This window comes from Rhinichthys klamathensis, unplaced genomic scaffold (assembly GCF_029890125.1).
Source record: "Rhinichthys klamathensis goyatoka isolate OS25496 unplaced genomic scaffold, OSU_Roscu_1.1 h1tg000111l_1, whole genome shotgun sequence".
Lineage (NCBI taxonomy): Eukaryota > Metazoa > Chordata > Actinopteri > Cypriniformes > Leuciscidae > Rhinichthys > Rhinichthys klamathensis.
Genome location: NW_026606649.1, coordinates 147,186 through 291,364, shown reverse-complemented (window position 1 = coordinate 291,364; position 144,179 = coordinate 147,186). Strand labels below are relative to the sequence as shown.

General features: G+C 39.2%; 1 protein-coding gene across 3 annotated transcripts; it reads left to right on the top strand.

Annotated features, from left to right (window-relative positions):
* Nucleotides 1-32,619: 32,619 nt before the first annotated feature.
* On the top strand, nucleotides 32,620-130,019 carry psip1a (PC4 and SFRS1 interacting protein 1a). 3 transcript variants are annotated; one of them, XM_056254267.1, is made up of 14 exons: nucleotides 32,620-32,709; nucleotides 32,875-32,951; nucleotides 45,861-45,999; nucleotides 73,867-73,950; nucleotides 74,093-74,170; nucleotides 80,748-80,810; nucleotides 80,913-80,991; nucleotides 81,090-81,183; nucleotides 112,547-112,596; nucleotides 112,717-112,775; nucleotides 113,671-113,772; nucleotides 113,913-114,111; nucleotides 129,585-129,681; nucleotides 129,760-130,019. In XM_056254267.1, exons 1-14 carry the CDS (start codon nucleotides 32,638-32,640, stop codon nucleotides 129,788-129,790), a joined length of 1,224 nt encoding a protein of 407 aa, XP_056110242.1. In that variant the 5' UTR covers nucleotides 32,620-32,637; the 3' UTR covers nucleotides 129,791-130,019. The 3 variants fall into 3 exon arrangements, with proteins under 3 accessions (XP_056110242.1, XP_056110240.1, XP_056110243.1); XM_056254265.1 differs by having other exon boundaries at nucleotides 112,705-112,775; XM_056254268.1 differs by lacking the exons at nucleotides 73,867-73,950; nucleotides 74,093-74,170 and having other exon boundaries at nucleotides 112,705-112,775.
* The last annotated feature ends 14,160 nt before the right edge of the window (nucleotides 130,020-144,179 follow it).

Below are 144,179 nucleotides of genomic sequence, written 5' to 3'. Positions count from 1 at the left end.
AACAAGGTCATATAAGTTCCTGAGTCTCCTCCAGGTAGAGAAACATCAGGACTGGGAGAAGCAGGCAAAGGGGCAGGCCGGGCAACAGACAGGCTGGTGGGTGAGCCATTAAGAAAACAATCTAACCTATCTTTGATAACATCAAGGTGGGGTACAAAATGGCTCACCCAAGGTCTCTCTTTGACCCAATGCTGCTGTGTTGAAATCCTCTCCAGGATTGGAGCATGCTGATCAGGTGTAGAGGTAATCAAATGTGCCACAGTCTGATCGAACTGTGCAACCCTCTTGGAAAAAAGGCGCCTCTCTGCTGGGTCCATGACTGTTCAGGTCATTCTGTCACGATTTCAGAAAATGCGGACCCAAATGCAGAGATGGCAGGCGATGTGATAAGCTTGAATATTTATTAAACACAAATCCATACAACAAAAGGTTTCCAAAAACTGCAGGCAAGGTTATCCAAAAAACAAAGGAACCACGGGAGTAAGCAACACGGAGACAAAAACAGGCAGAAATTATCTGACCACAGACAAGGGAAACACAGAGACTAAATACACAGGGTAATGAGAAAACAAGGAACAGGTGACACTAGGGCTGGGGAACAGGTGAAACACATTAGACAATCACAAGGGCGGGAAAACTCAAAGACAGGAAGTAAAACAAGACAGAAAACCCATAGATATCCATAATAGAGGGTATGCGCATGACGTCACCGTCGGCCGGAGTGAATGCGGTCACGCCCACAAGTGGCAAAAAGACTGAGCGGCAGCATTTGTTTTCAGCGTGAACGCCGTGAAAATCACACAAAACACATCTAAAACGGGAAAGAGCTTTGCGATTGACTGTACAACTAGATTTGACCAGAAATCTGAGGTACTGTATATTTTTACAGACTGCAAAAAGCTACAGAACAGACTATATTCTGCATAATTGGATGTTTTTAAATAAACACTGACAAAAAACTATACAAGTTTTAGGGCTGGACGATATGATGATATACAGTATAACATTAATGTAAGTGATCACTCGGATTTAGACCTATCTATATTGTATTTATATAAAACGTTTACAGGCAAATTGTCTTCATTTATTTCCCCGGCGTCGAAATCAGGCACATATAAATGTCAGGAAACACGATTCCTGGCTGCATGTCAATATCCATGGATCACTGGATCTTTGATAAGTTGTAAGGAACACTATATCGAGTCCAACTTTTAGTTTAAACTGATAATAGTTTGTTTTACTCGCGTTAACGCAGTTTCCCCTATTAACTCCAGTCACGCTGCAGCTCTTCTGCCACTCAGTCCCGCTGAGGGGGGCGTGTTCCGGCGGGGAAGTGACGTTAATGCATTCCCTCAATAAAGGCTAGATGTCTTATGGCAGAGTCTCTATCGTCATCACCGGCGGCCATCTTGTCACAGGCAAGCTTTCTGGCGGACTCTGTGGTACTTGATGAGTGATCAGCACGAACACAAATACTCTTATCTCGTTGAAATCTTGACGGATTTACAAATGGTTTGGTTTCTTACAAACATTATTAACGTGGCTATAATTCTGGATGATTATTTATTGATACACTTATTATTTGTTAGTTTGCAGTGTCATAACTACATCTCTGACGTTTATAACAAACCAAACCGTTTGAAAATCGGTAGAAAATTAAGCAAGTTATGGTTATTTAAAAAGTACATGCACCATTAAAACACAATGTTACGACTGAGCGAGCTGCCTGTTACAAGATGGCCGCCAGGTGCGGACGTCGACCTCCATTGGCCAGCAGCGCGGACGAGACATCTAGCCTTTATTATGGATATCTATGAGAAAACCAGACTACCAAAATAAAACAGGAAACCGAAACCAACAATCCTGACAAAAGTATCACTTCGTTTTTACCATCATTGCATATTTCTCTATTAAACATTTTTTCTTTTATAAAGGTATTTCTAAAGATAAAAACTGCACTGGAAAAATCGATTTAAGGGGGCAAATATTGTCCTTTACTGAAAAGGTGTGACTGCAGTGAGGGGTTACGCAGAAGGATGTTAAAAGCCTCAGGGGGTACGCCACTCTAAAAAGTTTGAGAACCACTATATCTTAAGGCCTGTTCACACCATGAACGATAACTATTACGATTACGATAATGATATACACTACCGTTCAAAAGTTTGGGGTCAGTGAGAATTTTATTTTTATTTTTTGGAGGAAAGAAATCAATACTTTTATTTATCAAGGAATAATTAATTTGATCGAAAGTGACAGTAAAGACATTTATAATGTTACAAAAGTCTTTTGAACTTCCTATTCATCAAAGAATCCTAAAAAAAAAAAAAAAACTGTACAACTGACAGACCAACAACTGTTTCAACATTGATAATAATAATAAATGTTTCTTGAGCATCAAATCCTCATATTATACTGATTTGTGAAGGATTATTTGACACTGAAGAGACTGACACTGGTGATGCTGAAAATTCAGCTTTGATCACAGGAATAAATTACACTTTACTATATATTCACACAGAAAACAGCTGATTTACACTGGAATAATATTTAATACTATAACTGATTTTTGTTGTATTTTTAATCAAATAAGCGCAGCCATGGTTAGCAGAAGAGAATTCTTTTAAAAGTATTTCTGTCAGGTCCATTAAGTCAAGAACACACAGACAAAATAATTTAGAATTTAATTGAATAGATTGCAAACAGGTTGATGTTCCTGAATTGAAATTTGGCGGTATGGCTCTGTTCAGGGAGTCCTCTGACCTTTCATGAGCACCATGAAATAGCAGAGAGTCAGAGGACAGCAGCAGCAGCATTAGGGAACGCTCACACAGTTTTAGACTGTGAGAGCTAAAATATCCCCCTGTGAACAGAGCAGGGAACATGACATACGCAAATGCCACGTTATGCATAAGGAGGAGCTGGGGAGGTGGCAGGCAGCAGAAGCGAGCAGCGAGCCAGCAGAACGAGCAGCAAGCATGTATGAGCAAGGTGAATGAGCTTTAAATAGGGCGCCTTGTTTGAGCTTTGGCCATTGAGCAGCGAGGGGAGTTAACCAGCTAATGCGGCTCAGCTGGAGCAGATCAGCTGACGGGACAGTGTTGATAGCAAATAGCATAAGCAGCGGCTTGACTACCTGGCCTGCCAGAACTGACGCTGACGCTCAATTTCTGTCAGGTCCATTAAGTCAAGAACACACAGACAAAATAATTTAGAATTTAATTGAATAGATTGCAAACAGGTTGATGTTCCTGAATTGAAATTTGGCGGTATGGCTCTGTTCAGGGAGTCCTCTGACCTTTCATGAGCACCATGAAATAGCAGAGAGTCAGAGGACAGCAGCAGCAGCATTAGGGAACGCTCACACAGTTTTAGACTGTGAGAGCTAAAATATCCCCCCAAACAAAACCACACCTGGCAATCCTCTGTGATACAGAGGATGATTTATTTGACTACATGAGCTATTCCCCCCAAAACAAAATTGAGTGTCTCGAACGGTGTCGACTGAGCCGCCCTAATTTAGCGATTTATATTAGTAAAAATATTAATTAATTACTGAAATGACTAATCAAGACCGCAATAGCTAAAACATGCTGTTACCAAGATTATCTGTCTTTAAACTGTTTGACAGTCTACAGTATAAGCTCTATGGATAGATGACTAATCCACCTCTGAGAACGAGCTAGATGAATAAATTAACGGCTGATAGCGCATTCAGGGGCGTTAACTGAGCAGAGCGCGAGCAAAATAATGATCAAATGTGTTTTATTATAATAACGAAACAAATCAGAGACTTGAGCTCATGGCTTTCTGGGCGTCAAGAATATCCCGAACATCGGGACGGAGGTATCGTTCGTAAGCAGCAGAAACCACCGCCCCATAGCTTAAAGGGTTAAACCGGAGCGAGTGTCGCCGCCGTAGTTGCTGCACAATGCGTAAGAATGAGCTGTATACGGTCCGGAGGCAGTCCGCAGAAGGTAATTCCTATCACAGCAAGCTGCTTGAATCTGCGCTGCATAGTGGTAAAAGCCAGCGTGAGCAACGCGATCAGTTGCCAATGACAACAGATAACGCACGTAGCCAATATGATCGCATAAGCATTTTTATGAAAACGACTAGTTAGGTAAGCCCAAATGCCACACGGATAGCATTAACATGAAGCATGTTGCCAACACACTGATAGCTTTTAGCAATGAATATTAAAAAGGAACTTAGCTTCGTGAAGATTTTCAGAGATGAATGGAGAATGAATCACGTCGAGTCCTGTGTCAATATTGCAGCAGAAGCGAGCAGCGAGCCAGCAGAAGTGAGCCAGCAGCGCGAGCAGCAAGCATGTATGAGCAAGGTGAATGAGCTTTAAATAGGGCGCCTTGTTTGAGCTTTGGCCATTGAGCAGCGAGGGGAGTTAACCAGCTAATGCAGCTCAGCTGACGGGACAGTGTTGATAGCAAATAGCATAAGCAGCGGCTTGACTACCTGGCCTGCCAGAACTGACGCTGACGCTCAATTTAAAATCGTACCGACCCCAAACTTTTGAACGGTAGTGTAGTTCTAAAAAAAAGTCTAAATATAAAAGAATAGCAGAGTCCACACCACAACTATGATATAGAGCAGGGGTTCTCAAACGTTTTGGGGCCAGGGACCCCTTAGAGCGGAGAAAAATTTCCAAGGACCCTCTCATAACAATAACTGTAATTAATATGCTTAAAACTATTTGTACTCTTAAATGCCATTGGAATTAATTGCATTGTAATCTTTTTCATCCTAAAAACTTAAGACCTGTTTTATAGAACAAACACATTTCAGTTTAAATCATGTTAATACCACTTATATACTTGTAAACAGTGGGTCTTTTATTCAAATTGCATTTGGACTCAATAGCAATAGCAAAAGTAATTTACCTTAAAAGCTTTCATAAAATCAACAGCAAGACAGCAAGCGCATGCTTGTTCTAATAAACCCAAACATTAAAATTCCCTAGATTAAAATTAAAACATTAACATTTTACATTAAAATAATAGTTCACCCAAAATGAAAATTCTGTCATCATTTACTCACCCTCAAGTTGTTCCAAACCTGAATGAGTTTCTTTCTTCTGCTGAACACAAAAGAAGATATTTTGAAGAATGTCGGTAACCAAACAGTTGATGGACCCCATTGACTTCCATAAGTTTTTTTAAAAAAGTACCAGAAACTGTTTGGTTACCCACATTCTTCAAAAATCTTTTGTGTTCAGCAGAAGAAAGAAATTCATTCAGGTTTGGAACAACTTGAGGGTGAGCAAATGATGACACACTTTTCATTTTTTTGGGTGAACCATCCCTTTAAAATAACATTTAAATTATGTAATGTTACTTTACGTGCATCAAATTTAAAATAATGAACTCATTGCACCTTATATCAATGGCAGAACAATCAACAAATCATAACAGAATTAACACTGTTGCAGAACACATGACTTCCAGGATAGATGCATAGCTTCTTTGTATAGAAAGGTTTAGACTGTTGAGCAAGTTGAATACATCGGCAAGATATGCCAGTTTGGCAACACACTCCGGGTCCGAAAAAAACTCTGCGATGTCGGGTTTGTCCGCTCTCATAAATACTGACATCTCACTGCGTAGCTCAAACATGAGTAGCTCATGTTTGATAGCTCAAACCAAATTGAATATAACTCTCACAGTATGTTCTCAATTTAGACACCGGTAATTTGAAATTAGCTTCAGTCGCGGACTTCTCCATTTTTGTCAGTTAGCAGCAGGAACGTTCCGTTGCGGGAAGAGATTGTGATTGACAGATTGTAGGCTATATGTCACAATCATATCAGAGTTTGTTTTTAATATTTCTGGATTTATGATTTAATCAAATTTATTATCAGAAACGGGGGTAATCAAATGAAGGCATGAAACATTACCAATATAATATTTTAAAATGTAATCAAATGAAAATATAATTGGCTAATTTATTTGATTTTAGGAAACAATGCTGCACAAAAAAGATTGAGCCTACTGTTAAAATTAAAACATTAAAAATTAAGTAAATAAAAATATTTTATTAGGTCTAGCTATATAATTAAAATGATATAATTATTTAAAATGATTAAAACGATTTTCACAATCACACAATATGTTGCGTGATTGTGTAATTAGTTTTTAAATGTTTTTTTTTTATTATTACTTAAGAAATTATTATATAAATAAAGTAATATTGCACCATAGAATGTAGCCTACTTCTCAAAGTTAAACCAAACTTTTATTTTGGCGGGTTGTAGTGAATAAAAGTTTAGTATAGTTATTATTTATTTAGGCCTATTTTTGTATCAAATTAAATGCTGAAATGTTCTCAAAGTGACTCATAGCAGCTCTGGAGATGACGCTCTTGTGTAAAGGCTCATACATTTTTACTCATGTAGGCCTATCAAAGAGAATGAAAGCCCGTGTCTGACTCCGCCATATAAAACTATAAAAAAGGTAGGCTAATTGTGACTTTTTAATCTCACAATTCTGACTTTAAAGTCACAATTACCTTTTCTTTTCTTTTCTTTTCTTTTCTTTTCTTTTTTGTATTCAGTGGCGGAAACAGGCTTCCATTACAAATGACATAGCTACTAAACGTCTTAAACAATATTAATTTAAAACATTTTAAATAAACTGACGGATAAAAATAAAGAACGGAAAAATTTAAACATAGCCTCTTAACTTTGATTTTACAACTAGGCTAGGCTACTGTATATCCGTGGATTCACTCTTCTCTCTGGATATGCGCGCATGTTTGTGGGGGGAGAGAAAGAGAGAGCAGGTGCGCTCTGCCAAGAATTTCCCCGATGGTCTGACTGGATTCCGCGATTCCGTTCATAGGGCTCTAAAATTATTTTGCGGACCCCCTGGCAGGACTCCTCTTTGAGAACCACTGATATAGAGGAACAATATTGTTGGATTCACTTTTAGGCGTTTTTTTTTCTCAGCTGTTGAACAATAAAACACTGACACGCTATCAGAATCCATTCGAATTTAAAAGGCTCTCGCATTTAAAAAGTTAATTGCCGAGGTCCAGAAAAATCCACCACTGTTTTACAAATCAAACCCTCTTTTTAAGGATTCTCTAAAAAAAAATGGATATGTGGAAAACAATCGGTCATACCCTCAGTAGCACCTCATTGCAGTACACGAGATCCAGGGGGCGGAGTTGGATCCAGATCTAAGGGGTGGAGATGGGTAGGATTAGGGGTGGGGTTAGGGATCAGGGGGTGGAGATGGGTAGGATTAGGGGTGGGGTTAGGGATCGGGGGGCGGAGTTGGGTAGGTTTAGGTATATGTAAGGATATTTAGGTATATGTAGGATTTCGTGTTCTGCAGTGAGGACAATCTCCATACCCTTGGAAAAAATGGTGAGAAGTAGTAATGATGAGATCATTATGCCAGGCTAGCAAACTGTAACATAAAATTACCTCAGGTATCCAAAGCTAGTTTCGACAACAATGTCTTGCTTCCTTTGTAGTTGCAGTGAAAAAGATTAAGCGTTGTTTTTATTCCCCCTATATTGACTTCGTCTGCTAAATTCACTGTTAGAGTAGACCGATTACACTAGCTTTACTGTTTAGATGCACTCGAAACGTAGCATGCTGAGGACATCTGTTGGTAAAAGCCTTGTAAATGCAGCAAGAACGGCAAACGTACCGTACGGTTCGGGACGAATATCGTACTGTTACACCCCTAATATATATATATATATATATATATATATATATATATGTATGTTTGCTACCAGTAAAAAGCGCAGAAGAAGAGCCGATCGATATGTTTACATCTCTCTCTCAACCAGTGTTTCAACTGCAAAAAGATATCAATAGAACAGCTTGACAATAATATCTCATGCTTCTCTCTAGAGTTCATTTTTCTAGCTAACTAACCTGCTGTCGACACTAATTGCCTGAGGTAAATTACCTCAGGCATTTAGTGTCGACAGCAGATTAGTTTTCCAGAGAAATGAACTCTAGAGAGAATCATTTTGTATACCGGTATGCACTATATTAGCTTATTCATTATATTTACTTAACTTGTTTGTATGACAAATTAAGTTAAACATACATTAAATAAGATATTACTAACAGGTTATGACAGCTACTGTGTAAATTATTATATTTCAAAAATGAATTGGAGTAGAAAATTAACAGTAAATGTTGATTGTTTAATGAATAAATGAAGAGTCATGAAATACATTTTTAAATGGCTTTTAATCATGGTAAATTAATGTGATAAGCAGCCTTTTTTAGTTATTCTAGTCAAATAATACTATAGTGTGTAGTTTAAAACATAAATATTTAATCAAAATCATGAACAAAATAGAATTAAATATAGAGGTTGTGCAACAGTTCAATTCCCTATTGAGCCACTCCAAAGCAGGCCATGGGACTGCTCCAGTAGTGGACATAAAATAGTCCTTGTAAGGCCTCCTTTATCAGAAATGTTTTCTTTGATGGATGATTTCCACACTGCTGTAGATTCTGTACAGCTCCACTGGTACTGGTTTCTGCCAAACACTCAGGTGGTTGGTGTTGGTTTGTAGTGTCAGTGCGTGGGTTTGATGTAGTTATGTAGGACAAAAGTGGCCTTTAAAACTTCGTCCACATTTTGGAGCTGCAGCTAGATCCTCCTTCAACATGACATCATGACTTTGCGTAAACATACACGCCACTTTCAAGTCAAGTGGCGTGGTATTTATACGCATTTTGAGCTATCCGCGTGTATGTCCACGCCGAAATCTTTTGCGTGTGTGTCTACGCCATTAAACGTCCGAGTGATTCCGCGTGTATGTGTACGCCGTTAAATGTCCGAGCGAAACGAAGCAAAATCTATATCTACATCTGTGGAGCGATATTTCTTTTCCTAGGATGGTAGGAGAAGACTCATAAATGCTATTAACCCCAGTGACGGGTAGGTTTAGGGACGGGGTTGGGGTAGGTCATATATTTATATATACATAATACAGTAATATAACGTTAAGTCAAAGGCGTTGATAAACACGCTGAAAAGCGATTATGCGTGTTGATAGCACGGCAAAAATGGAAATACGAATTGGCGTGTCATACATACGCCATTTCATGAGATCAGTCTGCCTCCTTTGGTACACCTCCCACTGGGATGCAAGGATCCCGAATAAGTTCTCCACCACCCTTCTGGCCCGTGGTAGCCTATAGTTAAATATTCGTCTAGCCTCCTCTGGGTCCTTTTCAGGGGAAAGTGTGCATTATATTCTGTGACAGTGGGAAGGCCTCATCACCCACAAATACATGGGGGATTGGTTGTCCAGGCAGTGGTCTTGGTTGAGGGGTTGCCAGGTTGTCACTTTTTATTGCTTTCCCTAAAGCACTTTGAGCAAAGATGACCCCATCACTGCCACCAACATCAATTATGGTAAAGCAATACCTGTGGTCAACCAGGGCCATCAAAACAATGGAGAAACCACCTTTGTAATTATTAAAGGTGGATCCAGAGTTTGATGGCGTCTGGATGACCACATGCTTACCATCCAGAGCTCCAGTGCAGTTTGGGAACTGCCACCTCTCCTGAAATCCATTTGCAATTTTCATCCAGTCATCTGTATTTGCAATGGGCATGTACTAAGGCTGCAGTTTCAAAATTGTCACACACCTCCAGTATTATTGTGGCTACAGTGGATTTTCCAAGGTGATAGTTCAGGTATATTGTCTTATCTCCTGTAGCTAAGTATCTAAAAACCTAACAAATAAAAGAATGGCAATTTATATGAAAAAACAACAATTGTTGCTAGACATGTTTACATACACCTTGGAGAATCTGCAAAATATTAATAATTTTAGCAAAATAAGAGGATCATAAAATTTTCACATTTTTTTTTTCTTCTTTTTTTAGTACTACCGTGATGGAACTTTTACACATAGCCCACAACTATTTTTGTTTTTTTAAAGCATCAGTGAATGTTTTCACCCTGTATGGGTCGCTTTAATTGTTCTCAATGTGAAAAGATTTCAAAATCATGTCATTGCTTGAAGGGTTCATGCAGAAGATGCTGGAAAACCAAAGAATTTTCAGGACATGGAGGAATTTTCCTGAAGAACAGTGGGCAGTTTAACTGATCCGGACAAACAAGAAACTCATGAACAACCATTACAAAAACTATCATCCACATAACGACAATTATTAAAAGTATGTATTTTTCAATGGGGTCATTTAAAAAAAAGAAGCTATAATTAATCGTTATGTAAAATTTGTTTGGCTTTTGCTGATGTCCTCTTTCGTGATGTCCAGGATGTTTTGAAACTGATATTGATTCATACGGAAGTATGATTAAAATTTGTCTTCAAAAGACAACAACTCTCTAATCAGAGTGACGGATTCTCCCAACTCCTCTCATCTTTAAGGATCTCGTGTACCCAAAAGTGTCTGTTTTTCTTTTGATGTTTTTGTGTAACGTAAAGCAGCAGCAGGTCATCCATTTTCGCTACTTTGAAACCGCAACACACAAGCTTAAGGGCCGTACATACCGGGACGAATATCAGCGCGCGTTATTCGCCAGCGTTTTTCAACGCGTTTTTTTGTTCACACCCAAGCGATTTTCGCTGACGATGAGCCGAGTGAACATGCAAATTAATTCCCTGACATTAGATGGCGCTTAATGTAAAACAGAAATAGTCCTATTTTGGACTCTAGTCGCTGTCGCGTTTGTCATATAGTTCTTTGCTATATTTCTTCCCGGAAGTGTAGACGCTACTTGGCGTATATCTTCTTCGCCGTTACGTATGTGTGCTCGGCAAGACCGTTTTGTTTGAGCGCCCCCAAGTTGTGTTTTACTGTAACTTCAGAAGCTCCAGACACGTGAGCAAAAGCGCCAATCTCATTGGTCAGATAGTTTTTAGCCATGTCAAACCAAAAAAACAAACCCGAGGCGGTTTTTAAAAAAAATTACGCTTTTACGCGTGGCGTTTTTCGCGTCGGTGTGCACACTCACATTGGCGCCCTTTGTTTAGTCACGAGGCGTTAAACGTCGGCGAATATCGCGCGCGAAATTCGTCCCGGTGTGAACAGGCCTTTAGAATAAAAAGACCTTTATCATTCGTTGGTGTGGACGCTAATATAGTTATCGTTATATTTCTTGGTGTGAACGGGCCTTTAGTCATGTCAGTCTCATCTCCATTCACTCTCACTGAATAAAAAAAGAAAGAAAGAAAAAGAAATCACCATTAATTCGAGAAAGACTCCCAGAAATGATTTGGCACATTCAAGCATGTCCATCGTTAAAGGTCCATAAAAAAAGATGGGTTTTGTTAGTTTTACATTTTAAGCCCAACTGCAACCTTAAATCCTAAATGCACTCTTTAGTATCCCTGAAATTGCAGTGGCCCATTTGGAAAATTCACTGGTCCATAAAATGTTCAAAACAGTAAAAAATTGTTACAACTTTGGATTTCGTTATACAATTAGACTGTGTATTAAGTCCTGTTATTAGGTAGGCCTATATTTAACAAGTAACACATGTAATTACACATTTACTTCACTTTATCAGAGAGTAGATAGTGTTTAGATGTCCCTTCAAGTCTTGAGCAATTTTCACATTGAATCTCCAAATTAATGTAAAACAACAATGTTTGCCAACAAAAAGACATTGACATCTTTTGTTGAATATCCTACTATAAATGAAGGCCAGTATCAACAATGCCAGTACTTATTAGGGCCAATCCCAACCATTTAAACTTTATAAAAGTGATGTGTAAGCTCTCTGTTGTAGATGTCGACCGATTCATCGGTTTTGCCGATTCATTGGCACCGATAGTTGATTGGTGGAACTATCGTTATCGGCAAAAATCCACACCGATCGTTTTTCCGGGTTGCGTCCGTTGCTGGAGCGGCTGAGAAGTGCGCGCGGTCATTACACAGCACGAGAACGCTGAGAAGAGACTGCTGGCATTATATAGGGCCCTATAATTTCCGCGATCACGCAATCGCGGACGGAGTCGCGGAATTGGCCAATTAACCCAGAATCTAGTGTTAACGCGGAATTTCGCAGAATTTTACATATTTGGAATGAAATTCTGTTTTTGTGTGGGAGAAGGACGTATGTCTGGGGAAAATGCAGACAGGGGGAAGCAAATCTGGGCGACACAACCCCCTTCCGTCATTTCAGCTCCAATGACGGCATCAAAACATTGAAAGCATGGCGAAGCGGCTCTCCACGGCTCTGCGTTCGTCGGCGAAAAAGTTAAGAAACTCGACGCTAAGCCCTCAGTACCAAGCCGAGCAGTTCGCACGTGACTTTAATAAAGTGTTTCCCATACATAGACGATAGCCGCCACATTGCGTTTCGTTCATTTTGTTTAACGCTATTTAAAACACGCAGCGCATCAGTTGCATTTCCTTTCCCTCCTCTCCCTCCGTCTCTCTGTCACTCACGCGTCTCTCTCACACACACACACACACACACACACACACACACACACACACACACACACACACACACACACACACACACACACACACACACACACACCCATGCACGTCTGTCTATGAGGTGCCGGACTGGACAAAAGCAAAGTGACACTGCGCGAGAGAGACCGAGTGTGTCCGAGAGCGCGCTCGACAGTGCGCGAGAGAGAGACAGAGTGTGACTTTTATTTAAACTTATATAAACTAATATAATTTATTTTACTGGACAGTTTAAAGCTCATAACCATATTTTGTTGTTACTTGAAGTACTTAGAGTGCAGTGTTATGTTGCATCATGCAGTATTTGTGCTGAAAAGTAAGAGTAAATGTCTGTTACCTCAATAAATTTAAAGTCATTACTGTTTTATTTGTGTAGATTTTAATCATTAACATTAAAGGCACACTCTTTTTACAACTAAAATAACAGTAAAGGGTAAAAAAAACTGAATTCCCAAAAATTTAAATGGAAAAAACGGAATTTGCAATAATTAAAACGGAAATAAACGGAATTTTGGAAAAAATAAAACGGAATTTGGGAAAAAATAAAAAGGATTTTATAGGGCCCTAAGAGCGAGAGCGGCCTCCAGAGGCCAATAACAAACTATCACTGGCTGAGCTGTTTACATTAACGCGTGAGGCTGCGCGGAGAGAATACGCAGCACAGAGAACGTTGACACTTCGGCATTTAAAACACCCACAGCGAAACGGTATGAATACAGGACACTAAAGTATATTGCCATATCATTATAAAATAATTAATTTGTTGACTAGATGCTGCATCAGCAGAGAAAGAACAGCAGTTTGCCGTCGAGGCTGTGAGGACTCTAACCCCTAAAATCCACTGGATCCGTCTACGGCGCGGAACGTCAGCGCCACGTTTTTGATGCGTCCCTAGCTCGGCGTCAAAGTCCACTGAAAGCGTCGCAGACGCGTTTCAGCAGCGGAGCGTTGGTGACTTCTTCAATCGGAGCATTGTTTATTTGTTTTTCATTTGTCCTCTTTTGACGCGGCAAGCGGCGAAAATAGACCTGCTACCTATTCTCTGCGGAGCGGAGCAGAGAGACGCTTCTGAGACGCGCTGCGTCCGCAGCTGGTGGACTCAAGCCTTGTTTATACTCGACGCGTCCGCAAGAGCGCGAAGTGCGCGCGGCAAAAATGACGTCATTGCGGTGTGTGCGGTCGTGCGCGTTGGGTGCGCAAGACCCCATTTCGCCTGGCGGTGTGCACGGCACTTTTTGTAACATCGCGCGCGGCGCCGCATCCGAAGATGAACGACTTCGAGCCAAATCAGGCCGAACTGGTACGTCTGTACCACCATGTTTATGATCCTTCTATACACAGAGACATTTGCATTGATGGGCGACCATAAAAGCCTCTCATTTTGTGAATAGGAACACATTTGCATTAAGCACCCAGTTTGCACTTAGTAAAGTAAATGCTTACATTTACAAAATAAGCCTACAATAGCTGTAAGCCCAGCTGATGAAATTAAGGTTTAAACACTCTTCATTAAGGCTTCAGTTGTTTACTAGTTTACATGCAGTGAAAGTACAATAAACCTACTGCATTTATTACTCTTTTTATATGAATCAGAAATTAATAAACTAAACGGCAAACTACTTCTTTACTGCTGATTCCTGGTGGTTTAGAGGAGAATTACTCCGAGTCGCCCCCTGTCGTTTCACAGAATAGCACAACGGCGAGCGCGTCAAGTATAAACGCCTCGTCCATTTGGAGAGGTGCACGCGCAGTCAGCGGAGACTCGCGCTCGTGCGGACGCGTCGTGTATAAACAAGGCTTCAAGAGCATTGACTATAATGGCCGCGATTAGCTCCGGCATCCGCGACGCTGACGTTCCGCGCCGTTGACGGATCCAGTGGATTTTAGGGGTAAAGGCCTGGGACACACTGGCTGCGTGGCGTAAGGCTGGGGACACACTGGCTACGTGGCGTGAGCGTGGCGTTTCTGGTGCGTGTCAGCTGCGTGGCGGCAGCGTCGCGTTTTCTGTGTCTTTGCACACCAGAAACGTGTCTGACGCGGTGCTGCTGCTGCTAGGTGACATACAGGGAGGACGTATGTGGAAGCCCTTCATTATATATATAAAGCATAAATATAAAGCCTACTGATAAAGACACTGTCAGCAGTATTGACAGCAAAATAGACTACATAATATTTCGTTCTGTATTGACAGGTGCAATATTTGAAAATTGATCATTACTTATTTTTAAATTATATGCATATCTGAATTTGTTTCGAAACATGCGAAAAATAGAACCGACACCTATTTTTCACGCGACACGCAAGCGTGTTGGAAGCGTTTCCAGGCAAAATAGAATAGGAAAATGTGTTTATATATGTTATTTTGTACACGAATAAATATTAATAAATTACATTTTGATGGTTGAAAGTCTAGGTTTTGACATAAATTCAGATATACATATAATTTAAAAATAAATAATGATCAATTTTCAAATATTCCACCTGTCAATACAGAACGAAATATTATGTAGTCTATTTTGCTGTCAATACTGCTGACAGTGTCTTTATCAGTAGGCTTTATATTTATGCTTAACATGAAGTATAGGGCTTCCACAATACGTCCTCCCTGTACATCACCTAGCAGCAGCAGGCCGCGTCAGACACGCTTCTGGTGTGCAAAGACACACAAAACGCGACGCAGCTGACACGCAACAGAAACGCCACGCTCACGCCACGCAGCCAGTGTGTCCCAGGCCTAACATTAGTAACGTTACCTCAGTCAAGCGGTTTAAACAATGTGATAAAAACACACGCAGACCTGACCCAAATGTTTTATGTTGCAATTGTTACCATCTATTTGCATTATTTTTAGTGCTGTCAAACGATTAAAATATTTAATCGCGATTAATCGCATTAATGCCATAGATAACTTGCGATTAATCGCACATTTTTATCTATTCTAAATGTCTCTTGATTTCTGTTTGTCCCATTATTTTTTTCTCATTTTAATGCTCTTATCAACATGGAAAAGTGGATCGGCTTGCTTTGTATATGCCAATGTTGTTTTCAATAAAAAACATTTGCACAGTGTTCAATTTCACACTAACATTCTCACTTGGAGCAAATAATCTCTCAATGTAACACTGTCCATCAATAAAAGGGTGAAAGAAATACTGACGAGGTCCTGATATTGACGAGGGGGCGGAGAATTCGCATCAGCTGTGTGTGTGCTTGGCCATCATCAAGTGGTATTTCAGACTGGACGTGCTGCGATGATGATGAAATTCATGTGGCAATGCCAATTGTCTGTTTAATACAATAAATATGTGAATATAGCTTTTATTTGAGAGGATTTTGATTTCATATGGAAAGATATGCGTGGATTGATGCTCTCGGTTTCATTAATTAGTGGTTAATTAGAAATAATAAAAATGTTATATATACCTTTTAAAAAGAGGTCATCTTAATCTTGTTGGGCTTTTAATTACCTACACTGTGGTGTTTGAATTATGCAAATAGACCAAGAAATTAGGAAGTTATGATATTTTGAAGTGTTTGGTCAAGCGGAAGAGGTCACAGTTTTTCATTGTTTTATTGTTTTAATTAGGTACAAAAATGACCCCTAATTTCCAAATTTTAAAATTCCATAACTTTTCTTAAATATTATCCGATTTTAATAATTTAAAAACCATTTTAAAGGTATTTTTATTATCTATCATATGGTTACGATTATAAATGAATTTTCTACTATTGATTTTTTTTTGTCACATACCTACAATGAGCAACATATTTCATGCATACTGTATGCGGTCATATGTTTTTCAACAAAAACTCATTTATACTGCTCAGCTGACTGTGCTGCCTCCTTTTTGAAAAAGTGGTTGTTTATCTCTTTTGGCTGCTTACCAGTGGTTGCCGTAGCGTTATCTGTCGACGAATATGGATCACTCAAAAGTGTTCGTCGATGCTGCCTAGTCAGGTCAGGTGCTTCAGTATATTACTTGTGCTATTGACAGCGGCCGATAGTTTTTTCTCCCCAGGACATAGCTTATATTGTACCGTAATGTTCTTGTCTACCTGTGTCAAAAAAGTGAAGTAATTGGAATATTTCCATTTGGTAAAACAGCCACTCGCTTCTGCCGACATCTTCCACTTCAGACAACGTAACCAACTGGCGCGAACTCGTCAGTTGTCACGCGCAACTGCACTAGAGCTAACGATTTTAAAGAGGCAGTGTTCACTTTTACCTTTAGGCGATAAATTTAGATTTTAAATTCAATATTGATTTATGCAGAACTGTTGAACTAATTTACAGTATGTAACGCAAGTACATAATAAGTAACTAATTAAATTACCTAAAAATGAACAGTAATCCCTTACTTTACCTTTTCAGTGGATAAGTATTTTAATTACTTTGTAACGCGTTACACCCAACACTGATCATGACGTAAGAGAAATATCAAATACAAAATATCTTACCGACCCCAAACTATTGAATGGTAGTGTACATGGACATATCCTTTCTACAGCAAATGCACACCAGACACGTGACCAGGAATTTGAGAGAAAAGTCAGAGGCAGTCATTAAACCAGTGTTTTCAAATTCCAGTCTTGGCACCCTCTGCTCTGCATATTTTGTATGTCTCTCTTATCTAATCACCTAGGTCAGATGATCAGCTTATTAGAAGAGAGCTCCATGAACTGAGCTGTGATTTGGTCAGGTCCCTAACTAGGGCTGGGCGATGAGTAAAAAAAAATTATATTATCGATAATCGCCTTCAACTCTAGCCCCGCCCCACCACGGCCTACCCCGGCCTCGCTGGAGACAACACTGCAGACATACACCGTAAATACATACACTCACCGGCCACTTTATTAGGTACACCTGTCCAACTGCTCGTTAACACTTAATTTCTAAGCAGCCAATCACATGGCGGCAACTCAGTGCATTTAGGCATGTAGACATGGTCAAGACAATCTCCTGCAGTTCAAACCGAGCATCAGTATGGGGAAGAAAGTTGATTTGAGTGACTTTGAACGTGGCATGATTGTTGGTGCCAGAAGGGCTGGTCTGAGTATTTCAGAAACTGCTAATCTACTGGGATTTTCACGCACAACCATCTCTAGGGTTTACAGAGAATGGTCCGAAAAAGAAAAAACATCCAGTGAGCGGCAGTTCTGTGGGCGGAAATGCCTTGTTGATGCCAGAGGTCAGAGGAGAATGGCCAGACTGGTTCGAGCTGATAGAAGGGCAACAGTGACTGAAATAACCACTCGTTACAACCGAGGTATGCAGCAAAGCATTTGTGAAGCCACAACACGCACAACCTTGAGGCGGATGGGCTACAACAGCAGAAGACTCCACCGGGTACCACTCATCTCCACTACAAATAGGAAAAAGAGGCTACAATTTGCAAGAGCTCACCAAAATTGAACAGTTGAAGACTGGAAAAATGTTGCCTGGTCTGATGAGTCTCGATTTCTGTTGAGGCATTCAGATGTTAGAGTCAGAATTTGGCGTAAACAGAATGAGAACATGGAACCATCATGCCTTGTTACCACTGTGCAGGCTGGTGGTGGTGGTGTAATGGTGTGGGGGATGTTTTCCTGGCACACTTTAGGCCCCTTAGTGCCAATTGGGCATCGTTTAAATGCCACGGCCTACCTGAGCATTGTTTCTGACCATGTCCATCCCTTTATGGCCACCATGTACCCATCCTCTGATGGCTACTTCCACCATGTCACAAAGCTCTAATCATTTCAAATTGGTTTCTTGAACATGACAATGAGTTCACTGTACTAAAATGGCCTCCACAGTCACCAGATCTCAACCCAATAGAGCATCTTTGGGATGTGGTGGAACGGGAGATTCGCATCATGGATGTGCAGCCGACAAATCTGCGGCAACTGTGTGATGCCATCATGTCAATATGGACCAAACTCCCTGAGGAATGCTTCCAGCACCTTGTTGAATCTATGCCACGAAGAATTGAGGCAGTTCTGAAGGCAAAAGGGGGTCCAACCCGTTACTAGCATGGGGTACCTAATAAAGTGGCCGGTGAGTGTATATATATATTAGATTTTGACAGGGCCAGCAGAGAAGGCCCTGATGGCCCTGACAGCCCACCTCTGAATTTACATCACTAGTATATGGGCTTTAGAGGTATTCACAAAGCAAAGATATGACAGATTTCCTAAGTCACCAACGCGTCTGGCGCTGATTACCTGCTGGGAACACAGCCGCGGGAACAAAGCGCTCGTGCGTATATAGGTCAGTTTGTCACATACCCACTCATTGCTTTGAAATTTTTAAAATGTACAGCTTGATTTTCGCAGAGTAATTATATTTTTTGTTATTCAGATATTTGTCAGAGGAATTCTGACCATTAACTAAAGATTACAGTGAATTAGAAATTAGTTAATTTTGTTGAAACGCATGACTACATATATAGGTTACATTATGAAATATAATATGAGAGAGAGGTATAAGGGCACAATATGTCACTTTGAGTGATTTATGGCCCAATAAAATGGTTCCCACGCTTAGCCCCGCCCCCTTCTACCCCACCCACCCACTTCCGGTCTGAACACCTGGACCGTGGGAATTTTCCCACGGTCTCCCCTCCTCTTTCCACCTCCACCCTCCCACTTCCGGAGAGGTCATGTGACCGCGGAAATTCTCCCACGGTACGAAACCCCTCCCATCCGACCCGGTTCCGGAAAGGGCACCTGCTGTACACCTGTTATGGGCATCTGTCTTGTTCAATGTAAAAATGTTCAGAATGATGGAAAAAACATTCAAAACAATACATTTTCAATCTTTTTAAGAAGGATGCCAGAAAACGTATAATGAGAACATAGTCAGAGATAGGTTTAGTGTTTTTATTAATGAATGGTCCTTTTACACACATCTGAAAGTGTTCAAAATCATGTTAAAACAATGTATAAAAGTGTGTTTTTAGCGATCTCCATACGCTTGTAAAATGTTAAAAACGTTTAGACATAAAAAATAATAATTAAATAATTAAATAAAAAGTTTTAAATTGTGTTTTCTTAAAGTTAACAAAATGTTCTAGTATTAAAACATCTAATTACTATATTGAAGATGTACTTTTTCGCAATAACACCGGGGTTTAAAGGGTTATAAAGTTAACATACATATGTCTTAGTGTTCATACACTTGTAAAACGTTAACACATTAATGAAAAAGTTTAAATAGTGTTTTCTTAAAGTTATCAGAAATGATGCATGTTATATATATATATATATATATATATATATATATATATATATATATATATATATATTTGTCATCTGGTGTAAATACTTGTTAAACTCTGCTTACCTATCATTATGTTAAAATTTATATTTATCAAATACATATATTTTCTAACATACATATTAAGAAAAAGTCTTACTTTTCACATAACACGTATAGTGCTTAAAACTATTAAGCCTATTTATATCATTAAGACACAGTACAAGCATTTAACCTTCACACATTATTTTGTAAAATGTTCCATTTTTTACATAAAACATCTGTTTTAAAAAAGGGATTTTCAATCACAAAAATAAGTAAAACCGCATGTATTAAATTTTTATATCAAGCAAAAGATCTATTTTCTAACATATATTTGAACAAAAGTAGTAGTTTCAAGTGTTTAAAGGTATTAAAACGTTGTATAAAGTTTAAAATACACATGTCTTAGTGTTTTTACACATTTGTAAAAATGTTAAACATTAATGAAAAAGTTTTCTTAAAGTTATCAAAATGTTTTAGTATTAAAACATCTAAAATAACATTTTAAAAATGTTAAAACGTTACAGAGTCAAAGATCAGTAATTTACAGAAAAGTAAAACAAGTTAAGAGAGTTTTTTCATTACAGAAAAAGATCTATTTCTAAAACCATCAATTTAAAAAAAGACTTAGGCCTACGTTTACAAAACTGCGTTTTGAAGAGAGAAGAACAAAAACTTTGGCGTGTAGAGCATACTGAAACACGCCTGTTCAGCTCGGTGTCAAAGACAGCAATGACCGACTGAAAGTGAGCGTAGAGTCCCACTCAGACCCCTCCCACGACACTCCCACACCACGCGACTTGCGTGGGAAAAGAGTGCATACAGTGCCCACGCGTCCACAGCGTGCGCACACGCACATAATGAAAGAAGACCCAGCCCCCGTATCATGCGGCGGTCTGTTTAAAAAAGCCACAAACTTAACGTGCATTCACTTGAGATTTTACGCTACTGCAGACCCCAAGACTCCCGAGAGATGCCGTGATGAAGCTATGATGGATTTAACATTAGCTCCACGAAAATTACATGGATCGTGCTTAACACAATTAACCAGCGGAACACGTGGAATATATTTTTTCATTTGCGAAGTCAGATTGGCCAACGTGGATAACGATTGAAGATTTACATGGAATAAAACAGTCACAGAGCGCGATATTGGATTTTATTTTTTACCACGTTATGGATTGGCTTGAAAAGACAGAGGAGACGGATTAACAAATGGGGAATATACAGACTGCTCGCGGACTACTACGTTAATAAATACCCACGTATTAAATAAATATATGTATTTAATGTAATAAATAATAAATATAACGTTACTTTCTTTGCAGTGAATCTGAGAGGGTGAAAAGTAGATGACTATGCCTAAACACTATATTGTTTTAACCGGACATCATGCACCCATGTAATTACACCGAAGCAGAAAAAGTTAAAAGTGAACAACATATATGGTCCTTCGAAACGGCAAACATGCCCGTACATGTCCCCTGAGACACAGTCGAAGTCTACACAACATGCATATACCATGACATACTCTACAGATAACACGGGAGGGTGGTAATAATATAAAGTGCAAACATTTCTAAAGGCGGAATGCCTCACGATCTAAATTCTCTCTCTTATGAACGTATTATACAATAAAATATGCTCATGTGTTTACAATTAGTTGCACGCACACACATATTCCTTAGTTAACAACACTTGATTTTAACTATTATTTACATTGAACACAAGTGCATCTGTAACGTTACATTCTCTCTCCATTAGATGTTTTCAAACACCCGGAAAGTTTTAGAACAGTCCAAATAGCGAGCAGAGGCGGTTTTTTTTGGGAGAGTCCATTTCCAAAGGGCTTTTTACTGTTTTATAACAAATAACATCATGTCGCAGGAGAAATTCGCACACACACAAACACACCCCTACAATGTATTGTCTGTGGAAAGATCAGGGAGTTGTTTTTAATTTAAGAAAGTTTTGTTTTTCACATATATTTGAAAAGTTCACCGTCACATTTTAAAACATTTAAAAAAAAAAAGCTGTATAAAAGTTAAAATACAATGGATGGTACATTTTAATACGTCATCAGAAAATGTTAGAGAAAGTTTTTACATCTTTTTTAATTCTGTATTTTTACAGACCTAAAACCATGAGGCTTCAAAGTATGGAATAGAAGTTTTTGAACATTAATACGTTTTTGAACATTTATAATTTTGTGTGTTGCAAAAGCAGAAGTCTATTTTCTTTAAATAAAGATTTACCCTTACTTATGCTTTAATTTCTTTAAATCAGTCTGATGACAAGCATTATTTCTGTGATTAATTGATTAGTAATGTAGCGAGGTGCTTTTCTCACACGAGGATGTGTTTGTGACAAACACATTGTATTTACTTAGACTTTTTTAAAAATGTATTTAACATTTTAAATGTTTTTTTTTTTCTTCTGACCAACTTCATTTCATATGAATTACCTGAGGCGTTTAACAACCACATATAGGGAATGCATGTTGATTAGTGCACTGTACCACTACCACCACTGTAGTATTCTGAGGAAATATCAGTTACTTACTTGGGATAATATCATTAAATTGAAAAACATTTGTTTAATTTATAAAATTAGCACCTTCGCCACCATGTGACTTTATAGATTTTAGATCTAGTGAGGTTAGGGTAACCAGAGGGGAAGTGAGGGAAGATTTCATCATCCAGGCTTGTAGAGAGCCAAACATGTGAGGGCTAATGCTTTCTGTGTGCATTTAAACATTATATATTTATTTTATATGAATTTTATTTCTTAAAAAATTTCATAATGTGTTGTATGTAATTTTATTTTTGTGATTTTATACCTGTGGTTATCTTTAAGGTTGCCTTTTATTACACCCGGCTGGGTACATTTACATTGTTTTAATGTTGATTAATGTACAATGTCCCTTTTCAATTAAAGAGAAAATGAAAATGAAAAAAAAAAGTACGTTTCAGGCATAGTGCAAACATGCAATGTTCGAGAAAAGCTCATTTTGGTGTAATCTTTGAGAGGTCTCATGCACCCCCACAAACGTGAAAATTTGTGTTGGGAATATCCAGGCATAGCTTTACTAAAAGAAACTTTATGGAAGTCATTTTCAAACTGTAAGTATGCTTCGACATGTAGCTATACCATATTTTATATATTAATATTACGGTTCCATGTTGCTTTAAAGCCTTTGTTTGTTTGTTTGTTTGTTATTAACTAATACCTTTTTAACTAACACCTCAACAAATTAAAGAAACATATGAGCTAAGTAGCTAAGGATGTTCTCTAACCCCAAATAAACAGATAATGGAATGTTCGCAATCTACAATATGTTAGATATCACCCAGTATGTGTGTAAATAGTTGTGCTTAAACCTTTGGGTGTATTTTACACACCAACATATCTTGTCATCGCAGTGATGCAAAGTCACACACTCTTGTAAAGCCTATGGACTAACTTTTAAAACATAATCTTTATACAGAAATCACATGTGTCCAAAACAACCATACAAGATTCAAAAAGACCAAATCACTAAGAAAAGAGGGATGAAAAGCATTGTTTATAAGAAATACACAAAAGTTTGCAAATGACGGTGTATCACTAGTTTTAGTCATCTTGCTCAGATAGCAGATGACAGCGTTCACATCTCGTTTCTCGGATTGTATGTGTTTTAGGCGAAGACTTTTCTTTGAGAGCTGTCAACATTCAGTGGTTATAGGAATAAATGATAATTAAGAATTTAAGTGATAGTCTTTCTGTTTGAGAATGCTTGACTAAATTGATACTTTGTTTAGTGCAACTTTCCCTCTATCTATGATGCTGAATCACACAAAGTATTAACACGAAAAGCAAGTGCATGCTGTTTTACATTTAAACTATTACCGCAGAATCACTTCTGACTATTGCACCGAGAGATGTACTCATTAAAGCTTGAGTTAATTTAAAACCAGACGTATCTTCATACCTGTTGTGCCAGACACAAATTGTTCTAACAAATCTTTTTTGTTTTATAAATACACTTCTTATTTCTACAAATATCAGGGCTATATGAAGTTAATACACAATGAAACGAGAATAATGCTACCAAATACGTCTGACACAATGTTTTAAGAAAAAGCAGTGTTTTAAAATACAGATGTTTTTTTTCTTTTGACAAAACCAATAAAACCTACAATTCCAATGATCTCATCCCCAGTTCTTTATGCAAAAAAGCAAATTAACTAAAAAACAACAACAATACAAATAGTTTAAGTTGACATAAACAAAACACCCCCCCCCCCCAGATCATCCCATAAGTTATAGTAAACATTTACAATGTGTAATTATGTCAGTTTGACATGACGTACCTGTACCACATTATTGTAATGCAAACACATTTGGGGGTTAACGTTACCTGTCCTTGTAAAGGCTACGGATAAAATTCAAAGATTATGTTTGCACGAAGGTGAACTCTAGAGGTCAACTTGCTAAAAAGTAACTACATGAGACAATTAAAATGAATATAGAAAAGCCACTTGTGATCAGTTTTGAATGTTTGTAATCAATATTGTATATACTAATCGATTACGATGATTACATCTTGTTTCTTTTTATTTTTGTACAGCGTGCAAAAACTATAGCAAGAAGCAGTGAGATAATGTCGAGTAACACAAAACAGATCTAAGAACTCGATACATCACATTGTCATTCTACAAATAATGGTCTTTTTCGATACATGTAAACACTTGGGATTGCTTAAACTCAATTTAAACAGCGTGTTTAAAAGATTTATTGAAAAGATACAGTGTAACACAGATATGGGTATAATACGAACCATTTGTCCATTTTTTAATATGCAGCTAAACAAAAGAATGAAGATCATTTAATTATTATTATTATTATTTAATACCTCCTAATGGTCTGGATTAGGGTTGCATGTTGTACAATACGGTTTTTATGATCTCAGACATGACCACAAAAGAAAGATTTTTTAAAAACAATTTATTTAAACAATATATTGAGAGATCAACAGTAGGCTATATTCATACATTGAAACGTTATACAATATATTCATACATTGAGGTGTTAAAAAACAATAAGTAAAAGTAAAACAATAGTAGGCTAATGACATTAAAGTTTGTCTAACCAGAAAATACATTTTTTGCAGTCTGTTTTTAGATTTTTAGAACAAAACTTCATGGATGGTGTAAACTTTGTCCCCTATCCGATGTTGAAAGATTCGGATGGTTCCTGGAATGTCATGTGATTGAGTCCTTGCGGCACAATCATCCAAGTCTTGTGCTTTAACACTCTGAAGTTTGGGGTTATGGGTCAGATCCTCCATAGTGATGTCAGTCGAAGAAGCACAAATCGTGTCATGCTCAGATATACAAGAATGTTGAAGCAGTCTTTGGTTGTCCATGTAAAAATCAGACAATGTTCCTTCTACCTTTGATCGCTGAGATGTTGTAGTAGTGCAGATGTCCACGCTGGAGGTTGTACTGTCCTGTTAGGTCAGCTCTGTCAGGAGGTCACCAGCTCTGTGTCTCTCTGTGAGATCATGAGGTCGGGTATACAACACCGCTGGAGGAGGGGGTGTAGCCGTCATGACGTCGTAAACAGTGGGCGTAACTGTTGTTTAGTGACATACACAATGTGCATGATCCCTGAGAGAACTTTATTATTTTCACTCCAATTACAAAAATTTGATTAAACATTACAAGGTCGAAAACATATGCATGGTGGTTTGTTCGTAATAAGAGGTGTAACAAGCATTTAGAAAGTAGATAGGACGTATTTCATTTTGCGTAGGCCTTATAAGTTAACTTTTACCAAATATTAAGATGTTAAAGTTCAGTTATAGACCTTTAGCGCATTCAAATGTATCGACTTAAAATTAAAACATGATATATCACATAAAACACGTCATTACCGAATTCAGTGTTGTTTAATAACTTCAATAGTTATTAAACATTAGTTGATTTAAGTTTTTTTTCTTCAAACAAAGTGACAAAAGTAACTTTATGATAAATCATGTTTTGTGTTTTGGTGTTTTGTTTATGTCAACTTAAACTATTTGTATTGTTGTTGTTTTTTAGTTAATTTGCTTTTTTTGCTTAAAGAACTGGGGATGAGATCATTGGAATTGTAGGTTTTATTGGTTTTGTCAAAAGAAAAAAAACATCTGTATTTTAAAACACTGCTTTTTCTTAAAACATTGTGTCAGACATATTTGGTAGCATTATTCTCGTTTCATTGTGTATTAACTTCATATAGCCCTGATATTTGTAGAAATAAGAAGTGTATTTATAAAACAAAAAAGATTTGTTAGAACAATTTGTGTCTGGCACAACAGGTATGAAGATACGTCTGGTTTTAAATTAACTCAAGCTTTAATGAGTACATCTCTCGGTGCAATAGTCAGAAGTGATTCTGTGGTAATAGTTTAAATGTAAAACAGCATGCACTTGCTTTTCGTGTTAATACTTTGTGTGATTCAGCATCATAGATAGAGGGAAAGTTGCACTAAACAAAGTATCAATTTAGTCAAGCATTCTCAAACAGAAAGACTATCACTTAAATTCTTAATTATCATTTATTCCTATAACCACTGAATGTTGACAGCTCTCAAAGAAAAGTCTTCGCCTAAAACACATACAATCCGAGAAACGAGATGTGAACGCTGTCATCTGCTATCTGAGCAAGATGACTAAAACTAGTGATACACCGTCATTTGCAAACTTTTGTGTATTTCTTATAAACAATGCTTTTCATCCCTCTTTTCTTAGTGATTTGGTCTTTTTGAATCTTGTATGGTTGTTTTGGACACATGTGATTTCTGTATAAAGATTATGTTTTAAAAGTTAGTCCATAGGCTTTACAAGAGTGTGTGACTTTGCATCACTGCGATGACAAGATATGTTGGTGTGTAAAATACACCCAAAGGTTTAAGCACAACTATTTACACACATACTGGGTGATTTCTAACATATTGTAGATTGCGAACATTCCATTATCTGTTTATTTGGGGTTAGAGAACATCCTTAGCTACTTAGCTCATATGTTTCTTTAATTTGTTGAGGTGTTAGTTAAAAAGGTATTAGTTAATAACAAACAAACAAACAAACAAACAAAGGCTTTAAAGCAACATGGAACCGTAATATTAATATATAAAATATGGTATAGCTACATGTCGAAGCATACTTACAGTTTGAAAATGACTTCCATAAAGTTTCTTTTAGTAAAGCTATGCCTGGATATTCCCAACACAAATTTTCACGTTTGTGGGGGTGCATGAGACCTCTCAAAGATTACACCAAAATGAGCTTTTCTCGAACATTGCATGTTTGCACTATGCCTGAAACGTACTTTTTTTTTTCATTTTCATTTTCTCTTTAATTGAAAAGGGACATTGTACATTAATCAACATTAAAACAATGTAAATGTACCCAGCCGGGTGTAATAAAAGGCAACCTTAAAGATAACCACAGGTATAAAATCACAAAAATAAAATTACATACAACACATTATGAAATTTTTTAAGAAATAAAATTCATGTAAAATAAATATATAATGTTTAAATGCACACAGAAAGCATTAGCCCCCACATGTTTGGCTCTCTACAAGCCTGGATGATGAAATCTTCCCTCACTGCCCCTCTGGTTACCCTAACCTCACTAGATCTAAAATCTATAAAATCACATGGTGGCGAAGGTGCTAATTTTATAAATTAAACGAATGTTTTTCAATTTAATGATATTATCCCAAGTAAGTAACTGATATTTCCTCAGAATACTACAGTGGTGGTAGTGGTACAGTGCACTAATCAACATGCATTCCCTATATGTGGTTGTTAAACGCCTCAGGTAATTCATATGAAATGAAGTTGGTCAGAAGAAAAAAAAAAACATTTAAAATGTTAAATACATTTTAAAAAAAGTCTAAGTAAATACAATGTGTTTGTCACAAACACATCCTCGTGTGAGAAAAGCACCTCGCTACATTACTAATCAATTAATCACAGAAATAATGCTTGTCATCAGACTGATTTAAAGAAATTAAAGCATAAGTAAGGGTAAATCTTTATTTAAAGAAAATAGACTTCTGCTTTTGCAACACACAAAATTATAAATGTTCAAAAACGTATTAATGTTCAAAAACTTCTATTCCATACTTTGAAGCCTCATGGTTTTAGGTCTGTAAAAATACAGAATTAAAAAAGATGTAAAAACTTTCTCTAACATTTTCTGATGACGTATTAAAATGTACCATCCATTGTATTTTAACTTTTATACAGCTTTTTTTTAAATGTTTTAAAATGTGACGGTGAACTTTTCAAATATATGTGAAAAACAAAACTTTCTTTAATTAAAAACAACTCCCTGATCTTTCCACAGACAATACATTGTAGGGGTGTGTTTGTGTGTGTGCGAATTTCTCCTGCGACATGATGTTATTTGTTATAAAACAGTAAAAAGCCCTTTGGAAATGGACTCTCCCAAAAAAACCCGCCTCTGCTCGCTATTTGGACTGTTCTAAAACTTTCCGGGTGTTTGAAAACATCTAATGGAGAGAGAATGTAACGTTACAGATGCACTTGTGTTCAATGTAAATAATAGTTAAAATCAAGTGTTGTTAACTAAGGAATATGTGTGTGCGTGCAACTAATTGTAAACACATGAGCATATTTTATTGTATAATACGTTCATAAGAGAGAGAATTTAGATCGTGAGGCATTCCGTCTTTAGAAATGTTTGCACTTTATATTATTACCACCCTCCCGTGTTATCTGTAGAGTATGTCATGGTATATGCATGTTGTGTAGACTTCGACTGTGTCTCAGGGGACATGTACGGGCATGTTTGCCGTTTCGAAGGACCATATATGTTGTTCACTTTTAACTTTTTCTGCTTCGGTGTAATTACATGGGTGCATGATGTCCGGTTAAAACAATATAGTGTTTAGGCATAGTCATCTACTTTTCACCCTCTCAGATTCACTGCAAAGAAAGTAACGTTATATTTATTATTTATTACATTAAATACATATATTTATTTAATACGTGGGTATTTATTAACGTAGTAGTCCGCGAGCAGTCTGTATATTCCCCATTTGTTAATCCGTCTCCTCTGTCTTTTCAAGCCAATCCATAACGTGGTAAAAAATAAAATCCAATATCGCGCTCTGTGACTGTTTTATTCCATGTAAATCTTCAATCGTTATCCACGTTGGCCAATCTGACTTCGCAAATGAAAAAATATATTCCACGTGTTCCGCTGGTTAATTGTGTTAAGCACGATCCATGTAATTTTCGTGGAGCTAATGTTAAATCCATCATAGCTTCATCACGGGATCTCTCGGGAGTCTTGGGGTCTGCAGTAGCGTAAAATCTCAAGTGAATGCACGTTAAGTTTGTGGCTTTTTTAAACAGACCGCCGCATGATACGGGGGCTGGGTCTTCTTTCATTATGTGCGTGTGCGCACGCTGTGGACGCGTGGGCACTGTATGCACTCTTTTCCCACGCAAGTCGCGTGGTGTGGGAGTGTCGTGGGAGGGGTCTGAGTGGGACTCTACGCTCACTTTCAGTCGGTCATTGCTGTCTTTGACACCGAGCTGAACAGGCGTGTTTCAGTATGCTCTACACGCCAAAGTTTTTGTTCTTCTCTCTTCAAAACGCAGTTTTGTAAACGTAGGCCTAAGTCTTTTTTTAAATTGATGGTTTTAGAAATAGATTTTTTTCTGTAATGAAAAAACTCTCTTAACTTGTTTTACTTTTCTGTAAATTACTGATCTTTGACTCTTTAACGTTTTAACATTTTTAAAATGTTATTTTAGATGTTTTAATACTAAAACATTTTGATAACTTTAAGAAAACTTTTTCATTAATGTTTAACATTTTTACAAATGTGTAAAAACACTAAGACATGTGTATTTTAAACTTTATACAACGTTTTAATACCTTTAAACACTTGAAACTACTACTTTTGTTCAAATATATGTTAGAAAATAGATCTATTGCTTGATATAAAAATTTAATAAATGCGGTTTTACTTATTTTTGTGATTGAAAATCCCTTTTTTAAAACAGATGTTTTATGTAAAAAATGGAACATTTTACAAAATAATGTGTGAAGGTTAAATGCTTGTACTGTGTCTTAATGATATAAATAGGCTTAATAGTTTTAAGCACTATACGTGTTATGTGAAAAGTAAGACTTTTTCTTAATATGTATGTTAGAAAATATATGTATTTGATAAATATAAATTTTAACATAATGATAGGTAAGCAGAGTTTAACAAGTATTTACACCAGATGACAATATATATATATATATATATATATATATATATATATATATATATATATATAACATGCATCATTTCTGATAACTTTAAGAAAACACTATTTAAACTTTTTCATTAATGTGTTAACGTTTTACAAGTGTATGAACACTAAGACATATGTATTTTAACTTTATAACCCTTTAAACCCCGGTGTTATTGCGAAAAAGTACATCTTCAATATAGTAATTAGATGTTTTAATACTAGAACATTTTGTTAACTTTAAGAAAACACAATTTAAAACTTTTTATTTAATTATTGAATTATATATTTAAATTTATTAATTATTTATTTTTTATGTCTAAACGTTTTTAACATTTTACAAGCGTATGGAGATCGCTAAAAACACACTTTTATACATTGTTTTAACATGATTTTGAACACTTTCAGATGTGTGTAAAAGGACCATTCATTAATAAAAACACTAAACCTATCTCTGACTATGTTCTCATTATACGTTTTCTGGCATCCTTCTTAAAAAGATTGAAAATGTATTGTTTTGAATGTTTTTTCCATCATTTTGAAATTTTTTACATTGAACAAGACAGATGCCCATAACAGGTGTACTGCAGGTGCCCTTTCCGGAACCGGGTCGGATGGGAGGGGTTTCGTACCGTGGGAGAATTTCCGCGGTCACATGACCTCTCCGGAAGTGGGAGGGTGGAGGTGGAAAGAGGAGGGGAGACCGTGGGAAAATTCCCACGGTCCAGGTGTTCAGACCGGAAGTGGGTGGGTGGGGTAGAAGGGGGCGGGGCTAAGCGTGGGAACCATTTTATTGGGCCATAAATCACTCAAAGTGACATATTGTGCCCTTATACCTCTCTCTAATATGGTACTCCTTGCTTTGAAAGCTTGTTTCATGTTTACAGCTTGATACATGTTATTTAACTTCTCTTAAGTTTGTTTGTTTGTTATTCAGATATGTAGCAGAGGAATTCTGTTTAAGTAAAGGTTACATTTGTTATTAAAATGTTTAAGTATTATAGTATGTTTTAATAAAGCTAAAATGCTTTAAAAGGATAAACTATTCCATGTTTGACTCATATTTAATTATTATAAGAGTTTCATTTCTATTGTATATCCGGTCAAGGTTTATAGGGATTTTAAGAAGTAATTTGTTTAATTACTTGTTGAGTAATTAAATTACTTTTCAGACAGAGTAATTAGAAAAGTATTTTAAATACAATATTGATGATGTAATTACTAATTAATTACTTTTTTGAAGTAACTTACCCAACACTGGTCATGATGGTGAAAGTACTATGCCTTACCTGAAATGGCAACCAGATAAATTGAATGCCAATTTCCTATCCACCTAATTTTTAAAGTAAGAGCTGGTGTGGCTCTTACAAAAGCATAGAAATATAAGTTGAAGCCTCTGCTGCAGATTAATTTTGGCATTGATAGTGTTGCCAGATAAACGCGTAAATCCGAGTCAGAGACGGCATAAGCTTGCTGTTTTGGTTCAGGAGGAACTGGAGTTTGTTTGTGGAGCTCAGTGACTGTCTACAACTCTTTTATAGCGTCATGGAACGCACTGATGACGTGTGATATCTGCGAGCAGGGTGCGCGGAGCTATGAAAATACAGTTTCAACCAGAATAACAAAGTTTTTATAAAAAGAAATTGCCTACCCTACCTTTAAATAACTCTTTAGTCAGGGCTAATGTATGCATGTCCTTCTAAGCCTCGATTATTTGCGATTCCACCCTGGTAGCAAGTGTGGAAATTGTACTCTGTCAATACAGTAGAAGGTTGAAATATTTTCACAAACAGGCAAAAATATATTTATAAAAAGTATCATCAACTATAATTCATGCAATTTCATTTATGTTGTAGCTATACCATGTAGACTGTTGTATGTTGGTGAAGCATCAAGATAATTGAGAACTCGTATATGTGAACATCGTAGTGCCATAAGACATGGGGATGTTAGTAATGCGGTAGCACAACATTTTAAAGAGAATTCACATTCTATCTGAGTTATTTTATTTTAGCATTAAAAAAGTCCATTGAGATATTGATGTAAGAGTGTATAAAGCAGTGTGTGATATAGTTGTTCTTGATGTCTGATGAAGGCATTGACAATGGTCGAAACCTTACTTGTTTTATACTAATAACGTTAATGTTCAAACTTTTTTTATTCTAGAGAGAGTGCACCTTTTTTTCAATTAAGATGAATTGACATTCTAAACATTCTCTGGGCTTCACTTTGAACTTTTGATTCTCTTTTGACTTTTGATTTGATTGAACTTTTGATCTTTTCTCTCCTTTGAAAGAGGAGAGAAAAGCCATAGACAGTTTTTTAATTTGTTGTTAGCAGTCAACAAGACACCTCCAACCTAAATCAAGGAGTTACGAGTAGGCTATAATAAACCGTTTCAGAGAGTGATATCACGTCTTCAGATAATGACTTATCAGAGAATACTAATTGAGTAATATTTTTTTAATTACTATCTATGTCACTGTGTCATGAGGAGGTTAATGTGATGAAGCCAAATGGATGAGTGGTGTCTTGATGTACAAATAATGGAATTGTTTTGATATGTCCCAAAAAAGGTGATCCATCTGTCTGACATGGCTCGGGATTTCAAACCTGGTGATTTGATTTTTGCAAAGATGAAGGGTTATCCCTACTGGCCTGCAAGGGTGAGCAAGCACAACTAAATGATCACAATTTCTATTATTATTATTATTATTATTAATTTGTTTATTATTGTCAAATGTCACTGTCTGATTAATGTTTAGTGCTTTGCCTTTAAATGGTTACGCATGCTGCAGTTTCATGCTTTACATGCCACTGTGCAATTTCAGATTGATGAGATTCCAGACGGTGCCGTCAAACTGTCAAATATAAAGTTTCCAATCTTCTTTTTTGGCACTCATGAAACGTAAGTAGAAATTTGTCAAACTTTGTGTTGATTGTTGTCAATCTTCAAATGGTCAAAATCAAAATGACAGGTTAATTAGTTAAAGACCTGGGGCTTGATGTATTTACTAGGGCTGTTTTCGACTAAGGATTTTCATAGTCGAATCTGATTCGTTAGATTTTGCCGTAGTCGACTGATAGTCGAACCTTTTTTTTTTTTTTTTTAGATAGCAGCTAGACGTTCGGTTGAATAACTGTTCGTCTGTTATAGGACAACTCGCTCTACGTTTATTTAAAATGAACAGCAAGACAACTAGAAGTGAATGTGCTTTCCATTAAATGAATCCGCTTAACAAAAAAAAAAAAACGTTGCAATGAACGTGCTTTGTTTTAAATAAATCACACACAGTAAACAAAACCTTAACAAAAAAACTTTGCAATGAACTTGCCAATTTAGCCAACTTTGCCAACTTGCCAACTGCGTGCCGGTGCGGTGAGACGTAGGCCTACATGCCTAGTGATTAATCCTTGAAGTCGTTCATCCTCGGATGCGGCGCCGCACGCGCTGTTACCAAAAAAAAAAGCCGTGCACACAGCCAAGCGAAATGGGGTCTTGCGCACCCAACGCGTCATTTTGCCGCGCGCACCTTCGCGCTCGTGCGGACGCGTCGAGTAAACAAGACTTTACTCCGTGTCAGCGCACGCTCTGATCGGTAAAGGTGCACAGACCTCTCCCGAATCATCTCCAGCAGTAGCAGCCTCTGAAGCACCACTAACTCCGCCTCCGTTTCCCTCGTAAGATGTATTTAAACATTCTCTATGATAAAAAATGTTTGTAAAAAAATATTTTAATAGCACGGTTTTGGCGGTTATATAGTTCTAATGACGGTGTTCAACTATAACCGTCGGTCTCACGGTTATATATAATAACAGTCACACCCCTATTGGTTACATAACACTTCCCTACTATTCGACTATGAGGTTCATAGTCGAATCAGACCTCTCCGAATCGAATCCTCGACTATTAGAAGTCAGCCCTAGTATTTACTTTGCGTATGCACAAAAAAGGAATTGAAATGTGCGTGTGCCATTTTCTATGCACATATGTGGATTTATATAAAATAAACTTAATCGTAAATGTGTGCACACTAGACCAGAGGGGGGCAAATTATGGCCTGCCGAACACTTTCATCTGGCCTGTGAGGGAGTTTTAAAAAACTTGAGTAATGGTTTTGGTTCAGAAGTACTAATTTGACGCAATACAAGCGAACGCCAATAAATGGCAGTATAGCACGCAGTACAGTTAGGCGGGCCTACTACTGTAGAATTAGAATGCACTCGGTAACTCGGACGTTAACCCTTTCACGCGTAAGTTTAAAATATTCAAACTGAGTTTTTTCAAGTCGACCGTTATTTTAGAACGTTCCCCCTTAATGTTTGTTTGCGTTTGAGTCCTGTCTGTTGGATTTACAACACGAAAATTCATTAGTTTTTCCTGAAAATACATTTAAGAAAGTGGCCGTTGAACTGGGAGAAGAATAGAGTAAACTTTATAGTTACTTAAACTGTGTATCTGATACACACGTCGGCAAATTATATTATATTCGAATAGATTGTTATTGCTGCTTCCATAGACATCAGTGTATATTTTACAAACTCCAAATGTATTGTTTTACTAGTGCTTATGTGTATTTAAATGTCTGAAACCTAAATTAAAGTTTATGTGTTTGAAAACGCTGAGCGGGTCCGTCTTTGGCTCAGTGCCAGCTGAACGCATAGTTTTTGAATCTGGCAGTTATGTCACGTCACTGTACATATTTTGTCCAGACTTTGACACCCTTGCAAGGAGAGGGGACCAGGCTCATTGTTTACATTAACCCTTGTGTTATGTTGCGGGTCAATTTGATTTCGTTTAGATTTTCTAGTTGTTGGAAATACTGGTTAACCTTTGTTTTTTTTCTTGATATTTTGTGACTTTTTCTCATTTATCATCATGAACATGCATGCAAAGTTTCAACATGCTAATGTGTTTTGACATATACAAACAAAATTACTATTAAGTTCCTGATGTTCCCGGGTCAATTTGACCCACATATTTTAACGCTCTAAGGCAATTGTTCCGACCCAAAATAATAACATTTCTTGATTATATACAGGTGCTGGTCAACGAATTAGAATTATTTTAAATAGTGCAATCATGAAATTCTTTGAATGCATTTTTTGTGCAGAAAGCAAATCAGGTGTTCACCGCACCTGTCCTACTCGTTAGACTAATGACAGAACTCGTTATCTGGAAAAAAAATTGCTCAGCTGAGCTTTCCAAAAGGCCCATTTAGGCCATTTAACTGTGACACTGTTGTTTTATTGAATTAGAATAATGGTGAAAGCGTTTCATTGAATTGCAATAATTTTTATTATAATTACAATCATCACTTTCTCAGTATTTTGTGGCTGCCCCTTTGGCTTGTATGACTGCCTGAAGTCTCCGCGGCATCGATTTGACCAGCTTGTCGCAAGTTTCCGCACTCACAGCTTCCCAGGCAGTGGCGATGTTCTGCTTCAGTTGGTCCAGCGTAGTAGGCTTTCTGTCGCGAATTTTCCGCTTGACGATGGCCCAAAGGCTTTCAATGACATTGAGGTCAGGCGAGTTGGCCGGCCATGCCAAAACTTCAAGCTGTTTTTTAGTGAACCAATCTTTGGTCGACTTTGCCGCATGAGCCGGTGCAAGATCCTGTTGAAATATGAAGTCTTCTTCGCCGAACTGTTCCTCAACAGTCGGAATCAGGAACGTTTCCAGAACATCTTGATATACGGCAGCATTGACAGTCTTCTTGAGGAAGCAGAGTTTCCCTACACCTCGAGCGGACATGCATCCCCAGACCATAACGCTCTGGGGAAACTTGACGGATCTTTTCACGCACTCGTGGTTGTAGGTTTCGCCACCACGACGCCAGACACGAGGACCTTGGTCACCGAAGGAGATGCAGAAGCGTGATTCGTCACTGAAGACCACTTTCTGCCAGTCTTCAGCAGTCCACTCGCCGTGTTCTTTGGCCCACTTCAGCCGTTTCACCATTTGTTTCTTGTTCAGCATCGGTTTTACTGCTGGAACGCGAGATTTGAAGCCGAGTTCGCGCAGACGACGGTAAGTGGTTGATCTGGAGACGTCAGCGCCGGTCTGCTTGTTCCACAAGTCGGTGAGCTCGGAAGTGGACTTGAACCGGTTGCTGACTGCGATCTTTCTCAGCTGCTTGTTGTCGCGAGCAGAAGTTTTTCGGACGCCGGAACAGTTGGTGCGCTTGCTGCAGTTTTTCTTGAGAGCTTTGCAGACGGAAGACTGGCTGATGCCGAGCTGCTCAGCAATTTTAGTTTGGGTCAAGCCTTGTTGGCGAAGGGCTTGAATTTGAGCCACTATTCCGGTTGAGAGGTCGCGCTGCTTACCCATGATTGATTTTACAACTTAGAAATTCTACTCAACCCTGACTTTATACTGCACAGTGAACAATCTTCACAGAAAACAAAAATTTGAGCATTTATTCTAATTCAATGAAACGCTTTCACCATTATTCTAATTCAATAAAACAACAGTGTCACAGTTAAATGGCCTAAATGGGCCTTTTGGAAAGCTCAGCTGAGCAAATTTTTTTCCAGATAACGAGTTCTGTGATTAGTCTAACGAGTAGGACAGGTGCGGTGAACACCTGATTTGCTTTCTGCACAAAAAATGCATTCAAAGAATTTCATGATTGCACTATTTAAAATAATTCTAATTCGTTGACCAGCACCTGTATATTTGTTTTTTTTTACTACCGTATGAAGCTAAAAATGAGCTTTTCCACACTTATTTCAATACAGAAAAATATTTTGTCAGCCACAAATGGTAAAAATGAGCTACCATTTATTTTTTCAAGCTACCTGAAATAATATTAAACCTTTGTTTTTTTTCTTGATATTTTGTGACTTTTTCTCATTTATCGTCATGAACATGCATGCAAAGTTTCAACATGTTTTGACATATACAAACAAAATTACTATTACGTTCGTGATGTTCGCGGGTCAATTTGACCCTCATAGGCAGCTATTCAAAAGCAACTGTACAGACAAAATAAAAACATTTATTTTATGTATGTCAGAGCACTTTAACTCCAATTCTAAAGTGCAAGTGTATCTAAAAGTGCTCTAACCCTATCCAAACACACTTGAAAAAGCTAGGCTAAATCACGGTGTTCAGAATTAATTGCAAATTACAGATGAAAATCTTTGTCAGACACGGAGAGTAAAAAAATCTCTCATTTCTATATTCAAGATATTTGAAATACCTAGCTTTTACACAAACCTTTTATGTAGGATTTTCAAAGGCAGCTTCAAGAGCCAAAAAATAAATAAAAAACATTTATTTGATCTTTGTTTTTGTTATGTTTTGTTTCTCACTCCCCTGTGAGTGAATAATGAGCTTTCCCACACTTTTGCTTAGTGTTGCACGAGACTTCAACATAGACAGCAGGAAAAGATTGACAGTAAAAGAAGTAATTAGTCGACGTGAGAGGGACAAATTAGCGGCAATCAGAGATGTGTGGGATAAATGGGTAGAAATTCTGCCTCGTTTTTACAACCCTGGACCACACATTACAGTCGATGAGCGCCTTGTACCATTCAGAGGACGCTGTCCTTTTCGCCAGTACATTCCAAAAAAGCCAGCCAGATATGGCATCAAAGTATGGACAGCCTGTGATTCCAAGACCAGCTATGCCTGGAAAATGCGGATTTACACAGGCAAGCCATCAGGTGGAGCACCTGAGAGAAACCAGGGGATGCGTGTGGTTCTACAAATGAGTGAAGGGCTGCAAGGTCACTGCATAACCTGTGACAACTTCTTTACATCGAACAACCTTGGTGTCGAGCTACTCAAGCGAAAGCTGACTTTGATTGGAACAGTTAAAAAAAACAAACCTGAGCTACCCAGAGAGATTCTAAACATGGAGGGCAGAAATGTGCATTCGTCAAAATTTGCTTTCTCTGAAACTGCAACAGTCGTTTCCTACTGCCCCAAAAGAAACAAGAAAGTCCTTGTGATGAGTACAATGCACAGAGATTCATCACTGAGTGCAAGAGAGGACCTGAAGCCAGAAATGATACTGGACTATAATTCCACGAAAGGAGGGGTTGACAATTTGGACAAAGTCACATCAGCCTACAGCTGCCAGCGCAGGACTGTCCGTTGGCCTCTGGTGGTCTTCTGCAACATCTTGGATGTGTCAGCATATAATGCCTTCGTCCTGTGGCGTGAGATCAACCAAACCTGGAATGAGGGCAAATTGAACAAACGTCGGTTGTTCCTGGAGGAGCTGGAAAAAGCTCTCATCACACCTGAGATCCAGTGACGCGCCTGCCCACCTCGATCACCAGCGGCTGCAGCTTTGGTTGAGTCAGTGCAAGCAGGTGGATCCGGAGTCAGACACACAGAAAATGGAGTGAACACAGTTGATGGGAAAAAACGGAAGAGATGTGAGGTGTGCCCATCTAAGCGCGACAGCAAAACCAGCACCAGCTCAAGTGCAAGAAATTCATATGCAGAAAGCACACACTTGCTGTGTGCTCATCATGTCAGAAGTAACTTCTTGACTTTATGAAATGAGTCTACAAAACAAAAGATGAGCCAACTAAGCAAAAGTAAACATTATTTTTATTATACAGCTAAATTTAATTGTTCAGTTATGATGTTCTAAGCATAAAATGTAAAAAAAAAAAAAAAAAAAAAAAAGGAAAACGTTAAAAAAATGTATATGCAAAAAAAGTCAGTATACTGTTTATTTTCAAATTTTGTCAAAACAGAGCGGTTTAAAAAAATGGTTACATTTTTTTTTCATAAATCATATGTTCAGATATAATTTTTTTGTAATGTTGTAAATTTTGTAAACATTTGTAAATGTCAAATGTTGATATTAAAAGTTTACAGTTTGTACCTGAATCTTTGTTGTCTTTCATAGTGTGATTTTTGAGGAATTGTATTGAATCCCTTTATGGAGTGGGTCAAATTGACCCTAATTGGTGTACACAGAAATCGAACAGTGCACAAGGGTTAACACTTTAATAACCATGTCTTGGAAAGTCAAAGACTAAGGTTCTCCGTCAGTTTTAATCAGACAGTTTTATGATGATTGATATGTACATAGTAATAGCAATTCAATTCAATTCAATTCAAATTTATTTGTATAGCGCTTTTCACAATACATATTGTTTCAAAGCAGCTTTACAGAAAGTGCATTTCAGAAATGTACATAGAAGAATATAGTTAGTTAGTCATCATGTACTAATTTAGGGCATAACATATCGCCGGCGTTGAGTCGTCTCTTCACAGGCGTCGAGTCGTCTCATCGCAGGTGTTGGGGCATCTGAAGTCTCCGTGAGAGGCTGGATACAAACTGGAGCTGACGAACGCTATTTACCTCGGGACTAGCGTCCCGAGATAACAGCAGAAAAGCAGATGGGAAATAATTAGCGTAGCTGCTGTTCATAATATTAGTGCATTCGATCTGATTCAACAATAGAAGGTAAGCATTATGTGAATGCTTGGCTAAAGAGATGCGTCTTTAATCTAGTTTTGAACTGGGAGAGCGAGTCTGAGCCACGAACAGTATCAGGAAGGCTATTCCAGAGTTTAGGAGCTAAATGTGAGAACGCCCTCCCTCCTTTAGTGGACTTAGATATCCTAGGAATGACCAGAAGCCTCGAATTTAGTGATCTTAAAGAACGCGATGGATTGTAGGGCGATAGAAGGTCCATTAAATACACAGGAGCTAAACCATTTAGGGCTTTATAGGTCAGTAGTAGTACTTTGTAATTGATACGGAACTTAATAGGTAACCAGTGCAGAGATGATAGAATCGGTGTTATATGATCATGTTTTCTTGACCTAGTAAGAACTCTAGCGGCTGCATTTTGCACTAACTGTAGCTTGTTTATTGAGGATGCAGGACAACCAGCTAATAAAGCATTACAGTAATCTAGTCTCGAGGTCATGAATGCATGAACTAACTTTTCTGCATCGGAAACAGATAGCATGTTACGTAATTTAGCAATGTTTCTAAGGTGGAAAAAGGCAGTTCTTGTAACATATGAAATGATTTTCGAAAGACAAGTTGCGGTCTAGTATAACACCCAGGTCTTTTACTGTAGTCGATAAGGTAACAGGACATCCTTCTAAATTAAAGTTGTATTGTAAGTGGTTTTTTGGGTAGTTTTTTGGACCAATAAGTAATACCTCCGTTTTATCTGGATTTAATAGCAGGAAATTACACGTCATCCAGCATTTTATATCTTTAAGACATTCTGTCAATTTAGATAAGTTAGTGTTTTCATCTGGTCGTGATGAAATATATAATTGAGTGTCATCAGCATAGCAGTGGAAATTAATTCCATGTTTTCTTATAATATTACCAAGTGGCAGCATATATATTGAGAATAGCAGAGGGCCTAACACCGATCCTTGCGGCACTCCATAGTCTACTGACGTTATCTTCGATTTTTCCCCATTTAAACAAACAAAATGGTAACGGTCCGATAAGTACGATCTGAACCAGCTTAATGCCTGTCCCTGAACACGAGTGTAGTTTTGTAGTCGATCCAAGAGTATTTTGTGATCTATAGTGTCGAACGCAGCGCTAAGATCGAGTAGAACTAGTATTGAGATACAGCCTTGGTCAGAAGCTAAAAGTAAATCAATTGTAATTTTAACTAGCGCAGTTTCTGTGCTATGATGCGGTCTGAATCCTGACTGAAATTTTTCATATATCTCATTTTCTTGCAAGAAAGAGCACAATTGAGCGGACACAATTTTTTCTAGTATTTTAGACATAAATGGAAGATTTGAAATGGGTCTGTAATTTGCTAAGTTATTTTGATCTAATTGCGGTTTCTTAATAAGAGGTTTTATAACTGCCAGCTTGAATATTTTTGGAACATGACCTAAGAATAAAGACGAGTTAATAATATTGAGAAGAGGCTCTTCCACTACAGGTAACACTTCTTTCAGTAGTTTAGTGGGTATTGGATCTAATAAACATGTTGTTGGTTTAGATGCAATGATAAGTTTATTTAGCTCTTCCTGTCCTACAGTTGTAAAGCGGTGTAGTTGTTCTTGAGGGGCGATAATTGAGGCTGAATCACAAGACACCATAGAGGATTGTACATTTACAATTGTATTTCGGATGCTTTCTATTTTCTCATTGAAGTAATTCATAAAATCATTACTACTACTACACTGTAGCGGAATATTTTGCTCTGGCGATGTCTGTTTATTTGTTAGTCTAGCCACGGTGTTAAATAAAAACCTTGGATTATTTTTGTTATTTTCTATTAGTTTGCGGAGATGCTCAGCCCTGGCTGCTTTTAGAGCCTTTTTATAACGTGACACACTGTCTTTCCACACGATTCTAAAGACCTCTAAATTAGTTTGTTTCCATTTACGCTCTAAGTTACGAGTTTCTCTCTTGATAGCATGTGTAGTACTATTGTACCATGGTGCTTTAGTTTTCTCTCTAACCTTTTTTAATCTAATTGGTGCAACAATATCTAATGTACTAGAGAAAATGGTGCTCAAACTGCTGGTCATTTCCTCTAGTTCATCTGTTTGTTTGGGTTCACTGAGCAGCTGAGATAGATCAGGTAAGCTATTTGTGAATCTATCTATAGTGGTTGGAAGGATTGTTCTGCCTGGTCTATAACGCGGCGCAACATGACAAATTTCAGCAGTACGTATTATACAAGTTACCATGTGATGATCAGTGAGATCGTCACTTTGCGGTATAATATCTATATCGGTTGGATTGGTTCCGTATGATATAATTAAATCTAGTGTATGATTTAGACGATGAGTGGGACCACTGACGTTTTGCTTGACCCCAAAGGAGTTTAATAAATCTGTAAACGCAGCCCCTAACGCATCATTTGTGTTATCTACGTGTATGTTAAAATCTCCAACAATTATTGCTTTATCAGCATTGACCAATAGATCTGAGAGAAAGTCTGCAAACTCTTTTAGGAAATCAGTGTAGGGCCCTGGCGGTCTATATACAGTAGCCAGGGCTAGAGATAATAGGGATTTCTTTCTTACATCTAAGAGCGTAACATTTAGCACAAGTACTTCAAACGAATTAAACCTGTGACCTGTTTTCTGAGTAACATTAAGAATATCTCTATAGATTGTTGCAACACCGCCGCCACGACCGATCAGACGGGGCTCATGCTTATAACAGTATCCTGGCGGAGTAGACTCATTTAGACCGAAATACTCATTTGGTTTAAGCCAGGTTTCAGTAAGGCAAAGTACATCGAAGCTATTATCTGTGACCATTTCATTTACAAAAACCGCCTTAGGTGTGAGCGATCTAATGTTTAGAAGACCTAGTTTTAGAAATTGTTTTTGTTCACTGATATTTAGATTTTCTGGTTTAATTACAATAAGATTTTTCCTAGATCCTACACTAGATTTATTGTTTGGCCTCACTAGACGAGGAATAGACACAGTTTCTATATAATGTTCTACACTACTTATATCAATTAAGTTGGGACAGCAAAGACTGTGAATTGGACTTTGACTTACTAGTCAGATGGTGTGCAACGTCTTGGAGATGTTGTCCGACAGAACAGCCGCTCCGATTCTGCTGGGGTGCAGGCAGTGGTGGAATGTAACGAAGTACAAATACTTCGTTACTTTACTTAAGTACATTTTTCACGTATCTGTACTTTACTTAAGTAGAATCAATAGTGCATACTTTTTACTTTTACTTCGTTACATTTTGCAGCAATTATTATACTTTCTACTCCACTACATTTCTACAACGTTCTGTTACATTTTCGTTAAATTTTCTGATCAGTTTTTCCCTGCCAAAACATCATCCTGTCCGTCCGTTCATCGCACGTTTCTGTCTCACCAGTAAAGTTTGATTGCCATAGATATATCAACCCGATCACACTAAATGCGTCTCTATAGCACGCAGTGTGTTTATCGTGCAATTTATACGCGAAAATTAGTTTTTACATGCATAGGAAACGCATTGGTAGGTTTAGAAGTGATGTGGGGTGCGCGTGTATTATACGTTTGGTTAGGATTAGTATGGTAAGCCAAGAGGTTCACAATTACGCCATAAATGAATCGTGTTTACAGCCAAACGCCGTCATATACGGCGTTTTAACATAATATGTGTGTTTATATATATATATATTTATATATATATATATATATATATATATATACCGTATATAGTAAGGGTATATAGTAAGCTTGATGTGTATATTGCCTAATTGCAAGCTTGTTCAGAAATGGTGACAAAAACTTAAAATATAACTGCTTTTCCCTCATATTGAACATCATTATATTAGTATTAGGTTGAATGAGTTAGAATGAACTGTTTTTATTAATCATTAGAATATAGACATTAAGAGAATAAATCCTCCGTCTGCCGCAGCCTGATCTCGTTCGTTCCCGCATGGAGGACAACGGCTCCGACGCGCTCGTCACCGTTCAGGATCTCGGGAACCTGTGCGGCGACATCAAGAACACGAGCACCAGGAAAGCAGTGAGTGCGCACCTTACCCTTACCTGAGGTAGCGCGGACATGACGGACCATGGAAGTGCCGATGACCACGGCGTCGTCGCGTTCCGACTCGCGAAGAGGGGAGAAGCGGTTCCGAGTGGAGATCTCGAAGACCGGGAGGGGCGGAGAGGTTCTTGCTCTGGTCCTGGCTCGTGTCTTCCGCTGTGGGATCACCCAGGGTCCATGGTGCTGTGTCGGTGCCGGAGTGAATGAAGCCAGAGATGATCGCGTCCTCCTGGGCAGAGAAACGCACGGAGTAGAGGAAGTCGGAGTCAAAAAGTTACTAACCACTGACTTGTGAGCATCGGCACGTGACGTTTCAAGCGCTGATCGCCGATCCCGCAGCTCGGCTTGCCTCTCCAGCAGACCACGGATCTGTTTCTCCACCGATTCCAGTTCCAATCGTACCGACATCAGCTCGAATGTGTCCTCACCTGCACTCAGAGGTAACGTTAGACACACATCCGATAGGTTCGCCATTATAACAGATGAACAGTAAATTAGTAGTGATACTACCAATATCACTACTAATTTAGGACTGGAATGCTGGATATAACCTGTATCCTTTCAGTGAAACGGGTGTAAAATCAGACGCTCGATAGGCGCGAGCCCACGCGTGAAATGCTAGCGGGCTAAAGGCTAGTAGCCGAGATTCGCAAAGTTGGATCTAAGTAGCGATATCAAAGCAATCCGATTGTTTTTTATAGGGAATAGTATCGAGGATAGGTTCACACGATATAAAAATAGAAAGTGCTTGTTAATAAATGAGTGGTAAAGAAGAAAATCAAGGATTAATGAATCAATTCGACGGAGCTCTAAACACAAACAAACACCGCCCACTGCAGTGCACATGAGATTATATCTGTTGTAAATTTGACTCAATAATAGATATTAAATGACAAGTTCGGTATTTTACACTTAAAGCCCTGTTTTAAGATCGTTTCTGATGAAATAGAACGGTTAAGATTAAAATTTGGACACATGCTGCTGTCCCGAGAATTTTCGGTTTCTGTGGTTGCGCCCATGGAACAATCCTTCATAAAACGCATTAAACTTTAGTTTACAAAGACGTGAAACTCACCGAGTGGTCAGGGGTGTTCACTGATATGCTCACACAAAAATCGCTGCAAAAGATGCAACCACAGAAACCGAAAATTCTCGGGTCAGCAGCATGTGTCCAAATTTTAATCTTAACCGTTCTATTTCATCAGAAACGATCTTAAAACAGGGCTTTAAGTGTAAAATACCGAACTTGTCCTTTAAATAAGAATTGTTGTTTAATGTGACAAATATTTCTGTCAGATAATATATTTTCCATGCATACCTCCAGTGTAAATAAAAGTTCTTTTATCATGGATTTAGTATGCGGCCCTTCACCTCTTTGCCCACCTCTGCTCTACATGGTGCGTATGCACTCTTTTACTGAAGTGAGGGAAGTAATGAAGTAAACAGAATAATTGTAACTGTTTTCCATTTGATATTCACATTGATTAAATGTTCCAGTCTCATTAATGGAGTTAAGCACTCAAATTACATAGTCATAATCCAGAAGAAAATTTTATTATATGAACAAATTATATGAATTTAGATATATTTACATATGAATATAGAAATATTGTAGTGTATGCGCTGCTTTTGAACACTTTTCCTGTGGTGTGCTACGTTTTAATGTTTTAATGATAGTGAAGAGTGCTAGGTCATGATAATTCCTCTTTAAACTAAATTTCAGAACATCTGAGAAAATAGTTCTCGTGAGAACAATGATCAGTGATGCACACTTTTGTTCGGTGGTGCAACGGTCTATTGGCTGGTTTGAAAAGGGCCGATGACAATAATGTACAACCTCTGCTGTACAGAGGTGTGCTGTTGACGTCGTGTGCAGGCAGACAGTATCCTAGTGATAACTACTCCTGTGATCTTCCCAGCATTATGAAAAATACAATTGTATTTAAAGGATAGAATTTGAAGGAAACTGTAAGATTTGCATGTTTTTTTTTTATGTTTTGTCAGTGATGCGCAGTCAGACAATTGTATTTACACTGCAAAAAACAAGGCCTATATGTTTCCATTAAAAATATCCTGTATCTCAATCCTGTAGCACAATCTTCTGCTGACTGGGTTTTATAAAGGGAATTTTGCACAGTTTCTGGTGTACGTATGGTTTTACAGATCTGAAAACTCTTGTGCGTACACACAATCTAGCTTTTGTGCGTAGGCACACTTTTAGGATAAAATCTATGTAAAGTTTTATACATGAGGCCCCAGATCCTGTAGTTAAGTTATGGATAATTAAATGTCATAGTTATGTATTATGTGCTTTCTGTTTAATGTTTCAGAGCATTCTTGGGTCCCAAAGACATCTTCCCCTATTTGACTAACAAAGACAAATATGGCAAACCAAACAAAAGGAAGGGCTTCAATGAAGGCTTGTGGGAGATTGAAAACAACCCTAAAGTGGAGCTTAACGGACATAAGGTGCTGTTGTCTTGCCTTTTGAGATGGAAAAAATTAGATGGTTTAGGCTTTGTGGGAGGTTTTGATATTGTTTTGATATGGAAGTACAACAATGCCAAATGTTTTTGAAACACAAAAGCTTGTTGAATTACACTACTTGGAAAAAAATATGCATTACATTAACCGTGCTTGCATTTTAATGCATTGTATTTTTAGGGCTTGCATTTTTATGGGCTGAAATTCAACATGGTTGTATATTTAAGCTGTGAATATTTCAATTCAAAAAATTTCTCACACATTTTCATTATTAAAAATTCAATAATCTATATTCACCTTTCAGATTTCACTTCCAAAATGTTTAAAAGAACAACCTATAATATTCAACAGGCAATTTTCGGTCCATTTTTATTTCACTTTACAAATTTGCTTCCACAAATTCAGTGATTCAAAGTCGACGGAAAATTCAGCATTTCACATCTGGGAACTGCAGGAATAGCAGTAGATTACCGATTCATAATCTTATGCCCCATTTGCACGAAGGGAAGATGCAGATATTTCCCTGCGGTTTGGCCTCTCATTTAGCCTACACGAAAACCCCGTTTTTATCACCGAAAACGATTATTTCTAAAAACTCTGGCCAAAGTGGAGATTTCTGATAACACCGGTTGTGTGTTGCCGTGTCAACTGGGAGAAACAGGGTTTTAGGTTCTCAAACGTCACATTATGCGCCAGAAAATGCTTTAAAAAGAATGGCTTTTAGATTGTTTGGATTTATTTACAACACAACATATTCCAAAGATACACAACAAAGGACAAAAAAGCAGATTAGTAAACACACTGATCTAAAGACAGAGGCTTGAACAGTCACACACACCTTTGTGCCATTCCTGAAACATAGTACATACCTGTCATTTCCAAGGTGTTTGATTTTTCATTTTACCATGTTCATGTACAGAGTCTCCTGTGAATGTTGAAGTCAGCAGGACTCAGTGGGGCATCTAAACACCTGTGAACATGCTGATATCAAGAGAAACTATATGGCTGCACGACTTTGGGCATACATTGTAGATTTTTCTGGTTAAAATTGCGATTTAATTTGATATATATATATATATATATATATATATATATATATATATATTACACACACACACACACACACACACACACAGTGCTTAGAATACGTGAACACACCTATGCTAATGTTGGCTAAAAAGAGGAATAAAAAAATCATCTTAATGCCTTAATTCAAAAAATGAGGAAAACTCCAACCTTTAGGGACACCAATTTTCTTTGTGAATGAATAATGTATTGCAAATAAATCAATGTTCTTCCTTAAAATACAGGATGCATATGTCTGGACATCCCTATGTTAAATTCCCATAGAGGCAGGCAGATTTTTATCTTTAAAGGCCAGTTATTTCATGGATCCAGGATACTATGCATCCTGATAAAGTTATCTTGGCATTTAGAATTAAAATAGCCCCACATCATCACATACCCTTCACCATATAGACATGGTTTTATTTCAGTTATAGCTGAAACCTAATAAAGATATAGATAACTTAATAGCTGGTTTGATTTGCATTGAGAGATGACCTTATGGAAAGTACCCCATTCCAATCTCTAGGTATGGTGAAGGGTATGTGATGATGTGGGGCGATTTTCATTCCAAATAATAATAACAATAGCCTATAGCATGCGGCCTATAAATCGTTAAAAAGGAACACTTCAGTACACTAGAGAAAAATATATGGATATGTTACTTCAAATGTTTCCATTCGTTACACACACAGTATTTAACAGTAAACATGGTTCTAAACATTATAATATTCACCATATTAGAGTAAAAACTGATACTAGCCTAACATCATGCTGTGTTTTATTATCAAACATAAAAACATCCTCGTGTCGTACATGTATATACATTTCTTGCCTGTCTAGGCTATAGTTCATATTTCAACATGTTTCCGTCGATTTCATAAATTTTAGTCTAGCAACAGTTCAACTGGAATGTTAAGTTTATGCAACAATAACACTAACTAATATAATTCATAATACATTTCTTACCTTACATTTTTGGTCTTCAAATCACGTTCTTCTTCTTCTGAGGTAAATCCAATGTAAGCTCACTGCGTGTCTTCCAAACTCGACGAAAAGCAGAGGACTGAAGTTTGGTGCTTTTGTTTTTTAGGTAATGAGCGCGTTCGCATTCCTTCGTGGAGATTTGCATATCAATCTCTTTTGCGCGCGTGGGTGTGGTCAAATTAAAAATAATGAGCAAGCGTTTGAGAAACTGGACATCTTGTTAGTTTTATACAAATAACTTAAAGGTGCATTGCGCAAGTCTCTGAGTTTTTGCAGAACTATGCCCCCTCTGGCGACAAGCGAAACTGCAACCAGAGGTGTGCACGCTCATGGACCACACGCACGCTTGCACGAGCTGTTCATAACCAAAGGAGCATCAGCCGCACAAATCTTTTGTTTACAGTCATAATGTCTTCAGAGGTAATAAAGTTATAAATCTGCAAGTCATTTTAAATATATGAAAGGAAAGGCATTTGAGTAAATTACACACTTATGTGTGAGGGGAAAACGGGGGTAGTAGAAAACTTCGGTTTACTGTATCTATCTCCATGTTGAACTGTTTTATGTGTTTACTGTATCCACTTATGATTGTATTATTATGGAAACACGTTCATGAACAATATAAGTTATTACTTTGTAAAAGCCAACTGAGGATCCCGTTTGAGCCCTAGAGCAGACCGGAGATCTCTCCATTTGTTGAAAGCCTTCCCGATGTTGACTCTCGTCTTATTCTGACGCCTGTCTGACTCCAATTTGGCCCTTTTGGTGACACTAGACAAAAGTTTTCTTTTCTTTGTCTTACGTGGAGTTTGCTTTGGGGTTTGGAATGAACTACAAGCCGGTCTCTTAGAATCCATCTTCTACTTTTGTCGAAAGTTTACTAAAGTTTTGTCGCTCGAGTTGTCTTCGCTTATACGGAGAATGGCGGCGAATACACAAACCTGCCAGACATAGCCAGGTGAGCGTGAACGCACATGACGTCACGCCCAGTCTCAAATTCCGTCCCGCCCAGTCTCAAATTCCGTCCCGAATCCCTCTTATTTATTTTACTGTGCAGGATTATAGAGGCAATTGCAGTGATCAGAGAAGGGCTCATTCAGCCCATCAGGCAATTGTTTAAGCATGTATGGGTTAGAAAAACGGGTATTTTTGACATGAAATGTTGCGCAATGCGCCTTTAAACAGAGAAAATTTGTTTTCATTTTGAATCAGATCATTTAAAAGTACACACTTAAATGATCATAAAGATATATATCTCATGCCTGGGTTAATAGTATTCGCTGAGTTTTGTTTGTTTATAGACGTGCTCAAGAAAAAAAAGTTCACAGAGAAGGAGAGGCAGAAAGCACACCCTGTTTATTTTCTTTATTTTACAAAAGCACAATGTTTTGTTTCGATTGTAAGTGGACGCATAAAAAAATAGACATTTAACAGTTTATTTTTTCATATTTCTTAAGCCTTGTTAGATTTTGCTGTATTTGGCCGAGCAGTGGTTTGGGTGGCTCGCCAATGTATTAGATTTCTCCAATACATAAAATAAGTAAGCTTGACCAGAGTTCTTGTGGGGAGAAGAAGTTATTGAAGGTTTGTAGTGTAGCAGTCCTTCAGCAGCGATGTTAGCATGTCGCCCTTCAATAATCTTAACCCAAAGTTCTGTCTGTGAGACAGAACTTTATGCATGAAGACATAGCCTATGGGCTACAAACAATAGAAACCTGTTAGGACCTCCCACAGGAGATCGATCTAACTTGCTAATCCACTCTGAGCAATGCTGATTCTTTTTATTCATTCACACCAATCAGTTTCTATGGGCCATACATCTGTATGGGCCATTTGGGACACACCTTTGCAGACACAGACAGAGTGGATTACATCTGATACACAGTCACAATGTAAATTAATCTGATAACTGAAAATACAAAATCTATCAATTCCTCCTTTGATCATATTTGATCACATAAAAAAAACAAAGAACATAAAACAAATAGATATCATGTACACATGCTGTATACAGGTTCCTTCTTAAAATTACAGTATAAGAGTTCATGGTGAAACTTTGCATACTCTTGAATGCTTGAATCCTCTGGAAGCTTTTATTTTGGAATTGTGATCTTTTGGAAATGGCAGATAGTGTTGTGTTCTGTGCATATTCATGAGTTTTCATCTAGCTGGCCAGTGCAGTCTGAACGTTGGATGTTTTTGCTCATCCTCTGGAACGCTGGAACACCTGCAATCACACAAAAGAGAAACGGGGAACGTACCTTTGCCAAGGAAAATATTTTAAACACATAGTTCATTACTGCCTGAAAAACTGTCCTATTTAATATTGGCAGGACACTACTGTGTTCATCAGTGGCTGTAGGTTTATGTCTTCGTCCTCAGGCGACAAGCTAGAGCCTAAAAACCCTAGTCCCGCCATATCTGGACTCTGATAAACACTACTGCCGTCTATCCCTCGTCTCTAGGCAGATGTTTCAAATCCCAATGGCTCACGTCGGTCCACTCATCTTTTCTCTGCACCTTAACTGCTTCATGAGATCCTGAAGGCTTTCCCTCCTGGATTCTAATGGTGAAAATTGATTATTGGCATTGTGTTCTACCAGGCTGAGTCTTTCATCAGTTTGGGCAAGGCTGTCAGATGTTAGATTTTCATTGGACATGGGCCGGCCGGTGACATGTTCAAAAGGGCATAGTCCAATTTCCTAATTTCCTTGTGGTCATCCTTACTGCATTGCTGGTCATTATGCAGTTTTGTTTTAGCTTCCATCACTGATGGCATTTGCTTTCTGGATGCTTCATCTTGAATCAGTTTACATGGCAAAACTTGCTGAAGTTGTCTTAATGCCGCTGTATGTGCACCTCTCTCCTTTACGGCTTGTATAGCAGCACCTTCTACTAGGACATCATCTTTGGCTTCAGTTGTTGAGACTTCTGTGTATGCTTTTTCCTTTGGGTGTCTTCATTTGTCATTTTTGCATACACATGGAGTCCATCAGTTGTTGGATCAGATGTCACTAGTTGGTGCTGCAGAGAGAGGCTCTTCATTGTCCCTTAAGTTCACATTAACAATCATCACACCATCTACTGGATGTAAATTGTAGATTTTCTGTAAGCGTTGAAGAAATTGCCATACTTTTCGTGGTTGTTTGTACACATCTGGTAACTCCTTAGACCACTTGTCTACTTGCTCTGGTGAAGCTGGCTGGTATGTCTTACAGGGAACATATTTCTTAATAGTTTTTTTTACGATGCGGGTTCGTCTTTCGCCTTCCTCCTCATACTCCTGCTCATTGTCAACTTCAATTTCAGTCCTTCTGTTCTTGACAATTACAGGAGCGAGTCTAACCTTTTTGTTCTTCTTGGTGACATGAGCATGTGTCTCAGGTTCAACATCACTGTCATCAGGGCTCCCAGTCGAGCTGCTGTCACTTTCTCCTAGCAGATAATGACGTTGTTGATCCTCAATCTTCTTGAGGTCTTTAAATGGGTAGAGTGACTCTTTCTCTATCTTGCTGCTAGATTTTATGGGAGTTTTCGGTCCAGAACAGTCTTTTGATTCCAGTTGTGTGGAAAGCAACTTTAACAGCTTGTCATTATCATTTAAGAGTCTTTCTTTGTCTTTCTTTTCATTTTGCAATTGTTCAGCCAGTGCTCGAACCTTTGCTTTCTCTGCTTTGTACTCACGTTGTGATTTGTCAGTCTCACACTTCTGCTGTAGAATGTTTTACCAAAATCACAGACAAGCCATCTCTGTTGGTGTTTGTCCTTAAGCGCTGCATCTTTCCATTGGCCTTTTTAATGTCCGGCAAGGCCCATAGTAGGCTCTCTGAGTGCTTGATGCCGTACTTCTGGCACATGTCATCATGGCAGAGCCTCAGTCCCAGCCTTTTGCCCAAATATGCATTCAGATTGTCCATCATCTGATCAATGGCAACATTTGGAGGTTCTGCAGGGCCATTTTTTAGTGCAGACTCAGCCATGGCAAGTACAGGCGAAGTCCCCTCTGAGGTGTGGAAACAAAACAAAAAGTGTTAGAGCCGTTAAAGGTGCTTATTTAAATTCTCAACAGTCTTTAGACTGACCATTTCAGTTACACAGACAAATCATTAGTTTACTTACTCAGCTTAGTTTTCAATACTACATTCAAAACAAAAATTCACTTTCAGACTAAGTTTCCTTGTTTCATTTCTGAAAAAACTCCTGATTGATAAGACTTGTTCAGTTCTTTCTGAGTCCTAACCTGAATTGGTTTAAATTTGTCCCTTAGACATTAGACTTTCAATCTTTCTGCATCTTTCATCAGAAGGCAAATAAACTTCTAGTTTCTAACACAATTAGAATATTTAATTCAAAACCAAAATATTGGTTACTGAATTAGCACCCAGTCAAGAATTACCCATTCTTGCAGCAACATCAGTCCCAAACATTTTAATCTTATATTGGCTACTGAATTAGCACCCAGTCAAGAATTCCCCAATATAATTCTTGCAGCAACATCAGTCCCAAACCTTATACAGTTTCTACAATTTCTGGACGAACGGACTAAATTTTTTCTTTAACAATTCCTACAGACTCCAAAAAAAGCACCAAACCTTATACTATATTTCAATGGCTCCTACAGTCTCATGAGAATGGACTAAACCTTCTTCTTAAATGATTATTATAGGCTTAAGAAAACATGGCCAAGCTATAAAACTTATTTATATAGCTCCTACAGTTTCACAAGAATTAACTATATCGTGTAAAAGGCTCCTACAGACTCATGAGAAAGGCCCAAACCCTATACAGTTTCTGCAATCTCTGGACGAACGGACTAAATTGTTTCTTTAACAATACCTACAGACTCCAGAGAAAGGACCAAACTTATACTTTATTTCAATAGCTCCTACAATCCCATGAGAACGGACCAAACCTCTTTCTTAAATGATTCTTAGAGACTCAAGAGAACAGGGCCAAGCTATAAAACTTATTTCTATAGCTCCTACAGTTTCAGGAGAATTAACTAAATTATTTAAAAGGTTCCTACAGACTCATGAAAAAGGCCCAAGCCTAAAATTATCAACAATACACAGTATGTGTGACTACACTACAAATCTTTACTGGTCTACTATTATTCTTTTCAAACTTCTGTTCTTTTAGAGAGCTGATAAGTTTCACTCACCAAATTAGGATATTTGAGACCGGATCCAGTTGATTCAAATAAATTGTGTCCACAGATGCAGTCTTTTGAACTTCAGATACTCGAAAACTATTCCGTTTACTTCTCGTTGCAGCTGGTGAGTTCTTGGTTTACTCCTTGTTGCAGTTGGTGAGTTCTCTTCTTGCCAGTCTCTCCTGGCTGGCTCTCGCCAAATTGTTAGATTTTGCTGTATTTGGCCGAGCAGTGGTTTGGGTGGCTCGCCAATATATTAGATTTCTCCAATACATAAAATAAGTAAGCTTGACCAGAGTTCTTGTGGGGAGAAGAATTTATTGAAGGTTTGTAGTGTAGCAGTCCTTCAGCAGCGATGTTAGCATGTCGCCCTTCAACAATCTTAACCCAAAGTTCTGTCTGTGAGACAGAACTTTATACATGAAGACATAGCCTATGGGCTACAAACAATAGAAACCTGTTAGGACCTCCCACAGGAGATCGATCTAACTTGCTAATCCACTCTGAGCAATGCTGATTCTTTTTATTCATTCACACCAATCAGTTTCTATGGGCCATACATAGAATGCTGTTGGGTGGATGCTGTTATGGTGGTACTCATTTTTACTTTTGTGCAAACGCTTTTGGCCTGTTTACATTTGCAAATACAACTGAAAGGAACAGGAAGTCATTCGTGGTATTCGTTGTTGTCGATTCTGGCTTTATCCTTTTCCTTACACTGCCGCCCATAGGTTTGGCATAGTTATGATGTTGCTCGACAGCGTATTTATGCGGGTTGATGTAAATGACAACTTTTTTGAAAACGATGTTGTGTGCTCGATGTTATTATTGAAAACGGAGGGGGGGGAATATTTGTTTCTCTAAATACCCGGCTATGTGTAAATGTGGCCTTAATATGCTGTTAGTCGACCTCACCAGCAGGTGGTGCAAGCGCGTGTTTACGAAGACCAGAGCAACAGTCATTTATTCATAAAAATGGATTTATAAAAATGGAGCAAGCGGTAAGTATTTGTGATGATTATCAGGACCAGTATATATATGGAAAAGCTGATAAAGACACAAAAGCTGTGTTTACATCTTCACGGTTACTTTTGTACATGTAAGCAGCTTTCTGTACCGTGAACGAGATAATAATGTTATTCAAACGTTACATCTGAAGTAGACATATATTTCTCTTGGTTCTTTAGTTTCCTTAAGTTTATATCACGGCGCTGTGCTGCAGTACTGGGGGTTCCCTCAATATGTCATACTCCAGGATTCCCCTGCCGTCCGGACGCTTAACATAGCTTAATGGACTAATACAGTGATACAAAAGACCAAACTCGCACCTTATTGGGAATGTAGGCTATACTATATAGGCTACAGGCAAGCAGATGGACTCAGAATATGAACGTAACGCGCAAAGTTTCATGCTAAGCGTTTCCCAGTGAAATACTGGCATGTTCGATATTCACACATTAAGGGACCGTCTCTAAAATTACATACGACATGGGTATACACGTTTCTAACTTCAATAGCATTTGAAGAGAATGACTTGCAGTCATAAAACCAACTTTAAAGTGTTCATGTAGGTGCAAGGCATAATGCACACCTTTTAGATTGTTGATATTAAAATAAATATGAGCTCATGCGGTAGTGAAAAAAATAGCAATATTTACACATGATTTAACAGTTTATTTGATTAAAAATAAAAAATCTAAAAGGTGTGCATCATGCCTGACACCTACATGAACACTTTACAGTTGGTTTTATGACTGGAAGTCATTCTCTTCAAATGCTATTTAAGTTAGAAACGTGTATACCAATGTCGTATGTAACTTTATCGAAGCCTACTTTATGCCAGTACTTCACTGATCTGGGAAACGCTTAACGTGAAACTTTGCACGTTACGTTCATATTCTGAGTCCATCTGCTTGCCTATAGCCTATATAGTATAACCTACATTCCCAATAAGGTGCGAGTTTGGTCTTTTATATTATGGACTATGACGTATTGAGCCCCAGTACTGCAGCACAGTGTCGGGATATAAACTTAAGGAAACTAAACAACCGAGAGAAATATGTCTACCTCAGATATAACGTTTGAATAACATTATCTCGTTCACGGTACAGAAGCTGCTTACATGTACAAAAATAACAGTGAAGACTTAAATCTAAACACAGCTTTTGTGCCTTTTTCAGCTTTTCCATATATACTGGCCCTGATAATCATTACAAATACTTACCCCTTGCTCTATTTCTGTAAATCCGTTTTTATGAATGAATTTGAAATTGCCTGTCAAATATTATAGGTTGTATTTTTAAACAAAATTAACATTTTGGAAGTGAAATCTGAAAGGTGAATATGGATTCTTAAATTTTTAATAATAAAAATGTGTGTGAAAATGTTTTGAGGAACTGTATGGTATCGAGGCGAGTGGCAGTGTAGAACGCGAGCTCCCAGAGCTCCAAGTCGGTTATACTCCCCTGTTTAATTTAACTTTACACCGTGTAATTGATGAACAAATATGGAGGGGGAGAAACAACGAAAAGCTAGAGGCAAATCATCCCAAAGACCTGTGAAAACTGAGAGACAAACAAAGAAGACTGATGACTATGACAACGCAGGCGAGAACGAGGCCCCCGGATACAATGCAAGTTTGCATCATCGCTATATATTCTGAAATTAAGGCTATCCGGTCGACGTGAAGACAGAACTAAACAACTTTCTAGAGACTTTCACCAGAGACTGGAAAACTGACTTGGCAAGCCTGAGTACGGGCATCAACCTTAAACTGAACGAAATCGACCCTAAGCCACCGCCAAATGCGAATCCCCGATAGGTTGTACACAAGGTACTTTCTTGAATATAGGATTAAAGAGCTGGTCCTCCGTTCGGCATGGAAAAAAATGGAAGTTTACCTGAAAGGGAGGCAAGTGTACTTCGACAGAAACTGTTTGACTCTCACTCAGGGTAAATTATAAGTAAAACCATGACGTTCAAAATCATTATTACTAAAATAGCAATATTACTAATATAACAAGGGTAACGTTAATTTTCATACAAGAATTCTGTAATGTTATTTCTGTGTATGTTCATGCTCAAAGGTTTGATTTTGGAGTTTTATTAATAGTTGATTTTACATTATAGCTTGAAAGACCCATAAATGAATATAACGTCTATGTCTGGGAGCTGAGGAAAAAGCGTGCACTGATTTATAATATCAGTTTGCACGGGGAAGGCCCTTCGTTAATCTAAGTTTTTCCTTTCCAACTAGAAGTTACTTTGAAAGGAACTTTGTTATTTGTGTTACAATGTTAAGGTCACTTGGGATTTATAATATGATAGTACATCTGAAGATAAATGTCACAACAAGAATATAGAATTATTTCACTTAACGTTAATGGGTTGCAAAATCCTATCAAACGAAGTAAACTCATAAATAAGCTGAAGAGAGAATCAACTAGGGCTGGGCGATATGGTAAAAAAAATTCACGATAATTTTTTTCTATCAGTCGATATCGATAATTATCACGATAAATGTCAAATCTTTATTTCTTTCAAGTTTAAAGGCAGATTTTTGCTCCTAAGTGAAAGTTGTACAAACCAGAGCGTTAATTGTGGTTTTAAACTATTCTTTATTGTCAGAACATTTCACAAATCTGAGGTAGAACATTCAAACATTTGTCATTTTTCAACAAAGTAAATATCTGAATAGAAAAATATATTTCTTAGTTTCTGCATGTGCTAATGAGGGATATTGTTTCTATTCTTGAAACAGGTTTTTGTTGCCTGACTTTGATGGCACGTATCTTCAGCTCAGTTTGCAGTGCAGGCTGCAATATTAATATTACATGTTTTGTCTCAAACGCATATTTGACAGTGAGTTGACAGTAAATCTGCATCCTAACTCAAGCTAATACCACTATGTTAAATGTATGTTCATTAACAAAAACAGTAACATCTGTTAAAACAAAATATTAACGACCACATTTTTATTTGGTAAAATGTTAATATTCTGACTGTTTGAGTTTTATTAAAATTAACCATTGGTCATCCAGTATCGCATTTAGATCATGATAACCACAGATAAAGCCAGGCATAGCCTATAGCACCTCACTATCATGGCAAAATGTAACTTTATGGTTTCTATGGTATTTGTATGAAAGACAGTAGCTTAAATACATTATTAAATACTGTAATTATATTTAATTAGTCTTTTAATACATTGTCTACATTAATAATATAATACAATTCAATATGTATATCCTACATTTCATGGTGCAGTTAATATTACTAGGCTAACGTTACAGTAAATCCATGGTAAATAGATTCAGTATCAATTCAGATTCTGACTGTCGTTGCGCACAGTGTTTCTCCTGTTTGTCAGCTCTGTTTCATCTGCCTTTAAACTGGACATTTGTGTTCTTCGCTGAACTCAAGCGCTTCTCACTGGATCTCGTGAGCGAGACGATCAGAGTAAACGCATCTGCTCTAGTGAGCTCGCGCTGCGCTGCCATTTGGACTTTGAGCCGAGCGGAAAAATGGTCCGTGTGGCGCGCGGTTCAAATGAGTTTCGTTCCGCTTTTGGCGCATAAACATTATCAAACATGTATCGAACTCTTGATATCGTTTTATCGAGAAAAATAATATCGCGATAATTATCGTTATCGTTTTATCGCCCAGCCCTAGAACCAACATATTATTTTTTGGCAGGAGAGTCATCTAGTACAAACTGAACATGAAAAATGTAAAAAGTTAGGATTTAGAAACACTTTTTATTTATCTTACACTAAAGGACATGAAAGAGAAGTTGCAATATTGATATTGAATAAGGTGACTTTCCAGGTCTCCAGACAAATAGCTGATAAAGTAGGACATAATATTCTGGTGAAAGGGATCCTTGATTCAAAGGAAGTAACATTATTTAATCTTTACAGACCACCAGGACAAGATGCTAATTACGAAAATATTTGAGCTAATAACAGAAGTATCAGGCACACTTATATGGAGGGGACTGGAATGTACAGTTGCATCCTACCCTAGACTCTTCAAATCCAGCAAAAAAGATAAATTCTGAATCTCTCCATGTTAAAAAAATGCTTAAGGAAACTGGCATGATTGACACATGGAGAGAACTCCACCCAGTTGTGAGAGAGTTTACATTTTTCTCCCACCCTCAGACTTCTATTCTAGGGTTGATTATTTTTTCATGCTCCACTCTGACAGGCATAGAATTATAGGTTATGATATAGGGATTAGAGATGTTTCAGATCATGCAGGAGTTTATTTGAGACTCCATTTGGATGTTCAATCCAAGAACACCGTCTGGCGATTGAACACTAGTCTCTTAAATGACCCCAAATGTATAGAATATATTAAAGAAATTAAAGAGTACATTGAATTTAATAATAATGAGGAAATGTCATCATGTTCTATGGGATGCCACTAAGGCAGTGTTAAGAGGAAAGCTGTTAAAGTGGTCCTCAAGGAGAAAAACAGAAGATATTGACCGATTTATTAAACACACTAAAAACACTGGAACAAAAACATATTGAAATATAGCTGCAAGCAGCCATTATCGGGGCCAATCGCAAAGACGACATGCCAACATGGCTGGGTGTGTCAGACCAACTGCGGCAAGGAGCAATTAAAGACATTTAAAGATAAATTTAGGCAAAATAGCTGAAAAATCATATACATTAAACTAAAAATATGATTTAATGGATTATCACTTTCGACCAATAGTTGGCGCAATTACAAAATTGATGTGATGTGGTCAGAGTGAGGTGACAATGACAAACCTTAAGACCAGTGTCATTACAATAGGCACATTTATTCAAAAGTTATTAGCATTTTTGCAAATTTTGTTATAGCTTTTTTAGCACAACGATACGCAAATGCATTCATAAAGTATAGCATTTTAAATCACAATACTGTATTGAAGTCAATGGAAATTTCATGTTTTGTTCTATTATAGCGCCAACAAGTGGCACAATCCCACTTTTTTTTTAATGTGTCCTCAAAGTGAAGCCAATACGTATGTCACATTTGGTGAAAACATCTCATTTCGTTTTGGAGTTATAGACATTTATATGTATAAACACATAAATGACCCACACCTGACTTTGTTTTTAATTTTCTTGCCACTTACTATTAATATTTTGACATTTGGGCAATAGGGGAATCAGAGGAAAAAAGAATTTTGTTGGTAGGCCTTACGGTTCAAAAGTTATTAGCATAATTTAAGTGAAACTTTGGACAGGTGGTGGCGCTAGAGGCAATGAGTTAGAGACACCAAAATTGGTGTATTTAATGTTGGGACTGTCCTCTATCAGAATGTCAAACCATAACAACTTTCCCGCAAGCGGTTCTATGGGCTGCCGTAGACGCCCAGTCGGAAGAATGAATAATAATAGGAACGGGAACAGATAAAATAGGTGCCTCCGCACCTTCGGTGCTTGGCCCCTAAAAAGTAGGAATAATAATAAGAACCGGAACAGATACAATAGGTGCCCGCACCTTCGGTGCTTGGCCCCCAATAAGAACCAGAACAGATACAATAGGTGCCTCCGCACCTTCGGTGCTTGGCCCCTAATAAAGCATTTGAAGACGCGTCACCCCGCAGAACACGATGGCAAGGGCAGAGAAGGATGAGCCACGCCAGAATCAACAATCTCTGGAAGCTTCATTCAAATGAAGAGAAAAGTTTTCAAAAGACAGCCAACGAGTGATAAATATAACCGACAAAATTATCGAGTTTATTGTTCTGGATGACCAGCCGCTGTCAAAACTGAAATGTCGTGTATTTAACAAAATTGTTTCTGGACTTTAAGTTATAAAGAGGTTATTTTCTTATATTATTCATATATCATTTTTTAGATTCCTAGATTTATTTGTTGCACTTTTTTATACAGTTATATTGTAAATCTAAAATACCTTTTTCAGTTTAAAGTATTAGATGTGTGGCTGCATTTTAAGTTCTTTTTCACTTAAGAAAAATAAATAATATATTGCTGTGAAATGTATGTCAGATAATAAAAATACTCTAGTTCACTGTATGTATTTGTTCATGTTTTATTAAGGGATAAGTCTGAAGCACACCATAAAATAATTCTATCAATTCATACAAGGCTAATATGAATTGCAGCTGTATAGATACTGTACACACCCAGGTATCGGATCAGTACTCGGTATCGGCCTAAAAACTGAGTCCAGGTATCGGAATCGGTATCGGGAAGGGAAAAAGGGTATCAGAACATCTCTAATTATTGAACATTTTTTGGAATCTCTAGACTTACCATCAGAAGGACTTTGGTAAGGAATTGGTAAGGCCATATCAAATAAAGTACTGGGGGGGATGGGTATCCAGCAGAGTGGTACAAAATTTTTTGGGAAAAACCTATGCTCTTGAAGTGTTTTAACCATGTTCTTAACGCTCTGGGGTTAAGTGCAAAAGAGACTCAAAATACTCTGTTAACTTTGATCTTACATATAAGTGTTATACATCATTCAAAACTGCTAAATGTGTTCTTTTATTTGTGTACACTCATAATAAAAACAAAATGTTGTTTTTCGTAAAATAAAGAAAATAAACATGATGCGCGTTCTGCGTCTCTCTCAATGTGAAGTTCATTCTGAAACGTGACCGTAAATGACCTGTAACTCAGCGAATGTTTGTCAAACAGACTTTAGACGTATGTCTTTACAAAGCTTGGAGTCTCTATTTTTAAATTATTTTATATTTAATTTTATCAAAAACAAATATTCTCTAAGTAATCCGCATGAAAGCAATGACATGTACAGTTTCTTAAACGCATCCTCATTAACTCTAATGTGACCACACCCACGCGCGCACGAGCGATTAACATGCAAATAATGCACGTGAAGGAACGCAGACCTGTAAACGCCCATCACCTCAAAAACAAAGAATCAGAGACTCCAGTAATGTACTCCTCTGCTTTTCATCGAGTTTGGAAGACTGTGTTTGTGCTTCAGAAGAATTAGAAGAACGCGATTTGAAGATGAGAAGATTTTTAAGGTAAGGCATGTCCACTCATTTTATATATATATACACTCACCGGCCACTTTATTAGGTACCCCATGCTAGTAACGGGCTGGACCCCCTTTTGCCTTCAGAACTGCCTCAATTCTTCGTGGCATAGATTCAACAAGGTGCTGGAAGCATTCCTCAGGGAGTTTGGTCCATATTGACATGATGGCATCACACAGTTGCCGCAGATTTGTCGGCTGCACATCCATGATGCGAATCTCCCGTTCCACCACATCCCAAAGATGCTCTATTGGGTTGAGATCTGGTGACTGTGGAGGCAATTTTAGTACAGTGAACTCATTGTCATGTTCAAGAAACCAATTTGAAATGATTAGAGCTTTGTGACATGGTGGAAGTAGCCATCAGAGGATGGGTACATGGTGGCCATAAAGGGATGGACATGGTCAGAAACAATGCTCAGGTAGGCCGTGGCATTTAAACGATGCCCATTTGGCACTAAGGGGCCTAAAGTGTGCCAGGAAAACATCCCCCACACCATTACACCACCACCACCAGCCTGCACAGTGGTAACAAGGCATGATGGTTCCATGTTCTCATTCTGTTTACGCCAAATTCTGACTCTAACATCTGAATGTCTCAACAGAAATCGAGACTCATCAGACCAGGCAACATTTTTCCAGTCTTCAACTGTTCAATTTTGGTGAGCTCTTGCAAATTGTAGCCTCTTTTTCCTATTTGTAGTGGAGATGAGTGGTACCCGGTGGAGTCTTCTGCTGTTGTAGCCCATCCGCCTCAAGGTTGTGCGTGTTGTGGCTTCACAAATGCTTTGCTGCATACCTCGGTTGTAACGAGTGGTTATTTCAGTCACTGTTGCCCTTCTATCAGCTCGAACCAGTCTGGCCATTCTCCTCTGACCTCTGGCATCAACAAGGCATTTCCGCCCACAGAACTGCCGCTCACTGGATGTTTTTTCTTTTTCGGACCATTCTCTGTAAACCCTAGAGATGGTTGTGCGTGAAAATCCCAGTAGATTAGCAGTTTCTGAAATACTCAGACCAGCCCTTCTGGCACCAACAATCATGGCACGTTCAAAGTCACTCAAATCAACTTTCTTCCCCATACTGATGCTCGGTTTGAACTGCAGGAGATTGTCTTGACCATGTCTACATGCCTAAATGCACTGAGTTGCCGCCATGTGATTGGCTGCTTAGAAATTAAGTGTTAACGAGCAGTTGGACAGGTGTACCTAATAAAGTGGCCGGGGAGTGTATATATATATATATATATATGTGTGTGTGTGTGTATTTTGTACATTTTAAATCTCAATTTTAACCAGAAAAATCTAAAATGTATTCCCAAAATCGTGCAGCCCTATAGTTTCTCTTGATATCAGCATGTTCACAGCGGTTTTTGTTGTTGTTGTTTTTTACAGCGACCAGATGCCACTGATGAGTCCTGCTGACTTCAACATTCACATGAGTCTCTGTACATGAACATGGTAAAGTGAAAAATCAAACACCTTGGAAATGACAGGTGTGTACTATGTTTCAGGAATGGCACAAAGGTGTGTGACTGTTCCAGTCTCTGTCTTTAGATCAGTGTGTTCAATAATGTGCTTTTTTGTCATTTGTTGTGTATCTTTGGATTATCTTGTGTTGTAAATAAATCCAAACAATCAAAATGCCATTCTTTTTTAAATCTCTCCTCATTCTTTGTGCAAGGTTCCTCATAATGATATCACCTAATAGGGCCATTAGGGGAGGGTCTTTGTCTTTCTCAGGTGTGAAAGCATAAATATTCATGATGATTCACGCCCTCCTCGCATAGAGCTTTCTTTCACAAAACATGTCTTGCAAATTTTAAATCAATATATTGTTTTATCTGAATGAGTACGCAGGAAGATTTTCAAATTGTTTTGAAGCAAATATACTAGGCTACGTGATACAATTTTCAAAAATCTTTTGAAGAAATAATCAGTATGGGTTTCATAACCTTATTTCAGTGACAATTTTTTATTTTTTTCACAAACCACGCATAAATGTCATTATCTCAAAACTACAAACTTTTACATACATGCTGCTGACATATTATTGTTGCAGAGTTTGTGCTAAATACAGTGTAATCATAGCCTGGGAAAACCCAGACAACTTTCGGCAAATTTAGATTTGCTCTGAAAGTTAGTCTGGCAAAGAGCTCATTCAAGCCCATTTCCAATCCGTCGAAATCGAGGCACCAATCAGAAACGTTGGGGCGGGCTTTACACGATGACGACAGCGCTGGGATTTTGAAGCAGATTTGAGCCTACATTACAAAGATGGATGCCGCATCCGTCGAACATCACTCGTTCGAATCAGCTATCGCGTCTGTTTTAAGCGATTTAAACGTTTCCTTTTTGTTAAAAATCGAGCAAAGAACAACACTCAGAGATGTTTCTCCGCCGCTCTGCATACTTCATCTCCTTCATCGCTCTGATTGGTTTTAGGTCTATCCGCGACGTCCGTTGGTGACGCCCCTCTGGAAATGATTTGTCTATGACGCTTTGCCAGACCATAACTCAGTTACAACTGAGAATGGTCTGGTTTTAACCAGGCTAGTGTAATCAGACTTGGCCATGAAAATGTCACAAGTAACAAGTCAAGTCAAGTCAAGTCACATTTATTTATATAGCGCTTTTCACAATACAGATTGCATCAAAGCAGCTTCACAGTGATAACATGAAAGTAGTACAACACAGTTCAATAATATTGTTGAATATTAAATATCCCCAACTAAGCAAGCCAAAAGCAAGGCGACAGTGGCAAGGAACCAAAACTCCATCAGATTGGATGGAGAAAAAAACCTTGGGAGAACCCAGGCTAGTCTAGTTAACAGAAATAAGCACAAATGTCAGCGCATGTCAGAACACCTCCAGGGCCCAGAAAATACCTTAGACCCCAGAGGGTTAAGGGGGGAGAGACCCCAATATCCTGGAAACAAGCTATCAGTAATTCCAAAAGTTGGAAAAGATAAGACGGAATGTGGGTCATATTGACCTATTTCGGTTTTGAATATAGATTATAGATTATACACTTCGATAATTGCAAAAAGATTAGAAAATATAATTCCTGAGTTGATTGATACCGACCAAACAGGATTTGTGAAAAACAGGCAGACACAAGGTAATGTGAGACGGGCATTATTTTTGATTGATAGCATAAGCAAAAGTAATTATAAATCTCTGGTAATTAGTCTCGATGCTGAAAAGGCTTTTGACTCTGTGCGATGGGAGTTTTTGTACCTGGTACTGCAACGTTTTGGCTTCAATTAAGTGGTTTAAGACATATTATAACCTTTTCATCATTTACCGACGGCCCAGATTAAAATAAATGGTAATATTTCTAGTTTAATTACACTGGAATGGGGATGTCGCCAGGGATGCCCTTTAAAGGGTAACTAAACCCTAAAACAACTTTTTTTTTTAGTTAATGATCTGTAAGACTGGGGCTTTATTAGTGCTGTTCATTGATTCGAGTACATTTTTGGACATTTGGGTATAAAGTGTTTTAATTCTACGATATATGGTGTAAAAACATCTAAGTGCTGCCCTCTTCAGGTTGAACGGTGGCTACTGCAGTTAAATTTTCCTATTGGAAGTTGTGGTGCCACGTGACGGCACCAGCTCACCACACCCTTGGTACGAGCTCACCACGCCCTTGGCATAGGCTCAGCCCCTGGTATAAAAACATCTTGTTCCGTCAAAACCACTGTAGTGAGTCAGGAGTTGGAATTGCGAGTATTGAAAACGATCAGGATAGCGTATATTAGCATCTAGTTAGCATAACATTTATATAGTTATTTAGATTATTTCATGTAGCCTAGGTAGTTAATTAGCATAGTTGTTAGTGTAGTATTGTTAGAAGCATAGTTAGTTAGTAGCATAGTATTGCATCAGTTAGGATAGCTTCAAGTTAGTGTAGATTTTTAGCATTAGTTTTATCTGTATTTAGTACAGTGGTTAGGATGGGACGTAGGTGTAGTGTTGCTGGTTGCTACAGCACTGCTCGCACTGTAAAGCGACGCAGTGCCAAACGCTGCTCCTCCTGCATGGACTCCACCACCGCAGCGGCGTCTTGATGTGAGTGAGCATATATTTTTAATCATAATTTATGTTCTTTCCTATTAGGCTAAATTTAACCCTCTGGGGTCGACAAACGCGCCGGTGCGTTTTGCTGTATTTTTTCACACAGCAGCAAAATATACTTAAAATACTCTGTCATTTATGGTCATACAGACTTGAAAAATATGAAAAAAATTAACTGTGAAATGTCTACTTTGTGTCCACTTACAATCAAAACAAAACATTGTGCTTTTGTAAAATAAAGAAAATAAACCGGGTATGCTTTCTGCCTCTCCATCTCCGTGAACTTTTTTTCTGGAGCACGTCTCTAAACTTAAACAAAACACAGCGAATACTAGTCACACACAGGCATAAGCAATATATCTTTATAAACATTTACGTCTATGCTATTAAATTATCTAATTCAAAACGAAAACAAATCTGTTTATGTAATCTGTATGAAAAGATAGATATGTCAGTCGTTCTCATGGCAACTCATTATCTGCTAATGTGAACATACTTACGGAGAGCGCGCGCTATTGAAACGCGGGTCTCAGGTGCACGAAAAGATAGATATGTCAGTCGTTCTCATGGCAACTCATTATCTGCTAATGTGAACATACTTACGGAGAGCGCGCGCTATTGAAACGCGGGTCTCAGGTGCACCTGAGAATGGCTATGTGTAAGTATGTTCACATTAGCAGATAATGAGTTGCCATGGCATGACATAAGTCATGCCGTGACTTATGTCAAACAGTTTGGTTGGTACTCAGGATACAGATTAAATTTTGACGAAACTCAAACCCTCTCTTTTAATTATTCACCACAGGAGAACATACGTAATAAATATACTTTTAAGTGGAAAACTAATAATATTAAATACTTAGGAGTTATCACACCTAAGAATGACAAAAACTTAAACTATAAATTATGAATCCATAACTAAAGAACTAAAAGTAGATTTGGATAGATGGATGCCCTTGACCCTTGGTTTGTATAATCGAATTGAAAGTATAAGAATGAATGTTTTACCACGATTACCGTTTCTATTCCAATCAATCACTGCCTGTAGAGATTCCGAAAAAAAAAAACAGTTTAATGACTGGAACCGAATGATCTCTAGAGTCATACGGAAAAATCAGAAACCTAGGGTCAGACTTAAAACACTACAATTATCAAAGGAAAGAGGAGGACTGTCTTTTCCCTGTTTAGAGGATTATTACAAAGCTGCACAATTTAAATATGTAGTTTGTTGGTGTAATGACGAGTATAAAGCAAGATGGAAAGAATTAGAATTCAGCCAGTTGGACATTCCCCTCCCCTCCTTAAAGCCACTACGATTAAGTACTCTAATAAACTGAGCCATTGGACAATGGTTCCTCTCAATATTTGGTTCAAGGAATGTAAAAATTTTAAGCTCGAGAAACCAACACGGTTGTTAAGATGGGTGGCCTATGACAATGTTTTTAACCCTCTGGGGTCTGAGGTGTTTTCTGGGTCCTGGAGGTGTTCTGACATGCTCTGACATTGTGCTTTTTTCTGATACTTGTGACATTTTCATGGAAAGTCTAAAGTCTGATTACACATTCAGCACAAACTCTGCTACAGTAATATGTCAGCAGCATGTATGTAAAAGTTTTTAGTTTTGAGATGACGTTTATGCGTGGTTTGTGAAAAAACTAAAAAACATTGTCACTGAAATAAGGTCATGAAACCCATACTAATTATTTCTTCACAAGACTTTTGAAAATTGTATCACATAGCCCTAGAATATTTGCTTCAAAACTATGTGAAAATCATCCTGACTACTCATTCAGATAAGACAATATATTGATTTAAAATCTGTAAGACATGTTTAGTGTAAGAAAGCTTTATGCTGGGAGGCGTTAACCACCATTAATATTTTGTGTTTCACACCTGAGAAAGACAAAGACCCTCCCCTAATGGCCCTATTAGGTGATATCATTATGATGAGCCTTGCACAAAGAATGAGGAGAGACTTAAAAAAGAATGGCTTTTAGATTGTTTGGATTTATTTACAACACAACATAATCCAAAGATACACAACAAATGACAAAAAAGCACATTAGTAAACACACTGATCTAAAGACAGAGACTTGGTCAGTCACACCTTTGTGCCATTCCTAAAACATAGTAGGCTACACACCTGTCATCTCCAAGGTGTTTGATTTTTCACTTTACCATGTTCATGTACTGAGACTCATGCAAATGTTTAAGTCAACAGGACTCATCAGTGGCATCTGGTCCCTTTAAAAATATATTTTTAGAAAAAAACAAACACCTGTGAACATGCTGATATCAAGAGAAACTATAGGGCTGCACGATTTTAGGAATACATTTTAGATTTTTCTGGTTAAAATTATGAAATGTACTAAATACATACACTATATATATATATATATATATATTAGAGCTGTCAGTTAAACGCGTTATTAACGGCGTTAACGCAAACCCATTTTAACGGCGTTAATTTTTTTATCGCGCGATTAATGGTCTTTTTGGCTTAGCAAACTTTGTAGTTTTTTTTTCACATGCTTTTGCAACAGGATGCGGCGCTGCGCTATGAAACCCATTCATTTCAATGGCTTGCGCCGCGCGAGGACGTTTTGTTGCTTCGTCGACCAAAGCGCAAGCGGATCTAGCTACACCGGAAACAAAACATCAGGCACGACGCCACACACACTTGTTTGGGCTTACGAGCCGGCCAAATAGTTGGTTAACGTTGCGTTTTGAGTGGATGACGAGCGCGAGACGCCGAAATGGATACCAATAAGATTCTGAATGGAAAGTTTACAAGACCAAAGTGATCTGTGTGTTTTGTCGTTGTGAACTGAGCTATCATCATCGCGATCGCAGCGCGTCCAGTCTGAAATACCACTTGATGGCCAAGCACACACACAGCTGATGCGAATTCTCCGCCCCCTCGTCAATATCAGGACCTCGTCAGTATTTCTTTCACCCTTTTATTGATGGACAGTGTTACATTGTGTGAGAGATTATTTGCTCCAAGTGAGAATGTTAGTGTGAAATTGAACACAGTATATGCCAATGTTGTTTTCAATAAAAAACATTTGCACAAAGCAAGCCGATCCAGTTTTCCATGTTGATAAGAGCATTAAAATGAGAAAAAATAATGGGACAAAAAGAAATCAAGAGACATTTAGAATAGATAAAAATGTGCGATTAATTGCGATTAATCACGAGTTAACTATGACATTAATGCGATTAATCGCGATTAAATATTTTAATCGTTTGACAGCACTAATATATATATATATATATAAATATATATATATATATGAACACCAAGTTTGTTGTGCCTTGTAGGCATATTTGTGTAGGGCTATATAAAATATTAACAATAGCCTAGATAGCAGACAGCCTATAAATCGTTAAAAAGGAACACTTCAGTAACACTACACTAGAGAAAAATATATGGATTATCATGTTACTTCAAACGTTTCCATACGTTACAACGTTATGAAATGAGATTGGAGTAAAGACATGAAGCCTAATGTTTGGTGCGTTTTGCTTTTCAAACCCACAGCGCGAGTGAATCAAACTCATTCATTCATTCATTCAAACATTATTGTTACCACATTATACATATCTACGTTTGAGCAGATATCCACAAACACAGTATTTAACAGTAAACACAGGTCTAAACATTATAATATTCACCATGAATAAACACTCATACAAGCCTACTGTGCTGTGTTTAATTATCGAACATAAAAACATTCTCGTGTCGTACATGTACGCCTATATACATTTAGCATTAGGCTTCATGTTTTTACTCCAATCACATGTCATAACATACATTTTAGTCTGGCACCAGTTTAACTAGTAGCTACAATGTAAAGTTTATGCAACAATAACATGCTACTATTAGTGTCTTACCTTAAAAATCATTCTCATAATCAAATCGTGTTCTTCTAATTCTTCTGAGGTAAATCCAAGTTAAACAGCACAGCACAAACAACTCGATGAAAAGCAGAGCAGTACTGAAGTCGCTGATTCTTTGTTTTGAGATGATGAGGGCGGTAACAGCTCTGCGTTCCTCCGCGTGGATAATTTGCATGTGGGCGTGGTCACATTAACGCTAATCCGCTCGGGCTGGAGAAACTGTACATGTTTGCTTTCATACGAATTGCTTAAACAGAGAATATTTGTTTTTGATATGATTTACATCATTTAAAAATGGAGACTTCAAGCTTCGTAAAGACATGTTTCATGTCACAGTGACAAGCATTCGCGGAGTTATAGGTCATTTTCTGTCGCGTTTCAGAATGAACTTCACATTGAGAGAGACGGGAGTACGCGCATCATGTTTATTTTACGAAAAACACAACATTTTGTTTTTATTATGAGTGTACACAAATAAAAGACATTTAACAGTTTTGAATGATGTGTAACACTTACAGTATATGTAAGATCAAAATCAACAGAGTATTTTGAGTTTGTTTTGCACTGATAAGAAAAAAAGCGAGCAGATCGGCATGTAAATTCACCGTAAATAAAGCTGCTGCGTGCAACGTGTATCAACAGCAGCGTGTATCCCAAACTGGCTCAGTTGGCACGGCAGGTGCTCTGTGTGCCGGCCAGCAGCAGCAGCAGCGAGAGGGTATTCAGTGTGGCTGGCCGTACCATTGAAGAGGAGAGCACACCTCAGTCCATCCACTGTGCACGCACTACTGTTCCTCCACGATGCCTTATAAGCATACGATTATGTTTGTAGGCTAGGCCTTTTGTTTAAAAACTCTTCAAAAATTGTGTGGTGTGAAAAGTAGCCCGCCCGCTTTTTTGTTCTTTTTATTTATTATTGTATGAAGATTTTTATTTAAGGCATATTTATATAGCCTATTTATATATTTAAAGTGTATTGTTTCAGTTGTTTGTATTGTTAAAAGGCGTGAATATTAAAGGTTGATTTGAATTCCCGTCCGCTGGTCATGATAGTAGCCTACGTGTATGAGAAAAAAAGAATCGGCGTCGGGCCGCGGGCCGGGTTCGGGCAGATAATTCATGTTGATGTGTTGGGTTACATCGGGTCCGGGCTTTAAAAGCCACGGGCGGGTCGGGTCGGGTTGTAATTTTCAGGCCCGTTGAGAACTCTAATTCACAGCTTAGGAAACATTATAATAAAAAAATCATGAAGAAATTTAAACTAATATCATCAATATTTTTATTGATGCGTATAAGAGTGGGACTCACAATAAACTGATATCAAGAATATATTCAAGTATACAATCTTCTAAAAATCACTTTACATTATATGTAAAAGGTAAGTGGGAGAAGGAAGCGAACATAATTTTATCTGATGAAGAGTGGTTAAACATTTGTAAAACACAGTTATACTACATCTAGTTCAGGTCAGTGGAGATAATTCTCATGGAAGAATATCATAAGATTCTTTATTACTCCCAAAGAAAATATTTACAGAACGGTAATCTGGAATCTGCACTCTGTTGAGACAATGTATTAATTCTATGCCTTTCACATATTTTGGAAATGTCCAACAATTCAGCCTTTTTGGTTAGAGATAGTCACTGAAATAAAATTGATACTGGGATTCGAGATGGAGTACAGTTTCAGTACTATATATTTAGGAAACATACCAACTAATCTTAATACTCAAGACAAGTACCTACTTAAAGTATTATTGGTTGCTAGTAAAAAAGTAATAACTAAGAAATGGCTGCATGAGAGTCCACCAACAAAAGAGTGGATATTGATTGTAAGTCATATGTATGATATGGAAAAACTGACCTTCTCTCTAAGATTAAACATGAATAGATTTTACAAGTACTGGTCAAAATGGCTAATGTACAGGACAGGAGTATGGAGTGAACATAGGGAGATATTGTGAGTGTACTGCAATTATTTTTCTTCCCTTCCACACATTTACATTTTATTGGTATTATCATATTGAGAATCTCTCTCTCTCTCTCTCTCTCTCTCTCTCTCTCTCTCTCTCTCTCTCTCTCTCTCTCTCTCTCTCTCTCTCTCTCTCTCTCTCTCTCTCTCTCTCTCTCTCTCTCTCTCTCTCTCTCTCTCTCTCTCTCTCTCTCTCTCTCTCTCTTTTCTTTTTCCTTTCTTCAGTATGTGAAATATTTATCCAGTGAAAACATTTAGGATTTGTATGTTTTATGATGGCACCTTGAACCTTTTAGGGACTTGAAAGGACTATTACAAATATTCTCCTGATATTATTATTATTAATGTTTTTTCTCTCTTCTCCTCTCACTCTTCTGAGATTATTGGGAGAGTAACCCCTGATATGACGTTAACAGTATATGAACAACATAATTGTATGTGATACCCCTAGTGTTCTACACCTGTTCTGTTCTTTTGAATATGTTCTACTAAAAGTATATATAAAACAATAAAAAAGAAAAGAAAATGTTTTAAATTGAATTATTCACAGCTTAAATATATAACCATGTTGAATTTCAGCCCATAACAATGCAAGCCCTAAAAATACAATGCATTAAAATGCAAGCTTGGTTAATGCAATGCATATTTTTTTTTCAATTAGTGCAATTATACAAGCTTTTGTGTTTCAAAAACATTTGGCATTATATTACTTCCATATTTTGACTCCATGCACAAATGCAGGCAAGAGATTCACATGCACAGAAATCCACCAATGCATGCAATACATATTCCAAACATATGGAAATACACAAATACACTTGAGAGATCCAGTTGTGCACACAGCAACAAGTGGTGCTCACTGCAGAGTCAAATGACGTCCAGCTCCACCTCTCTGGACGTCTAATGGGTGGAGGGGTAGAGTTGTGGGTAGGGTTACGGTGTGTTTGGATATTCTAACTCCACCCATTAGGCCTAAATTACATTCAGAGAGGGGGAGCTGGACTTAACACTCAACCCATGACTCTACAGTGAGCAGCCTCTCCACAGCAATCCAAAAACATAAGCAATGCACTGGCAATAGTATTTCGCTTTAATGCCCATGATTAATGCGCCAACAAGTGCCCCACTGCCCCTGTTACCTTGTTAACATTTTAGCAAGAATTCATCATGTAAAGTACATTTAAGCAGTTGAATATTTGTATAAGAAAGACAGATAGAATTATTAAAATATTAGCAGAAAGACATTGATTGCCATGACCAAAGTGTCACGATAAAGTGTTCTGTTCGCTTGTAGAAATAAAAGCAATGCCTTCATCTATATACAATGAAATATGTGTCAATCTAGTGTTAAATTGAACTCTCTAAGAAAAAGGTAAAATATGCAAATAGTTTTATTTTGGATTGTTGTAAAAATAGGATTTTTTTTTGTTACGAAAGTTAACATGCTAATAACAGGATCATGCAACTAGCAACTATAGTATTAACATTAATAATAATAATGTCCACTCAACAGAAAAAAAACCCATGATTTTTGAAAAGTCATCCACACATGCATGAATTATCATTTTACCATAACATTTTTGTATTCAAATATAGAAACCTATTGTTTAGCACATTCAAAACATCTGAGCAGAAATTCATGAACAAAAGCTGCTTTATTTATTAGCTAATCTTTATTTATAAAGGACTTTTAAAACCAACAGTACAAAGTGCTTTACAAGAATCAAATACAAATGATAAAATAATTGACATTTAGCACATTCAAAACATCCGAGCAGAAATTCATGAACAAAAACTTCACTGATGTGGCAGTATTTTAAAGTAAACACCATCCAAAACAGGCCAATTAATCAAGTCTAAGCATTCATATTACTTTTATAACATTATATATCATATTCATTTTGAATTACAAAGCATATAAATGTTAATCCTAGTCTAATATGTTGCTTATATCAAAGACTGAAATAGAAAGAGATTTTCTATTTCAACATATTCAGTCGATTTCACTCATCTCAGTATAGCAATATAGTTTTGGAAAAGCCAAATTAGTAAATATGTTTCTGTAATAAATACCATGTTTACTAATGTAGAATAAATAACTTGGTCGTCTGATTCTGTAGAGCTCTTTAATCATGAATAGATGCGCTTTGATGGACTTCCAAAGACAAACAGCCATTCACTTCCATTATCAAGCTTGGAAGAGCCAGGACAATTTTTAATATAACTCCAATTGTATTCGTCTGAAAGAAGAATGTCATATACACCTAGGATGCCTTCATGGCTAATTTTCATTTTTGGGTGAACTATCCCTTTAAAGCAGAATACCAATGCAAACAACTCAACAAAATTTTTGTGTGTAAAAATTTAAGCTATACGCACTATTTTTAGAATAAATTGTGAACAAATTATCTTTATATATTTGCATTCTTATGGCGTCCATTTGTGAATGTAGTGCGTGGGATTTGCTGTCTGCATTTATGCACTTTTTTGTGTGAGTGTGGATCTCGAGTGCAGTGTGTGGATCTTTTGGATGCATTTGTGGATTGCAGTGCACAAATTTTTTAGATGTTTTGATACTGGTTTCACTCCATATTTGTGCACAAGAATCTGTTGTATTGAAAATTGGTTAATAAATGGTTTATTCCCAAAACCCTTGTGCAGATAATGACCGCTGGAGCAAGTTCTGTTAAGGAATTAAGCAGCAATCAAGAGGGAGATGATGAGAAAAGGAGAAAATCATCTCAAGTATGTGTGTCTATGTCCATTTCTTAAAAAAATTGTCTCTCTGATCCTGTAAGTCCCTCGCATGTGGACTGGGCTCTCAATGACACAAACTGGCATGTTAATCTCCTGCGTGGTATGGCCCTGTGTGTTTGACATCATGCAGGTGGCTAGCAGTGAGGTGGAGAAGGATGATGATGGTGGGGACATGGAGATTTCTGATCAGGGACATCTGAAAGATGAAGTATGTTCTCTTCAGTGTTGTGCTAGTTACTAAGGAATAGTAACTAGTTACAGTTACTAGTTACTTCATTCAAAAAGTAACTCAATTACTTTGTTGATTACTTACACCAAAAAGTAATGCGTTACTGTTAAAAGTAACTTTTTAGTTACTTTAAAAAAAACATTCTTTAATGTTCCCATTAATGCCCTTTTATGTGTTATGGTCTATACAAACACAAAACTGACATAAAGTAATTTTTAAACACTATTTTATTTGAGTCAGACCAGCACAAACTGAATATATCACAAGGATTTCTGAGGTGACTCACTATGCTGACTCGCGATCATCGCAGTAGACGCGCCAGAGAGAAATGCACATTTCATACGGATTACATAAGCAGAGAGCAGTCTGTAGTCTGTTTTCTTTCGTTTTGAATTCTGTTTAAAAGTTGACATGTCTGTGAGGCAAGTAGGTTACCTTATACGCCGAGTTTCGGTTCATTTATGAGACGAGCTCCAGTTCACGCGCCGGCGCCTCCATTTCGTGATTATCTATCGTCTGCTATATTTACTTCTTATTTATTAAATCCAGGCAATTGGTTGATGAAACATTGATTAAAATTAAGATACAATTAATACAAAACGAAATTCACTTTAAAGAAAGGTTTTGTGCTTTCTGTTTGATGTCTCTGTGAAAGTATTAAAGCATCTTTTAGTGCCGCTTTCAGAGCGCGTCGTGTCCGTAACGGTGAGCTGTCACGTCCGTAACATTGTTTTTTCCTCATAAATGCGAACACTAAAAATAAAATAAAATTAATATTTTGTTCTGTGGAGACTGAGAGCCAACCCTTCTTCATTCGGTGGGTAGTAGTTTGCGCAGTGTAATTCACATAATTACTAAACAATATTTATTTTAGGCATATAAAATTCAGTCCGTATAAATGTGCATTTTCTAAGCTTAGAAAATGGACAAAATTCATTTGATTCTAATCATAATGTAACATTATTGTGAAATTGATTTATTTATAGGCTATTTGCTATTAGTATAGTAAAGCCTATGTTTTTATCCAACTAGGCTATGTGTGGGCCTTATGTAAAATACGGGACAAATCGCGTCCCTTGATTTGATTTGATACGGACGCATTATTTTACTTGTAAATACGGGACAATTCCGTATTTTAAGGGACAGGTGGCAACCCTACCACCAACAATGCGTCGCTGCTGTAAATAGGTTAGGCTGTAGGCTACACTTCAGCCAAAATGAATTAATTAAAAAAAGTAACGGACAACGTACCATATGGTAACGGAGTTAATTTATTTAAAAAGTAATGCGTTACAGTATGAGTTACTGTCAAAAGTAACTGCGTTACAGTAACGCGTTACTGCGCAACACTGGTTCTCTTATAGTTTGGTTGAGGTACAGAGGCTCTCTGGCGGGATGTTTCATATGCAAAAGAGATTGCTTGCAGTTGTGAAAAGAGGGCAGAATAAATCACATACTGCCTTTTCCAGAATATTACCAGTAAATTACCGTGAACTAGGGGTTGAACAACATGATGTTTTTTAAGTCGACATTTATGTGATTAAAGTCGAGTCGATGTCAACTAGTCGCTGATGACGTGATTAATGAACAAATAAGCCTGAACTTCGAGATGAGACTCGAATGCAGGTTGCCATGTGCACACAAAGGACACACAAGGCTATTGCTCCTACTTAACAGCTTATTTTTATCAGCTCTTTTGTAGGGATGTAACGATACACGTATTCGTCATGAACCGTTCGGTACGAGGCTTTCGGTTCGGTACGGATTACAGACCGAACGTATTGTTGGACCATTTTTCCTGCAGACCAAAATTTAGTTAGCAGTCGCTGGTGCGACCACCACGACGTTGTCCAACATCAAATTGGAAACACTTTGGGAAAACTGGGAACACTTCCTTTTCAGATGTACTCGTTACATCATAAGAAGAATGGCATCTACGCTAATTTTAGTGTCTTTGTTTATCCCGAGGTTTTCCCGCAGCCTGCCGGATCCAGGGCGTATCCAGATCTGACGAAGGAGCTTCGCCTGGACCCGATGACAATGCAGTGCTGAAGTGTCAACTATCCTCTCCCTATGAGGATCCCTTTCCCACTCTACAGATAAAGCGTTGTTGAAAATCCGGTTTGCGTACCCCGAAGTGATAAAATAAAACAAAATTCTTTATCAAATGTATAGGCAAGACAAGTAGTTTGTTTAGGCATGGTTTGTAGGGGAATTACAAACCTGCGCACATATATTCAAACGAATATAACTATAGAATCAATTCTTAATGCGCATATGAACGCCATCAGGTCACAGGTTCGCGTTTAAAGTCTGTTTAGAGAGAACGCCGTCGTCTTAGTGGCCCCTAATTTAATAAATGATAATATTGCTGGAAGTGAATCAATCAAAACTAACTTTAGCTGGAAATAACATTATTCAAAAATCGCTATAAAGCCAAAACAATCTCTGTTACCGTAAATTGTATGTTTATCTCTGTAAATCTGCTTTAAAACAATCTACATTGTTAAAAGCGCTATATAAATGAAGATGACTTGACTTGACAAATGGCAAACGTAATGAAAGCGGAACGAAACTGTGCTACTCATTTGTGCTTCTGCTTCACGGAACGTCAGTTTGGACCAATCCAATTTGGTGCAGCGCAAGCCAATCTTGATCGAGCGACACTGTTACTACACACCGCTAAGAGAACCAGTAAAGAAAGCATTTGAATTCGCCACAGAAATTATAACATCGCTGCGAGATCTGGTGAGAAGCATTCAAATTTCTCTGTTATTAACGTAGATCTCTATTAGATCAAACAGCGCTGATGTGGAAACCAGGAGAAACATTGTGCCATGTATGAACTAGTTATAGGCTTTAAGTCCACAAATCAGCAACATTCACGATGGATTTAATGTAGTAACACTAACTGTAGTCTGTAACCATGGAAGTTTGGCAGGAATAGTAAAATGCTTTCAAGTACGTCACATATCTTTTTATTTTTCAAAACTCAAATATTATCATATATTTAAATGTTATTTTTAATGTAATGACCAAAACATTATTTGTTCATCCTTCAAAGATTAACCCCATTTATAAAACTAAAAGTTTATAGATGTAGAAAAACTCACTTTAATTTTTTTTATTTAAAAATAAAAAGACATTACATTACCATTGTAACCAGTAGGTGGCTGCCATTTCCATTCCCAAATATTTAATTTTTAATCGTTTTGCTTTTTGAATTATTTTGACATTATGAATAAAATTGCTGCCCTCAAATGTTAGTCTAGAGCCTTGCAAACTTAAAATAAAACTAAAATAAAATAAACCTTTGTTTATAACTACTACAACAGAGCTGTTTTTGCTTTATATGCTGGTAATGCTAAGAAGACACCCCAGAAGATGGGTCAAGTATAGCTCCATCATTGTTCAAAGTAAAAAAGATCATACTTTATGATGTTAGTTTTAATAAATAAAAAAAAAATTAAAATCTAGGAAATTTCTCTGGCAATTTTTTTTTTTTTTTTTTTTTCTGTATCGAAAACGAATCGTGTCACCACTGTATCGTATCGAACCCCTACTCTTTAGTCTTTAGGTTGTTATATTTCTCACAGATTTCTGCTCGTTCTAAATCAGATACCTACGTTGACAGGTATGTAGGACATTGTATCATTGCATTCGGGTCGAATGCAATGATTGGACGAACATTTAATGGTCTTACGCCTTCCACGGACGATATACATATCAATACATTTAGACAACTTAACTTAGTGATTGCTATCAGAATGTGAAGAGACTTTCAACCAGCAAAACAAAATGTTTCTGGAGCAAATCACCTACCCTGCCTTTAAAGCGTCATGGCAGAGCATTAAATCGATTAGTTGACTAGTCTGTGCAACCCCTAGTGTGAACGGGACCTTTTGAGAAATAACCGTAAATCAGTTCTGGTAATTTGAGAAGCTGTAATATTACCATATTACCAATTTTATTTTATTTTATTAATGAAAAAAAAAAGATTACTGGAATGAGCATGTACAAAAAACAAGAAATGCTGGGGTTTTTTTTTTTGTACATTTTTTTTAAAGAATAGGACTTTTTAAAAGTTTTGTTTAAAATCGTATGCTCTCTTGTGAGATTTAGACTCTAGACATATCGGTAGTAAAGAGAGCCCAAAAATCAGTGTGACAAATATTGTTTTACCTATATTCACACTTTCAACTTAATATTGGTAGTATTGGGCCTACCAATAAATGGCATCCACTAAATTGTAATGTAGCATAGGCTATTTATTTGATGTTTTATTAATGTAACAGCTGTTTATTTTGAGGAGATAAATATATAATTTTTTTTAACTTAACAGTTAGACAGTCTATACTATAGAATTGAAATTGTATTGGTAATTAAAATTGTCATTTTTTGGGGGTGAGCAACCCTTGTGTGACCCTTTAAATGCAAATGAGCTGCTCCCCCTTGGCCCCCTTTCAAGAAGACGGACGAGCTTCAAGAGCTCATGCTCCTGTGTCAGGACAATCTCACGCACTGACAATGTCAGAAACTCTCAGTAGCTGTATTCAGTTCGAAATGGAGTAGGACAATGATGCCTATAGAGCCTGAGAATATATGCTGTATGGAGATAGTTTAGTTTAATTACGGTTAAAACTTATGTTGTCATCTTGCTTTTATCCACAATTAGTACAAGCCTGTTGTAGCGTCCGAATGATGGCCAAAACTTTACTAGTTTTATTATGTTTATTGTACTTCACACAAAAGATGAAGCGTCTGTTTCACCCCAGAAAATCCTTGTAAGAGCTGAATAAAACACAGTACAAGTGCTCATTAAAATCTTATCCATAAACTCTCTCTATCCGTTGCATTATCATCAACATACACAGCGAATTACACAGAAACACTCGTTACAATTAACAGTAAACAAATATATACAGACCGTATGTCTTTTCGGGGGTTGCTAAATAAACTGGTAAACCTTATATCCGTAAAACCACTTCGATGAACTGTAATAAAGTGTGCGCTTAGACCAGTATCGATCCGGAGACTGTAAGCTGGATCACGAACAGTTGGTACTGATCCATCCTTGAGTAACAACTTTTTTAACAAAACCTGTGTTTTGTATTGTCCCTTTGTATTTATTGACCTTTGTTCACAGAGCAGTCTGGTGTAAAATTATTTGGGCAGATTCAAAATGAATTTAGATATATGGGGGCGCATTCTCTTCAAAAGCTCTGATGCCGGGAGTACATGAAGACTATTATGCTCACTCTTACTGTACATCTAACAACAAAACACCTGAATTACTTACGAGACATTGTCGCTACAGCTACTCCGGCCTGGAGAAAATGACACAGTGTACAACTCGCTCAGGGCAGGGTCTATGCTAAGTCCGTCAGCAGTCGTGGGCGGGGCCTGAATCTGCAAACGGCTTGTTCTGAGACACTGCTTATGATTTATGGGATTAAAATAAGGAGTGGGTGGATTTTTATCATTATAGGGTGGTTGTGTACACACTGCAGGCCCGGACCGAGGGAGACTGATTGAAACTAGCGTGTAATTTGGTAAACGATACAGTGTGTGTTTGCACTCCGGAGAATGTAAAATGTAAAATTATTCCATTTACAACGTGTTTTCGCAGCGGTGAGCAATTTAGCCAATCACAGACATGTTTGTTGATTTCTTGAACGCAATGGGAGGTGTTTAAGTTAGAATCCACTCACTGCTCGAGTTTTTGTCCAGCGCTGAGTTTTGCCAAAGACTACAGAGTTTTGCACGCTCGCAAATCCTCTCTAACAAAGTGTAGACATTATGTAAATAAGAGATTCATTGTGTAGTCATTGTGTAGTCAGCTTCACTGATTAATAAACAGAACTTTGTGAGATCGCGATGAATGAGTGACAGCTTTTAATGTTTATAAAGGTAGAGCTCTTTGCGCCCTGACTAGGCGATATAATAATTATTTTAATATAGTCAGAATTTGAATAAAACTTTTGTTTTCCATGCTTGACAAGCCATATACATGCTTCAAAACATAGGCCCATCCGCATATAAATGTGCGATTCACTCTTGAAATTGCGATGATTAACAGTGATAACCATAAAGCAAAAGACGAGACAAAAATGCCCTCACTAATTTCAGAAACACCATCTGTAATTTGATTCTGGAACCGAGTCTGGTGCAAAGCAAACACAGGATTATTTGTATTGGCCGCCATGCCAAATCACATATAGGCCTACAGTATGCTTTTCTGTTAAAATTAACAGTGGTTTGTGGACGTAGATGCTTTAATAACTAATAATTTGTCTGGAGCTTTTATGCTGGGACGTGTAGGCTGTTGGCGAAACGTAACTTGTTGTGAAACTATTTCATGGAAATCTATAACAATCTAACACCACCCCCCTCCCCCACCTTCGGCCCAACTGCGAAATATAACCCCCCGACAAACTGCCAACATACATTTATGTTCAAAAACCATGTAAAAGTGAATTTTGTATAATGGGTCCCCTTTAAGTATAAAATCAGTGGATTGACAATGCAGATATTTATAATTTTTTATGGTCTCCAGAACTCATCACAGAAAGATACCACAAATGTTTCTGCCAAAGCTAAAAGAGGAAGAAAGAGAAAGGTTTGTTACATTCAGTACTTTGCTGATGGTGCTTGTGATTAGGTCTCATGGCCATAACATAACTGCTAGAATTAAAAAAAAAATTTGATTTGGTTTTCACAGATTGAAGCTGAACAGGACTCTGATACAGAAAACTCAAGCCCCACTTCATGCGCTCCTGGTTTAGATGTATTATCAGCAGGTGTAGATTACCCTTTCAAAATCTTTGGATGTTTTCTTTTGTTTAGTGAAAGAACACATCTATAAATATGGATGTGGTGTGTCTTTGTTCTTATTTAGGTGGACCGATTCCATTACTAAAGCGCAGAGGAAGAAAACCTAAAACGGAGAAATCTCTGCAGCTGCAACAACAGGCTTCAAAGGAGCCACTGAGGTCAGGTGGTGATTATTTACAAATGGCTGTGTAACTAATAGTACAGATTCACTAAATAATAGATGAGATGCACCAGTGTACTAACCTCTATTTATTATCTAGCTAATAATCAAATTATAACTCGGTTGTTATTATATTTCTGAAAAGAAAAGCTTTTAAACCAAAATAAAAATGTCTAAGTAAAACCAGGTTGTCAAGGCGACCAATGGGCTTTCTGATTTTGCACACCAACTGTGTGTGGACCACTGATCTATATAAATTACTGGATTGCTCATGTCATCATTAAAAACTGAAGCCACCCTGTGCCATATTGGTATTCCCAGTATTCCCTCACATTTTGTTGAATTAATAGGAAATCATCTGGTTTCAATGAGTAAAAATTACCTAACGAGTCAGCGTTTTTATATCTGAAGTATCTCTGTATATTCTTACAATGCAAACCTCAGAAACATTTAAATAGTTATTTGTTTAACGTTGGGAACTCCCACTGCTTATTAAAAGTTACGTTAATCTTCATTACAGTTGTGAATATCAGATCAGCTAACGGACGAGACACCTCAGCATTTGTATTACAGATGTCAAAATGATTCTTCTGAAATCTGAATACAGATTTATGCTTTGTTAGGGATGCTCATACACCTTAATTCGCCATTGTACAGTTATTCACTGTGGTTATGTAATTATGTTGTGTTATATAATACTGTTTTTATATGTACAGTAGGGCTGCAACTAACGATTATTTTGATAATCGATTAATTGGACGATATTTTTTTTCGATTAATCGGATAAAAATTCAATTTGATTTTTTTCTTTATTATAACTAATTAAAACCCTAAATCACTTTAAAAAGTGCAAAAGCCACACATTGAGTTTTACTAATATCAATATTTGCATTGTTTTAATGATAATTGCTGATGGCAAGTTGACAACCATGATTAATGTAAAAAAAAAAAATATATATATATATATATATTATGTTTTAACAATTTTTGTTAAAACAAATTTACACAGACATGTTGTTCAGATGTGAAGATATAAACTAAAAACATCTAAAATATATAATTCATTTAATTTTTATTTAAAATTAATTGAATTATAAGGATAAATTGATAAAATAAATATAGAAAGACTGAAAACAAGCATGTGAACGTAGAGCCGCCTTAGATCGCGTTTGAAAAACAATTAAAACCTAATAGTAGACAAATGCTATAAAAAGAGAACGGAATGGAGGTAACAGCTAACAGGCTTGATTAAAAGGACAGGAAAAATGATGCATTAGTGCACAAGCATTTGCTGAAAACCACTGAGTACAGTGACTAAAAAACAATCTTTTGCTGCTGTTATTAACTGCCTTTATATTTAGTGCTTCACTTTGTAAACACCGTTTTAATTTAACCTATTTCTGCGGTAGCGCTTTTTTACTTCTGCGGCATCACTTATGGTGCGAGCGAACTGATTGCGCAACCTGATGCTCGAGACAAAATACAGACATCCCAAGTCTCCCGGAAGTTCCGGGAGTCACCCGCATATTGATAGCGGCTCCCTGATGCCCGCAAATTAGTTCAAACTCCCGGAATCTAGAGCGCGCAAGCAAGAGCGCGCATGCGAGACAGAAGAGACTGTGCTCCAAACCGTGTAGCGCGCGCGCACGGAGGGATAGAGACCTTGCGTGTGTGTGCGTGTGTGCCTCATGAAGCGCATGTAAGACAGAGAGCATCATGATTGGCCTGTTTCAATCAATCACCAGTAAACGCTCCCCGTGACGTAAGCAGACCAACTAATCGATAATGACATTCGTTGACAACGATTTCATAATCGATTACTATCGATTTTATCGATTAGTTGTTGCAGCCCTAATGTACAGTAACTGTTAATGCAAGTGCATAAAAGCCGCTGAGAGACTAAGACAGAGACTTTATGCACTTGTGACGCAAAAATAAAACATTGGTGAGGAAAAAGTACTTTCAATGGCTTTTCTTTATTTGTACTCCTGATCCCATCTCTTTCAGAACAAATCTGACATAGAGACAGCGTATTTAGGCCACGCCCATGCTGGGGAGGACAATCCAACCGTCTCCATTGACTTTGCATTGCGAGAGGCTGCCTCCTTGTCATTTATGACTTATAACAAAAAACAAAACAATGTCTAAAAGCTGCTATGTGACAAGGTGTACAGCAAACAAGCTAAATAACCCAGAAATACATTTTTATAAGCTGTCGACCCAAAAAAACGGTTGTTTCAGGACAACCTAAAAGTGGATCAATTGAGACAGAGCGCAACTAGTTCTCGAACTACTCTGAGAACTACGCCCACTGGAACGCGACATGATATTGTAAAAAAAAAAAACATTCATAATTTTAACCATGTTGATTGCTTATTTCACCACCCTATGTGAACCTGAGAGGAGGAGATATATTGAGAAGTTAAATTTTATTGGTCTATGTCAGTGCCCCTTTTCCTTACCTTCCTTTTTTTTTGGAAAAATGATCCGACTGAATGGTCCAACGTGAAATACCCTGCTATCTACAACTATTTGATCAAATCACCAGGTAACAGCATCATTTCACCTACGATCAAAACACACACTGTTACTAAAATAATGGGACAAGTTAGCTATTAGAAAGCTATATTAGCTATAAGTAGCTGTAGCTTGGGCCAATTGGTATTCGTCCAAAAGCTTTCTATGTCAGATAAATGCTATTATTTTGAACAATGGTTTGTTGTAAAAAGAAAAGAAGTGTATGACATTAAAAGTATTTTTCTGAGTGTCAGGATCCCACAATTTACCCATTCTTTCTGCTGATGCTTCACGCCTTATTGCCTGTATCCACTTTTGTCTCCTTAAAGGCTGGATTTTACGGTTCGGAAGCTTATAAAAATGTATTTCTGTTTTTTTTAGCTTGTTTGCTGTACATCTTGTCACACAGCAGCTTTTAGGCATTTTTCTGTCTTTTGTTATAAGGCAAGGAGGTGACAAGGAGGCAGCCTCTCGCAATGCAAAGTCAATGGAGACGGTTGGATTGTCCCCCCCCCCACCCCCCGGTGGGCGTGGTCTTCAGATTATGACGCGTTGCGCTCTGTCTCTATGTACTGGACTTGTTTCCAACGTTTACGAGCATAAACATTGTCCTTTTTGAATTCTCCTGGTGGTAACGATGGTGAAGTCCTCAAAAGCAACAGGTGGTTTGGTGTTTATGCTTCCAAGTCACTTGGGTCTGTGGATGCCAAGGTGATTGGATGACCATTAATAATAGCTTCCACTTTGCAAAGAACGGTGTATAGGCCTTCTTCATCCAGATTCTGCACCTTTAAGGTATAATTCAGAACTTTCCGCACAGATCTAATTAACCTCTCCCATGCCCCTCCATAATGTGATCCAGTTGGGGGGTTAAACGTCCATTTAATTAATTTCTGAAGAAGGACATAATTGATTTTACACTGATTCCATTCCTTTATGGCAACTCTTAGGTCACGTTCTGCTCCAACAAAGTTCTTTCCATTCTCAGATCGAAGTTCCTTGGCTTGTCCATGTCTTGCAGTGAAACGTCGGAGTGCATTTATGAAAGAATCTGTGTCTAACAAGGGTGCCACTTCAGTTTGTATGGCTAAACAGGTGAACATTACTCCATACCTTTTCGCAACGCTTCTTCTGCTCTTTACCTCGAAAGGTCCAAAATAATCTACCCCAACACGGGTAAATGGAGGTTCATTCGGAGTGACTCTTTCTGATGGTAAATCTGCCATCTCTTGGCATCCTGGAGGTGAATTCAATCTTCGACAGATGATGCATTTGGACATTACTCTTCGTATTGCTGTACTTACACCAGTAATCCAATACTTCTTTCGTAATTTGGACAACATATGATTACGACCACCATGTCCTACCTCCTGGTGTATATGTCTCAGGAGGATATCTGAGATGTGATAATTCTTTGCCAAAATGACTGGATGTTTGGATTCTTCTGGCATTGATGCCCTACTTAATCGTCCACCAACCCTCAAAACATCTTCATCTTCAACAGGGCAAAGTCCATGAATGTGGCTACTTTTTTTTTACGCTTTCACCTCTTTTTAGGCTAGCAAGCTCATCAGGAAATATATTTTCTTGTGAGAGTCTAATAATGTCCAATTCAGCAGACTCAAGTTCTTCTGTTGAGAGGTGAGATTGTTCAAGTTGACATTTGAAAATCTCCATTTCTCTTTCCACCGAGATTCTTTGTTGTCCATTTAAATCAGAATGAGCAAAAGCAAGTCTCAGTTGTTTCCTCTTCTGACTAAAAGATAAGAGCAGATTCTTAAATATCAAAATCCAAGCCACTGCTTTCTTTAAACGGAACCTAGAAGAAAAGTGATAGATTAAACCTGAAAGCACATCATCGTCTTTGAGCTGTACAGAGTTCATCTCAATGCTTTTCTTCACCTCAGGGTCATCCATTTCAAGCTTTTCAAGTTCATTGAGCTCCATACGAGGGATGGTAACAGACTTCATCGGAGCTACTCTTGATTTTCCCATGATAAAAGCACAATGTACTTGAGAATGCATGTTGCGTAAAAGCAAGTATGTCACAGTTCCATATCCATCCTTGCTCGCATCAGAAAAATGATGTAACTCTGCGTTTTTGATGTCACCAAAGTTTGGAGGTTTTAAACATCTTGCATGCTCAAAACTTTCCAGATGGTGAAGTTCTTGCAGCCATCTGGTCCATTTTTGAACAACCAATTCAGGCAAGACATCATCCCATCCTAAATCTCCTTTGCAGATATCTTGCAAGATTGTTTTTGCCGAAAACACTACAGGACTCAATTCCCAATGTATTGTAGATAGAATTAATCATGGATAGGAATCCTCTTCTGGTCAGAGGTCTGTCTTTGATTACAATATTGAACTTGAATACATCAGACTGAATGCACCATTGCACTCCCAACACTCTCAACTGATGGAGAATCCCAATCCATGCTCAAGTCTTTCACCTTCTTTGCTCTTTGATCCTCAGGTATTGCGTCTAGCACTTGATGCCTGTTGCTCATACATTTTGTGAGCCTAAATCCGCCTTTGGCACATATGGATACAAGCTCCTGGTTATTACAAGGTTATTGCTTGTTCAACTGAAGCGACTAAAACCAAACAATCATCAACGTAAAAGGAATGTAGGATTTTATCCACTGTTTCCCTGTTGAACTGCTCTTTATGATCTTGTGCACATTTCCTAAGTGCAAAGTTTGCACAGCTAGGAGATGATGTTGATGATGTACCCGCATCCTAAAGTCAACTGGATCTTGACTTAAGTCCTCATCGTGCCACCAAAGAAACCTTATCAAATCAACATCATCAGCTGGTACTCTTACTTGATGGAACTTTGATTCTACATCTGCCATGATCACCACTGGTTCTTTTCTGAATCTTGTTACCATTCCAATGAGTGAGCTGGAAAGGTCTGTTCCTTGCAAGAGTTGAGCATTAAGTGATGTTCGCTGAAAACTTGCTCCACAATCAAATACCACACGAATTTTCTTCTTTGTAGGATGTACCAGATCTTTCCATCACTTCGTGTCATATCCTCTACTGGCACTTGCTCTGCATAGCCTTTGGAGACCATATCCTTCATGAAGGTTTTATACTCAGCAAGAAAACCTGAATCTTTTTGAAGTCTCCTCTTTAGATGCAAAGCACGTTGCTCCACGATTTTCCAATTGTTTAGCATGTGAACTCTTTCTCAGAGGTAAGCAATCTCATAATGCCCATCAACAAGTTTGACAGAATTTGTCACCATTTCCATGAATTTTTGATCATCCTTTGAGTAGCCAGTTTGTTCATCTTGGCTACATTCTGGGAAGTCCATTTGAAACTGCTGTTGCCATAAGTCTTCCAAATTCACAACTGAAATTCTGTTGATGGTGACTGCTGGCTGAGCACAATCCATTTTGTTCTCACCATCTCCAAAGAGTGGGTTCCACTGCATAGTACGGTTCGGTTCGGTACGGCACGCTTTGGCGCTTTTCCACTGCATAGTACGGTACGGTTCGGTACGGCTCACTTGTGGTGCTTTTCCACTGCATGGTACGGTACGGCTCGCTTCGGCTCGCTTTAAATGGTACCTGGTCTGTTGAGGTTCCAAGCGTACCGTACCGGTACTAAAATGTGACGTAAAAACACTGCAGATCACTGATTGGTCAGACAGAATCGTCACTACCAGCGGATTTGCGACACGAGACACTAAACCCGCTAGATTTAAATAACCAGTAGCCAACGCGGTAGCATCTGTTTTTTACTTTCTTGGAAAAAAAGAGATCAAAACTTTAAAAAAGAAATGGCTGAATCGTGGTCAGTGGACGAGGTGCAGACGTTCCTCTCGTTGGTTGCCGAGGAGCGGATCCAGCGAGAGATGGATGGGGCAAAACGGAATGAAAAAGTGTTCCAAGAAGTAGCTCAGCTCTTAGCCGCACACGGCTATCTGACCTACAAACAGTGTAGGGACAAAATAACGATCAGTCCCACCCACTTTGAAGGGGTACTAACTGCGGTGGAAAAGCAACCGAGCTAAAGCGAACCGAACCGTGCCGTACCGAGTCGAGTCGTACCACACAGTGGAAAAGCGAAGCGAGCCGAACCGTTCCGCGCCGAGTCGAACCGTACCGAGCCGAACCGAGCCGTACCATGCAGTGGAAAAGCACCATTACAGTCCATCCCAACATTGTCCTGATTGCATAGGGTACATCATTCACACTGCGATTACCTCCAATGGTTCCAATGCTTTAGGAACATTTGTCCCTATCAGCAGCTCAATCCCTGCCTCAATCTCAGGTAAATGAACACTCTTTAGTTGTTTCCATTCAAGCCAGCTACCTCCATTCCAGATAGAACATTTTCTTGCCCCATAGTTCGTAGAAGTATCCACACTTTGGTTCCTGTGAGGTTGAGTCTTCTCATTAAGCTCTCTGTACAAAAAACAGCGATCTGATCACACATCTGATCACGTGATCTGACACACCCCTTGATCTAAAAAGGAATAAGTAGTGACATTTTTGCTGCCTTTCTTGGCTTTTATCTGTACAAGCACAACCGGGAGTTTACAATCATGATCACCAGCCCCAGTAAGACCACTAGATACTAAAAAATAATCCACTGCCATTTTTGATTTCTTCTCAGTTGTATCGGTTCCTTTTACTTTAAGAAAGATATGCAGCAAAGTGGGATGTATAAGACCAAGATGTCTAGTATGTCTAAGATGTTTTTTGCATTCTTTGCTGATGTGACCAATACACAAACAGCCAAAACAAACTCCACTTTCTTTCAAGAAGCCAATCTTCTCTTTGTGGGATTGTTTTGTGCATCGATCAAACGTCTAATGATACGATGCATTGATGCCATATGTAAAATATACGTAGATATAAAGTTCCTTTATTTTGACACTCTCCACATCCTCACGTAACATCCATCTACGCATTTCTGCCAAAGCGCGCATTTTCGTTTACTCACCATACGGTCTGCCGGTGTGTCTTTGAAACGTTAATCTCCTTAGCTGAAATAGATCTCAATCCAGCTGAAAAGATTGACTGAACCCTAAACGTGCTTTGTCACAAAAGCCGGTATTGACCACTGTCAAGACATCGCAAGTTCATGTTTTACAGCAGAAACCGACAAGCACCCTTGGTGTTTGTGAACGCATCCCGATAAGTCAGTTTTAGCGGAATATTCAGGTCAGGTGACAAAGCTGCTAGTCACTTCGAAAAGACACGCTAGCTCAGGGCCGGAGTGGGACTAATTTTCAGCCCTGGAGTTTCATGCCTAAGACATGAAAGTTCCCGACTGACTATATTGAAATAATGTAATTAAACCCTCAGTATATAAGTCTGCAATAGTGCACTGTTCTGTACAGCCTTGTAATTCATTGTATTTTTCAAAAATATAAATTTCTATTCAGTGCAATAGCCGTACACAGGGTTTTATAAATACAAAGGACCCAAAAGTGATCTGGGTTCGGGGGCATATTATTTTTCCACTGTCATTGGCAAAGAACATAGGCTATGTATATCTGTGTTAAATAGGAATCCTTTGTAATAAAGTTATTCTCATTCTGGGCACAGTAGGCCTATGCAGTAGGCTATTCCTCTACCTGCTCTCCTCTCTCATCTCCATCTCCTTCTCTCGTTCTTCTTCTGTCAGTCTCTTTATCTTTAGGTTACCTGTAAATCTCCCCTTCCCGAAGCTGAGGTTTGATTGATACAGTCTTTACAAACTGATTATTTCTGTCTGGCGTTTAAAACTTCTATCGTAAAACAGCTGTTTAGTTTAGCCACTTGCATCTTATCTCGTGAAGTGTCGCGTTGGGATTCGTGCGCGGCCGCGGTTCACGCTTCTGTGAACATAAATCCCGCTTGCTTTGACCGTCATCTCAAACATTTTGCCATTGCCGACGAGCGGTGTTTGAGTAGGCTACTTAAGCAGCTCAGATTATGAGGTCGGTTATCGTCGCTAGATGCGAATCATTGCAGCACCAAATTAGAGTTAATTTTAGGCGATTATTTCACAACGTTCATTATACACTCAGAAAAATGACCCAGGAATTCTCCCGGTGCTCCCGATTAGCCAATCTGGGCCTGCGCTAGCTGAAGGGAGTTTCGTCAAAGCTGATTAAAAGTGATGGAGGATGAATAATTTCAACAAACTTGATAAACCTGTGATATATCTAAAAGCTTTTTCACGCAACCTTGCTAAAGCAGAACATTACAGTGGTGCGATAAAAGCTCCCTGTATTGCATATACATTAATCACAACAACAAAGTTTGTCATGCGTCTACACTCACCTAAAGGATTATTAGGAACACCATACTAATACTGTGTTTGACCCCCTTTCGCCTTCAGAACTGCCTTAACCCTCTGGGGTCTGAGGTGTTTTTGGGGCCCTTGATGTTTTGACATGCCCTGACATTTGTGCTTATTTCAGCTACTTAAAACATACCATTTGCCAACATATATATTTGCTGTATTCAGCACAAACTCTGCTACAATAATATGTGAGCAAAATGGATGTACATGTTTGCATTTTATAGAAAAAAAAAGATTATGCGTGGTTAGTACGTTTTGGGGGGAAAAATGTCACCGCAATAAGGCCATTTAACACATACTGAATAATTGTCCACAAGACTTTTGAGTTACTATTCTTGTAGGCTAGAATTTTTACTTCAAAATGAAGTGAAAATCATTCTGACCACTCTTTCACAAACAACAATATAATGATTTAAATTTCTTACGTCAGTTTTTGGTCAGCACTGCTGTATGCGTGGGAGTGTGAATGGCCATGAATATTAATGTGATTTACACCTGGATGGGAAGACTAAAGACACTCCCCCAATGGCCCATCAAGGTGCTGTGAGGCAGCCTGAACTAAGAATGATTCACTGATGAATAAAAAGTTAAAAAGAACAGCATTTATTCAAAATAGAAATCTTTCCTAAGAACGTAAAGACTTAAAGTCATTACTATCACTTAACACATCCTTTCAAAAAAACAAACATAAAAAGACCAAACTTGTTTTTTTATATATATAAAAAAGTGGACTGCCTGTTGCTTGCCTGCTTGTTTGCCTTGGCTCTCTTCGGAACTGGTGGATGGACGTGTTCATTGTCACATCTGTTATAAAAAAGAAAAAAGCATGAGCATGCTGATAACACAATCAAATAAACTGTATTATTATCATTATCAATCACTAATTGCCATGGATAATTATTTTTTTTTTTTTGTAATTTCACACAAGAATAGGTAGCCTACTTTTACATTATGACTAGGGCTGTAACGATACGCGATATAAAATCGAAATCGCGATACTCAGGTCCACGATCCTGTATCGCGATGTGAGAAGGCAAAATCGCGATCACACCCCTTCCAACTCCCAGAGTTATCCTTCCTGTCCAGAACCAGGGCTCGAATTTCGGCGCGGGTATTGCGCATAATTCTAATCATTCCCGCAGGTCTCCCATTTATAATGCGGTAAAATTCTCGCAATCGTAATCCACACAGATAATAAAATCAAATCATTCTTTTAACAACTATCTTCCAGACGCAATTTCACAAACAGCGTGAGTGTTCAGCGGTGCCGCGCGTCTTCTATCTCTTCTCATAATGTGTTGTGCAAGGCAGGCATCAAGCGCTGCGGCAAAACAACTCGCGTTTTGGAGTCGGGACCATAGACTGTAAGGTCGGGACATGACGGAATATTCACTTGCACAATCGGGCCAGCAGTGCATCGTGACTGAAGTCTTTTTAAGTCTTACCAGTTTAAACATTCAAGCGATTTTAAACTAATCAGTGCTCGCGCGCTCTCTGAGATTATATTCTATGCGCACATTCATAGAAAATCCGCCTCAAAAACAGCTGGCCAGAAACTATTTTTCGCGGATTATATTGCTTTAACATGCAAAATTGTCAATTTCGGTCTTTGTGAGTAGGCTATACTCTAAATATAGTCGGTTTTGTCTTTAATAAGCATAAAACGCATGCCAGTATAATGAACACAGGATCCGTGCACTAGCTCTTAAATTGACGGAAGCCATATGTGTCTGTCATTAATTTTGTTGTCAAAACAACAAAAGATGGCTTTAAGTTATAGGAATCAGGTTTAATAGCCTCTGTATTTAATTTTTTCAGGACTAAAATACTACCCAGTGTTATTTTCCATTTGATTACTTTATTCATTATCTGTATATGAATACTAGTGTTAGACCTATTCAAAAACTTTTCTCTTTAATTGTCTTTATTTGTATATTTATTCTATTGTATTTATTTGTGCTACTTTTTTCAATTTAATTAAACAATTTAAATCAAGCTTCCTTGTGATGTGTAAATTCTTAACAACAATATTACCCCATTGTAAAAATGCAATGAGCGCAAACATTTAGGCAAGATAAATGTAATAATTTTGTTTGGAAAAAATGCCCCCCCTTTCTCCCCCTCAAACAAAAAAAATCCCCCCCATGAGAATCATCTAAGGGGGGATTTCCCCCCCATTTTCCAAAACGAAATTCAGGCCCTGAGAACTACCACATCTTTAAATTACTATTAGTATTATTTGAAGTTAACATTATAAAATACGTAGACCTACACCACAAAACTAGTTGAGGATAAATTATTTAAAATTTGGCAATTTCAGCATTATAGACGTGAAATTTGCAGCCAAAACTTGAAATATAAGTTCTCAGAAAGTGCATTGAATTAATCGTCAATTGACCGGCAACACGTCCAACATGCAGATGCATATCCTACGGCACCATCCCGAAATCAATTTAGTTGGAGTACAGAACACAACCCAAAAGCAGCAGCCTACACTGCCTAGTATAGTTTAATAATTTTCATAGTTATTATTGTTCTTTGGTGTTTAGATTATACAGGTTTTTACTAATGTTATTTAATAAAAATACCGGTATTTTTTTTTCTTCTCTCAAAATCTCTTTTTTTCACCACAAGCCCCGCCCCCGTGATAGAATCGCGATACGAATCGAATCGTGGGTCAAAAATCGTGATACGAATCGAATCGTGGGTTTGGTGTATCGTTACAGACCTTAATTATGACGATGTAAACACAATTAGGCTAAATTTCAGCTGTAAAATATTACGTTTGTGCACTTACTCAGTATGATTCACGATCGCACTGAGAACTGAACGACACCTGCGTGTCCCTCTGCGAGGTGCTGGAGAAGGAGAGCATGATGCAAACACATTCCTAAAAAAAAGAAAAAAAAAAACTGTTAGCATACATTATCCAAAGTAAACTGATGGACAATTAATGGGTATGGATGCACAATGTATGTATATATCTGTTGATGGGCCATGGGACGGAGACATATCTGTTGATGGGCCATATAGACCGCACGCATTTAGTGATAGGCCTACACGCAATGAACGGATCGTTTTCGCGAACGAGACATCACTACATTTCAAACATTTACACCTGTATTCAGTTATTTACGCATGATAGTGTCATAGGCTAACCAAAACTGAACATTTAATTATATAAAAAATATATTGTATTTAGACCTCTTTTACCGGAGCCTGAAATATATTTCTCGTTATATAACCTAAGCAGTTATTCGCAAACAAAATAGGCTACATTACGCATAAGGCACTATTTTAGCATTAGTAGTGTCATAGGCTAACCAAAACTCAACATTTTTATATAAAAATATATTGTATTTAGACAGTAAAACATATTTTACTGGAGGCTGAAATATTTCACTAAATCAATAGGCTATACCTAAACATGCAGTTATTCGCAAACAAAATACATAACGCATAAGGCAGTATTTTAGCATGATAATCAGTGTCATAAGCTAATGAAAACTATATATTTAATATACAAATATGTTTAGAGAGTAATATCACATTTAAAAAGTTTACACGAGCGAATGTTAGGGATATTGTGAGGCAATATTTTCTGTAAGATGTCAAAAGCTAGGCAAAATATATTCTGAAAATTCATTTGAGCTCTATACGATCAGAAAAGAAATTATAAAACACTAAACAACTTACTCCGAACTTGTATCCTCGGCGTGGGATCAATTCGTTCTTCAAAATGCAGCCGTTCCTCGTCCGAGTTATAATCTTCCTCTGAGGAAAAGTGAATTCTTCCTCGTTGTCCAGAATCATCTGAAGGGCCTCTTTGTCTGAGTACCGTGCCATCCTCAAAACGCAATGAATCTATCAGTGAAGAAACTTCGTGTTTTTATGCCATTGATCGCTGGGCGTGTGCTATGCATAACGTTAGATCACCTATTTACCATGTGAAAAGTGCTAGGGGCGTGGCGGCCTCAGCTAATTAAAGATAATGAACTGAGAACGAAAAAACTGTACCTCTCCTTGGTTTCAAACGGATTACATAAACTGGAAATATTTATTTTTTTAATAAATTACTTCATTTAAAAGAAGAGAATACAAGCTTTAAAAAGACACATGTCTCGTGGTTCTGTGATAAGTATTGACTTAGTTACAGTTCATTTTTCGGACGCGTTTCAGAATGGACTACACTGACAGAGAGAACGCAGAACGCGCATCATGTTTATTTTTCTTTATTAGGCGAAAAGCACATCACTTTGTTTTTATTGTGAGGTTCCACAAAAAAAATACAAACTTAACAGGATCGAATGATGTACAACACTTATATGTAAGATCAAAATCAACAGAGTAATTTGAGTCTCTTTTGCACTGATAAGGAAAAAAGTGAGCTGGTATCGCTAGGGCTGGGAATCGATTCCGAAAAGAATCGATTCCGAGGCGTTAGGAATTGAGAGTCGATTCCAAAGGTTGGAATCGATTCCATTAAGGGGAATCGACTCCTCCTTTAAGATTTTTTTTTTTTTAACACAAACCGCGGCCTGTAACCGATTTCATTTGTCAACACAATCACGTCACCTGTAAATAAATAAAGTTCAGACTAAATAAATGGCGGGGTTTGATCTTACTCGTTGTAATTTAGGACAAGTAATAAATCTGACTTATGAAATCAATCGACAAAAATCAATCACACTCACGCGACGAAGAATGCCTCCAAGGTCAAGTCTGGCGCTACGTGAGATTCGACAAAAAAATGTAAATGCCAAATTTGCGATAAATTTAGCAAAACAACATCCCCAATTATAAAACATCTAAGGGCCGTTCACAAAAATAATATATGAAGCCATACTATAGTATAATGTGAGATAGAAATGAATATTTAAGTAATTAAATTCAAGTTCACAAACTTTTCCCTGTCAGTCATTCTCCAGCGTTCAAACAGCGCGTCGCGTTCGGTTACGACAGTCAACGATAAAACTCTCTCCAAGATGATTCAATGTTACTATTATTATACTTGATCTGTAGATAAAGCTATATGGTTTCGCATAAAATGAAAAATAAAATGCCGCACTGTATTGGAGTCTTTCATAATCATATCATCATAGGCTACTTTTTGCGCAATGAAAGTTATTAATAGCCTTTTTTGTTCTGTTCTGTTCTGTCCTCTCTATCATATGTTGCTGCCTCATTAAACAGCTGTGCTATACATTTAAAAAATGTCTTAACTATATATATATATAATTGATTTTTATCTTGTTTTTCATGAATGTATATTTTACAACAATGCAATATGTGTAACGGTTTACCAGATTTAGTGCTACACATATTGTCTCTTATTTGTTCCCCACTAAATTGTTTTTTTTTTTCACTAAATGTTCAGATTTTATACAATTATTGTTTTTCTAGACTAAATTTTACTGAGGTATCCACTAATCTAGTATAATATAATTTTTGTCATAGGTTGATCATATTTTTTTTTTTTTTTTTTTTTTTTTTCTTTAGCTATAATGAAGTTGTCTGTATTAATTAGATTGTGTTTAACACACAAAAGAGTGATTATCAGTTCAACACTAGAGTTATAGAAATTCTACTTGATTTTTTTTTTTTTTTTTTAACTGCGCTGGTAAAGTTGACGAGTCGATGAACACAGCAGGAGAGAACGCTCCAGTGGAACATTATTAGCTAAGGCCATAATATGTTTGACCCACCGCTGAAGTTAAGTTTCTCTCCCCAGGTTTGCAAATAATGCATCTCAAAATGCATCAGATTGATGCTTTAAAATATGGAATATTTAAAATTTTCTTCCGGGGGAGCATGCACCCGGACCCCCCTAGTAATATCCTTCTAACCTATTTCACCGCAGACTCGTTTTCATGCATGGAAGTAAATGCCTCGTTATATTTATGACCAAGCAGCACTCGCGATAGTCTAATAGGAAGGAAAACTGGATTTGCAACGGTCGCTTTGTCACACCCCGATGTAGAGAGTTTCTCGTTGTGTGGAACGGTAAGACGCGACCATGTTAGACACGGTGTTGGTATCTAAAAAAAATAACAGTGAGGAATCGATTCTTGGAATCGATTCTTTTCGATTCCAGAAACAGGAATCGGAATCAGAATCGATTCCAAAAAATCTGGAATCGAACAGCCCTAGGTATCGCCGGCGATACCGCCGACCCCAGAGGGTTAACCCTCTGGGGACCAAGAACGCACCCGTGCGTTTTGGCAGATTTTTTTCACATAGCAGAAAAATAGACTTAAACTACTCCATCATTTCTGGTCATACAGAGTTATGAAACATATAAAAAAAACTGTTAAATGTCTACTTTTTTATGTGCCCACCTACAATCGAAATCAAATATTGTGCTTTTGTAAAATAAAGAAAATAAACAGGGTGTGCGTTCTGCCTCTCCGTGTCCGTGAACTTTTTTTCTGGAGCACGTCTCTTAAACTTAAACAAAACTCAGCGAATACTATTCACCCAGACATGAGCAATATATGTTTATGATCATTTAAGTTTGTACTTTTAAATTATCTAATTTAAAACTAAAATAAATATTCCCTGTTTATGTAATCTATATAAAAAGAGAGAGGTGTTAGCCATTCTCATTATCGTTCTCACATCTCATTATTCCGCTAATGTGACACGCCCACGGAGAGCGCACGCTATTCAAACGCTAATGATCTGAAGCAACACATTGAGACGTGTATTGTAACACATTGACAGTTTCTGCTCATATGTTAAATATATAGTATGTTTTGTCAATAAACTAATCAACTAAGAATAGTGTTTCACGAGTTCACACTTACAAATAAGTCAGATAGAATAAATGCGTATTTGGCGTGCTGTCCGAGGAGAGGGCTCCGAGTTAGGTATTCGGACCGAACCCAGAGCACTCCCCCCGTATTCCTGGCTGTGAAATAAATAAATAAGATAAGCCAAGAGTGAGGAGTCGGGGTGGTGGAGGGATGCTGAAACTGTCAAGGAATGTTAGGTGAGTTGACAGAGTGAATATTTATATGCTCCTTCTCGTGCTGATAGGGTAGACATGGTAATTGTTTGATGACCAGTTGATTGGAATGAATATTTGAACGTGCTCCTCCCGAACTTTGTTTATAAAACATCATTTGTTCCAATGCAAGCTATATCAAAATAATGAATCCTTAACTTTGAAATATGTATGATAAAATGTATTGGCCTACTAAGACATTTATGGAAAAAGACAATTTTCTTTTCAAGATGTTTCCAACTCTAACTTTGAACCAATTCTGTAGAATGGCCCATATAACCTATTTGAACAGGATTTGTTTCCAGGCATGACTAAAAATGTGCTTTTGACTTTCATTTATGTTTTGATTTTATATATATATATATATATATACATGGTGGCCATAAAGGGATGGACATGGTCAGAAACAATGCTCCGGTAGGCCGTGGCATTTAAACGATGCCCAATTGGCACTAAGGGGCCTAAAGTGTGCCAAGAAAACATCCCCCACACCATTACACCACCACCACCAGCCTGCTCAGTGGTAACAAGGCATGATGGATCCATGTTCTCATTCTGTTTACGCCAAATTCTGACTCTACCATCTGAATGTCTCAACAGAAATCGAGACTCATCGGACCAGGCAACATTTTTCCAGTCTTCAACTGTCCAATTTTGGTGAGCTCTTGCTAATTGTAGCCTCTTTTTCCTATTTGTAGTGGAGATGAGTGGTACCCGGTGGGGTCTTCTGCTGTTGTAGCCCATCTGCCTCAAAGTTCGACGTACTGTGCGTTAAGAGATGCTCTTCTGCCCACCTTGGTTGTAACGGGTGGTTATTTGAGTCACTGTTGCCCTTCTATCAGCTCGAACCAGTCTGGCCATTCTCCTCTGACCTCTGGCATCAACAAGGCATTTCCGCCCACAGAACTGCCGCTCACTGGATGTTTTTTCTTTTTCGGACCATTCTCTGTAAACCCTAGAGATGGTTGTGCGTGAAAATCCCAGTAGATTAGCAGTTTCTGAAATACTCAGACCAGCCCTTCTGGCACCAACAATCATGCCACGTTCAAAGTCACTCAAATCACCTTTCTTCCCCATACTGATGCTCGGTTTGAACTGCAGGAGATTGTCTTGACCATGTCTACATGCCTAAATGCACTGAGTTGCCGCCATGTGATTGGCTGCTTAGAAATTAAGTGTTAACGAGCAGTTGGACAGGTGTACCTAATAAAGTGGCCGGTGAGTGTATTTAGTATGTGTTTTGTGGCTTTATTTCAGAAACTTTAATTTTAATTTTTTCCAGTCTTCAACTGTCCAATTTTGGTGAGCTCTTGCAAATTGTAGCCTCTTTTTACTATTTGTAGTGGAGATGAGTGGTACCCGGTGGGGTCTTCTGCTGTTGTAGCCCATCCGCCTCAAGGTTGTGCATGTTGTGGCTTCACAAATGCTTTGCTGCATACCTCGGTTGTAACGAGTGGTTATTTCAGTCAAAGTTGCTCTTCTATCAGCTTGAATCAGTCGGCCCATTCTCCTCTGACCTCTAGCATCAACAAGGCATTTTCGCCCACAGGACTGCCGCATACTGGATGTTTTTCCCTTTTCACACCATTCTTTGTAAACCCTAGAAATGGTTGTGCGTGAAAATCCCAGTAACTGAGCAGATTGTGAAATACTCAGACCGGCCCATCTGGCACCAACAACCATGCCACGCTCAAAATTGCTTAAATCACCTTTCTTTCCCATTCTGACATTCAGTTTGGAGTTCAGGAGATTGTCTTGACCAGGACTAAATGCATTGAAGCAACTGCCATGAGAAATTGAACAGGTGTTCCTAATAATCCTTTAGGTGAGTGTATGTCAGCTGAGGAGATTAACGTTACAAAGATTAACCGAGTGTTTTATTATACATCATAGCAATTACTTGGTTTTGTTTAATTCTGAAACATGAAATGTGGAGTTATCTGCTTTTGCCAAAAAGGGACTGTTGGAGTTATCTGCTAAAAAACAAACTTTTAATATATAAAAAAAACATACTTTCAATTAACTTTAATTTAGTAAGTTACCTGTATTTTTTAAAAAGTTATTATTACTTATTTAAAACAACCCAGCTGCAGTTTGATTGATATTACTTGGAATGAACAATTAAAAAGAAAGAACAAATATAATATCGCCGGCTGAAAGAATTGATATCATATCGTATTGTGATGAACTGTCCGATTTACACCCCTATACCCAATGTGTGTGCACCTCTACAGCAGAGACATTCATTCTTATCAAATCCAACCTTTTTCTTTGCTATTTTTTTTCAGATTCACTTACTTTGCTTGCAGCGACCACAGTGGTAGCAAAGCTGGTTCCTTTTATTCCAGAACGACAATGTGGTTTAGGTCTCTTCACATCTTTATTAGTTGCTACAGGAACATTTCCAAACCATACATATATTGCACTTCATCCATGACATTACCACAGCCTCTAAGAAAAAAACTATTTTTGGAAAGCATTCACATCTTCAGCTTTAATTTGAGGCCATGAAAGAGCTTTATTCATATAAGCAGATGCAATTTTCTGTTCATTGCCAAAATGATCCTGCAACAAATTTTTGGCTGTGATGTATCCCCTTTGTGGATCAATATACTTGACAACTCAAATCCCTTGGAAAACCAAGGGTTTAATGTTCAATGTAGTACAGGGTATCACTGTAGTTATCAGTCTTACTTGATGTTAACGCATGGGTAAACATCAATCAGATCTTTTTGGGCAAGGATGATAAACATTGCTGTTTTAACAAAAACGTTATTTCATTTTGCTTTGTCATTATTCCCAATATGTTATTTTACTCTTCATCATTGGATTCAACATGTGAATTTAATACACTTCCTCGCGATCTCTGTTCCACTGTTTACATCTAGATGGATGTCTTTCCACTGGATGAGGCTGTGAGAATACCCGTTGTTGTACAATTGTCTCTTTAGGTCTAGCTCCTGATTTCAAACACTCATGCACTGATCTTTTTTCTTTTGCAGACATTTGAGGAACAAATAATTTAGCACTGGCATTATATAAATGCACTATATAAAAGCACTATATAAATGTAATGAATTATTAAATGTAATGAATTATTATTTACTCAAGCCAATCAGATAATGGCCACACTGCGCTGACCAATCATAGCACGTTCTCGCTACAACCAGTCAAGTTTTGCTTAACACGCGGGGCTGAAGTGCTGTATGTGTTTTTAATACCCCGTTTTCCAAAAGATTTATTGGAGTTTAAAAAGGCTTCTTTATATTTCCATCAGGATCAGTGAATCAGGATAAACTCAGGATTATACACAAATTATGATCATTCACAGATCCCAAGCATCATGATCAGTAACACCCTCTCTACACTGGACGCAAGCGGTGCGACAGTGCATCAAAAGCAAATAGTGCCCATTATGTAATCAGTGATACTGTCTACACTGGACACTATGATTCACGATAGCACGACACGATGATTCACTGACATTTCAAATTTTAATTTAATATGTAAGTGATAATGTAGAGCGAGGCAGTTGTTATAGCGAATACAACCCCCGACAGGCTGATCAGGAATCAGTCTGAAGGGGTTGTATTCGCTATAACAACCGCCTCGCTCTACATTATCCCGCTTATTACATGGCTACCTACCAAATAAATCAATAATTTGACACAAAATATTGATTTAAAAAGGAGTTTATTGATTTAAAAATGATTGTATTGCTTCCGGATTGATAGCTGTCCTCCAGAGTGGTCTGTTATCATGAAATAACAGTATCATTGTAACACTCTGCTTTTCAATTTTCTTTGTTGTCAACAGGTGTGTCACTATAAACGCACAAGGGGATCTTTTTAGAATGAAATCAATAATCAGAAAAATCATATACTTCAATCATAACACATTCTTGATGTTTTCCTTTATCAATTAACCATGCTCAAGCACAAATGCATGGAAATTAATGACCCACACCGTACCAAAACAAATCTTCAGACGGCGCTGAAAATCATTCAAAGGAAAAACCCATATCAACCCGTTCATTTGCTTGACGCGCTGAGCGCCGAATATAAAAAAACCCGTGCGTGTAACCCCCCACTTTCCCCACTGTCCCAGTCCATAAACTTAACCCGAAAAGATTTTCAGGCTGGCCCAAGATCGCGCTACAGTCTTTCCAACCAAGATACAGTCAGTTCGCGAGACATAATCCTCTGTTGGCTGCGTGACAAAAAACGTAATCCCCAACAAGGAAAAAATAGAGCGTTGAGTCTCTGGTGTTCCACTCCAATAAAAAGAATGAGTCAGATCTCACCAGCTCGGTCGATCTTCGGGCAATGTTTACTCACACAGTTTCTCAAACTTGGGTTCAAGCATGTCCTTCTGCTGGAAACGCATCCCCGAGTAAACAGTCCAGGTGGTTAACATATTTTTTGTCCCATTAAAGCCATCTCTTGTCGTATCGGTTGAAAAAATTCTCAAACCCTAAGGAAACCCAGCTTTAACTCTGTGACGCTGCAGTCAACCAAACTGGCGCGCCTCTCTCTTCAAAACACATCACCACCATTAAAAAAACGTAGGTGCGCCTTGTCCCGTAATCAAGGCCATCCGCAACCTTAAAGGGATATCCCCCATTATTACCAAAATACACAGTAGACACTTAGTATATTAACCAGGAATACATACGAACCATATACATGACATCCATAATTCATCATACATGAACATTACTCATAACCCATGTAATACGTTCTATGACACCATAACAGTTAATATTTTAAAGACACCTTTACATTAATGTGATAATGTTACAGATCCCCCCCCCCCCCCCAGCTGGAGGTACCGGAGGCTGGACTCCGAAGTAGGGCTTCAGATTGACCACATTAACCGTGTCCATCTTTTTATTCTGATCATTCCACTGTACATGGTAATTAATGGGGCCTAACTTTCTCATCACAGTGGCTGGTCCCGACCACTTGGGCGCAAGCTTCGATGAAAAGTTTTCTGATGCTTTAGAGAGCGGGTGAGTACGGACCCAGACCAGGTCTCCCGACATGAGTTGTGCACCTCTCCTGTGGGTATTGTAATACCTGGCTTGTCTGGACTGACACACCTCAACTCTCTTCTTGACTTGATCATTCATTTGTTTCTGTCTTTCCAGTAGGGTGTATGGTGACTGTTGCGGAGTAGGAGGGGAACTAATGAGTCTCTCCAGTGGGCCTTTTAGGGACCTTCCGAGTGCCAATTCTGCCGGTGTCCGGCCCGTGGTTTCATGATATGCAGCATTGATAGCGAAACGGAACTCCCTGATCCACTGATCCCAGTTTTTATGTTGTTTCCCCACGTACGACGCAATCATCGTCTTAATGGTCCGATTGGACCGTTCAGTGAGGTTGGCTTGGGGGTGATAACTAGTAGTGAATTTCTGCATCACTCCCCAGGTCTTACAGAGGTTATTCATTTCATGTCCGGTAAACTGTGCCCCCCGGTCAGACACCAACTCCCGTGGCACCCCAAAGCGAGTGAAGATTTCATCTTTCAGAACTGTCACAATTCGATGTGCCTTGCCATCTTTTAAAGGAAACATCTCCACCCACTTCGTGAAATAATCCACAAGGACGAGAAGGAAGGTGTTACCATTTTTACTGCGGGGAAAAGGCCCCATAAGGTCTATCCCCAGCTTTTCCCAGGGTTCTTCCACAGGAGTAGGCTGCATGAGGCCAACTGGCTTTTGATTTTCTGCCTTATAGACCTGGCAGATGGCACACACCTTGACGTAGCCCCAAACTTCCTTACGAATAGAAGGCCACCAGGCTACCTCAAGGATCCTCAGAAGTGTTTTCAACCTGCCCAGATGTCCGCTCAGAGGATGATCGTGAAAATAGGCCAAAAAAACAGGCACAAGAGATTTCGGAACGACCAGTTGATACTTGTCCCCCGTGTCCTTAACAGGAGACCGTCGATACAGGAGGCCGTGTAGTTTGGTGAAGCCTATCCGGTCACACTTACTAAGATCGTCCGCCCCTTTGGCTAGGTTAGTGACTTCTGAATCTTCTTCTTGGGCTTCCCTTATTTCAAACAGGGAGGAAGGCAGATCAGAAGAAACATAAGCCTTCACTGCAGCATAGACGGCGGCAGATGAAGGAGGTATAACCGCTCGGGACAAAGCATCAGGCACGATGTTATGGAGTCCTTTCCTGTATTGGACTCTAAACTGAAACTGTTGGAGCCGCAGGATCCAGCGGGTCAGGCGAGAGGAGGTTTTTGGACAGTTGAAGGCCCAGGTCAAGGCAGCATGATCAGTATATATGGTGAACTCAATCCCCTCAAGATAGTGCCTCCACTTCTCAACTGCCCAAACAACTGCAAGACACTCCTTTTCAGAAGTGGAGTAATTGCACTCTGCCCCCCGCACTCCCCTGGATGCATAGGCGATCACCTTCTCCCCTTCCACTGTTTTCTGCACCAGCACAGCCCCCAATCCCACATCACTGGCGTCTGTGTGGATTTCAAATGGGATAGACATATCAGGTTGCATGAGGATAGGTGCATCCACCAGCGCCCTCTTCAACTGGTCGAAACTCTGCTGACATTCTTCTGACCAGACCCATTCCACGGTTTTCCTCTTCAGCCGATTCAACGGGGCTGCCAGGTCTGCAAAATGATCGATAAATTTATGGTACCAGCCAACAAGGCCTAAGAACCACTGGAGGGTCTTGATGTTAGTGGGCTTGGGATACGCCATTACTGCACGTGTCTTTTCTGGATCCACCTGCACGCCCTTGTCCGAGACTACGTGGCCCAAGAACCTCAGCTCCTGCCGAAACAAGGCACACTTCTTGAGATTAAGTGTCAGTCCAGCCTTATTGAGCTTCCCTAGGACAGCGTGCAGATCCCGAAGATGTTGTTCATGTGTGGGTGAAAAGACTATAACATCATCTATGTACACACAGCAGAATTTCCCTCTAAGCTCCCCTAGGACTTTCTCCATCAATCGCTGGAATGTGGCTCCAGCATTTCTGAGCCCAAAAGGCATACACCGGAACTGATAGAGACCAATGGGCGTTATCACGGCCGTCTTGGCCTTACTATCTTCGGACATGGCGACCTGCCAATATCCCGACTTCAGGTCGAGAGTGCTGAAGAATGCAGCACCATGCATAGACTCCAGTAATTCATGGATGATAGGCATGGGATAGGCGTCTGGATGGGTTTTTGCATTAAGCCGCCTAAAATCGACACAAAATCGTCGAATGGACTCATCTGGCTTCTTAACTAAGACCACCGGAGCACCCCAGGGAGACTGTGACGGCTCAATAATGCCATCCTTGAGCATCTGTTCCACATGGTCAGCTATGATCTGCCGCTTAAAGGGTGAAACCCTATATGCCCTGCAGCGGACAGGCACCTCGTCAGTGGTGAAGATCCGATGTTCTTCAACCCTTGTCTTACCCAAGGTTCCAGAGCATACTCTTGGCCAGGCCTGGAATAGTTCCCTGACCTCTGAAGGGTGGTCTAGAAAGACAGGAGACACCATTCCTGATGATGGCAATGGATCCAAAGACCCCCGGTAAGGAACAGCTACATATAGGCTAGCATTAGAACAACCTTCAGCGTCCTGCTTCAATCTCCGCTCCAGCGGGTGAGACAGAAAAGAATGGAAAGTATAACCCCTGGGGCCTTTCACCCCATAGGTCTGGTCTCCCATATTAAGGATGGTAGAAGTTTTCCTGAGGAAGTCCAAACCAAGGATGATAGGGAAAGCCAGGTGGTTGTCAGCCATAACGAACATCTCCATCGACCATATCATCTCATGCCATAAGTACACCATCTGTGTTTTCCCCACCGCACCATAGGTCTTCCCATCGGCCAAGGCAAAACTTTGGTTATCAGTCGGCGTCAATTGCTCCCCTTCACGAACCAGCTCCAGCCAGAGACTCTCCTGCATAAGTGAGTACGTGCATCCTGTGTCAAACACAGCATGGCACTGCTTTCCCCTCACCCCTACTGGGACATAGAGGAGCTCCATTGGAGACTTCCGTCCCAGCTGTACTACTGTCACCACATCAGCATGTTTCTTAGCCTCCTTAGACGGCCCCTTGTCCTGGATTTTCTTTAAACCCTTCTCTTTGGCCTTCTGCTGGTCCACCTTTCCCCAGTATTCTCTAGACGAGGTGCAGTCTTTCTCCACCAAGGTGCCAGTCTGAACCAGCTGGTCCACATTTGTGACAGTGCCCCGGAGGCACCCAGCTATTCGAGGATTGCAGTTATTAAGGATCTTGCGCACCAACTCGGTCTCTGTTATATCCGGCTTCCACCGCAAACACAGAGCACGATAATCGTATGCAAAATCCCTCAGACACTGATCTGGCAACTGTACCATGTCCCGGAGTTTTTCTTCTACCTCTGTGAGATAATCCGGCGGGAGAAAGGCATCATTAAAGGCATTTTTAAACTCTGACCAGTTATGCACCTTGTTTTTCGCCACCATCCACCAGCTATGTACTGGCCCTTTAAGAGTGTTAGACAGGGCGCCCATCAGCTCTACATCAGACAAGGGCCGTACTGCAAAAAACGTTTCGCAGCGATCAACAAAGTTAAGAACATCGGCCACTTCCCTGGATCCACTAAATGAAGGAAACTCCATCTGAATAGCCGGCCTGGAGTAAACCACAGGAGGTCTGATGGCCTGACTACATGAAGCATCTAATGGAGATGAAAGGCTGGCGTTTGATATAAAAGGCTGTAAATGTGGCTGGGAAAATGCTCCAGTGAATGTTGACTGAAGCTGAGCATCTACCACACTATTAACTGGCTGGCATGGAATGAGCCCTTGAGCATGAAGATTCGAGGACTGCACAGTCCTGTCAGAACTAGCCGCCAGGTCAAGCGTGGTCACGTTGTTGATCACGGGAGGAGTGATTCTACTGATAGACGGGCTCATAACCTGTACTCCCATACTCAAAGGGGCTCCTGTTTGTGGAAAAGCACCGGAGGAATCTTGAGCAGGAGTAGAGCGGCTATGCGGTGGATGAATAGTAGCACCTGTACGTGAAAGAGGCCTAGGGAGAGTAACCAGGCTGGCTCGCTTCAGCCGATCATGTTCTACTTTCCACTTTTCATCACGTCTCTTTAAGCACTCCACTAATTTTCCTTCAAACTGTCTCAGTGTTGACATCATGCGTTGCTCAAGCGCCTCAACACTTGTATCAACATAACTTCGTATACCCACTTCTCTGTTCAATGCACTATCAACAGAATCTCTAAAGTCAGTCTCAAGTATATTTAATCTGTCCATAACTGACCCTAAATCAGTAGTGATGGTAGTGAGAGCAGGAAGTGTGAGATAAGATGTATCTCCCTCAGTTCCAAAGCCTTGTTCATTCTCTTCTTGGTCTGATAGGTAAAGTGAACTAATCAGCGATGTTATCTCCCCCACAGGATTTCTCCTAGTTACCCATGCATCTCCCCTTGCTTCATGGTACTGTTCACTAGGCCCAAGCCCTGATGTAGGTGTAGAAGCCCGGGTGCCATGCTCAGATATTTCCTCCGGGAATTCACCAAGGTCCACCAGGGGTGCAACACTTGTTTCTATCATGTCTGTCATTTTTTTTTTTTAAACAGTGCTTACTGCAATACCAAACAGAGCAAAGTATGTATAATGGTTGCTTAGTGGATGTATTCAGCAGGGTCCCAGATATAATCCCCAAATAACAGCCACCAATATTCACATCACTATCTTAACAACACAGCAAAATCACCAAAATTGCATTCTTTCCCCATACGGGCCACCATCTGTAACACTCTGCTTTTCAATTTTCTTTGTTGTCAACAGGTGTGTCACTATAAACGCACAAGGGGATCTTTTTAGAATGAAATCAATAATCAGAAAAATCATATACTTCAATCATAACACATTCTTGATGTTTTCCTTTATCAAATAACCATGCTCAAGCACAAATGCATGGAAATTAATGACCCACACCGTACCAAAACAAATCTTCAGACGGCGCTGAAAATCATTCAAAGGAAAAACCCATATCAACCCGTTCATTTGCTTGACGCGCTGAGCGCCGAATATAAAAAAACCCGTGCGTGTAACCCCCCACTTTCCCCACTGTCCCAGTCCATAAACTTAACCCGAAAAGATTTTCAGGCTGGCCCAAGATCGCGCTACAGTCTTTCCAACCAAGATACAGTCAGTTCGCGAGACATAATCCTCTGTTGGCTGCGTGACAAAAAACGTAATCCCCAACAAGGAAAAAATAGAGCGTTGAGTCTCTGGTGTTCCACTCCAATAAAAAGAATGAGTCAGATCTCACCAGCTCGGTCGATCTTCGGGCAATGTTTACTCACACAGTTTCTCAAACTTGGGTTCAAGCATGTCCTTCTGCTGGAAACGCATCCCCGAGTAAACAGTCCAGGTGGTTAACATATTTTTTGTCCCATCAAAGCCATCTCTTGTCGTATCGGTTGAAAAAATTCTCAAACCCTAAGGAAACCCAGCTTTAACTCTGTGACGCTGCAGTCAACCAAACTGGCGCGCCTCTCTCTTCAAAACACATCACCACCATTAAAAAAACTTAGGTGCGCCTTGTCCCGTAATCAAGGCCATCCGCAACCTTAAAGGGATATCCCCCATTATTACCAAAATACACAGTAGACACTTAGTATATTAACCAGGAATACATACGAACCATATACATGACATCCATAATTCATCATACATGAACATTACTCATAACCCATGTAATACGTTCTATGACACCATAACAGTTAATATTTTAAAGACACCTTTACATTAATGTGATAATGTTACATCATTAACATTCTACATTCACATTCTACATTAGAATCCAACCAAGCCATGTAATAATCAACAATAATATTGATCTGCCTGGATTGACACTATTATTGGACTATTATTACACTATTAAGAACTGAACTGAGCTGGACGATGACATCACGGATTACTCCAGAGCGGCTATATATATATATATTAGGGGTGGAACGGTACATGTATTCGTATTGAACCGAAACGGTACGGGCGTCACGGTTCGGTGCACGAATTTGCACGCAGAATACACGGTACAAATAAAAAAAACCTCTTAAATAGCGATGAATTTCGCTCTATTCGCTTTTGGTGTGACTGTGAACGCAGCAATGAACAGGCTGCGATCAAGATTGCAATGCAGGAGTGTGTGTGTGTGTCTGTGTGCGCGAGAGAGAGAGAGAGAGAGAGAGGCGCGATGAACAGTGTGTGTGTGTGCGAGAGAGAGAGAGGCGCGATCGAACAGTGTGTGTGTGTGTGTGTGCGCGCGTGCGAGAGAGAGAGGCGCGGTGTGTGTGTGTGTGTGTGTTCGCGCGCGCGAGAGAGAGAGGCGCGGGCGCGAATCGCGCGATGAACAGTGTGTGTGTGTGTGCGCGCGCGTGCGAGAGAGAGAGAGAGGCGCGGGCGCGAATCGCGCGATGAACAGTGTGTGTGTGTGTGTGTGTGTGTGTGTGTGTGTGTGTGTGTGTGTGTGTGTGTGTGTGTGTGAGTGTGAGTGTGTGTGAGAGAGGCACGGGCGATCGAACAGTGGAAACGTAAAAACATACTCCGTCATTTTTTTCATACAGGACATCATTAAAACTGCAAATTGTTTACTTATATTTGTGTAGACTCGCAATAAAACACAACATTGTGCTTTTGTCACACTCTAAACTCTTGTCAAACTGTAACCTACACCTGTTAACAAAAGTTTTTATGGTAGTATTATTTTATACGGAAATCAATTATTTATAATTCAGATGAGAATAAAGTTAGTTAATTAAAATGAAGGAAAACAAATATCTTGATCTGAAATAGCAAATTAATTTTAAATTCATTCAGGTACAATTACCAAACATATCTCAAGGTCTTTTCGTCTTTTTAATAATTTAATTAATAAACTAATTATATAAAACTACTGTCAGTGCACTACAAATAAACTGGTTCTATGCCTTTATTAATAAAACTTATTTAAAAAAAATTCAAGGCTTAAGACATTTATAAAAATGCCTTCTGCATTTTTGCTTTGCTTTTCACTCCCTTGTACCGAAATCGTACCGAACCGTGATGTCTGAACCGAGGTATGAACCGAACCGTGACTTCTGTGTACCGTTCCACCCCTAATATATATATATATATATATACAGAAATGAACTAAATTAATAACTTGTTTACAACAAAAATGAAACATCACTGAACTTACTTAAGCTGGACTGTGACGCTATTTTCTTCTGGAAACAAACTTTTTTGCATTATTTTTCTGGTACCACTGTAAAGCTGCTTTAAAACAATCTGTATTGTAAAAAGTGCCATATAAATAAATTTGACTTGACTTGACTGACAGTAAATGGATGCACTTTCCACTTCTGAAGTACTAAACACACTTAATGCGTCCAGTGTAGACAGCCTCGCACTGGGTAGACACGATAAACATGGCACAAATTTTTTTTTAAAGGGGGCGTGACCAAAAAAGTTTGAGAACCACTGATATAGAGGATGCATATTTATCTGCTTGATATTATCAGGTTCCCCAAGAGGTGAAGGATGCCTATATTGGGTCCTTCTGTCAGTTTAGCTTTGTTTCCTCACTGGCACAAATTGTATGCATCTGCATACTGAATTATATCATTGACTAGCTGATGTTAGCTCAGTGTGATCGTTCGCCACCGTTCGCTCTCATATAGGGCTAGGCGATATGGCAAATTCATTATAATAATGCTACCAGCTTGAAGAGTATCCTGACAATGACTGAAGCCTGGAGAAACTAGAGGGTTTATTAATTAAATTTTAGAATATACTTTATTAACAAAAATAGAACAACATAACAAATTTTTAACTGTGCAAGCAGACAAATCATTTTGGATTACTGACATATGACTTCCAAGCTCTCTCTCTCTCTCTCTCTCTCTCTCTCTCTCTCTCTCTCTCTCTCTCTCTCTCTCTCTCTCTCTCTCTCTCTCTCTCTCTCTCTCTCTCTCTCTCTCTCTCTCTCTCTCTCTCTCTCTCTCTCTCTCTCTCTCTCTCGGTCAGGACCTTTTTTCAAAAATGCATAAATCAGTTCTGGTAAAGACAAGTTGTAATACTAATACTATATTAATAGTAAATTACCGTTATGGTACTATGTGTGAACAAAACATAAGATTTCATATGAGCACGTATGAGGTGAGGATGCACTGACAAGATTATTCAGTGCTGTTTACAGCAAGCTGCACTAATTTTTAATTGTTTTTCTTTCACTATGCTGTAGCTTTGACTGTTGTGCCGCATTAAAATTATGCGGTGTCTTGTGTGCAAAATGTATTCTGTGTGATCATCCCCTTATGCCTGTCAGAAAGTAAAACTGGACAGATAGTAAAACTAAAGCGCTTCTCATCCTGGCAGATAAAGAAAATAGCGCAGCATTTATAGATAATTTCGATGATTGACATTACAGAGTTTTTAACTGATATTTCGGTACAGATGTGTGAATGGTAAAAAGACAGAACCCAGTTGCTTTTGTGAACAGTATAGCCTATATGATGCATTTACCGGAAAAGTCAATCTGGTAATTTTATGGTAATTTACCGGGTTTAATGTGTGAAAGGGGCTAGTGATTAGCTTGGGAGAATATTCAGTTCAGTCCTATCAGTCCATGCTTAGAAAATGGGAATGGCAACATTAGAAATGGTAAACACAGAGCCGGCCGAGCCACTAAGCGACCGTTGCAATTGCAAAGGGCCCTGTGGCCAGCAGAGGGCCCCCTGGAGTCACTGCTAGCTAGTGGGGGGAAAAAATCGCACAACGAAAGTAACATAAAATAAATAAATAAAAAGAAATGGACCTACAGCGCTTTTTATCAGGCATCATGATAAGCACAGAGGTGTTATTTATTTAGTTCTGTATTATGGCAAATCAACCGGGAGCTCCCCGCGAAGGCGCGCGCGTTTTGATCCCGACTGCCCCTATGATGTCAGTCAGTTAGCGACTCCGACGAATCGACGATGTCTGACAAGAAACGAAAATATCTTTCTGGCCAAGAAAAATGACAAAAAAGAGCCTGGAAGAAGAGAAGAAGCAAGAAGATAAAGGTACGTAAGCCTGTAGGCTTAATTTTCCGATTTCTGTAATATGGATAATCTGCACTAAAAGTCTTAACATTAGCCTAAATCGTGCTTGTATTAATTTTCTACAGTTGTTTAACTTACATGCTAATAACATGCTGCATAAAATTGGTTTAGTATTAGGCCTATACCATTTGCTGTGGTGTTACTGTTAAAGCATTTAACAGAACAATATAAACCCAGTTTGGATTCTACACTAAAGGGCTAACATTAGTTTACTCCTTATGTCCCCTTAGGAGCACTATTAAAGTAACGTTATATGCTGCCAGTAAGCAAAGCTCCAGCTGTTGGTGAGTATAAAGGGGCTGTAAAATGATAACCTTCTGCATTTTAAAAATTAAGTCTAACTTTATGTATAATTATTTTCTTTATTTGGATTGGATTTTAATAGTTATTTTGAAATGTTACCTTATTCTTAATATTGTTACTATTGATCTTCTTTGTGGTGTTTTAGATGTTATTGTTAATTTTGTTTATTTGAAAAATCTATTTATTATTTTATATAATATTATATTTAAATGTTATTCTATTTGCTCTATTTAATTTAAATTTTATATATATATATATATATATATATATATATATATATATATATATGTGTGCTGTAGTTTGTGACTCTTAAACTCTGGTGTCAATAAAAATGTATCTTTGTTCAGTGATAATCACTTTATCTGTCTTTTTATTCAGCAAGTTAATCAGTGTGTGTGTGTGTCTTGCACTGCCATTCAGCTCAGTGGTATCATAATTTTCCTGTTAGACATCAAACATAGTATATAAAGTATAATATAGTTATATAGTATGGTATAGTTATAAGGTAGTCATTGCTTTTCTTTAGGCCTTAAAACGGTCAAAGGGGCCTCCAACCAAATTTTGCTTAGGGCCCCCAAAGGTCTAGGGCCGGCTTTGGGTAAACATTATTTCTGATAAACAACTCTACAGGTTACATGCTGTAATTCACATTTTAAATTTACGCATAGTGTTATAAGTCGGATATCATTCACTCAATGCACTCTATTGAGTAGTTTTAATAAACAACTTTTATTTCAGTAGTTTTAGGACAGCTTGAGTCCTAATACTACATTTATACTACTCTGACATTGTTTCTTTATATTGTTTCTTCTCATATAAGTTATATTAGATTTAATTTAATATAATTTAAGTTGAAATGACTTGTACAACCGTGTTGATTATACTTGAAAAATGTTTTAGGGTGCACCCTTGAGTAAATGTTTTTTGGGAAGTAGCAGTATTTTAGCATGGTTTTTCTTTCAGTACTCTTTAGACCTATATATTATAACATTGTAACAAATTTTTTTCATGAATTTTAAATAGCGAAGCAAAACATTAATTCCTGCTCTAGATCTTTATTTAAAAATCATCAGATGGTTAAGTGTCTGATTTTTTTATGCAGGTTAGGAAAAGATGGAAAGAAAGATGATAGAAAAGGAGACAAGAGAAAAGGTAAGACTGGTGAAATGCTATGCAGTCCTTAGATAATCACCTATTATCTAATATTAATGATACTGTTTAGTACATTTGTATTTTACTTTTTCAATTCTTCAAATAAAGAAGTTTCTGCAGAGTCCAGACTGCATAAGTTGCATGGGGAGATTAAAACATCTTTAAAGATCGATAACCTTGTAAGTACAGAGTTAAGAAAATTTTCATTCTTGCATATAGCTTTTAAACCTTATTTGTTTAATGACATCAGTTGACATTTGAAGTTCTTAGAACAATTTGCTCATAATCTATAGACCCCTTTTCAGTTAGTAAACATGGTGACGTTTTTTTGTGGGCGGAGCTTAGGTGGAGGCAGAACGATCCCTCTGGCCGCTTCCCTAACGTTAGTTTGCAAGTTTTGTTAGCTTGTTTTTTAACAATGACTGGAGAAAATCCGATTTTATCTTAATGTGCAAGGTCACTCAGTGCCCAGGACCGCGATTGTTATTTGCAAAAGTTAATTTTAACGGACGGAACGAAATTGGCTGACCCGTACACACTCACTCAATGCATGGACAATCTGACAGGATTAACGTCAGCGTTACCTCCGGTTGAGTGGCCTGACTTCTACACCTATCCGATAGAGAAACCGAGCGTACTGAGGGCATATAAATCTTTAGATGCCTATAACTATGTGCTGAATGGTCATGTACAAGACTTCTGCCTAGCCAGCGCCGAGAAGACGACAATGTAAAGAGTGACATTACGGTGCAATTTTAATGATGTGAATATTTTCTAGAAATAAAAATTCCAGATACAGCATATTCATTTTTCAGTGGTTCTTGCACCCAACAACACAACAAGATGACATTTAATAATAATAATAATAATAATTTAAGCTCCTTATTATGTAGCCGAATCTGTGCTGGTTTGTATTAGCCACCTCCAGTTGTCCGTTTGTTTTGCCTCCAGCTAGCACTGTGACGTAATTGTGACGTCGGTGCAAAAGGGGTCTATTTGAACTTAATGTATTAACCTTGTTGTTGATTTTTAATTCTGGGCATGTAAGTAAATGCACACTCTCTCTTTTCTTAGGATGTGAGGAAATGTTTAGTTGCATTGGATGAGTTGAGTTCACTGCATATTACTACTCAACATCTTCAGAGACACTGTGAACTCATAACTACTCTTAAAAAGGTATGATTACATTTTTTTAGGTCAGCATTGGACAGTTGTCATGTTTATTAATTACTATTGCACACCACTTGCAACAAAAACAACAAACTTAAAAAAAAAAGTTAACTAAAACGAATCATACCTTTATACTTTCTTTAAAGGTCCGCAGGTTCAAAGCCAGCCAGGATGTGATGGACAAAGCCACAATGCTGTATAATAAGTTTAAAAGCATGTTTTTAATGGGAGAAGGAGAGTCAGTGCTCAGTCAAGTGCTCAATAAAAGTCTGACTGAACAGAGACAGTTTGAAGAGGCCAAGAGGGGAGTGCTAAAACACACAGAACAGACCAAAGAGCAGAAAGGTAATTAACTGACTGCTACATGGTTGATTTACAGCTTTCGTTTACATTCCATTATAATTGATGTAATTGTAATGTAATTGATGTAATTGTAATGTAATTGATTTACATCAATTACATTTCATGCCGAACTATTACATTGATAATAAAAACAACAACAAAAAGCGCAAGTACTAGACTGCAAATAATAAGAAAAATTCTAATGTAAAGCAGCATTCTGTGGAGATTTGTGCTGGGGAAACGGGGCAAAATACATTTATACTATTATATAACCATTTGTATGTTTTTGGAATATGAATATTATATATATATATATATATATATATATATATATATATATATATATATATATATATACAGTGGTTAAAGTGGGATTTGGCAGGTGGGGGAACCCTCAAATTTTGTGTAGGTGCAACAAGGAAAAATGACTCACCGTGGGACAACATATTGAGTATCGTGGTATAGCAATACTTTTTGGGTCAAGAGTGTCGCTGTGGCACCAAGTATCACTTATTTACTTGATATTTTAATGGTTTTATTTTGGCCCATCTACACTGATATGATGACGATACTATGTTAAAATTGCTTAACACTGGGACAAAAATTGAGCCCTGGCACTGTAGCCACGCCAGCCCACATTATCATCCCCAGCCCCACCCACAGACATGTGCATTAAAATGTGAGGTATTTAGGGGGGTTTGGGGGCATGTTCCCCCTAGAAAATTGATTTCTCTGACCTACATATGTGCAATTTAAGACTTTTGAAGGCCAAAAAAAAGGATAATAATAGCTTTAAAACCATGTCAGTGGGCATTAGATTATTTTGTCAATACCTGCTCTCTCCTCATCTACATCTTTCTTTTTCTCTCAGTCTCCTAATCCTGCCCTATTTCTTCCCCTCCTAAAGCTAAACTTTGACTGATAGTCTTTTCATTTTCGTCTGTGTCAGTGAAGAAAGTAAACATAGGCTTAACTGATATTTATGTTTTATGAATCATTTTCTTAAACAAGTTAATTTACTCAAGGCTACCAGGTCAGTATTGCCACCTTCAACAAGCTTTGGAATTTGAAAAGTAATTTTAAATAATACAAATTATAGGCTACGTTTAACGCAGTTGGTGGAATTGGCAGACGTTCCCTCATGCGCTGTGCAAACGCGTCAAAGCATTCTCAGGTATAAATATGCAGCATTAATGCACGTAGGTGATTTTGAACGAATATTTAATGTCGATATACAATGGTTACATAAAGTTAAAACTAATCCTGCTATTGATCTCTTTGTAAGACCCTATAGAACAGTGGCTAGGGAAAACAAATGTCAGGCGAAATATATCGAACCTTAAACTAACTTTACCGCGCTCAACCACCGTAAGTGCATTTCACGCATTTGTAATCGCTCGTGTTCAGCGGGGAGGAAGGGAGGTTGGTCGGTCGGTCGGTCGGCCCATATCGGGACCAGCGAGATTCGTTGAGATTAATGAATCTATTTATTTATTAATTTATCTGAGGTGCCGGAACACCTGTTCAATTTCAATTTCTCATTAATGCAATTATCTAATCAACCAATCACATGGCAGTTGCTTCAATGCATTTAGGGGTGTGGTCCTGGTCAAGACAATCTCCTGAACTCCAAACTGAATGTCAGAATGGGAAAGAAAGGTGATTTAAGCAATTTTGAGCGGGGTATGGTTGTTGGTGCCAGACGGGCCGGTCTGAGTATTTCACAATCTGCTCAGTTACTGGGATTTTCACGCATAACCATTTCTAGGGTTTACAAAGAATGGTGTGAAAAGGGAAAAACGTCCAGTATGCGGCAGTCCTGTGGGCGAAAATGCCTTGTTGATGCTAGAGGTCAGAGGAGAATGGGCCGACTGATTCAAGCTGATAGAAGAGCAACTTTGACTGAAATAACCACTCGTTACAACCGAGCAAAGCAAAGCATTTGTGAAGCCACAACACGCACAACCTCGAGGCGGATGGGCTACAACAGCAGAAGACTACCACTCATCTCCACTACAAATAGGAAAAAGAGGCTACAATTTGCAAGAGCTCACCAAAATTGGACAGTTGAAGACTGGAAAAATGTTGCCTGGTCTGATTAGTCTCGATTTCTGTTGAGACATTCAGATGGTAGAGTCAGAATTTGGCGTAAACAGAATGAGAACATGGATCCATCATGCCTTGTTACCACTGTGCAGGCTGGTGGTGGTGGTGTAATGGTGTGGGGGATGTTTTCTTGGCACACTTTAGGCCCCTTAGTGCCAATTGGGCATCGTTTAAATGCCACGGCCTACCTGAGCATTGTTTCTGACAATGTCCATCCCTTTATGGCCACCATGTACCCATCCTCTGATGGCTACTTCCAGCAGGATAATGCACCAGTCACAAAGCTCGAATAATTTCAAATTGGTTTCTTGAACATGAGTTCACTGTACAAAAATGCCCCCCACAGTCACCAGATCTCAACCCAATAGAGCATCTTTGGGATGTGGTGGAACGGGAGCTTCGTGCCCTGGATGTGCATCCCACAAATCTCCATCAACTGCAAGATGCTATCCTATCAATATGGGCCAACATTTCTAAAGAATGCTTTCAGCACCTTGTTGAATCAATGCCACGTAGAATTAGGGCAGTTCTGAAGGCGAAAGGGGGTCAAACACAGTATTAGTATGGTGTTCCTAATAATCCTTTAGGTGAGTGTATATAGTCATGTGAAAAAGATAGGACACCCCATGAAAACCTTTGTCTTTTTCAACATATGGACATTGGATCTTCATTTTAACAATATTGAGAGATGGAGGTAATATAAATAATAATACTAAAAACGAATAAAACTGAAGAAATATATTTTTTTAATTATTTGTAAAATTTCCTTAATAGAAATGAAATATTTGGTGAGGAAAAAGATAGGACACCTCCACATTTATTTACTACTTATAATGCATAAAATTAGAATCAGGTGTGCCACATCAGGTGCAAAAGATTAGAACATTGTTAGAGATGATTGTGGAGGAGCCTGTCTTATTTAAACCTCAGTTTGGTTTGCTCTTGATTGTAGAAGTGAGTGAAATCACCATGGTGAGATCAAAAGAGCTCTCTGAGGCCTTCAGAAAGAAGGTTGTAGATACATATGAGTCTGGGAAGAGATTTTAAAAAATCTCCTAAATATTCAAAATCAGCCATTCCACTGTCCGTATTTTTTTTTTACAAGTGGAGAACATTTTAAACAACTGCCAACATGCCCAAGTCAGCCCGTCCTAGCAGGTTCAGCCCAAGAGCAGACTGCAAGATGCTTAAAGAAGTCTCCAACAATCCTAAAATATAATCTCGGGACCTACAGGTAACACTTGCCACAGTTGATGTCAAAGTACATGCGTCTACCATAAGAAAGAGACTGCACAAGTTTGATTTGCATGCGAGGTGTGCAAGGAGGAAACCCTTGCTGTCAAAAAAACTCATTAGGGCAAGACTAAAGTTTGACAGAGAACACCTAGACAAAGACCAGGACTTCTGGAACAATGTGCTTTGGACAGATGAATCCAAAGTTAAATTGTTTGGGCCCAGTAGCAGAAGACATGTGTGGTGCAAACCAAAGACAGCAGTTGAGCTGTCAAAAAAGCTCAACTTGCACAGTTGGAACCTCATACCAACTGTGAAGCATGGGGGTGGAAATGTCACGGTTTGGGGCTGCTTTGCTGTAGCAGGGCTTGGCCAACTCACTATCATAGATTCCACTATGAATTCTTCATTGTATCAGAGGGTACTTGAGGAAAATATTCAACCATCTGTCCGAAAATTGAAGCTGAAGCGGATGTGGATAATGTTACATGACAATGACCCAAAACCAGGGGCGTCAAACAAGGGGTAATAGTGGAACTGAGTAACAGGGGCCCTCGGTGAGGGGGGGCCCACAAAAATGGTGATGCTTGGGAGAGAAAAGTGCAACTTATTACTTATACCTTAATTAAATTGTGCAAATGTGACGATACCAGTCTTTCTGCACGGTTTTACTGAGTACAGTATTTAGATAGACTCATTAGTACTTAATTAGATGCACGCAGATAGACGGCTGCATTCAAACGGTCCACATTTACAAGTGTTCCTGTTTGCAGCGCTGAGAACTGTAGCCAATCACAGAGAAGTCTGTTGAACACTGTAGCCAATCACAGAGAAGTCTGTTGAGCATGTGAGTGTAGCGACAAACCAGAATTCCCATCCGCTCAAAATTGAAAAATATTTGAAGGCTACATTTTAATGTAGCTATTATTTACATTTATATTATTAATGCTAATAATTCACTTATATCATTTTTTTATATAATAAATAAAAGTTAAATAGCAAGAACTTTTAAAACAGATTAATTTTAACTGTTATTGCAATTGGTACACTGAATTTAACATTGTGAAAATAAAAAAAATAATAGTAGATAGAATAATAGTGATATTACACAAATAAAGCAGTGTTGTAAGGGGCCCATCCCTTGGTTCTGTGACCAACATTTGGTGCTACACCCCTGCCCAAAACATTCCAGTAAATCCACCAAGGAATGTCTCAAAAGAAAGAAATGGAGAGTTCTGGAATGTTCAAGTCAAATCCCGGCTTGTAATCCTATTGAGATGCTGTAGGGTGATTTCATTTGAAACGGGCTGTGCATGCAAGAAAATCCTCAAACATCACACAGCTGAAAATATTCTGTATGGAGTGGGAAAAACTTTCTCCCAGTCGATGTCAGACACTTGTAGACCGTTATAGGAAACGTCTTATTGAGGTTATTTCGGATCTGTGCATTAACCCTCTGGGGTCTGAGGTGTTTTCTGGTTCCTGGAGGTGTTCTGACATGCTCTGCCATTTGTGCTTTTTTCTGATACTTGTGACATTTTCATGGCTAAAGTCTGATTACACTGTATTATGTAATTAGTAATTATTGTATTAGTAAAATGTCAGCAGCATGTATGTAAAAGTTTTTAGTTTTGAGATGACGTTTATGCATGGTTTGTGAAAAAACTAAAAAACATTGTCACTGAAATAAGGTCATGAAACCCATACTAATTATTTCATCACAAGACTTTTGAAAATTGTATCACATAGCCTAGAATATTTGCTTCAAAACTATGTGAAAATCATCCTGACTACTCATTCGGATAATTCAGAATATATTGATTTAAAATCTGTATGCGGGGAGGCGTTAATCACCATTAATATTTAGTGTTTCACACCTGAGAAAGACCCTCCCCTAATGGCCCTATTAGGTGATATCATTATGAGGAGCCTTGCACAAAGAATGAGGAGAGACTTAAAAAAGAATGGCTTTTAGATTGTTTGGATTTATTTACAACACAACATAATCCAAAGATACACAACAAATGACAAAAAAGCACATTAGTAAACACACTGATCTAAAGACAGAGACTTGGTCAGTCACACCTTTGTGCCATTCCTAAAACATAGTAGGCTACATATCTGTCATCTCCAAGGTGTTTGATTTTTCACTTTACCATGTTCATGTACAGAGACTCATGTGAATGTTTAAGTCAGCAGGACTCATCAGTGGCATCTGGTCCCTTTAAAAAATTTTTTTTTAGAAAAAAAAAACCCCACCTGTGAACATGCTGATATCAAAAGAAACTATAGGGCTGCACGATTTTGGGAATACATTTTAGATTTTTCTGGTTAAATTATGAAATTTACTAAATACATACACTATATATATGAACACCAAGTTTGTTGTGCCTTGTAGGCATATTTGTGTAGGGCTATATAAAATATTAACAATAGCCTAGATAGCAGACAGCCTATAAATCGTTAAAAAGGAACACTTCAGTAACACTACACTAGAGAAAAATATATGGATTATCATATGTTACTTCAAACGTTTCCATACGTTACGACGTTATGAAATGAGATTGGAGTAAAGACATGAAGCCTAATGTTTGGTGCGTTTTGCTTTTCAAACCCACAGCGTGAGTGACTCAAACTCACAGCGCGTACAGAAAACATTTACTGAAGTGATCGAGCCGCTCCAAACTATGAAACATTATTGTTACCACATTATACATATCTACGTTTGAGCAGATATCCACAAACACAGTATTTAACAGTAAACACAGGTCTAAACATTATAATATTCACCATGAATAAACACTCATACGAGCCTACTGTTATATCGTGCTGTGTTTAATTATCGAACATAAAAACATTCTTGTGTCGTACATGTACGCCTATATACATTTAGCATTAGGCTTCATGTTTTTACTGTATATACCCGAATATAAGACGAGGTTTTTGTCCTAAAAATAGGCTGAAAAATGGGGGGGTCGTCTTATATTCGAGTGGAGGAATCGATTGATAGCCTTTTTCTCCCGTGCCGTCGACTGACGAGATCGCCGAGGATCTCGATGCGGCGCGGACGCGCTTGGAAAAAACGAGTGCGTCGCTTTCATTATGAGCGCGCGTCTACATTTGAAATAACGAACTTGAGCGTGCATCCGCGCAAAAGACGCGATATGTGAACAGGGGGGGGCGGGTCTCTGCTCGCTTGTCTCCGTCTGCTCTGGCATCCTCTGTGAACGGCGCTTTTTCTTGTGCGGCTCGAGCAGAGGGAGAGAGAGAGCGGGAGCCGGATCGTCGTAGAAAACGGCCAGACGACCCCGCAGGGTGATTAAATCCATCCCGTCGCACTTAGGGCAGCCGCAGTCATGGCCAATCAGGAAGCGCATATGCGCCCGCGCCTTCATAGCGTCATAGCCCGCCAGAATGGGCGTGGCTTAGCGTATAAAAGAAGGGGTTGTAGGCTGAATTCCCTGATTTTCGTCTCTTCAGCGAGCTCTTCGCATCGCTGGATCTGAGAGAAGCCACCGCCGCCGTCGAACAGCGAACAGCCAGCTTAGGACAGCGCTGAGGAAGCCGGCCGTCTTCGCCACCTTCAGCCATCCGTGTGAGCTACGCTATCCGGCGACGTATCATTTTTACCTTGCAAAACCTATTCCTAAGAGCGCGAGTGTCTTTTTAAAGATGCCTCGCACTTCCTGCGGCTCGTGACGCTCAGCGTCGGAGACCGCCATGTGATCTGCGCTCTCTGCCTGGGCCTGGAACATGCAGAGCTCGCCCTCGCGTCCGGGGGCTGCGAGCTCTGTGAAGCGCTTCCGCTGTCGACCCTGCGGGCTCGACTCGAAGCCTTCAACCCCGAAGCAGTCACTCTGCCCTCTGTGGGACCGCGCAGGAAGAAGCGCCGTTCCCTGAGACAGCCGGAACCCGTGGCCACAGCGACGCGCTCGCCGGAAAACCTCCCTCGAGCCTCGTTTTCGCCTTCCCCGCCTCCCCTCACCGACGCGCAGCTGCCGCTCACGAGCCTCACTGCCGTCGCATCTGAGGTTGAGGCCGAGGGACACGCCACGAGAGACTGCTGCTCCATCCTGGCATCAGACCGCGGCTAGCTCTCTTTACGTTACAAGAGAGCTACCCGGCCCTCGCGTCGCCGTTCGCGCGTCATGCAGAGCCCTCTCAAGCTCTCTGCATGACCCGGACGGGCATCGACATACGCGACGTACTGGATGCATGGTAAGAGCAGAAATTTTTATACAGTTCTGCTCGACCAACGAGCACGCGGCTAGCTCTCTTTACGTTACAAGAGAGCTACCCCGCCCTCGTGTCCCCGCTCGCGCGTCATGCAGAGCCCTCTCGAGCTCTCTGCATGACCCGGACGGGCATCATCTGTGTCACATGTAGGTCCCGTGCCCACTACTTGTGTGCGCGCCCTCATTCAAACACTGTTCCCAGTTCTGCTCGACCAACGAGCACCCGGCTAGCTCTCTTTACGTTACAAGAGAGCTACCCCGCCCTCGCGTCGCCTCTCGAGCTCTCTGCATGACCCGGACGGGCATCAACATACGCGACGTACTGGATGCGTGGTAAAAGCAGCGGTTCTGCTCGTCCAACGAGCACGCGGCTAGCTCTCTTTACATTACAAGAGAGCTACCCCGCCCTCGCGTCCGCCGTCAAAGTTTATTTCCCTGTCAGTCCCCTTCAAACAGGCTACTGCAGTGGTTCATTTAGCAGCCAACGAGCCGGTTTGTTCACCCTCTCGCCTGCACACAAACGCCGTTTTCACGGCGACCCAGAGAAATCTCAAAAAGAGTATAATGTCTGGTCCGGCTCACGCCGTTGGTGTTTTAAGTGTAGTGAAAGTGCCCACGCCCCAGTGTTCACCCCTACACACAAGCACATCAAATCTCGTGTCACTCACAGAGCACACTCCCAATAAAGCGCAGAAAAGCCGCTCGAGTGTTGAATATAAGAAATGTGTCCACAGGTCTGTGCCCACTATCTGCCCGCTCTGTTACACGCTCAATAAAACAGGTTATGAATGTAAGTCTCGTGCCCGCCGGAGAGCGTTCACGCTTACTAACACACACCTCCCCCGGGCGCCGCCCGCACGTTTAAATGTTATCACAAAACGCAGGGCATTGATAAGACGCTCCCCATCCGTTATGATCGGGGCGTCAAATACACTTGTAAGTCTCGTGCCCGCGCTCACGCTTACAGAAAGCTTTTCCGCCCAAAGCGCTGCTCGCGCGTCAAAAGTGAGAATAAAATGCTCCCCATCCCTTATGATTGGGACACCTCACATAAATCAGACGGTCTCGGCTTTCAGCGAGCAGCCATTGCCCAGAACCGAGAGCGCGCACGCCGCGCTTTCGGCTCCGGCTCAGCTTCACAAGCCCGCAAATGGCGGCGATCTGAACCCGGAGGCCATTCGCCCCCTAGCGGCTCACATAGCTGCGTGGGAAACTATCCCAGGGATTTCAGAATGGGTTCTGAGCACAATAAAGCAGGGCTATACACTTCAATTCATTCGCCGTCCCCCGTGCTTTCGAGCCCGGACTGCGACGATAGTGAATGCGGAAGTAGCACACCTACTTCACGCAGAAATAGCAAAACTGCTGTGCAAAGGGGCTATAGAAAAAGTACCGCCTTCTCTGAGCGAGTCAGGCTTTTACAGCCGATATTTTTCTCGTACCCAAGAAGGACGGAGCTTTCAGACCTATCCTAGATCTGAGACATTTGAACAAGGCGCTTGCAAAAAGACCGTTCAAAATGCTTACGACCAGAAAAATCCTCACGCACGTTCGCCCGAGGGACTGGTTTATTTCTCTAGATCTAAAGGATGCCTATTTTCAGATTCAGATATTACCACGTCACAGGCAATTTTTGAGATCCGCCTTCGACGGTCAGGTATATCAATACACCGTCCTGCCGTTCGGCCTGTCTCTAGCACCCCGTACATTTACGAAGTACATGGCGCTCGCCCCCCTGAGAACTCAGGGGCTGCGAATAATGAACTATCTGGACGATTGGCTGATATTGGCACAGTCAGAGACGGAACTGTTATCTCACAGAACAGTGCTTCTCAGTCACCTGGAAAGCTTGGGTCTCACGGTCAACTGGACCAAGAGCTCATTAATGCCCAGTCAGTCAATTCCCTTTTTAGGAATAGAACTGAATTCTGTGGCCATGACGGCTCGTTTGTCGACACAGCGCGCGCGCGGTGTTCGCTGCCTAGTCTTTCCAGAAGGGCAGCTTTCTCCCTTTGAAAACGTTTCAAAGGATGCTGGGCTGTATGGCTTTAGTGGCAGCGGTGCTCCAGCTGGGCCTACTGCGCATGCGCCCGCTCCAACGCTGGTTGAATGCTCGCGCGTCTCGCCGAGCCTGGGTTTCTGGCGGCCAGAAAATCAGAGTGACTCAGACCTGCATAGCGGCTCCGCAGCCCTGGTTAGTAGCCGACCGGTACCAGCAGGGAGTGATGATGGGAACCATCTCTTATCGGAAAGTCATTTCGACCGACACGTCCAACTCGGGTTGGGGCGCGCTGTTCGAAGGCAGACCGGCCTTTGGCCAGTGGTCAGACCAAGAGAAGTGTTTTCACATAAACTGTCTGGAAATGATAGCAGTCGAGAACGCGCTGAAGCGCTTCCTCCCGTTCATACAGGACCAACATGTTCTCGTCCGCTCGGACAACATGTCTGTGGTTTCCTATGTAAACCGTCAGGGCGGTGTCAGATCCAGAAACCTTTGCAATCTGACGGAACGCATCCATATTTGGTCCCAGATGCACCTGCGCTCGCTGAGGGCGGCGCATGTGCCTGGCCATTTGAACGACGGCCCAGACAAACTGTCCAGGGACAACGTTCCCCCAGGGGAATGGTCCCTGCACCCCCAAACAGTCCAGAAACTGTGGCGCCTATTCGGCAGAGCGGAAGTCGACCTATTTGCGTCAAAAGACGACGCTCATTGCCCGATGTTCTTTTTGAAGAACGAGGACGCGCTGGCCCAGGTCTGGCCCAGCCTCCCACTGTATGCTTTCCCTCCAGTCTCCCTGTTACCACAGGTGATCAAGAGAATCAGGGAAACGCGCCACTCGGTGCTCCTCATAGCTCCGCACTGGGAGAATCAGAATTGGTTCCCGGAACTAGCACGGCTGTCACATGCAGCTCCGTGGCCTATTCCGGTGAGGGCAGATCTCCTCTCTCAGGCTCGATCTGGCATCCCCATCCAGAGCGCTGGTCTCTGCACGCATGGTTGATCAACGGGTACTCGTTGCCCTGCCAGAAAGAGTGATGAACACGATCACGCAGTCTAGAGCTCCTTCCACGAGAAGGCTCTATGCTTCTAAATGGTCGGTGTTCTTCAAGTGGTGCACCGACAGAGTTCTGGACCTGCGGACGTGCGAGGTTGCGCATCTGCTCACTCTCCTACAAGAGCTGATGGATAAAGGGAGGTCCCCATCCACGCTCAAAGTTTATGTGGCGGCCGTGGCGGCGTTTGCAGAATTGACGCACGGCCAGTCACTGGGAAGACATGAGCTGGTCATCCGCTTCCTTAGGGGAGCTAGAAGGATGAATCCGTCGCGCCCCCCATCGGTTCCTATGTGGGATCTTTCCTTGGTCCTCGAGGCCCTGAAAGCCTTCCCATTTGAGCCACTAGACTCCGTGGAGTTAAAATACCTATCACTAAAAACCGTTTTTCTGACCGCGCTGTCATCAGTCAAACGTGTGGGGGACCTGCACGCGCTGTCAATCAGCGCGACGTGTCTTGAGTTCGGGCCGAATGACTCTAAAGTCATCCTCAAACCTAGACATGGCTATGTTCCAAAAGTGATGGGCACTCCTTTTCAGAGCGCAAGTCATTTCACTGTCGGCTCTGCCAGCGTCAGACAGTGAGACAGACGTGAATCTCCATTGCCCGGTCAGGGCGCTGAGGTTTTACACTACGCGCTCCGCCTCTTTCAGGCGCACGGAGCAGCTGTTTGTTTCGTTTGGTGGGCGCGCCAAAGGTCTCGCTGCCTCGAAACAGACTCTGTCCAGATGGATAGTGGACGCTATAGCGGCCGCTTACGCGTCAAAAGGTCTGCAATGCCCTCTGGGCATCAGGGCTCATTCCACTAGAGGCATGGCCTCATCGTGGGCGTGGTCCAGCGGGATTTCTATCCACGACATATGTGTAGCGGCGGGCTGGAGCTCCCCGTCTACCTTTGTCAGGTTCTATAACCTAGAAGTTCCCGCCCTGCAGGCTAAACTTCTGTCAGTCTAAGCGAGTTGTGCGTTCTGCCCAGATATATCATGCTCAGACCACTCTCACGTGACTCAGCTCTCCTGGTTGAGCTGCACTAGTAGGGATGTGCTATATGCTTATAGGGAATACAGAGCAGAGCACTGGTCTGTATGTGTGCTTACGTACGAGTGATGGCCCGCGTGGCTGGCCACCTTATTTTTCCACTTATTGGGTTCCCCGAGAAACCTCGGCGACTCATGGGTGGTTGCTTGGCGCGCACGGCGTTGACAAAAAGTTCCCGTAGCGTAAGCTAAACTTACGCAATACGAGAGAACCTCTCGTAAGAGAACGTACTCGGTTACTGACGTAACCTCGGTTCTCTCTAGAGAGGGAACGAGTATTGTGTAACCGGCCGTGCTCGCACCACGAGCGACTTCGCTTCAGTCGACGAAAACCAGGGAATTCAGCCTACAGCCCCTTCTTTTATACGCTAAGCCACGCCCATTCTGGCGGGCTATGACGCTATGAAGGCGCGGGCGCCCTTCATTGGGCGTGACGTCACGCGGGGCTCACTGGTAGGCTGCAGCAGATGCCCGCAGGGCAGCCAATGAACACGCAAGACTGCCTGCTCTAGGTCTGCTAGCTGCTGCACTGCGTTGACAATGAATACAAAATTAAGGATAATTTTTTGGCTTCAATATCTCGAGAAGATGAATCTTTCCCGTAGCGTAAGCTAAACTTACGCAATACGAGAGAACCTCTCTAGAGAGAACCGAGGTTACGTTAGTAACCGAGTACGTTTCATGTCACAGTTACAAGCATTCGCTAAAGCCCCGTTCACACTACACGCGACTTTGTCGCTGATGAGGTCGCTAGTGGGCGTTCCCATTACTGGTTGACTAGTATGACATCCAAAAGACAGCGAATCAGCTTTCTTGCCGCTAAAAAACACAATTTCTGGAGGGAAAATACTAAATATATACTCCGTACATAAAAACGTCTGTAGTGAAGCATGAAGATGAACGAGACAAGAAGTCGATTTTTCTCGTTGCGGCCGTTTATCTACGGCATAAGCGCAAACGCCGGTCTATCTGGGTTCACGAGACCATTCGGGCTCGGAGACAGCACGGCGAGTACCACAGGCTGGTGCAGGAACTGCGGCTGGATGAAGTCCTGTTCCAGCAGTACTTCAGGGGCTGAGGAGAAGGATCACGTGCGCTCCACTCCTATTGGTTGTCGCTCGCGAAAATCGCTCTTCATTTGCATAAAGTTAAACATTTCTCAACTTTGTCGCGTCGCCAGACACGCCCCATCTAGTCGCCAACGGTCGCTGTCGCGCCGGAAGTCGCCCGCTCACCATTGAAATGAATGGTATCGCGTCGCTTGGTCGCGTGTAGTGTGAACGGGGCTTGAGTTATAGGTCATTTTCTGTCGCGTTTCAGAATGAACTTCACATTGAGAGAGACGGGAGAACGCGCATCATGATTATTTTCCTTTTTACGAAAAACACAACATTTTGTTTTTATTATGAGTGTACACAAATAAAAGACATTAACAGTTTTGAATGATGTGTAACACATAAGTGTAAGATGTAAGATCAAAATCAACAGAGTATTTTGAGTTTGTTTTGCACTGATAAGAAAAAAAGCGAGCAGATCACGCCGGCGTGATTGCCGACCCCAGAGGGTTAAAGGGATAGTTCACCCAAAAATAAAAATTAGCCTATGTTTTACTCACCCTCAAGTCATCCTAGGTGTATATGACATTCTTCTTTCAGACGAATACAATCGGAGTTATATTAAAAAAAGTCCTGGCTCTTGTGATGGCGGTGAATGACTTTTATCATGGATGGATGCACTTTGATGGACTTCAAAAAATATAAAGCCATTCACTGCCATTATAAAGCTTGGAAGAGCCAGGACATTTTTTGATATAACTCCGATTGTATTCGTCTGAAGAATGTCATATACAGCTAGGATGACTTGAGGGTAAGTAAATCATGGGCTAATTTACATTTTTGAGTGAACTATCCCTTTAAGATTTGCAGTGTAAATGCAGCCTTAGGGTGCTCGGGAGTGCCCGTGACAGACTTCTACCTGATAGTCGATGCAGAATTACATCTTAAAAATATGGACTCCAGAAGACATCTTTGGTTTAGGGTGCCTTTTGGGACAGGGCCAATGTTGTACCCTCTTCTGCATCTTGTTTTTCTGCTATCAGTAATGGCAGCAGCTGAAATGTGTGTTTGTGATTCACCTTGTACGGGCATGTCAGCTTTAAAAGTAACTTTCCCTCCCTAAGACTGTGTGTGTATACACTCACCGGCCACTTTATTAGGTACACCTGTCCAACTGCTCGTTAACACTTAATTTCTAAGCAGCCAATCACATGGCGGCAACTCAGTGCATTTAGGCATGTAGACATGGTCAAGACAATCTCCTGCAGTTCAAACCAAGCATCAGTATGGGAAAGGAAGTTGATTTGAGTGACTTTGAACGTGGCATGATTGTTGGTGCCAGAAGGGCTGGTCTGAGTATTTCAGAAACTACTAATCTACTGGGATTTTCACGCACAACCATCTCTAGGGTTTACAGAGAATGGTCCGAAAAAGAAAAAACATCCAGTGAGCGGCAGTTCTGTGGGCGGAAATGCCTTGTTGATGCCAGAGGTCAGAGGAGAATGGCCAGACTGGTTCGAGCTGATAGAAGGGCAACAGTGACTGAAATAACCACTCGTTACAACCGAGGTATGCAGCAAAGCATTTGTGAAGCCACAACACGCACAACCTTGAGGCGGATGGGCTACAACAGCAGAAGACTCCACCGGGTACCACTCATCTCCACTACAAATAGGAAAAAGAGGCTACAATTTGCAAGAGCTCACCAAAATTGAACAGTTGAAGACTGGAAAAATGTTGCCTGGTCTGATGAGTCTCGATTTCTGTTGAGACATTCAGATGTTAGAGTCAGAATTTGGCGTAAACAGAATGAGAACATGGAACCATCATGCCTTGTTACCACTGTGCAGGCTGGTGGTGGTAGTGTAATGGTGTGGGGGATGTTTTCCTGGCACACTTTAGGCCCCTTAGTGCCAATTGGGCATCGTTTAAATGCCACGGCCTACCTGAGCATTGTTTCTGACCATGTCCATCCCTTTATGGCCACCATGTACCCATCCTCTGATGGCTACTTCCACCATGTCACAAAGCTCTAATCATTTCAAATTGGTTTCTTGAACATGACAATGAGTTCACTGTACTAAAATGGCCTCCACAGTCACCAGATCTCAACCCAATAGAGCATCTTTGGGATGTGGTGGAACGGGAGATTCGCATCATGGATGTGCAGCCGACAAATCTGCGGCAACTGTGTGATGCCATCATGTCAATATGGACCAAACTCCCTGAGGAATGCTTCCAGCACCTTGTTGAATCTATGCCACGAAGAATTGAGGCAGTTCTGAAGGCAAAAGGGGGTCCAACCCGTTACTAGCATGGGGTACCTAATAAAGTGGCCGGTGAGTGTATATATATATATATATATATTCAAAACATGCAAATGATGAATTATACTCAAAACATGCAAATGGATGGATTGCATTATTCCTCCATTTAGAGGGATAATGTGAAATAATGATGACAATTAGTGTTTTGACATAATTTGAAAACATACTGTAATATTTGACCGTTATAATGATACAAGGCCTGGAGACCCGACTAACACTATGCGAACAGTACAAAAAAAATATACAGCAGATAATTTTTAGACTAAACCACCCACCACCAATCAATCACAACATATTTCTTTGAAGGTTTCTTTGGCTAAAAATGTATACATTTATGCTGCAAAATGTAATTCCAAACATAATTCCAAAGTGTGTATATGTAAATTACTTTAGTAAAAAACACAAATTTGTTTGTATGTGTACAGATATCAAGATTTTGAATGGAGACTTCAACCCTGAAGAGAATGCTGAGACAAAGAGGGAGAAATTTGGAGAGAATATCTTGTCTGTTGTGAAAAACAAGTAATAAAATCTTTTCAGATTTTCATTAAGTCCTAAATTATTTGCTTCTAGCAGTCTGACAAAAAAATCTTTTTGTAGTGCGACTAATTCTACGGTGGAGTCTGTCTGAAGATGTTGTTCGTTCACTGAAGAGCCACCAGTTGCCAAGTGGAAGATCATGTCCATATCGCAAGCACCCTACAGATCATTATTTTACTTTATTTTTTGCACACTCTGTAAAGACAAAGATGCTTTCCCAGATGGCAGTTATTCTGTTATAACTGTTTTCAGCTAAATGCAATTTATTCCAGAGAGCTCTGTTAGAAGTACTGTTAACCAATACAACTATACGCCATTAAGTGTGTAACAATTTTTTTTTTTTTTACAGTATCAAAAGTGCCATTTTATAATAGCAGATACATTAGCTTCAAAATATATTTGTGATATTTACCATACCTACTTGGTGTATGTTTTACATTTAAGTTTCACTGTAGCTTTGTTCCGCTGTTGCATCTCTAAAATTATTTATTTTAATACAGGAAAATTAAGTATTCATACATTTAGACTGCTGTCATAAAAAAACTGTTTTAGTCTTAATAAAGTAGTTTACTTCAGAAACTTTTCTTTTAACCTGGTACTGTTTGGTCATTAGCGACCAAAAAAATCTGTTTTTCATAAACTTGGTAAATTTTGTGGCATTTGCTATCTGAATGTATCGGTGATTTTTACACACTATGCACCTCAGGTCCATGCTCTGTGACCCCACTCTGTGTTTTTACGTGGTCTTCTGCTTCGTTTCTGCTATTCCTAAACGCTTACAGTTTCAAATAATACCACTTAAAGTTGACCGTGGCATATCTAGCAGGGATGAAATTTCACAAACATACTTGTTGCAAGGAGGGCATCCTATCACATTACCACGCTCAACACATTACCATGCCCTCTGACTGGGGATGTCTCTTTTGCAGAGACCACTTGAAAATATCAAGGGTACAAAATAACTAGAAGGACTTCCATCCCCTCCTTTGTGGGCACAAGTGCTGCATTCAATGATCACTACAGAGGCCGCTTCAAATTTTGTTAATTAGCATATTAACTTGATTCCATTTGATTATTCACTGGTCTCACAGCAGTTCTGATTATTCTATGTAAAAGTAACATTCTGAATCTGCTTTTAATTTTTAAATTAACCAGTCCAGCCCTACTGTACATCTTTTTTTATGGTTTGTACTTTTTATGATTTTCTTATTTGCAAAAAATATATATCAACAATCCTCAAAATCAAAAACATACATGAAACAAAACAGTTAATCGTAAATAGTAACACTTTAAATAATAAGTAAATAAATAAATAGAATAGTATGAAAGTAAAAAAAAAAAAAGAAGTGGACAGGAGTTCCCACTATAAGCTAAATCATATTTACCATGACCATTGTTTTTTTATTTTTGTCTCACCACATGCTTGTTATTACTGTGGGTTACAGGAATGCAATTTTTTTCCCCATTTATCGAAATAGGTCTTCCAGAAGATTTCCAGCTTTTACAATTACACGTCTGCCCAGCATGATGCATTTCTGTATCCACTGTGACTCAGTTTTTTTTAACATGATTTAAAAGCAGGGGGTTACCAAGAATGTAAACACTAGGAAAGAACTCATACTGGGTCTATATCTCTAAAATATAATCATGCACCTCTTTCCAGAAAATACTGGACTAATGCACATTGCCAGAAAATACTGGACTAATGCATATTGCCATAAGACATGAAATAGGTTGTCCTCCTCTCTCTGGCATCGCCAACATTCAGGATCATCTTAAAACCTGCTCTAAACAGCCTTGTGTGTCCAGGAGAATCTGTACATTTTTTAATTGTATACGTGTTCTAATATCTCTAGACCAGTGGCGGATGCAGAAAAAAAACTGATGGTCTGGTCACTGCGTGGCACTATAAATGCACATGGCTTAAAGGTGAAGTATGTAAGATTAAATAGGTAATGAACACGTCAAAACAAACGGGGCATTGCAATGCGTTACAATGAATGCTTCAATACATAATGCACTCGTTCAGAAAGACAAATGTTCCAGTTTATAAAGTTTCATTTGATGTGTCCAGTGTGAACAGCCTCAAATAGTTGTGGCACATCATGTCAAAAAATGCTCCTGGTGCAGATATGTTGGATGGATTTATTATAGCGAGAGACTCGCATTCACTCTAGACTAGTGTTTTCCAACAGTGTGCCGTGACAGGTTGTCATGTGTGCCATGGAAAATGATCAAATGCCCACAAATATTTATTAAAATAAAATAAATGCTAGAAATAGTCTACATTTAGTGGTTGTCAGGCGGAAACCTCTATATTCCGTCATTTTTATTTTATTTTTTAAAATCAATGCTATTCATTATTCATCGACTTATGCTGGTCATCCTTTACGCCTGTATGTGAATAAAATGTAAATATTATAATGACACATACATGTCTGACCATATATAAAGCCACAATACCAACTTTGATAACACAGTGTTTAATTATTTAAAAAACACGAGGTTTACATGGGACAGCAAGGATTTTTTGTTTTTATCATCACCAATGTAAGGCCCGCCCAATCTGTCCGACAGTTTCCGATAAGCGTGTGAAAGTTCACTGCGTGTCTTTTCAGCGTGGCAAAGTAGTTTAATTCCAATTAAACTTTTATCAAAATCTGATTTATATGATAATTTATCTAGACATCTGACTATTTAACTCTTTACTGTTGTACTACTTGTTCATTCGGGTGCCAAAGTCGCACAGGGTCCTCGTGCCAGCCGTTCATTTTTATGCAGGCCCACGATCACAAACTCGCCAGTCTGATCGATAACCAGAGGTTATGGCTAAAGAAATGTTACAATGCTTGCTATTGTTAAAAGGTACCCATTTAGCCCACAATCGCCTATATAACAACTTAGTTAAAGCTCAAACAAAATTCAGAGCTTCAGAACCAGTACTATGAGGTAATGTTGCCCCATGCTTACTAGAACCCTAATAGTATTTGGCTCTAGCCAGTGGTTAAATTGGCTTTTATAGGGAGGGGGAGCCCTTTACGGTTAATGGTCATCATTCAAAATCGCGCCGTAAAATGACTTAATGTGTTTTTACACCAAAGAGGCTCTTTTTCCAGTATTAATGTGTAAGGTAGGGTTGAGTATATATTTAAACAAAGAGAAATACTTTACAATTCACCTTTTTTTTTTACCTTTAATGTTAACAGACAGCAACGGACTTCACCCTCGGGAAATGTATGAAATTGAACATGTTTGAAAATATTGGTTGGCAAATATCTTTTAAAACAAGAAAAAATTTTGATTTAAAAGAATCAGGGCCAATTACTTTGGCAGTTTGTTGTTTGATTTAAAATTTTGGTTTTCCTGATCTCAACATGTCCATTTTAAGGCGTTTTGAAGGCCAAAAAAAAAAAAGGACAACAGTAGCTTTAAAAGCATGTCAGTGGTCAGCATGAAGTAGGCCTATTTGATCAGATAACAGATTCTTTAACATGAGAATTAGAATTCTTTAACATGAGTTTAAATGTTGCAATGATTGATCCACACTATAAAATGGAAATGCAGAATGTTTATGCATATTGTTGACAATACACAATCACATATTCGAAACGGGAATGTCCTTAAATAAGAAATGATTCAAGGATTATTTTGTAGATGTTACATTTCAAACAAACGCCAATGCAATCATTCTGTGCCCAGAGGCATATGAGCAATTAGTATGAGCATCAGAGATCAGTTTCAGCTACTTTTTCTTTCCTAAATTAATCAATATTTTTGGACTAGCTAATCTGTTCATTTAATCAATGGTTCAATTCTTCACTCATAAAGACAGTCACTTGTCGCCGCCTTCTGGCTTAATGATGCAAGTTGCGCAAACACGAACAAGCGGAGTGACACAAACAGTGAAAAGTCGAACACATTCGAGGTAACGTTATACAAATATATTACAATAATAATGGCAATATATTTAATAGGGTGCTTGTGTTGTTAAATTGAGCTTATAGTATCCACTGTCTTTGATCAAACTGAGTATTTCTGTCGATCATTTAAAACTTCTATCGACAAACAGCTGTTTAGATTAGCTACTTGCATCTTATCTCGCACGGTATGCCCGTTAACTGAAGCGTGAAGCGTCGCGTTGGGATTCGCGCTCGGCTTGCGCTTCTGTGAACATAAATCCCACTTGCTTTGATTGGACTCAAACATTTTGACATTGACGAGCGGGTGAGTGCTGAAGCAGCTCAGACGAGAAGGTCAGTTATCGTTGCGATGGGCGAATCATTGCAGCACCAAATTCGAGTTAATATTAGCCAATTATTTCATAACTTTCATTATATACACTCAACAAATTTTATATATTTGGTGCTGAAGGACACGGAGCTGAGCTCCGGCAGGGTGTGTTGTGGACCCGAGGAGGCGGAGCCGGTGCGCTCCGCCCCAATTTAACCTATGGCTCTAGCCCCCTATAGTTAATAATATAACTATATAACAACTTAATTAAACCAGAGGTTATGGCCAGTACTACGAGAAATGTCGCCCCATGCTTACTATTACATTGTTAGTATTTTTATCTAGCCCCTTATAGAGAATGCAACTGCATAACAACGTAAAGTCAAGCAGTTAGTCAGGAATCTAGAATCTTGCCAGATGTATCCCATGCCCCATACAACCCAAGATCTAACCCTGGACGCAGCTTTGCTGTAACAAATGGATACAACGTAGAGTTAATAATTTCAAAGTAAGCCAGAATAAAATCAAATGAATCACCCTTCCTCATAAAGATCTTCCAGATATTTTTATCTACCTATTCCTTCCATAACATAGGTCAAAGTATTAAAATCCCCATGTGGTGAAAATCAAGCTTTTAATGTTGTTTAAATGTCTATGTGGGGTTTTTAATATGCTTTAGTTTAGACAAACCGTGTGCAAATTCATAAGTCAGCACCATTGCTGAGTATTTTCTCCTTAATACTGCAGTGAACCATGACAATTTCAAAATCGCTGTTTGAAATCGCTAGTGTTTTTGACGTCACAAACTACCTTGTAACCAATCACGTCAACGTGTGATCATCAAGGAGTGGATCTCTGAGCTGGGTGCATTCTTCCTACGTCGCTAACTCAGTTAGCTGGATTTGATTGTTGACGATTTGGCATGATCTTGGATTGTTTGGTTCTTCAACGCTCATCCTGTACTTGCTGTCATAGCAATAGGTACTGTGTTCTATTATTTTGTAATTTAAAAGTTTTTCTGGTATGTCTTGAGTTTTTGGGGTTACCATTTTGCTGAAGAGTAGAGCCTGTGGTTCGGTTGGCGATTGGCCAAACATCATTAGATTATAATTACTATGTTTTAAAAGTAATGTTTGTTCACTCCTCAACACAGTGATAGTCTCTTGGCTAAATATTTTAGTACATGCAAGTGTGCTTGTGCTTTTGTTAACTAGCTTGAAAATATGAAACATTTAGAATGTAAATAATCTGAAACTATAAGATTTATATTACACTATATATTTCTATATATATTTGTGTGTTTATGCTGCATGAGTAAATATATCTGCAATATATTACACATACAGTACTATATCTGATCACATATACATCTATATATTATGAAGTGTATTACTGAATATAAAATTGCATACATTATAATATATTAGTAAATATATTGTCACATATTTACTGAGTTTTATTTCAATTATTCTTTGTAAAGAAAAGCCAGTGATCAAGTCATCTGTTGCCTGCAATAAGAGACATTGTTGTACAAGGTCAGCAATAGTACTCTGTGTGAAATAGTGTATTAGTGTATTGTACTCTGAAGTTCCTTTTGAAGCAACTCTATCTCTAGTGCCAGTTTTTTCTTTAACCCTTATGTGGAGTTATATGTGGAACCCTTGGAATTATTCGTCGTCCACGTTATGTTCATCGCTTCAAAAGACAACCGACTCTCATCTATGGACATGATGCTCCAATCCCAACTGTTTACACGTCTGATCGTTGTCGACAATACCAGCCAAAGAACAGGGGAATTAACTTTGACAACCTTCGTCGCCCTCCTAGGCTGCCTCCTCCTGCCTTGTCATCATGTCAGAACTTTAACATTGGCCACCTAAATGCACGCTCAATCACAAACAAAACGGCCCTAGTAAACGATATCATCGTGGACAAAAAATGTGACTTGTTTTGTCTCTTTGAGACCTGACAACAACCCAGTGACTGCATTAATTTAAACATGCTGACCCCCCTGGCTACTGCTACTTATCCAAACCCAGATCTGTAGGGAGAGGGGTTGGGTTGGCTTTAGTGCACCGCTCAGATCTGATTGTTAAAGAACTTAGGCCATTTGAAGTGACATCTTTTGAATATATTGCTGTGAAGGTTGTTTCTACCCTACCCCTTTTACTATTGCTAATCTACCGCCCCCCTAAACCATCTATACATTTTCTGTCTGAATTGAATGAACTTCTCACTGTTATTTCATCTCTTTGTACTGCTATGATTATGTTAGGGGATTTTAACATTCATGTGGATACTAATTGTTCTTACACCTCGGAGTTCAACTCTGTATTGAACTGTTTTAGTTTGACACAGCATGTTGACTTTCCTACTTAATTAAGTTGTTATACACTCATGGCCACACTTTGGATCTGCTTTGCTCTTCTGGTCTGAATGACATCTCTGTCTCTGGTTCCATTTCTGGTGTCTCCGACCATAAGCTCATTGAATGCCATTTTCATATGAACACTCCTCCTCCCTCCTCAGAAAAAACAGCTATTACATGTCATAACATCAGGTCAATAGACCACAGCATGTTTGCTGCCTCTATACAGGCCTCGCCACTGTTTGACCTTGACAAGCTCACATCCGCGGATGACTTGGTTGCTATGTACAATGGCACCCTGACCAGCCTGCTTGATAGCTTAGCCCCGGTTAGGACTAGGCTTGTACCAGCAAACCGTAGATGCCCCTGGTTCACCCCTGAGCTCAGGAAACTTAAGGCCGCTGCAGCAGTCTTGAACGGCTATATAAGAAAACTGGCCTTACAATTCACTCCGCGCTACACAGCGAACATACTCAGACATATAGGGATGCCCTCAATGCTGCCCGCTCAAACTATTACTCATCGCTCATAACCTCCTCCATATCCAGGCCTAAAACCCTGTTCAGGACCTTGGACAAACTCCTCAAACGCCCTGTCACAGCCTGTCCTAAGACCCCTGAGCAGTGCCAGGCCTTCTTACACTTCTTTGATGACAAAATTAGCCAAATTTATCACTGCTTTAACCCCAATGCTATCTCTCTCTCTTCTTCTCCTACCTCTCTGGGCCCTCAGCTTTCCCATTTCACCGCTATGGACTCCCTCACTATCACTGACATTGTAAATAAGTCCAACTCCTCATCGTGTCAGCTTGACCCTGCCCCCCACCCCTCTACTTAAAGCTTGCATCACATCCTTATCTGAACCCATTGCATTGATTGTAAACACCTGCCTCAACTCTGGTGTTGTGCCTGCTGCACTCAAGACTGCTGCAGTCACACCCATTCTCAAAAAACCGGACTGTGACTCAACATCACTATTAAACTACCACCCTATCTCCAACCTCCCCTTCCTGGCCAAGGTACTGGAAAGAGTGGTGGCCTCACAAATACACACCTTTCTTAATCACCATGACCTGTATGAGCCTTTTCAATCTGGCTTCCGTTCATGTCACAGTACAGAGACTGCCCTTCTACGCATAGTTAACGATCTTCTCTTGTCCGCTGACTCTGGTTCACTTAACATTCTCATCCTTCTTGACCTTAGTGCTGCTTTCGATACCATCAACCACAATGTTCTAATCGCCCGTCTGTCTGCTATTGGTGTTTCTGGCACAGCCCTGAATTGGTTCCAGTCATACCTCTCCAACAGAAGGCAGTTTGTAACACTTGGTTCACATCAGTCTTCCAAGTCTCCTGTCCCCCAGGGTTCTGTACTTGGGCCCCTCCTCTTTCTCGTATACATCCTCCCTATTGGCCCAATTATACGCAGCCACGGTCTTAACTTCCACTGTTATGCAGATGATATCCAACTCTACTTTACCACTACCTCTCCCTCTGATCCACCACCATGCTCCCTCACTGACTGACTTCAAATTATCGATGCAAAACAACTTTCTTAAACTCAATACACATAAAACCGAAATTCTGCTGATTGGCCCTAAAAGCATCCTCTCCAAATCTCACAGTCTCACTCTCAACATTGATGGTTCACCTGTCCACCCTACCCCTGTTGTTAAAAACCTTGGCATTTTGCTTGACTCCACCCTTAGCTTTGATCCTCATATCAAATCTCTCACTAAGACTGCCTTCTTTCACCTCTGTAACATTGCTCGCCTCCAACCCTTCCTCTCTGTTAGTGATGCACAGACTTGGTTAACTCCTTCATTATGTCCCGTCTTGACTACTGCAACTCACTTTTCCTTGGTCTCCCTGTTAAATCACTTCAAAGGCTACAATATATTCATAATTCGGCAGCCAGGCTCCTCACCCATACCAGACGATCAGCACACATCACCCCCATTCTCCACCAACTCTACTGGCTACCAGTTCCGCAAATACAAAGCCTTCAAAGCCTCCTCACCTTCAAAGCCCTCCACAACCTTGCTACCCCCTACATCCGTGACCTCCTGACCCCGTACACTCCTTCTCGCTCACTGAGATCCTCTGATCAAAATCTCTTGGCTATCCCCGCTCCAGACTTTTCCCCCTGGGTGGCAGGTCCTTCAGTGCCTTGGCCCCCAAACTCTGGAACCGCCTCCCACAACCTCTTCGTGACTGTGCTTCTCTTTCCTTCTTTAAAGCACATCTCAAGACTTTTTTGTTTAATGATCATTTCTCCTCAACAAACTCATAGCTTCATACAGATAACTTGTCTTTGTTGTATTGTTTTGGTTGTTTGCTGTTATTCATTGCCTTTAAAAAAAAGAAAGATGTAAAGCGACCTTGGGTTTGTGAAAGGCGCTATATAAAATAAACGTATTATTATTATTATTATTATTATTATTATTATGTGCTGTTGGGGCTGTTTTCATCCACTGTGGGGTATTTTTGAGTCTTAATTTGGCCATAACTTTCTCCGTGTTTCAGCAAATGGAATGATTTTTGGTGACAAATCTGATTTTGACACATATTTTGGGAAAATGCTTTGAAATTTTTTAAAAACTCAACAGTACACTGTGGGCAAATTCACTACCCTTTGGTTATGTTCGTGGCTGAAAACAGCCACTACTTTAAACTGCTGTAAAAATGTATCAGATCATTTTTTTTTTGTGTACATAAATCTATTTATTAAAACTACTAAATGTTTAAAAAAAAATCAGGATTTTAACTCTTTAATTGCCAAATTCATAAATGATGTCACTGATTTGGGGGGAAAAACACAAAATGACTTATTTTCAATATAAAATGTGATTGTGGACTGGACTTTTTTTTACCTTTTATCACAGTCTTGGACATGTCAAAGATTAGAAACACAAGTGGTTTTGATGCATTGTTAGTTTTTGTGCAGCATCAGATTTGAACTTTTTCTCCCTTATTTACTGTTCGTGGCTGTTTTTGCCCCATTGACTTCCATTATAACCACATTTTTTGATTGCAAAGCCATGACACCATATAATCATGCATTTTGGATTGTTGGTGGTTTTCCCTGTTGGAAAAAGGTAAAATTTTTAATTTTTACTGTTGATAACCAGGTGGCACCATTAACCCTTTAGATAGCCAGAAACTAAGCTTTTTTTTGCACAGGCCTTTTACATGGAGTATAATAGCATATTAAAGTGTGTGTGTGTGTGAGAGAGAGAGAGAGAGAGAGAGAGAGAGAGAGAGAGAGAGAGAGAGAGAGAGAGAGAGAGAGAGAGAGAGAGAGAGAGAGTGAGAACTCACCTTGATGCGTCTGAGAAAATCAAAATATGCACCTCAGCTCTCAGAACTACATGGAGTAAACAAAAACAAAACTAATAATGCATCAAAACCAATGTTGTTTCTAATCTTTGACATGTCCAAGACTGTGATAAAAAGTAAAAAAAAAAATCCAGTCCACAATCACATTTTACATTAAAAATAAGTCATTTTGTGTGTTTTTCCCCCAAATCAGTGACATCATTTATGAATTTGGCAATTAAAGAGTTAAAATCCTGAATTTATTTTAAACATTTAGTAATTTTGATCAGGACTGAGGTTGATTAATAGATTTATGCAAAACAAATTGAAAAAAATATTTATCTGATACATTTTTACAGCAGTTTAAAGTAGTGGCTGTTTTCAGCCACGGACATAACGAAAGGGTAGTGAATTTTAACAATGCACAAGGGTTAAGGTGTCAAGGTCTATTTCTCCCCTTCATTTTTTTTTTCCGGATAAAAATACTCTATTTTCTGTTGAAGAACTAACACATGCCTCATGCAACAAATAAAAAGGAAAAGTACAACACTGTCCACCTCTGTATCACTTCTTTGTGCAGACTCTTCTGTAGGTCTTTCTGTAGATGTGGACTCCTGCAACTCATATTGCAGTCAGAAATAATAGGTACACAAGTTTAAATCAAGTAAAGTTATTTATGCACTTACAGATACTTCCTCCAAAGGACAGTCATATGGAAGTAAAATAATGCCACATGTTTTTGAAACAAAAAAGCCTGTTGAATTGCACTACTTAAAAAATAGGCATTGCATTAACCATGCTTGCATTTTAATGCATTGTATTTTTAGGGCTTGCATTTTTATGGGCTGAAATTCAACATGGTTGAATATTTAAGCTGTGAATATTTCAATTCAAAACATTTCAAACACATTTTCATTATTAAAAATTCAATAATCCATATTCACCTTTCATATTTCACTTCCAAAATATTCAAACTGTTTAAAAATACAACGTATAATATTCAACAATTTTCGTCACCAGACCTCACCAGCAGGTGGTGCAAAAGCGCGTGTTGTTGACGAAGACCAGACCAACAGTTAGAGCATAAAAACCAAGGCGGAAACTGAAGTCTCCCTGGGGGCCGCCATTGGCTAACAAGCCTTCACCTGCTGTTAGCATTCCATTGACTCCCATTCATTTTGGCGTCACTTTGACAGCGAATAACTTTACATCTGAGGCGTTTAAAGACTCCATTTGTCCATTGTTTATTTCTAAAGAAACACGACAATGTATAAAAGGCTCCATTACCTTGTATCTTACGTTATGGCCCCGTAGAAGCCGTTTTTGTAAAAATAAGCTAACGATTGCGTCATAACACGCGACTCTCTGTCGCACAGTAGATAAATTACCGTATAGACAGAAGTAGAAGCTCGCGCGCAATCGGGGGGACGTGGAGGCATAAAGTCAAGGGAGAAGCCCATAGAGAGTTGTAAAGTTGCTCCTGCTGCTAGCTCATGGACAGCTAATACTCACGATCTCCGGCTCTGCAAGATTCGGAAGGGAATGATTCAGATTCCTCTTGGCACAGCTACTAGATGTAGGGTATGGACCAATTAGACACACACTAATTATTCATTATATACAAAGGTTTATGAAACTCCAAAACTAACATCCCAAATGAAACAAACACACTGGCAGAACCAGGGTGTCCTGTTACATTGAGACTGATAACAGACTTTTATGACCTCAAAAAGGAATGTGGCCACATGTGCAAGAAAGAGACAATGGGAAGACAGAAACCCTCTTTAATACAAACTTTGCTGCATTAGTCATATGCCTCCCAGAAACTGTGTGAATGATTTAGTGTTTTGTGTACTTTTAAGTACTATTATGTATAATACTACGGTATGTATTTGATTGGTATGTATTTGGTTGTACAACCTACCAACGGGCAATGTAACCTCACCTGTATCATGTCTCCTACCTAATTAATCCTCACCTAATGACTCACACTTTGATGTACATCACATTCCTTTAGAATGTACTGTGGATTTGTTATATCTACCTGATCATTACTGAACAGAAAAAGGGTGAAGCTTTTTCTTTTGGACTCTTTGGACAAAGAGTCATAAAAATCTTCCCCAGATGAAACTCCCGCCAGAGAGTCCACTCCTCTGATTGGTAAAGCAAACTGAGAGAGGAGGGATCTTCTCAGCGTTATTTAGAGACAGTCCACAGCGACCACCCTCTCTCTTGGTTCTCTCATCTGGCCGCAAACACACTGCTGATACGGGGAGGAACCCCTCCCCCCAGGGCCCAGCAGGCCATGCTTTCATGCTCTCAAAAGGGAGTCAGACTGCCTTTACTTCAATCCAGAAAACTGCTCACCCTGGACCCACATTCAGGATGGAGAGAGAAGACTCTCTCACAGAGAACCAAGGACAATCTCAGGAGTTTGGAACCACGACTCCAATCACCCACTCTTCCGACTTCCTCACTTCTCCTGAGTGATCGGCTCGGCCTCAACAGGGCCCAGGGCCCAGGGCCCCAGGCCTTGATGTGCTCATGGAGAAAGATAACTTTCAAACAACTTCCACTTGACACCGCCGGAACCCTCAACGACTTCAATTGTCCACAACTTCAAGAATTGTTCCCACTACAAATGCAAGTATTCAATTCAATGAAATGTGAAAATGAAATGTTGTTGGTTCTTCTCAGTTAAATGGATCTGCCCCATCGTTCCCTCTCCTTTCCAATCTCATTCTATCCCTTACCTATTTATGTATTTATGTGTATCTGTACATATATGCACATATGTTTGTTTAGTTTATTTATGATTTAGTTAATAAAACTTGTACATAATATGTATTTGGTTCTGATTCGCTTGCAATACGGAGTCCCTTTACGATTTAGATTTTTGCTACAAGCTCAAAGCGCTGTATAAGCTAAGAAATGACTATTCTTCTGTGGCCATGGAAGGTAACTGTTTCTTAGAATAAATGAATAATCAAAGAGCTAGTTGAACAAACTGATTAATTGATTGTAAGATTAATTTAGCCATGTCAAGTTAATCCAATTTACTGACCCCAAATATTCATAATTAATAATAACAAGTTATTATTGATTATTAATATTTCATATAGCTGATCCTTTACATAGAAGACGTACATCTGTGAGACAGGTTGCTCACGTCACATCTACGTCGTCAAGCTCAGTTTGAGCCTGAGCAGTGCGCTTGGCAATCAGGAAATGAGTGCTTCTAATTGACTTCACTTTTCTCTGTTGAAGTCTATGGGGTCGCTGTGTCCATTTCTTTTACTGTCTATGATAAAAACTCATTTACAGCAATTGAGCATGCATTAAGTTTTTGTGATGATTATCTGGGTCAGTATACAGTATATGCGGAAAAGATGATAAAGACACAAAAGCTGTGTTTATGTTTAATTCAATAACTTTCCTTGTTACTTTCCCTGTGTAGCCTACATGTTATCAGCTTTCTCTACCATGAACGGGATTATAATCACGGGTGCACATAACTGGTACGCAGGTACGCATGCGCGACAAAAAATTAGGAATGCGTAATGCGACTTGTTACTCCGCGTTTTTGCGTACTTTACCGATCTTCTCATCTAACTTTACACATGACATGTCAACTAAGTTATACTGTCAGAGATGTCCAAAAAGCAACAGACCTTAAGCAGCTTTTTTGGCGTTTCGCCACCTACAAAGAAACGCCAACTGGAGCCAGAGCCGAAAAAATGACTTTTTTCGGAAAAGTGGCTCAAAGATGTGCAGTGGCTTGAAGCTAACTGAAATGTGGTGCAAGATTTGCCGCTCAAATCCACATCTAGCAGACAAAACAGGTGCGTTTTATAAAGGCTTCAACCATCCTTTATTTGACAAACATGAAAAGAGCAAGGAGCACACGAATGTGGCGCAAGCTATTGTTAATAAACAAGCTAGCCGAGAAGAAATGTCCAGTCGCCCACTTGCCAGATGGCGAGACAAGCTGAATGAAGAACAGCGGCAAGCTGTTTAATATTTTTCTCCTTGCCTTCCATAAAGCTAAACACGCACGTCCCATGTCTTCCTATTCTGAGGATATTCCTTTACTGAAGCGGCTAGGAGTAAATGTCGGAGGTGCATATCATTCACGTGAAGGGGGCACACGCATCATGCAAAGCATCGCCCGCGCCATCAGCGGGGAGTTAGGAGCCAAGTTGCAGTCTGCTGAATTTTGGGGGCTGCTTTTTGATGGATCTGAGGACATCACAAAAACTAAGCAGGAAATCGTTTACATTGTTTCTGTGTCCAGCAACGGAGAGTTTACCTCAGATTTTATTGGACTGATTGAATTGGGTGCTGACCGAACTGCGCAGGCCATAACAGACGGACTTGTGAGACTTTTCCAGGACACAGGCTTGGATGACTGGACAACAAAGTTGGTCGCTGTGTGCACAGACGGGGCTGCTGTCAACGTCGGTATGTACAATGGCGTTTTGCCAAAACTCCAGCGACTTGCTGCGGTTGGAGACTCCCTTGTGCACCGCACACACACTGGAGAATTGCGCAAAATCAGCTGATCG

Bases quoted from the DNA above. Each gene is read 5' to 3' on its own strand.
- psip1a (XM_056254265.1), top strand. From the start codon at position 32,638: ATGGCTCGGGATTTCAAACCTGGTGATTTGATTTTTGCAAAGATGAAG. The intron at 32,952-45,860 runs GTAAGTAGAAAT...TTAATGTTTCAG, and splicing joins TTTTTTGGCACTCATGAAAC to AGCATTCTTGGGTCCCAAAG. The intron at 113,773-113,912 runs GTATGATTACAT...CTTTCTTTAAAG, and splicing joins TCATAACTACTCTTAAAAAG to GTCCGCAGGTTCAAAGCCAG.